Source organism: Syngnathus leptorhynchus, chromosome 10 (assembly GCF_054491065.1).
Source record: "Syngnathus leptorhynchus isolate UIUO chromosome 10, UIUO_Slep, whole genome shotgun sequence".
Lineage (NCBI taxonomy): Eukaryota > Metazoa > Chordata > Actinopteri > Syngnathiformes > Syngnathidae > Syngnathus > Syngnathus leptorhynchus.
In genome coordinates, this window is record NC_141204.1 from 12,093,956 (window position 1) to 12,206,268 (window position 112,313).

Sequence of the window (112,313 nt, forward strand, 5' to 3'; positions counted from 1 at the left end):
CGCATCTCCGTTGTAGCAGAACAGAGCAATTAAATTCTTGTAAAATCTGATACAGCTCAGTACGTACAATACGATTTGCTCCAATTACAATACAATCAGATTGGCTATTATTGGATAAAATACGATTTGATACGCATGATATGGAGATGAGATTTCAACGCAATTCCAACATATGATTCTGCCCTCTTGTAAGTTCCATGACACACAACTTTTCCATTTTGTTGTTTTCAACCACTAACCAAAAAGTGTTGAAAAAATGATTGCTGGTTTCTATCAAAGCTAAACATCAAGTGCTACATTTATACACATTTACTTGATGAAAACAAAGCATGTGAAGATTTTTTTCAAGAGAAGGGATGAGGTCACGCTTTGGTGAGGGCGCTAGCAGGTTTTGTCAGCATGGCGTTAACGCAACCAGTCATTTCGGCTAATGTGCGACACGTAATTGGCCATGATTTAAACAACCTCTGACGGCTTCGGCAGGGTTCAGCGCAGTAAGGAAACCAACGCTCGTCTACACACTACTACACAAAAAATGAAGACATCTAGTCAAGAGCACAGTGACAACGACGGACAAGCTGAAGTGGGGCTGAGCTCCTGCTCTGTCCGATCCTCACTCGCGAACAAACCCTGAGATGCTTGAGCTCATCCGGGGAGGACCGTTTTCAAGGACTGTTGAAATGAACTTGACTCGACTTGTATGGTAACACTAGCAGTGCGTCGATGGAACTCATATGCCCGTTTGAAAAAGCTTTCCTTCTTGAGTGTATTGAAAGATAAAATGTGTGTGTGTGTGTGTGTGTGTGTGTGTGTGTGTGTGTGTGTGTGTGTGTGTGTGTGTGTGTGTGTGTGTGTGTGTGTGTGTGTGTGTGTGAAAGACACGGTTGTGTCGATGCTGATGAAGCAGCAGCAAAGCCTCTTATGGACCAGGATTAGCATGATCATTGTCCATCTTGCAGCTTCGAGTGGGACAATCCGCAGCCGTTTGTTTGCCGCAGAGATATGTTTAGCAGCACATTCCCGCGTCCACAATGGACCGGCAGCTTAGGGACTTAAGCGCCTCTACCGCCACGCCTGGCCATCCTTTTCACTTTCTTGTAAACTTTCTGCAGATCTACAGGAGAATGTCCTCATCAACACGTTGTTCTGCTACTGATCACCATTCAGCAAACAATAGTCATGAGGAAACAGCTCACGTTTGGGTACGGGCCAAATAAATCAACATTCCGAGGGCTTTTCCAGACTTTTTGCAGGTTCTGCGCTCATTTGTATTCGATCGGAGTCTCTGGCGTGACCCCTAAAAATTCACAAACCTGTTTGGCTGGGCAAAATGAAATTTGTCAATCATAAGTGCGCCCACAAAAACAGAGCAGAAATGACACAGGAAGTCATCTATTTTACTTTCAAGCAGCCATTTTGGGTTCAGTTGAGAAGGATTCCTCACTAATTTGTCAGATTGCTTCATTTCAATTACATCTATCAGGAAAGCAGAGCAACAACAATTTCCCTCCGGATTCATAAAGGAGTTATGCAATTGCCAAAACATTCTTTTGTATCTCAATATTTTGTCGATTCAGCATCGCCCTTTGCACGTGACCAAGTTTTATTACTCTTGGTCGCACCTCCCGGATTTGAAATAAAAGAAGAAATCGGTCCCTGAAGCTGCTCAACAAAATTTGGTACGTCAATCATGAGCAGACCGACAAAAAAGCCTTGTCATCAGTGTAATCAATTAATTTTTCCGAAATGTTTGCAAAATATTTTTTTTAATGTTTTTTTAGGTTATTCTTGGTGGATGAAAAAGTTCGAGAGCCATTGCTCGAGCTCACTGTATGACCTGCATCGAGCCTCCAAGCCACTTGGGGGTGATACAAAACCCGTGGTCAGCATTTTTTTTCTTACTGTGCTAGCACAGCCTATAAAGTTTTATGTGGAACATTGTGTTTCATCAATAAAATGACGACGTGATCCCAGGTGGGAGTGACCCGCTCTGACTTAGCCGTGGTGAGAATGCAGGTGCTAGCTTAGCTTAGTTCAGCTTGTCTTAGCTGAGCTGGCGCCCCGACTTTAGGGTCGTTGCTGTTGTGTATTTAAGGGGCGGGCTCCATTATTGATGAGCAGCATATCACAGCAGCATGCAGAATTAATGCGTCCTTTATGGAGCCATGTTTCTTCACTGTTGCCTCGCTTGGGGGTGTTTTCTGCTCGTGTTGTTTTTATTTTAACGCGTGAAATGATGGAGACTCCCATCAGCCCCTCCAGGAAGGACCAGTCAGGGGATTCCAAGCCGCTGCCACCGCCTGGTCGTTCCATAAATCCAGACGGGCTTGGCGGGAACGGCGCATTATCCGTTTCCTTGCCGCGGCTCTCCGAAGACGGCGGTGTGGAAGGGGAAGATGGGGGCCAGCTGGCGTTAATTGCACCGCGGAAGATGTTCATCGTCTTTTGTCGGCGCAACAATCAATTGGAGTTGAATAAGTCATGCAAGGTCGCTTCCTATTTTTCAGCATCAACAATATTAAAAGCAAACGCGTGTAAAGCGGCCTTGTCAGGCAACGGCGGAAATGTGTGGAAATATTTGTGTTAAGGGACCACAGAGGTGGAGGACGAGCAAATAAATATACCACGTTGACGCAAAGAGCTTCACGTCCCTGGGAAGCACTGCGCCTGTCACGCAGAACCAGACTCCCTCAAGACACACGCTGCCGCGACACCCTTTTGTGTTGCTCCCGTCCCGTCTACGCTGGTGTATCTCCCCCTTCCTCATCTTCCTCTTCCTCCGCCATCCTCCGCTCAAGGTTGTTCATGTGAAGGATGTGCCGGTGATCTCTCCCGCACTCGTTTAGGATCGGATGACTGTTATTGGAACACAACAGGAATTGCATCTTGAACGAGAACCGATGACATATCAAAGTCAATCAAATACGAGATGCGGCAATGATTCGATTTATCGACAACTCTCAGATGAATTGACACGTGATTTGAGCCATTGTTTGACCTAACTGCTCCTGATTTCAGCCTCTCTCAGGGCCTTCCGTTAACAAAAATACTTGTTCACTGGAAGCTTTTTTGTTTTTTCTGAAGAAAGCAGCTCTGCAGGATCCACATTAAAATGGTGACGCCATAAACGCAACATGAAATGAGCGTGAAAAAAAAAGTCCAAGCAAGGATGGATGTTTCTTGGTTTTTCAATGACTTTTGAAAATAATGATCATGATTGCTTCTGAAGAAAAATAGTTGTATTTACTCAGATAAAAAAGTATTGTGTGTTTTTTTTTTAATTGAAGTGCTGATAAGCCCTCTTGACACTATTTAGTAGGATTGTGTACAAAAAGGCTCACCTTTAAGCATGTGAAATGCTTGCAGAGAAAATCAAGCTGAAACAAGTCAGCCAATTGACTGCCTGCCTGCGTGTGCGTGCGTGACTTCATTCCACTCCATTTAGCATCACTTGATGGCCCTTAATTGGTTCATGAGGAGCGCTAATTAAGGGGAACAGCCTTGTTTACCATCTCAGTGACGCTCGTTAAGGTTTTTTTCACTCTTTCAGGAGAAGCGGTCACCAGCTCACCCTTCACGCTTTGGAAGGGGCTGCATCGCTTCGCACGCACATGCAAGCATACGCACGCACACACACACACACACACACGCACGCACGCACGCACGCACGCACGCACGCACGCACGCACGCACGCACGCACGCACACACACACACACACACACACACACACACACACACACACACACACACACACACACACACACACACACAGGCCGTATATAGGACACGTATGGCTACTTAGTGGGGGTTGATGGACAATTAGAATCTTTTTGGGCTGACGAATATTACAAATTATCAGCGCAAAGGCGGACACACTGTAGCGTATTTATGTCGGCGGGCCCATAATTCACAGATTGGTTTGCCACCAGCAGCCCGCACTCGACCACAGTGCACGGGTCTGAACACGGTTCCGTGTTCGCGGGCCAAAGTCAAGTTGTCAAACAAAGCCGGGCTCTCAAACAGAACCGCTGAGAAGCGTCTGAGAAAGCGCTGAGTCGGCGGCGCTCTGACAATACGCCTCTTCATACGCTGGTGGCGTAATGAGTGTGACATTTGCTGAAGGCCCTGCAGCTTTGGCCTCCTCGGACGCCGCTCAACCTCATCAAACCAGGAGGGGGAAAAAAACAAAAAAATGAACCTAAGCCGGCTAACAGCCAGCGAGTCGCTCAGCGGCAGAAAGTCGAACAAAGCAAAGACGGGAATGCGGCAAGTGAGCTCTAACACAATGGCAGTACAGTTTCGCGTTTCCGTCTGTGACAGGCATGGCTGAAAAATTTGCCCTAAACCTGTCAAAACTCAGCCTATTTCCATTATTTCCAGTAGGCCACTCAATTTCCTTCCAATGGCCTTGGAAGGGCCATTTTTGCCGGTTTCCAGTGGTCCTTCAACGACAAAGATTTAGTCCCATCGCCCTTGAATACTTGACAGATGGATAACACCAACGTGGGAAAATTTGAGAACTTGCCACAAATCTAGTCAACAACTTAGACCTGCGGTTGATTGATTGATTGATTGATTGATCGATAAAGGGCTCAACAATCTACAAGCTGACAAGATGTATAAAGTCTACAAGTGCAGGTCTAAATTGAGCCTGGGGAGACGCTAAATGGCCCTAATAGCGGCAGAAGGAGACTTTTGTCTCTGGGGAGTCGGAAGGGATGAGACTGGGCTTAAGAGCTTTAGCGTCAAGCAGGTAAAAACGTCCTGATGGAGGTAGAAAAAAGACGATTTTTGCTCCACGGGGACGCAGCATTATTACAAGCATCAGAGAGGGGAGGGGGGAGAACAAGAAAGAGCTCCCTGGGCTTCAGCCGTCCGATGTGGCGGTTTACATCATGCTGACATTCAAATCCATGATTTGGAAAGCCCAAAAAGGCACGCGCGCATGCGTTTCACGCTTTGCTCGGACAACAAAAACCTTCCCAAAGCTCCACTTCACGACGAGTGCAGTCACTCAAAATGGCCCCGCCCAAATGTTATTTACAGGTATTAAAGCATCAGCGCCAGTTATGACCTGCCCTGTAAATTCCTCCAGTTAACATTTGCCGCCACATTGTGGAGCAGGTCAACGCGAACATGAGATTAATGTCAACGGTGCCAGCGTGACGCGGCTCCGGCGGCACCGGCAGCATCGGCAGCTCCTGACACCATAAGTCATGAGAACGTTTGCTGGTAGCTGCTGCTGACTTCCTGCCTTGAAATCATTTTGTTGGTGGATAAGCTGCATCAGCATGCCCGCCGCTTAATTGCTTCTGCTTTTGCTTGAATCCAATCAAGGACACTTTGTCACCCACCTGCGTGTGTGCGTGTGAGTAATATCTGATTAGCAGAGGCTTCCTATCAAAGAGCGGCGTGCAGGCGGGTGCAAATCAAATCAAGCGACCAATCATTCCTGGCCATCCCTAGTGAGTCTCTTCACCTCTTGCACAAAACTTTTAATCAGGATGTCGCCGTAGCTCTGTGCACAAACATAAATCAAAAGAGACAAAGCAACTCACTGACTGCCTGGATGATGACGGCGCAGGTCAAAAGTTAAAGTCGGGCCAAGCGTGGCTAAACATCAATAGCGTCGTCAGCGAACACAACGGAAGCGTTTTTGTTCAAATCAAAGAGATGAAAAGCCAAGGACATTTGTGAAAACATCCAACAACGCTAGCACGCTCGTTTTTGTACGTAGCAAACAAAGGACTAAAGAGTCACAAACACAAACAGACGCATTGTCGACGTTTCAAATCAGTTCAATCTGGAAAATTGAATGTCAAGGTGCGGGCTCACATGATTGTTTAGTTTGGCCTCGCAAGCTGCAAAGTTGTTGCCGTAACTTCCCCTGACACTGCACCCGCCGCTGGGCGTGTTCAGGTAACGGCTGCGTCACGGCACCAAACACAATTCGGCGGTGAAGTCGTGCGAGCGAGAGCCAAGGCGCAAGGTCGCCGCGATGACACCGCCCATCAGCAAATCCGTTCCGGCAGCACAAGTCCAAAGGGCTGCAACAACACCTCAGAGAAACCCAGGGCCGCCATGAGGTCATGGCGCCGCCGGGGGAACACGCAGCGGCCATGTTAGCGCGCGTCGCTGCGCCAAAGCTTTTATGCCTCGCTGACCTCACATGCAAATGAGTGCCACCTGCAAACTCTTTGGAGTCTTTCATCAGTTCACAACAAATCTCACGGAGGCCCGACCTAAGCAGCGGATCCGCCATCATTGCGATTGTTCCGGGAGCGCAGCTTGATGTGGCGAGCTGCCCCCCCTGGACAATTTTTGGTCTGAAGGTTGGCGGATGAGATGCGTCTCGCGTTACGCCGGATCAAGCCGCCAATGAGCAGGTACGCTGACAAGCTACAGCGAGTACACAACTGGCCCAAGCGCAGTTACGCTTGAGTACGGGCCCACCTGAATCTTGATAGGCTGGCCGCTTGAGAATCTCTATTCTCCAAATAGTCTACATTGTACAATGCCTATTTTTGTTTGTCCAGCAGAAAAGCCATCCAGAGACTAGATGGCGGTTTGCCTTTTGTCCACTATTTGGCCAACAACTCCCCATCTGCGTAACTATTCATATCAGCAATGACACCATCATGCAAACAAGCTGTTAAGTGGTCAGCGGCGAGCACAGTCAGATGTTGTCCGGTGTTGCCGTGACAACCGCTGCCGGTTCCACGCCAGGTTGTAAAAGTGTCTACAAATTTCACATCGTCTTCCTGCCGTGTGATGGACGAGCCCTCCGGCGTGCGCCAATAAAAGTCGTAAAATACAAATCAAATATTTTGCGTGCACCTTAAACGCTGGCTAATGTTGCGGTGCTGGCGGCGTGTGTGCGTGCTGTTCAAGAAGCCAAGCAGCCTCTAATACAGGGGTGTCAAACTCATTTTTGTCCCAGCCTGCATCATACTTTCCTTCGAAGGGCCATTATTACTCTCAACCCAAATAAATGTATGAATGTCTAATATTAGTCTTTCTTTATTAGGTTCCGTGTTTGCTTTTTTCTTGTTGTGTATTTTTTGTTTTTTACCTGTTCTGCACCTTTAGTTATTGCCCATTGTGGATACTGACATCTTTTGAGTGCGTGTGGTATGTGTTTTTCTTCCTGTGTTATGTCATCCGGGTCCGTGATTATTGTTATTCGTATAGTGTTCTGACTACTGACAGTTTATGTATAATGTTCTGATGTTCAGAGGAGGTATTGGTCGGTGTGTGTGGGTTTTCTGTGTACTTTTATTTTTATGTCTCCGTTGTCTGTGCGGTGTATGTTGATGTCTAGATAAAACTTGCTAGCAACATCTCTATTGGCGAAGACAATTTGGCAACGTTTGGCCAATCAATTACACTGCAGGCCAAATTTGACACCCCTGCTCTAATAGGTCGCCTCACTTTCAAAATGTTTGCATCATGACAGCAGCACTCACTTTTTTCCAATTATTAAAATTATCACAGGGAAAACCATGAAAAATTGTGGAATCCAATTCAAAAGTAAAACAATCAAATTCTTCGTCAGATTTAAGGAACCCCCCCAAATTTCCCATCTAGTAAAGTGAAGGGGTACCGGTTTTATTTTCCAGGTGTTCTTTTGATGAGCCTCAACATTCCTGCGAGAAGAAACTTTCAAATCAAAGCAAAAAGCGGCTGACCATGCCAACACATCCTTTGCAGTTGTGTGCAAAGGGGTTGCATCAACATTCTTAGACAAAACATGTGCGAGATGCAAGCTGAGCCCACTTTGTGCTATCTTCCCACTTCACCACGCCTTTTTTTTTTAACAACACGGATAATTTTGCATTGACTTTACATTATTTTCAGTTTGCTTTGGAATTAGGGCCTTGGAAGTTAAGGCTCCAATTTTAATGCTTTTAGCGTGTGTGTGTGCGTGTGTGTGTGTGTGTGCGCGTGCAAGTGGCTTTACTTACAGGTTCCTGGAAGAAGGTTTCCAAGGTAACGGTTCCCACCGTCACATCTGGAGTGACACACAGAAAAAACAGTGCAAAGTTTATTTGCATTTTGCATATGATGCGTGCGTGCATGCGTGTGCGCACACACTCCAGCTTCAAGCTGCCCTTCTCCAAACTCCTCGTGATGAGATTGCCCTCGACAACGCGGCTAACACGTACCCGCGGCAAGCGCACACATTCACTGAGGGAAAACTTGTCCAACGCAGATGCAGATAACGCCTATGAGTACAAAATCCTCGACAGAAAAAGTCGTTGGTTCAGTCCAGAACCATGCAACCTCAGCTGAGGAGAACCACAAGGATCTGGCCTTGACCTCAAACTGTTGCTAGTTGTTAGGGTTGAATAGATTAGGTTGATCATATTATGTTGGAATGTAATCAGTAATAATTAACCTAAGCTTGTCCTGTCTTAACAAAGTAGTAGAACAAAGTGCTAAGATCCTTTGCACTGATTGACCAACTGTAGAAGACGCAATCAAAGTTGTTCTGTCTACTCAACATCGTAAAACAACCCCTGCTATGATGTGATCAGAGGCCAGGGGTTTCACCCCCACCTTGGCCACTCTCACCCCCACCCTTCTTCTCTCAATAAATACTGTCTTGCATGAATGCAACGGCAGACTTTGTTCGGACAATTGCTGTATCTATAGTAACGAACAAATTCTCCACTTGCAAGTGTTCAAAGGGCATACTGTCTCCCATGTGGTTCTTGCAAAATAAGTTAGAGTCAAAACATCTCTAACACTAGTGTTCATGAACGATGGAGCAAATGCATGGATGCTGATGATACCACATTGTTATATTCTGGATCAAATAAGAAATAAAGTCAACGTGAACAAGCCGCTTGTTAGTAGCAGACTCAGTCTTAAATCCATAAATTTGATGTTGTTTGTGACAAACTATAGAAGGATGTACCACAAAAATAAACAGATGGGGTGAAAATTCAGCCACAGTGACCACAACTTTAGGAATCCTGATGGATGAAGATCAAAGAAAGCATCCAAAAGCAGAAGAAAGAAAAGCCATCACAGGATTACATCAAGTCAAACTTTGATCAAACTCTTCACATCGCACATGTTGTGATTGTGTCTCGCTCGCGAGGGGACTGGCCCTTGAGCCCAAAATTTGTTTGATGCAACCACAAACAAAAGTCCACAGGATACAAATCGAGCACACTCAGACGAGGCCGGTGGAAAAAAAAAATTGTAATCATAGCTTGGACAATTTGTCCCATGGAGTGATTACGCTGAATGACCCGCCCGCAGGCTCCCATTTGACGTATCGTGCGACGAGATCCAAAGCACCTTGACTCACTTTAGCACCATCTGGAAACCGTTTGTTGGTTTCCACTTTTCCCACACACTCCTCAAAACAGTACATGCAATTTCACTTTGTTTGTTTTTTGAGACATTTGTAAAATTTTCTAAATAACTGCCCACCTCGTCATCATTTCATGCATTCTAGGTCCTTTTTCTTCCTGGTGAAAAATATTTTTAAATATCCAAAGTACCAAAAAATGGGGCTCATGACATCATGGCATGGAGGCTCCATTTTTGGTTTGTAAAATAAAATATTTAAAACTTAAAATATTTACTTTGTGGCGAGTAAAACTAAACACGTGTTTCCATGACAACTGACAACAGTTGTCTGGCCTCTGGGCAAGGCAAAGGGCAATATACACCCAGTAAATAACATCACGTTAATGCTGTCAAATCATCACATCTGCCCAACGATTGGCATAAAAATGGCAGCGTTATACGGCCTCTGCTGCCTCATCACATTTGGATTTTCTCTTGGCTCAACAACACACGTACACAAACTGGCGGCCTCTGCTACTGGATTTATGGATACAGCAGTTTAGTGTGTGTTTGTGTGTGTGTGTGTTTTGACACGCTGTACAGCTCTGCCAAGTCTTTTAGAACATTACAGTGCTGCAGTGCTCCAAACTGGCCCAGTCAGGGAAAACCCACATATGCACGCATGCTATGACAGAGAACACATTACTTTGGGACTGCTATTGGAAAGCCGCTGTTTTTTTCCTTCTTCATCCGTATGGGCATCAGTCACGACAGCCAATGTTCCCATTCGCCGCCATCCACCGGTGAGAAATTGCGAATGCAATCTTAACCCTAAGTCCTCCAAACCGAGACAGACCATTTGATTCTCCACGATTAACGCCATTGGTGAGTTTAAGGCATTTTTCAAAAGCCACAGAATATTGCGTTGAATGACTTCAAAACAATTTTGATTACGTCAACGCACGAAGTTCCGTTTCCAAGGCCGAGAGGAAAAACGCCCAATCACCTCCACACTTTGCCACAAGCCGAGCGACTCCCGACAGCAGATTGCCGCGCTTACCATTCGTGCGCCGTGAGGAGTCACCGCTAGGTCTGAAGCTTGCGCGCAGATCTGCGGCGCATGCAAACAAGGCTGCCGTCGCAATGCTAGGCCTCCCCTCCCTGTGACCAGATAAGCGCTCCGCCGAACATAAAAGAGTGGAGAAATGTCAGAGCCAGAGTTTTGATTGTATGGACTTGCTGTTCGCCTCTTGGTTCGATGGCAGGCAGCTGCTAATAAAAGTGCGGTGGACTCGTGTCAAGGATGAGAAATAAACAGAATAAAAGCCACAAATCATCACTTCTGCTCTTGTGCCTTTAAAAAGACTTTTTCGCTGCGGCCCAGCGTGGCGCCCGACAGGCGGGGCGGGGCGGGCCGGGTCAGGCCGCCTTGAAATGTCACCAGGTCGAGACCCACTGCTGACCATCGCGTTCGCTGATCATCACGTCCGCCGATCATGACGTCCGCAGACCCCGTTGCACTTCTCGCAGCCGCTCAAGAAGAACCATCGACAAGCGCTTGGTGTTTCCGCAAAAGAGGGCCCAAAGTACACATATGGTCGGCGCTTGAGTGAAAGCAAATACTACGACAGGATTTGAGCTACGAGCACAAATTCGACCCATGTCTCGAGGCACGGCTGTATCAGAAATCCACTTCCCCCATTGGAAGGAAGTAAAATGGCAGTAACTGGTGCAAAAGAATTTTTCAAAAAGATATTTATGAGATAGCAATCCAAATTAGGTCAAGAACCAAAGCACAAGCTAGACTTCAATTGTGGATTTGCGAAAGTTTATCTCTTTGCAAAAATTAGGGACAGGTCATGTTGCAAATGTTACCTTTACAAAGATTAAAATGCACAATTGGCTATTCCCCCCCCCCCCCCCCCCCCCCCCCCACACACACACACACACCAAGACTGATCACCAAAGAGATGCAAAAAGGTTCTGGTCAATATCAGTGTAAAAAGTCGAATGAAGGAAGGAAATGGCGGTTGAAAGGCGAGCGAAGGAATGTCACAACGTCCGCTCGGGATGAGGTTGACCTGAACGGTCACGTCACCGCCAAGCAAAGTTGAAGAGCCTTAACACTAAAGTCTTGGCTGGAGGTCAGCCGCTCCCCTTCGCCGTCCCGCCATCGCTCAGAGCGATTGGCGTTCCGGCCAAGCTAAATGTTGTCAAGAGCAGGAGGCAAATCAACGAGAGAAATGGCAAAGATGCAGAAAAGGTGGCAAGAAGCAAAGCAAGTGCAGAGAGGGACAAGGAACAGAAAGGAGAGAACGCAAGTGGGGAAAGGCCGAAATGTACAAATGGGGCAATAAGAAAAGGAGAAAGATGACAAAGGGAGAGGCCAAAAAAACGCTTTGTGAAAAATAAATAAAACATGAGCACATGCAATAAATAATACAAACCTAATAAGATCGCGACAAAGAAAAATAAAGTGTAAACATTACCCACAATTCAGGGACGGCGATGGGGGGGTTGCGCACGCGTGCCATTAGCGTTACCTTTCATCCAGCTCAAGCTGGCAAATAAGAAAAAGATGAAGAGGCGTCTCGCATCACGCTGCAGACCCGACGCTGTTTTGTCACCGCCAAAGGCCGGTCGCCTCGTGGATTACAAACTCCTCCCAACATTGGCCCAGCGCAGCGGGAAGCAAAATCATATGCGACAAATTCTTCATTTCACAATTAAGACTAGCGTGCTTGCATGGAGGAGGTGTGCGGGAATTGCAGAGGGTGGCCAAAAGTGGAAGCGGCGGCGTTAAAAGGCACCCAGATGCATTAAAGTGAGCACATTCTGTCCATCAAATTGTGTGGCCGCTGCAGCCGAGCACAAACACAATCAGCGCCTCCTGAGATGTAATTTAGCGCCGCTAATATACTTGCATTCTCGTGTTCTCACCTTCTTCCTGACCCTTGGCGTTTAGAAAGAAATTGACTTTTCCTTTCCCTTCCCAAGCGTGCAGACAAACACATTTATATTCACAAAGTGGATGTGACATTAAGACGGCGAGAGAGAACACACACGCACACAAAACACATATACACACACACACACACACACACACACACACACACACACACACACACACACACACACACACACACACACACACACACACACACACACATTTTCTGATCAAATAAAAAAATGACACTTTCTTACAGGCCATTTGGCATTTCCGCTTTTGCCTCAACTTGTTTTGATTCTTGGTGCTGACGACTATCAACCCACATGAGCAAACGAGTGACGAGCATCTTTCTGATTCTGGAACATCCTGCACAATTCTGACAAACGTCAGCTTGCCGTTGCCGTCGGTGGCATTTCGTACGACTTGAACTCTTGGAAAATGTTCCCTTAGCTTTTTTCCATTTGCGTTTTTTTATTTGTCTCACTGCATCCAAGCCAGTCTGTTCCCGTTTTATGTCCTCCGAACGCTTCACACGCTTGTTGCTCCCTTGTGAGTTTACTGATGTCTTTTCGTTATGTTGACGTTGGGCGCCTATTTACCATTGGCACAGCGCCTCAATAATGAATTAGTCCATCGGTTGATGCTCAGTGGCAGGCACTCCCTGAGAGTGACTTCCCTCAGGGCTAATTGCTCGTTTTCGGGCCAAATATGGAGAGAACGCTAAAGCACTTTGAATGTCAAAGACGGCCTCGAGTGGATGCGGCGGCAATTGGATTGGCTCTCACATAAGAAATGAAAAATGCTCTGAAAGAATTTGCAATTTCAAAATTGCTTTTCATGTGATATCAGCCAATCCAGATTCTGATTGGAGTTTTTCTCTCGACATTAATCAGCCGTGATACACTCGCGGTCACTTGCTCCTTGCAAAATCGACATGGGCGAATCATTTTACGTCGGTCAGTCGCATTCTTGGGACATGAGTGTGTTGGAATGCATCTCAGGTACCGGCACCTTCCAGTAGACACCCGTGGGCGAAGGCAGGGTGCGCCCACGCAAAGTTGCTGCGTGCTCGCCTCCCGTTCGATGTTATCACGCCGCGTGCTTTGTCGCTGGCTATTTTTACGGGCAGCTGCCTTATCCCGCATCATCTACGTTCCGCTTGACAAGAACCACCAGATCGCTGCGCCAGATTACAAACGCCCGCTGCCCAAAGCCTCGTCAAGATGAGAATTAGCGGTGAGAGCCGACGCGCGTTATCACCTTCTTCCATGCGCGGCATTTCAGCAAGTTGCTCGCATACGTCGGCAGACGGCGCAGACTTGATCAAAGCAAACTACTGCCAGAAATGAAACAAATAGTCGCCCCTGTTCCAATCAGTAGTTCAACGCAACAATATAGTCAAATGGTGGTTGGCCCCGCAAAGCAGATCGGCCAAAACGCTTCAGAATTGGTGCGGCTGTCATGGTTTTAGCGATAGTTTTGACCCACATGCAGAAACCAACTCAGAAGTCCAAGATGAATGTAGAGTATTTACTGGAGGAGAATACGGTAGCGATGGAGGGTCCGAGCCAGGAGTACGGAGTTGGAGCTGCGATGGTGGAGCGTGTGGAGTACGGCCAGAACGGGGTGGATCTTCCGAAGGTCCTTGGAGGGAATCTAAGAGCTAAAATGCAAAAAGAGAAGGTCAGAGAATTTGGCGGAACTATGGCAGAGATCGAACGGCAGACCGAAGGATCAGGAGACGCGGCGTTGACAAGCAGGGTGAGATCAAGATGCGAGAGGCACCGCCGCGGAGGTGATCGACATACAGTCAGCAGACTATGAGGCGACGAGTTGCTGGCAGTGGGAGCAAGCTCCTAAAGAGCCTCCCCATAACGAGCCTGATCAGCCACACCTGTGGGTCCTCCGCCACCCTGCTCATGGTTGCGCCTGTGGACAAAAAGGAAAACTCCTGCACCCTGACAGCGGCTGCTTTTGTCAAGGGTGAAAATTCCCGAGCCGAAGAGCTGCGATGCTGTCCCAATATTTATGGACCTGCCTTCAAACGTTTCATAGGTTATTTGCTGTGGGCTGCGTTTTAATGACCACTTAAGTGATATTAGCATTGGAATGAGTTTGAGCTTGCAGTCGTTAGCAAGAGTTAGCGAGGTTGTCAGCCAACGGCTACGTGAATGTCTGGTGAAAGCAGAATGAGAGCCGCACCGTTGCCATTGATTCAAGCGCCTCCTTTCCTCGCTCGCTGCTTTATAGGTGCACACCTTTGTGCATTTTTTTTTTTTTTTTAGAAGAAATCTAATTGCTTGCACTTGAGAAATGGAATGCTGACATTAAAAGACTGCTACGCCATGTGGAAACTGCTACGTTTGGACACTCAACTGGACACACAGGCACGCAGGGCGGCTACGTGATGTCCGCAAGTCGTTGGGTGCCCGCAGTGTCGACCTGGATGAGTGTTCCATCTGGGGCGAGTGGGGCTTGCCCCAGCGCGCAGCCGGCCGCCCCTCCGGTGGCGCGATGCATTCACCCGTCAGATGTTTGCGCTCTGATGCTAAGGCGTGTGGCAACGTAAAAGGAAAGAAATGATCAAGTTTACATTTGGAGACACTCTATGATGTCTGCAAAGAGGTTGAAAAATTATCAGGACAAGGGCACAATGCTGCTTACAATGGAAAACAGATGGACGGACAGACGGGACGTCTCCTGCACATGGAATTGTGATCTTGCAAGCGAGCGACGTGCGGGCCACCTCAGTCTCCTTCCACATGATTCATTCCTATGCAAGCACCATTGCTAGTTGCATCTCAGCACATTTGGTCCGCTCGCAACTGTCCGCTGCGTGCCAATGTTTGTTTGAGGAGACCACAAGGACGAGGCGGCGTAAATCAGGGTGCAAAAGTGCCAACTTTGCACGACGGGACTGCGCTCGTCATTTTACACTCCAGCTGGAGTGATGACGAGGTCGATGTCACCGTCCGTTTGTTTGTGGCCAGTTGTGAACGGAAGCCACCGCGAGGCGTCAGAAGATGAGCTCGCACAGATGGCCCGTCAGGGGCGTTAACGCGTTGAAACATCAAATTAAGTAGCGTAAACACGCAGACGGACGCGCAGCGCCTAACGAGCGGACGACAACGACTTGGCATCACATAAAAAAGACGGAGCGGCACGTAAACGTGCTTTAGTGCGCAATTAACACGCCCTCGCGCGCCAGCAGATGCCGGATTATTAGGAGCGCCGTCGAGATGGACGATCACCTTCGCCACACAATCGCCACGTGCAAATCTCAAAGGCGACGAGGTAAGGGTTAGACCCGGGAAAAACTGGACTCATTACAAAGCTCGGCACGGGGGTGCCTCATTGTCTTACATTTTGTCGACCGCCGAGAATTGCGCTAGGAAAATGGCCGCATGCGCAAAGGGCCAATTTGCACTTCAAACTGCAGATACGGCAAAGACATGCGATTGTTCGGACGCTTCTTTCAAATATCATCTAGCTCACGTCGGCCTCGTTCACGTGACGTCGCCTTTACCGGGACTCGGACAATAAATCCTATCCGTCGTGATTGGCGTACGCCCCCCTGTTGGCATCGTTGCGGCTGATTAACGGCACTCTGCCATTTTCGTAATGCGGCTGCAAGTAAGCAGTGAATTAATTTGGGATGCGCTCTTTGAATGTGGCGTAGTATTTACTTTGCCATTGCTGGGTTAATGTGGATCCAGGCGCAGCCGGGGGGGGGGGGGCGTGAGCGCAGGGAAGGTAGACGGTGGGCGATTAAGAATATTTATGACGCGTGGGAGAAGAATTTTTGCAGCGAGGTGCGCAACTCAACACACGCACGCACATTGCAGGTGAGTCTTGACTCATTTGTCCCACAAACCTGAACAGCACGAACAAACCTCCTTTCTTTTCATCTCAAATGGCTCATTTGCGGGCGGAACGTGCTGAGAGAAAGACAAAATGATGCAAAAGATGCCAGCGGAACAAAATGCAACGACACCAGTTGAAGACTGACGAATTTCTGTTCAACATGAATTTTGAGGCAATACGTGAACAAGTGAGGAGATTCTAAAATGGGAAAACGTGTCCACATTTGTCGGCGACTCAAAAAGGGAAATGTGCAAAACTGTTCAATTAAAGACGTCTGTTCGACTGCAGCTGGGATCCGATGCATAAAAATGAAAAATGAAGAAGAACAAAATACAACAGTAAGCGACAGGCAAAGACAAAGTGAGTGGCGAAAGCCACAAGAAGGAAAACGACACCGGTTGGAATCAGCTCGGAAAACGGGTTAAGCGAGAAGACCCAAAACGATCGTCCAATCGTTGTTTGGCCAATTCGACACAGCTAATGGACGTAAAGAAAACCGCCAGACGGACTTTTCTGTCTTTGTGCAAACTCTGCCGCTTGCGTACCTTCGGCCCACAACAACGTACGTTTGCGACAGCGAGCAGCAGTCAGTCGCAGTCACTCGCCATTTGCCCATTCCGAGACCGAAAACTATTAAAATGAAGCCAAACGGCTCAAAAAGCTTTTTGTGCACTTCAGCAAATAGTTTTGACCTCTTGAACCTTCTCATTCTTTGCGTGCCACACGTTTGGAATTGTGCTATCGAGTGAAGACAGTATAGCCACTACATCGAGTACATGAGCTACACTCTGGCCAGTAATTACAAGCCAAGTGTGTGTGTGTGCGTGTGTGTGTGCGTGCGTGTGTGTATGCGGCCAGTAGTCCTTGGCGCTCATTAGAGGATTGAGTTCACCTTTTCTCGCTCTTTACAAGGCGATCAATAAGACTCCTCCTTGTGGGCCACATGCTCATCCATCAATATTGAGGCCGCAGCAGGAAAAAAGGCCTTCTCGCCATCTGTCATGGCGTGCGCACCTTGACGTGAGCGGCTAAACACATTATTCATCTCTCTCACCCTAACGACACAAGAAAACAGGAAGCACAATAAAATACTGTTGACAAGATGCCAGGGGACGCGTTTCATTTGCAGCGAGATGGACGTACGGAAAGGAAAGCGAGAGCAAAGAGGACTTTGTTGTCATCTTTTAAGAGGAAGCAGGCGGGGCATCTTGCGTGCACGTTGATTGCCATTTTTGTCGTGTTCTTCCATTTTATATTTGTTGTTTATAGTCATTGATTTTATTCCAGCTTCTTATTTTGTCGTGTTTATTTGCTTCATTGTCTGTTATGGATGTTTCTTTTTCTACTGAATGCTTTCTTGACTCTGCCCTTGTGACTTGTGCCACTTTCCTGTGTTAAGGTTTTCATTTTGTGTTTTCTTTTTTGCTTGACTGTATCTGTGTTGCTTATTTGTTATGTGCATGCTTGTCACAATATGATTGGCTTGTCATGGACTTGTTTTAAAATGTCATTTATTTTGTTGTTATTGAATTGTTTTAGCATATATTCTTCACTTATTTGGTGGTTTTCTGACTTGCACTCATTAGTTGTTTTTGCCGCCTGTTCATTATCGCTGTCAATAGCAGTGGACTTCAATCTGATGTCTTTGTTTTGAGCACGGATGTGTGTGTTTGAGAAGACAAGGAGGGGGAGGCGAAGGGGGGGGGGGTTATTTATTTGGTGTTTATCTTCTGCAACATCTCCTCGATTGCACGGATCAAGCTGCCACTTTGCGCCGTAATGACACCTGAGCCTTTAAGGGATTTTTTTTCTTCTTCTTGGCCAGAGGAGAAAAACAACAACCTCAAATGATGTGGACCCCCCCAAAGACCCTCCCCCCTGCCCCTCCAACCTCTTCTTGCATTGCCATCTTCAGGCTATAAAATGGAATTTTCTGCTCAAACTCCCCATTTTCACACACGCACACACACACACACACACACACACACACACACACACACACACACGCACGCACGCACGCACGCACGCACGCACGCACACACACGCACAGACGCACGCACACACGCACACCTGGAGCTCCACAGATCCAGATAGAGGCGATAGGAAATTGAAGGCTTTGGCGTTTTTTAGGGTGGTTGTTGAGCAGATTGGACACAACCATTTTGTGCACGGCGGGAGTCAATGCGAATGGACGCCCTGATGGGCTCGAGAGACGAGGAGGGTTACGGCGGGGGGGGGGGGGTTCAACGCTGTCAGGTTCTCAGAGCTTGGGAAGGTCTGGTGAATGACGAAGATCTGCTGAGTCATTCTGACCAACGAGTACATGTGAGGGATGCAAATGACGGTTAGCTTTCAACAAGGATTTCGGCTTCCCTTCTCAGGTCCAGATTAGAAGCCCATATGAAATTTGGGTCAGGTTTACAAATGAGGCTTTAGTTTCAGATTGGCCTTTGTTTTCAACCCTGGTTCATTCAAGGGCCCTTAAATATACAAACGGTAAGTACATAGCACGAGGAGCAGGCCGAAACCCCATCCACTTTGGCACCAGTTGCCAATGACGACAAGCTTAATGTTCTTCCGGAGTTCAGGCAACGTCGAAGACGCAAGTTTGATTTGCATTTTCGACCGCAAGTCTTGTCTGTTATTTCTATTTCTGCACTTCTCCTCTTGCGATCTCTCTTGCCGGATGAAAAATCAATCTGCTTTGTTTAAAAACAACTCGAGTAGTTTTCCAGACGCAGCACCAAAACCACATCTGGCACACGAGCTGGACATTTGGGCCATTAGCACTACTAATAATGGCCGACACAGAAACTGGCAAGAAAAATAGGAAGAGCGCATTTCGGCCTCCCTCGATGTTTTTTTCTTTGGAACCCGTTTAATTCGGCCCTTGAGCTTTATGAACCCCAAAAAGGCCCTGGACACTGTGCCTGAAAAGACAGGGTTTCTGCCATTTTGAAGAAGCCGTTATGTGGTTGTGCAAATCCTTGCAATCCACCCTTGTGTAGAAAATGTGTAGCTTGTGTATCTTTGTGCTAGCGTGGCTCATTATCAGGTCTCTGCGTGCGACCTCTGCGGCGTCGCTGAGCCGAAAGGTCGAACGTGATCGATAGTCGGGAAACATTAGCCGAGGCGTCGGATGTCGTAACGTGATCTGGTCCCACTGGTGCCGGTGAGGACCCTGTGTCGTATAATTAATGTGCGCATTAAGGTGCGCATTTAATGTGCATATTTGAAGGCGTCGCCACAAAGCCTTGTTTGCAGGTGCAGATACGGCGTTAAAAAAAAATCTTAAGTTAGGGTTTAAAATTTGAGCCTAGAATAGGGTTACAAATTGTAGTTTCTTGTCTGGGTTAACCTCTAAGCCTGGGTGTTAAGCCTGGGGGTTTGGGTTCAAATAGGAATTTGGTTTTCAAGACAGGAGGTAGAGTTTAAATGAAGGTTCCAAGCCTCTGTCAGGCTTTTAACCAGGCGCTGAAGTTTCCAAGGACAGTTTTAAACAAGGGTCAGGGTTCCGAGCCAAGTTTAGGCTTGAAATGACCGTTGGGGTTTGTAACCACCAAATGTGCAATTAGCTACAAATGTCAATCGGAAAGGGGAGCAAGCCCCACCCCCACCAACTCTGATGAAGAAACAAAGCGTGTGATAGAAGGTGAAGCCAACAGAGACTAAGTACAATATCAGTCCTCCTTGTTGATGGAGCTTGATTTGATAGAAGACAAAAAAGGCTGAGCAAGTTTATCGGGCTTTTTTGTTTGACGCTCTTTTAAAAGGCGTCCGACCATTAGCGAGGAGCTAAGTGCTCCTTTTCTCAACATGAAAGACGAGCAATTTTAGATCTAAGTGGACGCTTGGCAGACTCACAGATTCACGCGTCAGCAAGAAAAACAACCGCCCCCCCACCCCGATTTCTCGTTATTGCTCCCTTTAATGACCCCCTCCCCTTGCGATGCGAGCGGAGCATCGGCATCTTTGGCGTCCTTCCACAGGCCACAAACTATACGGCAAAATATAAATAATAAAGAATTGCTTATTGCGCCGCTCCTACTCTCGAAATAAAGTCGGGATGGTGTCAGTTCACAAGTGGCAAAACAAAGTAGCAGACAAGCTGGCTTGGTTACTCACCGCTGCCGTGCAATTTGAGTTTGCTGCATTGACGCTGGCCCAAGCATGCTTGCTCTAAAAACGAGTTGTTTTCTCCACAAAACCAGGTTGAACGTGGAGCCGCTTTGCAACATCTTCCTCCCGCTCTGGAGGATGGCAAAGTTGCTTTCCATCTGCCAATGTTAGTTTTACGAGTAGGGGTCATCCTTTACAATTGCTCGGCTTGCATGTACATTTGACGTCCTTTCTGCACCGACTGTGATCCAGGTCGATTTACAAACATGGAAAGGGCTTCATACAAACAACCAGGAATACCTGTGCAAGACACACAAGGTTGGAGAGAGCTGATTGGCAAGGGATGGCAAAGCCAGCACACCACACCACATCCACACACCCATAATGAAAACAACAAACACAAAACAATCGTAGCAAACACAACAGACAAGACCATCCCATCCCAGCCCGGCCTGTCCTTTGTTGGTGAGAGAAAATCATTTCCACGTCACCCGCAGGTGCCGCAAAAATGACTCTGTCGCGTGCAAAAAGTTCTTTTTTTTCCCCCTGAAAAGCATTTTTTCTGAAGCCAAGCGTGTATGTAGCCCAGTAACTTGTCAAAGGTCAGTCACCTTGGGTGCTTTGTCATGTTTATTTGTATTTGTACAACATTTTTCACAAGCGAGGATTATGGCGGGATGCCGAAGAAGTAGAAGAGTCGCCCCCTTTTCTCTTGCATGTCAAAAACATGGCTGAGGCCTTCTTAAAACCCTTGACCACACTGCGTCTTACCTTCTTTGTGTTATCATTAAGATTAGAATATTATCGCTAGTCGCGAAAACAAGTTGAGGTCTTCATTCATTTCTACGCATAAAAAACAGCAAACCAAACAATCAAAATGTAGAAAAATAAGTCCAACTTTTGCCCAAAAAAGGAAAGTAAACATTGTCGTGTTTAAGCAACATAGTAAAGAAATGTGCTTCCACTGACATACAACAGGAGTTCCACGGTTAGCCTTGCAATTTTATCAACACCGCATACAGAGCAAGAGAAAACATACGTACATGACATCTACAAACTGGCTGTAAAAAACAAGGCTCCTCCAAGTCAAAACAATTGACGAAAGAATATGAAAGTAAAGTTTTGTGAGACCCAAGCACCCATGGTGTTTGCGTTGGATAATTTACAAATATATATGATAGCATTAGCATTGGCCAAGTTTTTCCTCTTTTTGATGGCCAATTGAAGGTGTGAGTTTTGGAAATTCTCACAAGGCGAACATGCTGTCACTAGGAGGCAATGATTTATAGATGAGGTGGAAGAATCAATCATTTCCAGAAAAAAAACAAAAAAACAAAGTGAAAACCCAAAACGTGGCTTTGACTTGAACCGTTTCAAGTACATACAATGACTTGAGTTATTGCTGCCCTTATCTTCCCATAAAAGGCATTAAAAATTTGTTTCGCCTTGTCATTAAACCTTGCCCAAACTACCGTAATTTTTGGACTATAAATCGCGGTTATTGTCATAGTTTGGGTGGGTGGGGCGGGGGGGGGGGGGGGCGACTTGTACTCAGGAGTGACTTATATGAGATTTCTTTTTACAAATTTTCAAAATTCAAAAATCCCCGATGTAGTGAAATCGCAATAAACGAACCGCGATTTAGCAAGGGATTACTGTCATTTGAACTGCAAGTGACGTCACCCGTGCCGCGCGGCGATTGTTTACATAAAGGGCAAAGGATTCGATCACGGGATGACGAAGATGACGAAGGGCCCCACGTACTACCGGCATCATTAGTGGCTTTGTTTGTAAGTGACACGGACGACGAAGAGTTTGAAGGATTTAATGATTTGGAGTGACACAGAAGGTTTGAAAAACTATTATGGCTTTTACGCACGGCCGGTCCTTCTCGATGGGAGCTCTCTTTCACCTCCGTGGATGGAAGTCGGGGGCCGGCGCTCGGCTGGGTGGCTGTCCGGGGACAGTGGATGGGGCTCGGACATGGCTTTTACGCACGCCCGCTCCTATTCTATGGAGCTCTCTTCCACCTCCGTGGCTGGAAGTTCAGTAGTTGTTGGCTCGTTGAACTCTTGTTTTGTTAAATAAAGAGCCGTTTGCCAAACCCACGTCTTTCCTGGTACTTTCTTAACTAGATCTCTGCAGCGCACGCGCGGCGTTGTTGACATAAAGAACGAGGAATTTGATCGATGGATTTAATGATTTGGAGTGACACAGATGGTTTGATAATATTTTTGTAATATGATAGTTATTTGAAATATACTTTATATATCGTTATATGGGTCTGTGGAATAATTAGAAATGCAACTTACAACGGGTCCGACGTCAGCATATGTGGTGCATACGTGGCATTGTTTACATAAAGCAAGATCGATGGATTTAATGAATTGGAGGGACACAGATGGTTTGATAAACGTGTTATTTATGTAATACTTACTTGAATAACTCTGAATGTTACGTCAGGCCCGTTCTCAGCTCCTCATTTGTGTATATGTCACGTTAGCATACCGTATCGTTTAGCCTGTTGTTGCTGGTTCATGTCTGTTTTTGGTGTTGGATTTGACAAATAAATTTGCCCCAAAAGTGAGACTTATACTCCTGTGCGACTTATATATGTTTTTTTTTTACTTTATTGTGCATTTTATGGCTGGTGCGACTTATAGTCCGAAAATTATGGTATTTGATTATCTTTATTCTTTTTAAATTGAGCATTCTTCATCTGTTTATTAGTGATGGTAGCATTGGGAGTGTTTCTCAAAGATGTCTTTGAAAAACTTGTGCAAATGGCCATCATTAAGCTAAGATGGCCCAACAGAGCAGATGTCCTGGATCTCGCCTCTATTTAGTTCTTCAGAATTTTTGGTGGGTCTACTCATTGTAAATGTGTGGACCTACTTTTAAGTTACAAAACAAAACCAGCATCGGGGGTTGAATTTCAAATCTTCAGTCAGGTGTGTCTTTGAAAGCTACTGGACTTGGAAGGAAATGTTTTTTTTTTAGACTTTTGTGTGCTTTCTGCGACATGAAGTTATGATAAACTAATATTCTCCATGTGCAGAATCATCAACAAACCAGACAAGTGGTACAGAAAATGGATGAAAAATAAAAAGTATGAAGCTTGCTTGTTCGCATCAATTCTTCCTGATGAGACTGGTTTTTTTTTTCGTATATTGCGTCTACACATCAGAAGCTTCCACTGCCCGTAATTTTTGACCAATGCAAAGAAACATGGACGTACATCAGAAAGTCGATCATAGCCAAAAGTGACAACAAGCAACAACAAAAAACATAAACTGAAAAATGTAAACAAAAAATCTGAAGAATCAAACACATTCTGATGGGAATTTGTATAGTCAGGAAGAGAAGGAAGGAAACAATTTCAGGTATTTTTTTTAAATGAATCCATTTTGTCAGTCCGACGTTTTCAACCACGAGGCTACAATTCATCTGGCCAGGTTGCAAGATGGCGGCCACAGTACCACAGCCAAAGCAGCGGGGGCAGCAGAGGCGTCGCCACAGAAGGCCATCGCCCGACGCATGAATTTCTGACAATGGCATTGGATGTGCTGGGACCATCCAGCTGCGGGTCCTGCGGGCCAACAACAAAACAAATTTCATCCACACTTTCAATAGCTGCATTGTGATAACAATCCTTCATTTTCTGTCCCGCCAGACAGGCTGGGCGTGTTTCTGTCAGGCGTCAGTAAAATGGAGTGACAGACGTCTGTCGGCACTTGACCCTCTTAGTCACAATTATATGGATATTTTTTTTACTATTCAGCTAATTTTGTTTGCTTCCACGTTCCAGTATTGAAATTGCGTCCTTTCAATTGTCAATAAGTGTCAGAATTTGTCTTTCACATTTTTTGATTTGTGTCCCGTGCACAAAAAGTTGACTTGCATTTTTCGTCAGAACACAGAGCGAAGCGAGCAAATGCCGCGGTGAAAGGTAGCCGAGGAGGGGAGCCTTCGTCAATGCTTAAATGAATTCATCTGCTTTGACGTCCAAAGGTTGTTTTTATTACGGCTAAATGCCACCGCAGAAAGTTCTGACTTTGTGCGCGTGTGCGCTTGCTAGCGCAAGCTAATGAAGCCGCGAGCTAACAGGCGGGTCATCTGTACGAAATGGCACTGATTGGACATGGTGACATTTGCAGTGAACTTTGTCTTGGCTGCCTCAAAGGAAGTCCACCAGCCATCGCGGGTTGCACCGCGCCGCAACTACACTTGAAGGACTGACTCACCACGCAGAAGACGCTGTCTGCGCTGGAGTTGGACTTGAGCTTCTGAGCCTGTTCAAGAATTAAAAAAACAAAAGACAGTCAGCAGTGGGGACACTTGTGTGGCTCCAGGCTTAGTCCGACATCCCCCCCTCTGTCTTTGTGCTTGTTTCCTCTTTTATGTGCACTTCTGTCTTGGCAAACACTTGCCGCTTGACACTCGCGTATTTGTTTCACGTTACACGTACTGTGCCATTTGAACTTTGTGTCGTTATGCTTCCTGCGCATCACTTGGGTTCTTGTTTCACTCAACATTATCTGTACTTCCTGTGTGTTGTTCCACTTCCTGTTTGTTGCTAGAATTCTTCTATTGAACGACGCTTCCTGTTTATCAGCAAAGCTGTTGATTCACTTCCTTTGCGCCATTTCCCTTCAATCAGATCAGCTGCAGTTGGTTAGTGAATCAAATAGCGTGCCAAGAAATATTTGCTGAATTAAAAGTCTGCCCGCAGCCATGTATGAGACTGTGTGACAAATGCGGTTGATTGCAAGTCGGCTGAAAAGTTGATTTGCCGAGGAATCAGCATCTTTGCATTGGCGATGCTCTATGGGCCACTCTTATTTATGGCACAATAAGACCAAATGACTTTGGCGCTCCGTGCTGCGGCTGCTGCTGCTGCTGCTTGTGGGACTTTGAGGGCAGGTAAGATGTGACCCTGCAAATCAAAGCTGAAATTGAAATCAAGAAAATGTAAACCACAAAAAGCAGCAGTCACGTGGCTCATTTCCAATTCAAAGAGCTGAAAAAAGAGACAACAAGCAAATATATTCCTGCCCTGCGCCTGCATGCCTCGGCCGGCCGAAAAGTCACATTAGCATGCGGCGCATTTCCATGGGGAGGCACGAGGCCGAGCCCGCCGGCCAGCAAGTACATTGTCATTGTGGCAGGTGAGGCCGTTTGTTGAAAACGCCACATGAAAGTTGACGGCAAATGTTGAGCACACGAGCAAAACAAAGAAAAACCAGCAAACATAGTAAGCTCTTCGTCCTTTGTCGTTGTAGCCAGAAGTGCAAAGTTGAACATTTGACGATGACAAGCATGCGGTTTTCTTGGTAACACTGTGCCGTTTAGCGATCAACTCATCAATGACTATTTCAGTACTTGGCGAATCCTTAAGAGACTGTTCACTTGAAGTTGTCCAAATCTTTCAAGCTCACAAGAGCAAGCGTTCTCTGATACAATTTTTTTGGGGTGAAGGAAAATGAAGCTCTTATTTCTTCCAGAATGTGATTATTGCAACTTTTGAAGACAGAATGAGCAGAATCGGTTTCACATTGTTTTGTGCCTTTTTTATTAGCATAAAGGATGTCTGAAAATGCCAAATGTGAGTTGCATTTTGGGGCCATCGGGTTGACTGATGTCGCTACGGCAGGCCGCCGCTAACACCGTTGACATCACCGCCAGACTTCCCGCCCGGAGGCACAATTGCCGCTAGCTGGGGCTCCGTTTCATCAGCTACTCTAGCTCAAGTCCCGCTGGTGGGAACATCGCCGCTCTGCAAGCTACACGTGCGCGTGCGCACACGCACGCACGGACATGCACGCACACATGGAGGCACACGCACCTGCAGACTGCCGCAGAAGTGATATAATCCGCCGTCGGTGTTGAGGTGGTTGTCCAGGTTGTTGTTGCGGCCGCGTTGGCGTGGCAAGGCGACAGTGGTGGCAGTCTGGGCGGGAGATGCTGGCTGCCACAAACCCGTGTCCGTACCATTCCCGAAGGCCAGGATGGCGTTGCCTGCGGACGCACACAGCTAAAGGCGTGGTGCGATATGATCACGCACACCTGACCGAATACACGCGTGAACTCGAGCTAAGCGAGATGGGCCGTTTTGAGTTAGTTCCGCTTCCAACCTTTAACCGGAGCGGGACGCTCTGCCGGAGAAGAATTCAAGAGTCCTCACGTAAACGTAGCATGTTTGAACGCTTGACTTCCTCGGGGATCGATCAAATCGAGCTGGTCAGCAATAGCGGATCATCTCACTTGCACAGCAGAGAGGAAAGAAAAGTTGCCACGCAAAAAGCAGCACCAAAGCGCTGCAGAAAACGACGTGACCTTGCTTGTTTGCTTTGTTGTTCAGGCAAAATTCTGGCGCCGATCTACTCTTTTGTTGTCGCCTTTTCTTGTAGCGCGATAATTTGTTACGAGGAAATGATTGTCTCCTTTAAAGCTCTAATGTTGGCTTCCCGCAAAGCAGAAGGCATTGTCAGACACAAACCGCGTCGGCTTCTCTCAAAGCGCATCTGCCAGTGATTTGTTGGTGGACTCACGTAAGCAGGTGTTGTCCGTGAAGAAGGTGGCCAGCCTGTCGCACTCGTCTCTGTCGTTGCCGCTGTTGCTGCAGTCGCAGTACGGCGACACGCTGATCTTGGCTGAGCGCAGGTAGTTGGGCGTCATCACCGTGCCTGCCAGAACACACACACACCTTGTTGCCTTTTCAAACCAAGACAAACTGCCAAAGAAAAAGATGAGTATCTTGGGGAGCCATTTTGTGAACAAATGTTTGGCCCATTCGAATGCAAACCGCCTCCGATGTGACGCCATCAAAAGCACGTCTTGTTGCTTTGATTTCAAATACGGGGAGGTGGCCATTGGAGCTAAATGGACAATAACTGTGTCCGTGCCGCAGTATGTATTTATGGGCCCAGCTGGACCGTATGTCCAACATGCCTCAAAAAGACCAACATTGAACATGAAGCATGATAGGAAGCACATGTCCATTGTCGGCTCAAATTTGAGATGGAAGACTTTTTCGACACGCTCAAACAACTCGTGTGTGCGTGTGTGTGTGTGCTGATGAATAACAGCAGTTTTAGTGCATTGTTGCCAACAGTGTGTCTGTGTGTGTGTGTGTGTGTGTGTGTGTGTGTGTGTGTGTGTGTGTGTGTGTGTGTGAGTCTGTGTGCGTGTGTGAGCAGGAAGTGGAGGGCAGTAGAGGAGTGAAGGAACAAGAGCAAGTAAATTGCTTCAGTCAGTGATTCTTCACTCCCCTCAAAAGGCCCTTCCCTGTTGCTGGCCTGGCTCCAGACCATTGAGTCCTTTGTTTTGGGTGGGGGCTACATGAGGACATTGTTTAGCGGGGGTAGGGGTGTGGGGTGGTCTCCATGAGGGTGCTCCATGAGGATTTGAGAAACTTGAGAGAACTTTTCCCTGCTGACTGTGCAGGGTCGTGCAACCGGAAGTTCCCGCTTCAAGTGCCTCGGAGCTTGCCGCAAGTTCCTGCTTCAAGTCCCTCGGAGCTTGCCAACAAGTTCACTTGCATAGCAAAATCCATGTCTGATTCCAAACGTGTTTTAAATTCAGTTAACAAAAATATTGCTCATAATCAGCAACTAGTGCGGGTTGAGGCTTACAGCAGCTCCTTGCGAGCGTTAAGTCGCGGCACAAAAGTCCATCAGGACTTGCGGCTCTCATTGCCCACATGCCGGGGCATGCGAGAACTTCACTGCTCTGATGTTCACACCACCCAAGCGAGAATGTATCCCAAGCTCCATCCTTGAGAACCTTGCGTCTCACCACCTGCCCGACCAAGCACCGACTCACCGATGAGGCCCGAATAGGCCAGCAAGCAGTCTGCGTAGTTTTCCTTCAGGCAGCCCGACAGAGAGCGCGGTTCTGACTGGCAGTTGGAAAAGAAGTCGGCCAGACGCGACCTGAAACACAGACAAAAAGATAACATTAGGCCCTTTGGCTTTCCATTGCTAGCAGCTACGGTCGAATCCGCAAAATTGACCGGATTTTCCAAGAAAAATTGGACTGAAACAGAAGACTGACGGATCAACAAAATTTTTTGACGTGCCCACCTCTGAAAAATATCAAGGAAGCGCGATGTAGCGGGCGAACGCCACACGCACGTTGTCAGCTGCCATCCGTCAGGTGGTTGCAGCGGAGAGCATCGAGCATCTTACAAATGGGCGACATATGGCGAGGGAGGCGGAGGCAAAATGCCAGACTTCAATTCATCTCGCCGCCACCTGACAAATGGACTGCCAAGTGTGTAACGGCACCCGAGCAAGACGCGACGCTAACGCAACTTTGGAATTTACTGCCCAGTCAGTGTGTGTGTGTGTTTGTATGTGTGTGCGTGTGTTTGTGTGTGTGCACATACGAGTCTCAGCCAATGCCTTGGTCCAAATGGATCTCATTTATGATGCTTGTATTTAATTCTGGTGAACCACAAGCCGCAGGCTCTGGAGACTGTGCAACACAACACAGACACACACACACACACACATACACACACACGCACGCACACGCACGCACACACACACACACACACACACACACACACACACACACACACACACACACACACACACACACACACACACACACTAATTTGTGTTCAAATTTCCTAAAATTGTTTCGGGTCTAATGAAATGATTGCTCAAATGACCACTGACAAACACTTCATCATTTGTGTTGATCTGATTGAATCTTGATTGCGGTGGAAATCATGACAAAAAGACATATTTGAAACGATGATGGTGTGATGAAAGTCAAGGCTTTTGGCGCACCTGCAGATGTAGTTGGTCCTGCAGGTGGCCTGCAGCTCCAGACAGTTTGGCCTTTGCTTTTCCTCGTAGGAGCAGACGGGCACGATGGTCTGTCGCCGGCGTTCCGAGCATGCCGTCTGGTCACTGAGCGGGCACGAGCAGAACAGCATCCCGTAGCTGTGCTTGGGAGGAACCTGACGCCGTCAAACGCACAATCGCAACAAGTCTCGTCTTTCAGATGGGCTCAGAGCTTACGCGAGGCGAGGACGGCACATGCGGCACTTTTTTATTTGACCTGTTTCCATTTGCAAAAATGTCTCTTTTGCATTCAAAGGAATTTTTTTTGAATGAGCGCCAATCCGTTAAATGTTGAGCACATTTGAAACAGGTCCACACAGAACGCCACCGCAACGACGTTGAACCAGATGACAAAACCCTCCTGCACTTTCTCTTTGCTCTTGTGTTTCTCCGTCTCGATATTTACAACAATTGCTCTCGCTCGAGTCGTTGCACACGGAAGTAACATCAGGGAGGAGAAATAGCTTTTGTCATTTGACGACTAAATCCCCATTGAAACTCAGCAGGGTGCACAGCCGGGTCGGCAGCTCCTCGCGGGCTTTTGCTTTTCAAAGTCAGTCGTGAGTTCAGCTAAATTTGTGAAGAAAGCCCAACGTTTAGCATGAGCTCAATTCTCAAGCAAATGGCATCGCAGAGGACCGTTTGGTTTTGCAAACCCGACGTTGACACGGTTGAGTCAATGAAATCAAACCGACGGCCGAGCGCGCAAAAGGAATTGACAAATGCTGCGTGTGCAGCGCCACCTTGTCGAAGAACTGCCTGAGGGCCTTGTGGCACTTCCTTTTGTTACAGACTTCAGCAGTAGAGACGCGGCTGGTGCACGGGCCGATGTAGGCCGAGCGGTACTTCTTGCAGGTGTCGTTCAGGTTGCAGGCCTTGGCCGCGTTCAGGCAGTTGTTCTCCCGAGCCACCGCCGGCTCGCCTGGCCACGCAGAAGGAAGAGCAATAACAGAGTTTCTTGTAAAAACATTGCGCGCAGCACTTGCCAAGTTGAAGCTGGGCACTCGTCGACAACAAGCAACAATTGGATTGTTTTTGTTTGCAGTCAATCAACTTTGGAATATCCATCCATCCATTTTCTGAACGACTTAGTCCCCACGGGGGTTGCGTGTGAGCTGGAGCCTATCCCAGCCGTCATCGGGCAGTAGTTTCAGACAAATTGATTTTTGATTGCTTTTCTTCTTTGAACACCGAAATTTGAGGTAGGTTTACTTTCATTTTGTGGCGGAAAAAAACATTCCAAATGTATTTTCCCAATTGCTGCTTGGAGTCTCCAGGGCAGAAGAGCAGAAGCTTCCCACCTCCTGGTCGCAACGGCAGAGATAACAAAAGTATCCAACGCACAGCGGGCCACAGCACATGCGGCTCGTGTTTGTTTGCTACGCATCCGGCCAGCGTGTACGTCATCTGCCGCTAATTGGCAGTGATGGGCCCCTAACGAGCATTCGCGCTGCCGTCTGCTGCCTTGCTGAAAATGGAGCAAAAATAGTTTTGCCCCGTCTAATGAAGCAGTGCCAATTAAACAGAGGGCAGGGGAGGGGAGGGCCGCTCGGCCTGCCCAGCCGGCCGGCGTGACAAACATCTGGGAGCAGGCGGCCCATGAACTCAATTCAAAAGTGTGCTAATGAGACGCAATACTTCAAACAGGCAAACGGAGATCAGAAGTGCACGGTGGGGGTGGGGGGGCGAGGCCGACGATGGGGTGACGATGGACTCATTAACAGACGGCAGAAAGACGTAAAGAAAAGAGGTCAGTGAAGGAGAGAAGACAACATCCAAGCTGCTGCAGGAATTGTTGATTGCGTTTATACCTGAGGAAAATCCCCATTCCATGTCTCCAAAACAAGAAGAATTCATATGAGAAAGAGGGAGGAAAAGGGCTCAGAGAGGCTCTTCAAAACCGCCTTTGCCTAGAACTGCTGTGTTCTCCACACCGCAGGGCCTTGGAGAACAATTTGTTTTTCCAACAAGAAAAACAACCAAGCGTGGCTTCATTTAGCACAGCAAAGAACAGCTTTTCAAGTGCTAAGTTCCCGACAAGCTTTGCACATCATTCTCTCCCAAAAGAAGAGCAAATGCAAAGAGGAGCAAGGCCCGCTCCTCCTCGCCTTTCTCGCTCTCTGCGGAGCAGAGCAGTACCCGGACGCCCCTGCGAGGAGACGACAGGCAATTTGGTATTGACTCTTGGGCGGGGAGCTCCTTGGATGTGAGCGGCCGTAGTAGGATGAGAATACCCACGCGATCTGGCTTGTTTTAGAAGAAACCATCAATAGCCTATCTGCACTTGGCGACCCCCCCCCCCCAAACAACTGAGGGAAAAGTGACAAACAAAGGGTATGGCTTTCAGTGCTGGTGATTTTTCTTCCTCAACAAGTTTCTCCCCACATTCCAAAAACATGCAAATCAACAATTGTGTGCCAACATGGATGTTGGACTTGAAAGGAGTTGGGTTCAGTGACGAACTGCAGGCAGATGGCATCACACACGCACACGCACGCACGCACACACGAACGGACACACACACACACACACACACACACACACACACACACACACACACACACACACACACACACACTAATAGGGGGTCGGGTCCTGGGGCCATCTGGATGTCTGCTCGGGGGAGCGAGGACCCCCCCCCCCCCTTGGTGGCTCATGTTTCCGATGCAGCCGCAAATTGATTATCATGTCTCCTGTTTCCTCCACTCCCGACGAACCCCCGGCGCAATCCGCAGCCCCCCTTTACCCGTCTCTCACTTCACCCCAATTAAAATTAGCCCTGGACAGCTCAGTGTGGAACGCAAACTGCCACATGAGGACGGATCAGAAGTCGCCTCGACTTTCGGATTGAGGAGGAAGAGGAGGATGAAGGCTGGCTGGTATTTTCTGTTTTTCAGAAAAGATGAACAAAACGCATCTCCTGTTGCACTCAGGGGTTCTGACTTTGTCGTTAATAACGAGTGTCCCAGTGCAATAAGGCGACGGCAGTAGCGCGGCAGCAAATAGCACAAGTCCCATCTGCTGTAATTGATCCCTGCAGCGTGAAGAGTTCACACAAGTTTCTGCTCTTCTGCTGGCACTTTATCGGCACAGTAAAAGACAACATCACGCAGAGGATTTGCTGACACTTTGAGGCCAGTGCTGGCTTCCTCACCGGATGCTTCGCCATCACACAACAAAAAAGAGCCTCCTTTGATACCTCAAGCCTTCTTTGAAAGCCAAATTCCGTGTACGAGAAACAACTGACTGTGAAAGCCCAGCACTGTCCGGTTGAACGACAACATATTTTAGAATGTGAAGTCATGGGGAATATAAAAGACAAGGGAGGGTGGGGGAGGGCCTTCCTTTTTCTCCATCGAAAAGCCATTTGCGATCGTCATCAGCACTCGCACGACGGACTACAAGGCCTAATGTAACTCAAGGACCCGTCATCACGACACACTAAAGGGGAAGGGTCTTGATAGAAGCATTGCATCCAAACAGAGGACAACGAGCGCTGGGAAGTTAAAAGCGTTGGACATCCTGCTGAAAGTCTGCAGGAAGTGGAAGTGTCACGGGAAGTTGCGTCTGGCGACCCCATGAGGTCACGGCCACCAGAGCACTTAATGAGGCTTCCCCTCTTGGGAACAAGAGCCTCAGTGTGCTCAAATGCGCGCTCATTGCTTGAGGCAAAAAGTTGGAATCTTCCTCATCAGATTCAAAGAAAGACCAACGACGCTGGACGAGCAGTTAGCTAGTGTGGGTCGCGGTTTTCGGGGTCAAGGTTCAAATCTGGACTTTGACAAGTAGTGAATTAAAATCACTTTTTTTTACTTTGGGGTGGGGACTATTCAAAAGCAGGACATTGGTTCAGATTGGTCGAGCAGAAAATGCACAAATGTAAATTTGGTTCATTTACTCGTCAAGTCAAAAAGTAAATGTTTGCTTTGGATGAGTCTGCAAAAACGAGAGTATTTCTGGCTGAGAAGCTCAGATGACAAAATGCATCTCACAAATAATTTTCCATTCATTTGAAGATTGAGTGCTTGCCGCTCCACCGATCATTTATTGCAGCTAGGCATGGCACTTTTCGTCCTCTCTCTAGCTCAAAGTTGCCCCTTGTGAGGAGGCGCTGCTGTCTCATGCAAAACACTGACGCTTCACAATGATGAGCAAGAACGAAGCTAAACTGTTGTGATCGGCGAGCGGCTTCTCCTCACCATGGAGCGAGCAAGACAGACATTTACGGGCACAATATCAACGCTAGCCGCACTCCGCTCCTCTGACCTTCATGACGATGAGCTCTGACATAAAAAGATCCGATACTTTGGCAGAAAAAAAAAAAACCCCACAGGGCCTCTTGTGAACTGCAAATGGAGATCAAGTGTGCAATTAACGCGTCTGAAAGAACAAATGTTTGAAAGTGGCTCAAGAATGATAGATGCCCCGTAACCAAGACCAGCGGCGTTGGCCATGACATCATCTTCAATGAGGCTGAGGTACGCGTATCAAGTGCTATTCATCCACTTGACCATAAAAGCAACAGCTCCAGCCTCGACTTCCAATTAACGCACTTTGATGGATTGACGCCTGCATCGGAATACTTTACATCTAAATCAAGAAATGCACAAAGTTGAAGATGTAGCATTTTTTATTTCATCATTCTTCTGGTGAACAGAGTAGCGGCAGCAATAATGATCGGTGAATTATTTTAGGAAACATCAATTAACTGAAACATTTCCAATCAAGCTTGGCTTACTTTGAGGCGGCGTTTCCCCCCCCCCCCCCCCACCACCACCTTTTATTCTTTCCCACCGTCTTGACTTTTAGTCCCTTCTGGTGGTCTGTCCAACCTTGTCTACCAATCAAAGCAAATAGAAAGCACTCAAGCAAATGATGGCTGCCTCCGCAGCACCTTACATGTGGTCGCCAGACGGTCGGTCGATTGGCACTCAGCGGCTTTTACTTTGCGCCCGCAAACGGCGTGAGAGCCCGATTAATGAGGAAGATGCCAGTGGCCATGGACTTTAATCAAACCGCCGCAAGACATCCACAAGCTCTTTGTTTTGATCTTGTTAAATCAGACGACTCCTTGACCACCAAAAGTTTTCATGGCCAAGCCTCAGCTAAACGCTAAATGGCTGCAGGACATTGACCTGCCTTAAGATTGAGTCTTGTTGAGCTCAAGCTGATGATGCCTTGACCACTACAAAAGTCCACTTTTAGCTAAATGCTAAACGGCTGGTAGAGGAGACCTTGGTTTATCTCAGTCAACTTGTCATTGCTAAACTACACCTAAATTCTAAAATGAAATCATTTGGAATAGCTAAAATGATAAAAGGCAGCAGGATTCCAAGAAACCTTGAGACCATTCAAGACACAATGAAAAGATGTATTTTTAAGCTCTTGCCTTGAGTTGAACAGTCCAAGCAACAACTTTGCACCATCGAGCTATAAGCTAAAAGATCACACCTAAGACGCACACATGCACACGCACACAATACCACACACACAAACACACAACTTTAAAGGCTTTCTTAACTCATCACTACGGCAACCACTAACCAAGATCTGACCCATTAGTTGCTGTGTGTTTGTGTGTATGTGCTGTGTGTCCTGTCCAGATGCCTGCCTGTGGTTTATGGATATTCATTAAAGAACCATTACAGCTGAGGTAACACGGGATAAGAGGCATGTTTTATCTGAGAAAGCATAAAAGACATGCACGCACACACAAGCACGCACGCACGCACGCACGCACGCACGCACGCACGCACGCACGCACGCACGCACACACACACACACACACACACACAAACACTCACACACACGTCCATATCTGTTGACACAGGAAAAATGAAAGCAAACATCTCCGTGCGGCAGAGAGCAACCCGATGACGAGAAGCAAATCAGGCAAAGTTTGTTGCAACATGAAGGCCAAGGAAATAGCCGAACTAGTGATTCCAAACTGCCCAACGCTTGAGAACCAGTCGTTGCCGACTGACTGCTGCTCAATCCGTTCTCAGGACTTCCATTTGTATGCCTTTCTGTGTCCAGTCCAGTTCATATTTCTGAAAGTTAGAGTAAACATTTCTATTTGTTTGTTAAACACGTCATTCTGTTCTCCAACCTGGCGGCACATTTTCAAACCGGTACCAAGTCGTCTGGATGTTGTCAAGCGCAGCGTGGAAAGTGACTTCAACAGAGCGCACGCCATGTAAACATTAAACACATTTAACACCTCAGGGCTCCTTGCCGGGATTTACACACACAACCCCCCCCCGTGGAAAGCGACGACAGCTGTGCGAACTAATCTAATTGCTTCATTTTGGCGCTGGAGTGAGCCCATTAGAAGCTTCATGAATCCAGCAGGTTGACAGCGCTTCTGTCCTACAGACATGGTCCAGATGTCCCGCTGGACCGGCCGCGATCTTCCCGGCTCGTAAAGAACACGGCAAAGATAAATAACGTGATGGGTTAAATACACAACCAACGCCAAGCCTCAACTTGCGTTTCTCTTGAGCGACCACTCAGGCCACGTCGTTGAGTTTGTGCAACTCAGGAAATGGAACTGTGAGTGGGATCATTTTCCTGGCTGAGAGAAGTCTCTCAATCAAGCAAAGCCTCCAACTGTCAGCGGAATAAATGACCAAAAAAAAGTCCCTTCACGCACTGACTCACAAAGTATGTACCGTAATTTTCAGACTATAAGTTGCGTTTTTTTCCCTTAGTTTGGGAGGAGGGGCGACCTCTACCGAGGAGCGACTTATATGTGAATTTTTTCACAAATTTTCAAACTTGAAAAAAAAAAAAAGGGGTAAACCGGGATAAACGAACCGCGATGTAACAAGGGATTGCTGTAATTTGAATTTCAAGTGACGTCAGCAGCGCGGCGGTTGTTTACTGGACAAGGATTCGATCACGGGATGACGAAGATAACGAAGGGCCCCACGTACTACCGGCATCATTAGCGGCTTTGTTTGTAAGTGACACGGAGGACGAAGACTTTGAAGGATTTAATGATTTGGAGTGACACAGAAGGTTTGAAAAACTATTATGGCTTTTACGCACGCCCGGTCCTACTCGACGGAGCTCTCTTTCACCTCCGTGGATGAAAGTCGGGGGGCGGTGCTCGGCCGGGTGGCTGTCCGGGGACGGTGGATGGGGCTTGGACATGGCTTTTACGCACGCCCGGTCCTACTCTACGGAGCTCTCTTTCACCTCTGTGGATGGAAGTCGGGGGCCAGCGCTCGGCCGGGTGGCTGTCCGGGGACGGTGGATGGGGCTCGGACATAGCTTTTACGCAGGCCCGGTCCTATTCTATGGAGCTCTCTTCCACCTCCGTGGCTGGAAGTGCCACCTCTGGGGATGGAAGATCACGCCGCCGCACGCCTGGAAGTCGACTTTGTTAACGCTACAATTTATATACTAAAACTGTGGAATAAAGTCCCAAGTCCCAATGATCATCGTCACACACACATCTGGGTGTGGTGAAATTTGTCCTCTGCATTTAACCCATCCCCATGTGATTTTGATCCATCCCCTGGGGGAGAGGGGAGCAGTGAGCAGCAACGGTGCTGCGCTCGGGAATCACTTGGTGATCTGACCCCCCAATTCCAACCCTTAATGCTGAGTGTCAAGCAGGGAGGCAATGGGTCCCATTTTTATAGTCTTTGATATAACCCGGCCGGGGTTTGAACCCGTAACCTTCCAGTCTCAGGGCGGACACTCTACTACTAGGCCACTGAGCTGGTAATAACAACGAGGCTGACATCAGGGCGCACGCGTGGCATTGTTGACAAAGGACGAATTTGATCGATGGATTTAATGATTTGGAGTGACACAGATGGTTTGATAATATTGTTGTAATATGATAGTTAGTTGAAATATACTTTATATATCGTTATATGGGTCTGTGGAATAATTAGAAATGCAACTTACAAGTCCGACGTCAGCAGCGCGGCGCATATGCGGCGCATACGCGGCATTGTTTACATAAAGGACGATCGATGGATTTGATGAATTTGAGTGACACAGATGGTTTTATAAATGTGTTATTTATGTAATAGTTATTTGAATAACGTCAGGCCCGTTCTCAGCTCTTCGTTTGTGTTTATGTCACATTAGCATACCTATCGTTTAGCCTGTTGTTGCTCGTTCATGTCTGTTCTTGGCGTTGGATTTTGTCAAATAAATTCCCCCCAAAATGCAACCTATACTCCGGAGCGACATATATATGTTTTTTTTCATGTAATTTTGCATTTTATGGCTAATGCGACCTATATTCTGGCGCGACTTTTAGTCCGAAAAATACGGTTTGTATCATTATGCAATGGAGATTGTTTTTCAGTTGTAAAATCATTTGAATTCAATTTTTAGTGTGAATGGCTCCACAATAACATATGACGACACAATGAGCCTGTTCAAAAAGTCTATTTCAAAGTGATTAATTATTGGTTTAATTGCATGTGATGTTTTCAAGAGAATAAATTTTCGTGCAAGAAACGCCATTGACGTCAGAAACGTCATTGAGCTCATTTTGTGGCGCGAGCGTCGGAAAGTTATCGACGTGTCGGATGTCGTCGATGCGAGAAGATTCAGGAAGTCGCTTATGGGAGATGAGGCGGGCAGCTGGAGGACAAAAAGAAATTCTCTTTCAAGCGCCGCCAGCCGGCGTGAGGCATCGTGGCCGACTTCCATCCGCACTCAACACCCCAGTGCCTTCATTAAAACGTCTTCCGTTGGACGCTCCAACTTCCTCTTTGGCAAGTCGTTACACACAACAACTCCATCCATACGTCCCTTCGTCCATCCATTCGTCCATCTTTCCATCCCTCCACCCACCCAGTATGTTTTTGTTTTGAAAAAAAATGCTTAGGCTGGAGAAGCGACCATGCTCCAAACTACCCAATAAAATGTCCAAATAAGGAAAGATTTGAGCCATTGACTCCTTTTCGCCACATTTCTCAACCAAAGCGCTCCGACGTCACCGTTCCCGTTTTATATAGCGACGTTTTCATTCATTGCACAATATTTGAGTTTGGCGAGAGCTAATTCGCAATCATACTCTGCTTCTGCTTATTATTATTTGGAAGCAATGAAGTCCCAAAAGTCAAAATCCAAAATGACTGCAGGCTTGAATGTTAACCACTTATTGATCGTACGATCGGACAGAAGAGCTTTGTCCTTGAAAAGTGCACGTTTGGGTCAAACGCCCCCCCCCCCAACACACACACACACACACACACAAACACACGGTGGCAAAATTATCCGTTCGCCACTCAACGAGTGCAGACGGGACAACGCAGTTGGCTTCAAAGTGGACATTTGAAGAAAAACACTCATCTGGAATCCAAACTGGCAAATGTAGATGCCATTTGGAGTTTTGGACATGAATATCCTGGCAACGATGAAGCGCACGTCATTTCTAAATTCTAAATTCGGTCCGCTAAGCCTAGCCTGCCATTGGCTCTTGTGACTGCACTCACCAGCAAGTTGCACTGCACAAGCACCCCGAACCCCCTAGGTTTGTTTTGTCCAAGACGCATGTCAGCCCTCCCACCTGCTTGGCTTGCTGTCATCCTTGGCTCGCTCCTGCGCTTCTTCTTTGTATGAATGAGTGCAAGACGTTTACATCGTCATATCAAAAGCCGCTTGTGTGCGTGTGTGCGCATGTGCACGTCCTTGTTCCAGACCTTATTAGGGCCAAAGCGCCACCAGATAAAGATTTATAAGAGAGCAACTCTCAAGCAGCAACCACTTCCAGCGAGGCTTCACCACCTACATTCACAATGCCAACATCCATCCATTCTCTGAAGCCCTTCATTCTCATGGGGGGGGGTCACATATTTCAGACTACTTTTTGATTTGGGATGCGCCTTGCCCAATTGGGTGATTCATGTCGTTCACCGAATGAGCCCAAGCCAGACAGTAAAATTGGGCGAGGAGTCCAACGGGCCATCCTGCAGCGCTGAGCAGGCGAAAGAGTCCAAGTCAGTAAATGCGGGAGTTCATTTTCCATGACACGCTCCATTCGCTGCTACTTGATATGCCACACGAGCTGCTGTGTAGACACGAAGATTAGTTGTGGCGGGTGTGCGTGCACATGCACGCACACACACACACACACGCACAAACACATGACACACACACATGCACATTCATGTTCTTCAACCCTGATTTATGATTGGAAGAACGCATAAAGCCCGCAAAGCCCATTTTCTATTTGCTGCGGCCGACTAAAACAAATAAAGCGTGCGTCATGTTTCTTGCTCGGTGGATGTTAGCAGAAAATCAGAAACAAAATTCAAATTTAAAGTAAAATTTCATAGAATAGTTAGGAGTTTATGGCGTTGTGGGACTTTGTTTTTACCCCTCCCACATGCATTCGAATAATGAACGCACACATATAAAAATCAACTTTCTTTGGCAGCTGTTCGTATCACTCGGTTAATTTCAAGAAACCGGAGACGGTCAATTCACAACACTTGGAGCAAAGTGAAACTAAGAAGACTGTCTGACTACTGCACGTTAGAGGCACGGCGTGCTCACTCTGAGCTGTTGATTTGTCACTCGGGTAGAAATGGCAACACAGCCGACCAATGAAAGTGGTCTCCCAATTTAGCAAGGCCCACAAATATTTTTCTTTCCGGCAGACGACGACACTTGCCATTTGACTGTCACTGCGCCACTTTACACTTTTTTGGACTTTTTGCTCCCTCGCTCACTTGCAGTCTTTAAGCGCATTTGCCACCTCAAGTACATTTCAACCTTGACTTCCCAGACTTAAGACGCCGGCCAGCTAAATCTCTCAAGTTGAAGCACCCTGCATACCACGCCGACGGCTCGACACGCACGCATGGCTTCTACCCTCTGTGAGTGCAGAAGTTGGAGTGGCACCTGCTGAGATTTCTCTGGACAACCTCCTACGGCTCGGTGCCTCACCTCCATTCGTGCTCACGCTTCTATTTGTGTTCGGAGGTGCGATAAAAGATAATCCCGTCCCGTCACGAGTGTCTAATTATTCACCAGGACTGTATGAGAGTTGCGAGAAGAACATTGAAGCGGGAGGTCGGCGCAAAGCTTCTTAGTGTTAATCAAAGTCAGTTTTTCCGCACAGATTCGCATCAGAAATGTTTCGAGAACTTCTACTCTGCTCTTTTGATGAAAAAATGAGGCAACCGTCCAGTGCAGGAAAGTGGAGGAAACTGTGTTTTTCCTTCTGCTTCCTCAGGCACTATGAAAGCCCATTAAACATGAGCTGATATTAAATATTGGAGCGAGGTTTCTCCAGGGCGAGACATGACAATCACACGACGACGGTACGTGAAAAGCAAAAGCGGCCAATCCATTTAATTTATTGCGAATCGTCTTTGGGGCCTGCGCAAATCGTCAATTCTTTCCATGACAACTTTGGGGTAGATGCAACATTTACAGTTAAGCCCTGGGCTGCTTCCCCCTTCCTGTCGGGGAGCGTGGGGATTCCTTTTTAATTAAAGCGGTTGCTGAAGGAGAGGCGCACACATAAGCAGCGCCAAGACTCGGGCACGACGGGCGCTGAGAGACACCTATGGCATCCATCGCAGTGTGAATGGTCAATGGCTCGGCACACTCGATGAAGACGATGAGATCTCCATCACGTCTCGGGGTGGATTGCGAAGAGCCTCGAGTGTCCCGCCCGCCCTCAAAAATGGAAATGTGACAATGACACAGTGGGATTGTCAGAAATGAGGCATGCGCGTTCTTTGCTCCCCCCGTCAGTCCATCCATCTGCAGAAGGACACGTCCGTCAGACTTTCGCCGTTAACCGATGAACGAGCCACTCTCTCAGTGGGCTTCCAAGGCCCCAATTGGCTACGTGGATGGTTCAGAATTGATTGGCGCCGGAAGGAAGACAGTGCTTGGGAGGGGAAGAACTCCAGAAACATATGGGGGACTGGTATGTATTGGCACTGCAAGAACTGTTCAACACTTTAAGAGGTCCAGAAACCTTTGGGACAAGGTCTACTTCACTGAATATGATTGTAAGCGAAAGTCCTCATCGGTCTTTGGACGTCACGTGGCTATGCAAACACACGCACGCGCAAACTCTCGCACACACGCGCACACACAGACACACACAGACACACACACACATACACAGACACAAAGTCATGTTACCCAGTATGGCCCAGTTCGGGCGGGCCCTCCTGTTTCTACCGGGGTCCTGAAGGTCTGTTGAAGAGGGGCCCCCCTGGGCCCGGTCACCCACCCAAAGCGGAGACAAAGTGGCTGAGTTGCTCCGGGGTTGGGCCCCCTCTGCAAGAAATGCGCTCAGTTCAGGAGCACCGGCCCAGAGGGAGGCCGGAGGGGTGTTCGGGTGTGACGGACGGGGAAAGTCAAACGAGGAGACGGGAAGCTGACTCACATTTTGGAAGAGAGCTTGCGGGGGAGGTAGGCAGGGAGGGAGGGACGAAGGCAATGGGTTTGCTGAGTTTCATTAGCCTTTTACACACAGAAGCTTTTTTCGCACCGAAGCAGAGTTGTTGTTTTTTGGGAGGCTGTGTGGAAAGTACAGAACTGGGATTGTGTGTGAAAAGGTGACAGCACTTCTCAATATCGTATTGGCAGAGTGCGGCTTCAGGGATGTACCTGAAACTCACGTCCCTCTGCTTCTTCTCCGAGTTTGGCACAACCGGATGATGTAAATGCGTCCGGCTGCAATAGCACAGGTAAGGCAAATCACTCCAAATGTTAACCAATCAACTGCCAGCCAAGTCTTGCTGCCTGTCCCATCAATCATAAGAGAGTAAAATAGAGTCCCGCTCCGTCATGCAATACCACGAGGAGTGGCAGTGTGAGACGAAGAAGCAACATCTTTCTCCTTCATGTTTGATCTTTGCAAGCCATCTCAATGATCTTCCGCCCACTCACTGGCACCACAAAGATCGGAGACGTTTTCTCCCAAGCGGAACACAAAAGAGGAGGCGAGCAGAGGGATGTTTTCCAGCATTACTCGCCGAAAAGCCAACAATTGCTTGCGAGGCGAGCGGATCGATGCGACCAAATGAGGAGCCCGCCGAGGCAGCTTCCGCCTGGCAAATTGGGGCCGCGCGCGTGGACATGGATTTTGTTGTTGTTGTTGTTAAAGGGGCTCTTGCAGATGAAACAAATGCAAATGTGTGCATCAATCCCCTCATTCAACATGGCCGGCACAAAATAGGCCGCAAAACCAGCGTCAAAAGATTTGCAAACATCAGCCGTTTGGATTTGTGTTTGCCAACCTTTGCTGTGCCACGGCAAATATTTTACGTGAAAAATATCTCACATGCCAAATAGCAAAAATTATCGTAATATCAGAAATGATGTTATTATTTCTATCCGCTCACATGCTACATTCAATCATAAAAGAGGTGCACAGTACTGAACACTTAAAAACAAATCAAAACTCTACTGAACTTGCGAGATGTGAACTTGGATGTCGTAGGAGATGACTGCATTCACGTATATAATATACATTAAAAAATGAGAGGAACAACTCTAGTCCAGCTTGTTTTGGGAAAAGTGACATGAGTGTTTCATCAAAGACTCGCCGTGTGGTGTCCACTTTGGGGGAAAATCCATTAAGAGCAAAGCCAACAATTTAAGCCGGAACACACCTGTCTTGCAGATCTTCGGCACCCTGAGCGGCACAATTATTAGCACGCATCGTCTAACACGCCGGAAATTATGCAAATGCGGCCCGAGACCAAATCGCATGCGCTTTGCTCTTCCCGGACGCTGCCTGTCAAAGCTCAAAGCTCTTTTTGTGTGGACAATTGGTAAGCCTGCCCCTTGACTTGGACCGTTTAAGTCGTGACAAAGGCGGGACAGCATCTGCCTGTCACATTTAACACCTTGTACTCGGTTGTATTTGCCGGTATTTTTTTTTTCAGCTTTGCCTAATACAAAACCTGTAAAATGGTCTGAGCAACATAAACTAGACACAAAAAGGATTTTCATCCAGCTTGTGGGCGGAGCATTTCATCGACGGTTGACCGCTTGACAAAAGTTTACTGGCGAGCAGCATGTGGAGCCAATTGCCATTGAGGGTATAATTTTGGGTAAGCTCCTTCCCATGGCAATCAGCATTCTAAGGACACCCTCGCCGGCCGTTTTCCACTATTTTAAGAGGTCTAATTACGAGAAAATAAAAAAACAACGCTACAGCGGTGCTTCTTTTGCCCGTCCACAGACAAAAGTGAAATTTCAGTCGTCAGCGCACGCACCACAGTCATTTGCACGCGCGGCAATGCGACTGCGGGTGGCCGACCTGCCGGATCTGGCGCTGGGCCACCTCCCGCTGATTGGAGCTGTCGGCCGCATTTATTAATGATGACAAATCGCCCTGCAGGCTCTCATGTGATAAAACGTCTCTCCGAGGGGCTCAAACCTGCTCGCCTTTGACTAAATGGTTTTCTTGGCCCATCGCGAGCCAGCCGGCGGTCCAGCCAGCAGCCCGACGATCCGGCTGTCGGGCCTCCCACCTCGGTGACGCGGGATGAATTAGGAGGCCGGCTGACAGGTGGCACCACGGGGGATGCAGGGGATGCCCTTTGGAAGGATTGGAATGCAACAAAGACACAATTTGACAACTCATCCACATCTTTGTTACAAGAAAAAACTGGCTCAATAGGCAGGATGATGCAATTTAGCATTAGCCATCTGTCCAGTTGATGAACTTCGAATATGGGAGCAATCAGGAAAAAGCTCGAGATGAAAGACCCGAAAATGGGTTCCTCAAACCCAGTGAGCAGGGCTCCTGCCTGTTTGGGCATGGCCTCTTCTCGTGCCCACCAAATTGCCTGTTGAATTTTTCCAGACATTGATCGGACCGATACATTTTGCCCAGAAACTGGCACGGTGAGCCTAAAATGGCCATTTGAAAGCAAATTGGCCGACTTCCTTCATGCTTGACTTGTTGAGGCCTTCTTTGGATAGGCCGACATGTCAGGTTGCCAAGCCAAAGGGCTGAATTCTGCCAAAACCACAGACAGAAGCAAAACCATTTCAAGGGGGCTTGAAATCTCCAGAGAGGGAATAAGGGCTCGGGCACCAAGAGTAAAAGAAATGCTTTTCAAACTCATTCCAGCCGGTGCCGCTTTAACGAGCTTTTCCTGAAATGAGAGCCTGATTGGCTCGAGCGTTTCAACTGGATAATAGCCTTCGTAATACCTGCCGCTAATAATTTGTGGACACGGCGCATTGCTTCCTTTTCCTAGCTGCGGCGGTAAACATCTCCATGGCAACAGAGCCGGACCAATTTGAGATGACGGACTACTTCAGGAGAAAAGTACGCCGCAGAGGCTTGTGCTCTGTGAAGCAGGCCGTGGCAAAAAAGCTGCTGCCGCTGAGTTGCAGCAGCTTTTTTGCTGAAATCTTTGTTTTGCCATCACACACATTTCTTTTTTTTAAGGGGTCGAGCCCATCACGAGCGCTTCCACAAGCAGCCGCTGCGTCAAGCGAGCTTCGCTGGCGAGCCACTTTGACACACGTCGTTTTCAAGTCATGTGAAGAATGTCATTCCCCAAATCAATCCAATTTGCACCATTGACAGTTGCTGTCATTCCAAAAAAGATTTGCTCTCAAATCGTGCTTCCCAATGCCAAAATATCTTTCTCCTCATGTCGTCCAAATAAAAGAGCATAAAGACACGGATGTGCAAGATTGCTCTCCTCTTGCTGCATTCGCTTTTCCATTCAAGATGAACATAAACGCCAGGTCAGCCAAAGCCAAACCCGACAACGGCATCACGGAAGCTTCCGTGAGCAAAAGGGCACCGCTGGAGGAGGAGGGCCGCCCAGGAGGGAAATAATAATTCCCAAAAAAAGAGACAGCGAGAGAGAGAGAAATCAATACATTGTTGTCGACAGGGCCTCAAGTTTCCAATCCAACACGAGGCTCTATTGATTGGGCAAAGAGGAAGACACTCCGCAGGGTGTGACAGAGGGACTCTTCCATTCTGATGCAGATTGGCCCCAAAAGGTGACCTCATTTCGTCGAACAAAGCCCATATAATGAAGACCATGAGGGAAAACTAACTTGGTTTAAAGAGAACAAATGAGGTTTGTTCATTTTCTTTTCAATTTCACAACATTTCTGTGAAATGGTTTACTCAAAACACCCCAAGGAGCAAGCTAATGACTTCCTAGAGAAGAAAAATAAAAACAGCCTCATCTGAAATCTTTGTTTTGCCATCACACACATTTCTTTTTTTAAGGGGTCGAGCCCAATCGTCTCTGAGGATTTGTGCCAATTTGGACTTTTTTGTCTGACGTGATGCTCCACTGTGAGGAGTCTCACGAGTGCCCGCTCCTGCTTTTGATGAACCTCAACTTTGTTGTTCATTGTCATGACTCTCTATTTGGCGCCTTTGCATGCATTTGGATTTGACATGAGCATTGCAAAAAAGGGGAGTCGGAACGGATCGACGGAATTTCCAATGGGGAAAGATGATTCACTCGCTTCCCTGCGTGACTTCTGTGAAAGCGTAACGCCCGGGCCCAAAACGAGTTTACCACTTATCGAGAAGCACTTGCTGAGGGCATCTCCAGCTTCTGGCGGCCGCCCCCTAACAGATGTTTCCGCGACGGTTTCTGCCAGTCGTTTGAAGTGCCGACACGTCGCGTGGGTGACGCTCCGCCGGCAGCCAACAGGGAGGAGGAGGATGTGGATTAAGGAGCAAGCGAGGGGGCGAGACAAACACATTTAAACACACACACAGAGCCAGCGAGCGAGGGAGGGGGGGGGGGGGCACATCCCTAACAAGCCGGGAAGCGCTTTGTAATTAGTGCAGGGACGCTTGTCAAACATGCAGGTTGGAAAAGAAATCACTCCCAAGCACAGGCTGGCTTGCTACTAATCCAAACTCCAGCAGGGGTGGCAAAACTTTGGCAGCTCCATAAATATTGGGACACTCATGTTGAAAATGTCAGTTTGGCGATTCATTCAAATGTATCTGTCATAGTGACAGCATGCTGACTTGGACCGCACAGACACAGCTGTCGCAACTTCAAATGAGGAAATGAGAATGCATTGTTGTTTTGGTCATCCTTTCAATTGATGTTTAATTCATTGATCTCATCTAAGAATTGCTGACTCAATAAAAATGTCAAATTCATTTCCTATAAGAGATGGCCCTTGAGCACAAAAGTTTGCACACCCTTGTACTTGAGTTTCTCTTGCAAAACTACGCTTAGTTGGCCAGGTCCTGGCTGATGTTGCATTACGGCTCGTACACAAAGAAGAAGAAAATCCTACGTGGCACTTTGAGGAGGCATTAATGTCAATCTCATCAGTGTGTGCACATCTGGCCGCTGCCCAGACACTCCATTATGTCACTTATTTTAGCTTGACTTGGACCTTTCTCTCATCATCTTGCTTTGGAAGCCAGGTTCTTTTAAAAGACTGTTTGGCGCAGCAGACCCGCGTCGTTTGCGGTCCGGCCGTCAACTTGGCAGGGATGTGAAACGTGCGCCGCCGCTGCCCTAACCGTAGGAAGCAAAGCAGACTAAACAAGACAGGGAGCTTGGAGGGAAACCAGAGAAAGAACAACAGCCCGACTCGCCTGCTGTCCCGACGGGATGTCGTACGGAGAAGAACAGAGTGGGCCTTTGTGCGAGCCTGTTTTCGAATCAAAAGCGCAAATGATTCGAGCTAGCTGCCTAAACAGGCCGCCACCTCCACCCCAAAAGACCCATTTGAAATACATACAGAAGAAAGACAAGTGCACAATTCATTCAGGTCCAATTGCTTGCTGACCTCATTCAACTCAACCAACCGACAGAATGATGCACTAATTGCTGCAGAAATCAAAACAGAGACTAAAGGGGAGGGCTTTGCGTGACACCATTTGCCAAGTCACGTGTCACAAAAAAAGACAAGACACCACTTAGGCTCAACTAGTCATTGAAAAGTCAATGTAAGGAAGAAAACAACTTGCGAGAGCATTTTGAACTAAGGGCTCTCGAGTGAGGGGTGGGGGGGGGACTTGCAGCCATGGTAATCCATACAATGTTTGTTTTTGGCTTTTACTGGCCTCCTCCATGTTCTAAATAGGTGAGTGACGCTATGCATCTTGCTGCCGCCCGCCCGCATTACGACGTCACTCGCACCGCATTGTTGTTGTTTTTAGGCCAGCCTAGCCCCCGCTGAGGCTAAGAGGACGTCTTGGAGGCTGAGCGCCTGCCTCACTTTGATTTGACGTGTCTTTGATATGTCGATCTCAGCCTGCGGCTTGCCAGATGGTCTCAAGACACCGGGAAGAAGATTGCAAAATCATAAAATCACCATCTCGGGCTGAGCACGGCAAGCGCACGCCCCCCCCCCCCACACACACACACGCATGCACGCACACACACACACACAAACACACAAACTTACAAACACACACACACATTACTAACACATTGATTACCAGAAGACCATATTTTTTCAGGTTGAGCAAGGAGAAAGGTGACGGCAACACAACGGCCTAGCTCAAGTCACCTTGCAAAGCATGTCATCAAACAGTTCCCCCGCAAAAACACTCAGACCGATGACATTTAGTGTTCTCGTAATGCTCCTTTTGGTAGCAGCCGTGGCTAACGTCTGTGGCTTGTTTACAGTGCGACTGTTTAAATGCTTGGAGTGGTTTTCACACTGCAAATCCCTCGTTAAGTAGAATCAGTAAGTCTTAAGTACAGAGTTGGACGACTTTGGCATCTCCCACACAAGCGCAACGCTGTTATCCAAATAACCTTCATGCAAGCTTTCAAAACTGCTCAATGAGACTCAGAAGTTATCTCCATCATGCGGGATCACTTCCATGCGGAGGAGGATTATATAGGAGGAAGGGGGGCATCGTACTTGTGCGGGAGGCTCTCGGACAAACTAGATGAGCAACAACGTGCAAGGTATAGGGTATACTCACCGATGATGGGGGCCAGGCGGAAAATATCGGTCAAGCGACTGTTGACGGGCTGGTAGGGAGATTCCTCCTGAAAGTCGTTGCCTGCAACATGATGTAGACGCTCGCTTAGCAGACTCCTCATTACAAACATCTCATCCAAGCATTCTGCCTCGGCAAAAATAAAAACACTGACTTGGGGTCCGAGTGAGAGCCGCTTGGGATATTTTGCTTTCAGTGAAAGTGTAACCATGATAACAAAACAAAAGCAGAGAGAGACAGATGATATAATTTCATCGGTATTGTTACTACTCGATCTTAGTGCTGCCTTCGACACTGTAGACTTCGATATTTTATTAGAGCGTCTTAAAGGTTGTGTTGGTATTTCAGGGTCAGCACTATCCTGGTTTCACTCATATCTATCAGACAGGATACACTGAGTGGTCCATGGCAATACGTCCTCTGAGCTCTATAAGGTTACGTGTGGTGTCCCACAGGGATCGGTACTAGGACCAATTTTATTTAATATTTATATGATTCCGCTTGGGGACAAAATACGTAAATATAATATTAGTTTTCAATGTTACGCGGATGACACGCAATTATATATGCCGTTATCAATGACAGATCCGCGGGACTGTTGAAATCTTGAAGCGTGCCTCGCGGAGATCAAGCAATGGATGTTTCTCAACTTCCTTCGTCTTAACCCAGATAAAACTGAGATGTTGATAATTGGTCCAGCTCGTTATCAACATTTATTTCAGGAAACCACTATAACTATAGATAACCATACTATCACTCACACTGATACTGTAACTAATCTTGGGGTAATATTTGACCAAACGCTCTCCTTTCAAAAGCACATTAAGAATATAACCAGAATTGCGTTTTTTCACCTTCGTAATATTGCTAAGATTCGCCCAATCCTCTCGACCGGTGATGCGGAAATTATTATACATGCGTTTATCACGTCGCGCCTGGACTACTGTAATGCATTGTTCTCTGGTCTTCCCAAGTCCAGCATCAAAAGTCTACAGTTAGTACAAAATGCTGCTGCAAGGCTGCTCTCACAGACAAGAAAATTTGATCACATTAATATTAGCCAACTTGCACTGGCTCCTGGTCCATTTAAGATGTGACTTCAAGGTTCTTCTATTAACCTATAAATCATTGCATGGCTTAGCGCCTTCATATCTCGTCGACCTAGTTGTTCCTTGTGTTCCGTCTCGTAACCTTCGTTCGCAAAACGCTAATCTTTTAGTGACACCGAGGGCCAAGAAAATGTCTGCAGGGTCTAGAGCATTTTCTATTCAGGCTCCAGAGCTCTGGAATGCCCTACCAATGGATATTAGAACTGCTACCTCAGTAGAAACATTTAAGACACGTTTAAAGACATATTTGTATGATATGGCCTTTAATTGACCTGTAGTGGCCGATTCGGCTTGAGATTGTTTTTGCTCCCTCTCCCCGACCCCACTTCCCCCACACCTGAGGAGGAGGTGGTTAGGTGACACCCAAGCTGACAGCGGCTATCTAGATTCTTGTGGACCAATCCAGGATGAGGGAACTACAGCGGATTACCCTCCACGGAGACACTGCCAGGACGATCGAGGGCTCCTCCGACAGCTCTTCGCTTTGGCCTGGACATCCACTTTTTGATTTCCATATTAGTATTTTATCCGCCCTCTTTGCATCTATTGCAGCCTGGTTATCCTGAAAGGGGGATCCTTCCATGTGTGGTCCCTTGTCAAGGTTTCTCATTTTTCCCCTGGTAGGGTTCTTTTTAGTTTTTCCTTGCCCTTTTGGGAGCTCATGATCAGGGGATGCTTTGAGAATAATTGTCAATTGTTTGTCTATGTGAAGCCCTTTGAGACGGCTTGTGATTTAGGGCTATACAAATAAACTTGACTTGACTTGACTTGATATCAACGACGGTTGTTTTACTCGCACTTTGACTTGCCTGACGCTTGTTTGAGAAACGAAAAGTTATTTGCTGAGCCAAAATCAAATAGCATGTGAGTGGTAAGTCTTTGGTGCAAAATTGCAATTCATCACAGAAAGCGGTGCGCTTAATTAGTTACAAATATGAAGCAGCGGACACGATAGCGTAACGTACAAGAGTCACTCAGCAGAAGGATGTGCAGGACAGGCCTCGTGTGCATATTGGCGTGTTGTTTACGCGTGTCACGAGTATCCGGGTCAGTCGATAGCCATGCCAGCCCGGAGCCTCACGCTCGATTGGGCGGGTTGGCCAGCGGCATTGCACAAGCGCGAGTCGTCTGGCAGGGACTGACGGAACAGAGTTTGATGCCCACCCGACACACACGCACAGCTCGCTATTTTGCCTCCTCCTCGCTCACCCTTTAAGATGGCCAGCGCGGAGGGCCTTCAAGCTCCATTATGTCCGCAGAAAGCGAATGCAGAGGTCAAAGTACGTGTCGCCTTCGCAGGCGTGCATAAAAGGGGGCAGGAGGGGGTCGATTTTTGAGGGGAGGCTGACTGATCGGTCACGATTGTGCTGGACCACTCGTGGATATGCTACTTTTGGACTTTGTTGCCTTTGACTAAGCGAATACGGCCTCGGCTGTAAAAATGACAGATTTTTTATTTATTTTGATTTTATTTGTTTTGACAAACATTTTGACTTGATGTGCAGTTGCTTTTGTTTGGGGTTGTGTTTTTTTGTCTTTCTACAAAGCTGAGTTGAGTTACAAATCTGTTTAGCTTCATGCTAACACCTAATGGCAAAGACCACATGTGGGCTAACAAATACTAGCATCTGTGCTGCTGGTAACCTTTAAGCAACAAACAAAATATGGCACGCAACACATGTAGATGGACGTAACAATACTTTGCACACTGAGGAGGTGAATGAGCAATCATGTCAACGAGTCATGCTGACCTCACCTCCACTCCATACAGATGCATGGGAAGACACACCTTGTAAAGTCTGGTAGATGCCCCAGTAGATGCGCAGGCAGTTCTTCTCCTTTTTCATGCCCCTTTTGCAGCGGCAGTTGTAGAGCGGGCTCTGTTTTAGCGCATCCATGGCGCTGTGGCACTCGTCCTGAGCTTCGCGGCGCGGCGCCTCGCTGAAGTTGCCCTCCTTGGCGGCGGCGTTGGTGCACTGCCGCATGGTGCGATACTTGCTGCTACAGAACGCCTCCTTCAGGCACTGCTCACTGGCCCGCACGCAGTCCGTGCGCGCCGCCCGTCCGCTCTCCTCGACCCCGTGCAGCCCATCTGGAAAGGTCAAGGGGCACCCATATTAGAAACAGTATCAATCAAAGCAGAGCCTATTTGTCATTTTTGGTCTTGCAAAATTCTGTGAGGAAAATGCTGTCTGCATAAAAAGGTTTGAAATTGCCTACAGGTGCCACAAGATGATAGCATTCCATTTGTTTTCCAATCGAGGAAGCTACCATACGACCGAACTTCACAGACCCCCTACCATTATTTAGAATGATGTTTTGGCACAAAGATGAACCAAATGGTCCCAAAGCAATTCAAGGTGCAATGATTGCAACTATTTTGATGATCGATCACTCGTTTAGCAACAATGTTAACGTTGTGATGGCAATTTCAGCCTCTCAACAGTACATATTGTCCGGGATCTCTGGTCCTCCATAACAGCAGACTGATTATCTTTGTGTTTCAGCAAAATAAGACATTTGCAAACATCTGCTTCTACTTTGGAAAACAATGGTCAACATTTTTTTTTCAATTTTCTGACCGACCAATGCTATATCACAATATATCATTATTTTGTTTGGGACAAAACAATAATTTCATCATGTTGTATTATCTATAACTATACTTTCTTTTTTCAACGATTGTTTCTGATATTCCGTTTGTCCGTGGACTAATATAATAATATATATATATATACACACACACACACACACACACACACACACACACACACACACACACACACACACACACACACACACACACACACACACACACACACACACACACACACACACATATATATATATATATACACTACACACACCTGCTCTCACATCCTTACGCCCAAACGTGCCGACGTATACCCTTTTTCCAGTTTGCCTGTATACCCCTATGAGCCACAGTGCCTGTTACTTTTTTACTAATAATTCAGTAAAGCAATCAAAACTGAACCACATCTTCCCTCCTGTGTTCTGACCGACACCCGGGGGCGAAAAGAGCATAACCATCTGAGCCAACCCCCTATATACAGTCCTCAGGCTCCCCAACAATAGCGGTAGCAGTTTGCATTATTTTATTGCAATGTTTTAACTTCTTCAAATTTGTTTCAAGACTACAGTTACAGTTAGACTTCACTTTGATGGTTAATGCAGTTATTGCAATTTTGTTGTTTTATCACAGTAGATTGGTTTATTTACATTTCAAAAACCAGAAGCCATTCATTTACGAATGTGATTGCACTTTAGTTTACATATTTAAATGTTCAGATATCAAGATGTGATAGACAGTTTTTACATGATTAGAATGAGGCAAAATAACAGGCTTTTTCTCTTGAATATATTGTTATAATCATTTGTTTCAGATGTAATTATTTTCTGTATAAAAATTAAATTTGGTGTTCAAAATGTGTATTTTTAAACTTGATTCTTGTAAAAGAGAGGGTCGTCTTATAGTCAGGGTCGTCTTATATTCGGTCCAATACGGTAGTTTGCATTCAAGTCACAAGTAAATCAGCTATGTTGTTTATTTTTTCTATAGCTACATGAAAGCATCAAAACATTATAAGAAGTACCTCTCAAAATGCTACATCATAGTGTCGTTAAACTTGTTATAATAATACATTTTGTGACCAAATGTTACTATCGCCGTGGATTGTTTTCTAGAACACATTGACTGTTTTTGATATTTTGGTTCTAACATAAAGGCTGAATGCATTGATGTTTTTTTTTCTTTCATATTTAATGATTGTATCATATTGCCACTTTGATTTGGGAAACAAATTCAACATTCTCATGAATCATTTTCTCGAACAACACGTTTTGTATCAAGTCTTGTGATTGTGGTATGGTGCTTTTCTTGTTTAGCTACACAAAAGGATGAAACAGACTTTTGAGTAGCTTCAAGACAATGATGCAGCTTTTGGCAGCAGCTTCTTGGAAATGAATTGCTTCACGCTTTGTTCACGCTTTCCTATCAAACACTCGAATTGACATTGTAAGTATTCAAAGCTCTATGGAGTAAAGTTGATCATCCTGACAAGGCAAATAAGCTCCCGGCTGACTTTCTCTTTCTGACGTCGCAGTTTGGACTTCGGACGAACCGTGGGCTCTGCTCAAGCCCGAACCCGCCAGGCTTAAGCCTCACAGCTAAGACAAGAAATACAAATGAGGTCGAAAAGAAAAAGGTGTACGTGTACCTAAAAGAGGCAAAAGAAGACAGAATCCAGCGAGCATCATCCTCTCCTCACGCGTGACGATAAACAGCTTCGTTGGAAGAAAATGCGCAAAGTTGGGCTCACTTTAAATCCACGGGAAGGAATTCCATTGTCACGCAAACAAAAGCAACAAGAAAATAAATTCCCTTTTGACGCGTTGGAAACAAGTCCGTCTGGAAAAGCTTTGCAAGTTCAATTGTGCTCGGTCGGCGGGATGCTCGCGTCTGCCCGAGTGGCGCATTGAGCAGCAGCAAGAGCGCACCAGCTTCCCCCTCAAGTGCGCGACCAACAATGCATGCAGCGCACACAAGAACAATAAGAAGGATTTTCAAGAGAAACAGCAGCCTGAGAACCACAAGAACAGCTGCCTGCCTATTCGCCGTGACCATGTTACGAGCACACATACATATTTATCTTTAATGAGCACCGCGGTCCCAGCGCGCGCTTAATGAAAATAACCCGGCGATCTGTTTGCCCCCACCCCTTTTCAAAGTATCATCACAGCACTCGAAAGGATCATTCGGAGCATTTATGAAATGTTTCAACAAGTCTCCAGCACCGATCTCATTTGCACGTCTATTCAAACAAAAACTAAACACACAGCAGAGTTATATTTGTGAAAAGTCTTGCAAGTTGCGATGCTATTTTTGTAGCCATTGGACATCTGTCGGCGGCATGTTGATTACGTTACAACCATCAAGGCACACACACATCCCTGAAGACATCCTATCCTTCACATGATATAGGATGCATAACAAGGTCAAATATATGCTTATGGAATATAAGGACTGCACAATAAACGCGTCCAAAGGGGTTCGTAACATGGTGGACACTAGCGCCATCTGTCCAGTATTTTAGGTAAAGCACACAGACGAGACCTCGTCGTGGTGTCCATTCATAGGTGAGGGTAAAAAAACGAAGGAACGTAATACGAATAACGAATAAGATAATCAATCATAAAAAAATGTACGCAAACGCATTTAAATTTAGAATTTATATATCCAACTATCTACTAGTCCGGGGAGGGGGGGTTCAACTGGTTTTGTCCAAGGGACCACCATTACCACCATGAAGCAACTCAGGGACCACTACTATGGCGAAATATTAATTTTGCGCTGGAGGATAGACCTATGCAGGCTATTTATTTGCGTCTGTATGTTTATTTTGGGGCAGCTCGGTGTGGCACTGGGTAGCACGTCCGCCCCACAGTTAGGAGGGTGTGGGTTCGATTCCACCTCCGGCCCTGTGTGGAGTTTGCATGTTCTCCCCGAGCCCGCGTGAGTTTTCTCCGGGCACTCCGGTTTCCTCCCACATCTAAAAAACATGCTTAGTAGGCCGATTGAGCACTCCAAATTGCCCCTAGGTGTGAGTGCGAGTGCGGATGACCTCCTGCTGCCCGATGACGGCTGGGATAGGCTCCAGAACGCCCGCGACCCCCGACAAAGCGGTTTAGAAAATGGATGGATGGATGGATGGATGGATGGATGGATGGATGGATGGATGGCCCGTGGGGACAAAGCGTTTCAGAAAATGGATGGATGGATGGATGGATGGATGGAAACTCATTCGCGTTCCGCCGTTGAAGCAGGGTGCATTTAAAGACCAGTCGTACAAACGGACACTCATTCACTTCACCAAAAGCAACGATATATTTACGTGTGCTCTTTGCGTAAACCTCGATGCAAAGAAATTCCTCTTTTTGGGTACCATTACATGCTACAAGGAGTATATATTACAAAGGACACTTTATACTTAATTGTGATCATCCATCCATCCATCCATCCATCCATCCATCCATTTTGTTATTCAGGTATTTTCAAAGTAAATTAATATTGTTGCATTTATTAATTTACTTTAAAATGACAGCGCAATATAATAAAAAGCTGACACTATAGCAATGTCAAACGTGTTCATTTAAGAAAAAGCCACACACCTTTTGTGATCAAATCTTTCATGACGAGAATGATTTGAGTGAATTGATTTGAATGAATAATTGAGAAGACATTTCAGTTCTGAAGGCTCTTTTTGTCCCAAGCAAAATGACAGATGGTGGGGAGGGTGGATAAAAATTGGAACAGGAACTCTATAAAAAATGTCAACCCGTGAGAATTTGAACTGCAAGTGACATCACCAGTGCCGCGCGGCGGTTGTTGACATAAAAGGCAAAGGATTCGATCGCGGGATGACGAAGATGACGAAGGGCCCCACGTACTACCGGCATCATTAGCGGCTTTGTTTGTAAGTGACACAGAGGACGAAGAGTTTGAAGGATTTAATGATTTGGAGTGACACAGAAGGTTTGTAAAACTATTATGGCTTTTGCGCACGCCCGGTCCTTCTCGACGGGAGCTCTCTTTCACCTCCGGGGATGGAAGTCGGGGGCCGGCGCTCGGCCTGGTGGCTGTCCGGGGACGGTGTCACATCAAGATCCACTATGCATTACAAGGATTTATAGTATCATGGGGAAGTCTTTAAACGATCAAGGACAATTTTCCAGTTGAAGTTGTTTTGTTACATCTTAATTGTAAAACACAAATATAAAACTACAACTTGTTGATATTTTAATCAGAGTAAATCTTTGTTTTTTTCTGAAGGTTGATGGCACTGTGGAGGATGTGGTGGGGATGGAGGTTATGGCCCAAGACCATAACATAACAAACAAGACATACTATTTGAGCAAGTTAGGGAGCATATTAGAAAGGCCCAGGAGAAAACGAGAAAAATAATCTCAGGGACCACACCAACTGTACACATTGAAGTTCTTGTCCGAAGACAAAATATCAGGTCTCAACAACAAAAGGGAGGAAAATTGGACCCCAATTTTTTGGGGCCATACAAAATTGTGGCGATTGAGGGCAAAACAGCTGACCTCCAGGATGAGAATGGAGTCTTGGTCCCCAAAATAAACATTGACCATATCAAACCATACAAAGAAAATAAACAAAGAGTGCCTCAAAGGTATGAAAACAAAAAAGGATCATCCCCCTGGGTGACACAGTCACCATCCCTACCAGCCTCAACTCCTCCTGCCACTGCTCTTCCAGCTACAGCTCCTCCAGTCAACCCCCCCCCCCCCCCCTTCCACTGCTCCTCCAGCCACAGCTCCTCCAGTCACCCCACCCCCTCTGCCACTGCTCCTCCAGCCACAGCTCCTCCAGTCATCCCCCCTCTACCACTGCTCCTCCAGCCACAGCTCCTCCAGTCACCCCCCCCTCTGCCACTGCTCCTCCAGCCACAGCTCCTCCAGTCACCCCCCCTCTTCCATTGCTCCTCCAGCCACAGCTCCTCCAATCACCCCCCACTCTGCCCTGCTCCTCCAGCCACAGCCCCTCCAGTCACCCCCCACTCTGCCAGTGCTCCTCTAGCCACAGCCCCTCCAGTCACCCCCTAAAACCTCAACACCACCACGACTTTCTTTGACTTTTTGACAAATGAGGGAAAATGTGCACAAATGTAAGATGTATTCATGATAAAACAGTAAATGTGTTAAAACATACATTATGGATATGTGGCACATAGGTATTGTACTCACAAAGTGTTTTATAAATGCCACTTTTTGCTGTGGAATGAACCACATTTCCAACTGTATTTTGATGAATTGTTCTGACTTATTTTTGGCAGACATTCAAGATGCCTGGAAGGGAAAGGACGTCCATGTTTTACGATCAAAAATTGGGGCGTACAAATTGTTCGTTTGGGACATTATAAAAGTTGGACCCAATTCTGAGCTGGAATCTGAGGTAAAATGATGTTTCCATATCTGTAATTTAGGTTTCTCGGTTTGACAGTTTTAGTTCAAGTCTTAATTGGCAGCCCTGTATTTTTTGGGGGGGGGAGAAAATACTTTCTGTTTCAAGTTGTTTGCTGTTTCAATTACAGGTTATAAACACGTAGCTCCTGTTGTTGGTGAACAAACGCAACCTATATTGACTCATTTGCAGTGACTAATTTATGGAATGGGAAGAGCCAGACACTCAAGGTCTGTCTGTATTGGTACTGTTTATTGAATTATATCTTGCAAAATTATCAATGAAGTTAAGAAGTTAAATGTCTTGACATTAATAAAACATTATAACAATTTTATAAAAAACCTCACTTGGCATTAATTTTCTTCTTTACACATTTTATTGAAATTATTGACAGATGTATTTTTTTTCTTCTGTTTATTTTTAGATCAACCCAATGGAATACAAGCTTATTGTTGGCATTGTCAACGAGCATAATCATTGGAAGCTGGTGGCAAAGAAACATTTTCATTGCCACAAGAGGGAGTAACATTACAGCAACAAATATATAGTCATGTGCAAATTTTTTAATAATCCATGCATATGAGGAATAAAACCTCATATTTTGTGTATAAAATATAGGCAATCATGCCAGGAGAAAAAAGGTCCTTACTCCTTGATCCTCTTGGTGAGTCTCAAATGGACATTAAAAAATGCCAGCAATCAACCCGGTAAGCACAGCTTCGAAAAGTAAGAGTACCATTGCAATATCAGCATTTAACTTTCTTTTGAAAGTGGACTAGGGTTTTGTTTTTATTAATTTAATTTTTGTAATTGACAGATAAAACTTGTGTTGATATGTACTGGCTCTTATATTTCAGGGCGTTCATGCGCATGAAAGGGTGCAATGTTTCCAGGTAGACTTGTGGCACTGTCCCTCATCCCAGGCAACAAGATTCAACCTCTTGTAGTGTCTTTGCTTTGAAAGTATGCATTTGATTTACAGACTAGATTTACCAAACTCATATCACTCCACAATGCAAAAACATAATCAAACATTACTCGAAACAAAAAACCCAAACTAATTTAGAGCGCATACAACAAAGGACTAAAATTAATTATTGTCAGCCAGCAGAATTTTTTGTATGATATATAAGCTACAGATGGCAAACCTTTCAAGCATTCTTTCTGCACTGTAAACATCTGACATTGTCTTTTTCAGTTTGTAGAACATCTTCTTTCAAATGAAGAAATAGATTTCTCAACAAAGGCACATGATATAAATGGGTACAGGCTGCAAATCGCCACAATGCTTCTATTAGAGACTGGTAAGTAATATGCAACCAAGATATGTTATTGCCACCCAAAGAATGGTCCTGACTGTGCTATCAATGCTATATACTGTTGCTCTCGCTTCAATACAAATTCTCACGGGTTGACATTTTTTTATAGAGATCCTGTTCCAATTTTTATCCCCCCTCCCCACCACCTGTCATTTTGCTTGGGACAAAAGGAGCCTTCAGAACTGAAAAGTCCTCTCAATTATTCATTCAAATCAATTCACAAGATTTGATCACAAAAGGTGTGTGGCTTTTTCTTAAATGAACACGTTTGGCATTGCTATAGTGTCAGCTTTTAATTACATTGCGCTGTAATTTTAAAGCAAATTAATAAATGCAACAATATTAATAAAATGGATGGATGGATGGATGATCACAATTAAGTATAAAGTGTCCTTTGTAATATATACTCCTTGTAGCATGTAATGGTACCCCAAAAGAGGAATTTCTTTGCATCGAGGTTTATGCAAAGAGCTCACGTAAATATATCGTTATTTTGGTGAAGTGAATGAGTGTCCGTTTGTACGACTGGTCTTTGAATGCACCCCGCTTCAACGGCAGAACGCGAATGAATTTAAAGACATCAAATGAGAATAATCGTTTCTAAAACTTAAAATTGACTGACGCAAACGTGAGTTCTTCATGTTTTTACTGAAAACAACATAGTGCTAACGTCGTACGACGCCGGCGTAGGGCATCGGTTTTTCGCTTTCCAAACAAGGCCTGCGCGCTCCCGCGGCAGGGGGGACAAAATCTCACCGGGGAACCAAATCGAGCACAACACCTGCGGTGGTGTGGGTGAGTCATGTCACTCAATTAAAGAAACTAAAGTGAAAACGGAGCCTCAAATTCACCGACCTTGAGTCTTAACGAGGTTTTTGTGATGACTCAGTGGCTTTAAAAAGACAAATGGCAGGTGTTATGAGTCCTCAAAGGTCATGTTTTCCTCACAGGAACAGTAGCGAGGCAGCAAGCTGTTGTAATGTTGCTAAAGTGTTAGCGTCTCAGCTAAAAGCATTTACTCTCGGTCTGGAGTCACGTCAATCAAAAGTTGTACAAGCATTACGTAGCATGCACTGAAAAAAAAAAAAAAAGAAGTTGGATATTAAACATCAACGCCTCAATCTAGTGGCAGTAGTCCAAGTTGACTGGAGGCTGCTATGCTGATTGTGACCAGAGTTGGTGGCTAGTTTGCCTGTGTAACGTGACCAATATTAATTGATTTTAAATTCCGAGTGATACAGCCTTTTAATGATACATCTTAAAATATAAACAGATTATTTTGTTCAGACAATAAAATTTAAGTTACCTCTGACAGTTTCGACTGACACTCTGACTCTGAAGAAGACTTGTGTGTCAGTCGAAACTGTCAGCAGGTAACTTCAATTTGTATTGTCTGAACAAAATAATCTGATCATCAATCATCATCAAAGTGATGAAACTTGAATATGGTGAAAATGCCTCAATTTCCAGCCATTTGTTTTTGAAATCCCACATTCAAACTTTTATAATGGTAAAATCTTTTCCCTCTTCTCAAAAGATTGGTAACATCGGAAAGCTTGAAAGAACAGCAACAGTCAAATACATTAGAATGTTAATAACTGAAATTCATTTATCCAATCAATCATTAATTCTAAAGTTAACTTGGAACATTTTGACGCTTAAAACATTGTCAAAAACAAATACTGTATTTTTCGGACTATAGGTCGCTCCAGAGTATAAGTCGCACCAGCCATAAAATGCACAATAAAGTAAAAAAAACCTCATATATGTCGCTCCAGAGTATAAGTTGCTCTTTTCGGGCAAATTTATTCGTCAAAATCCAACACCAAGAACAGACATGAACCAGCAACAACAGGCTAAACGATACGGTATGCTAACACAAACGAGGAGCTGAGAACGGGCCTGACGTAACATTCAGAGTTATTCAAATAAGTATTACATAAATAACACATTTATCAAACCATCTGTCACTCCAGTTCATTAAATCCATCGATCCTTCTTTATGTAAACAATGCCATGTATGCGCCGCATATGCGCCGCGCCGCTGACGTCAGACCCGTTGTAAGTTGCAGATAGAATTATTCCACACACCCATATAACGATATATAAAGTACATTTCAAATAACTATCATATAACAACAATATTATCGAACCATCTGTGTCACTCCTAATCATTAAATCCACCGATCAAATTCCTCGTCCTTTATACCAACAACGGCGGGCGCGCGCCGCGCCGCACACATCTAGTATGTAACTATATTGTACCAGGAAAGACGTGGGTTTGGTAAACGGCTCTTTATTTAACAAAACAAGAGTTCAACGAGCCAACAACTACTGAACTGTAACGATAAAAACATATACAAGTTGCTACACAAAATAAAATATATCACATTTGTCACTCCAAATCATTAAATCCATCAAACGTGGGGCCCTTCGTCATCTTCGTCATCCCATGATCGAATCCTTTGTCCTTTATGTAAACAACCGCCGCGCGGCACCGGTGACGTCACTTGCAGTTCAAATGACAGTAATCCCTTGCTACATCGTGGTACGTTTAGCGCGGTTTCACTACATCGCGAATTTTTGGATTTTGAAAAAATTCACATATAAGTCGCTCCTGAGTATAAGTCGCCCCCCCCACCTAAACTATGAAAAAAAACGCAATTTATAGTCCGAAAATTACGGTACAGCAATCCCTTGCTACATCACGGTTTGTTTATCGTGGTTAACGTTTTTATTTTTTTTTATTTTGAAAATTTGTGAAAAAATTCACATATAAGTCGCTCCTCAGTATAAGTCGCTCCCCCACCCAAACTAAGAAAAAAACGTGACTTATAGTCCGAAAATTACGGTAATTTGTGCATTCACGCCGGACACGAATTAAACTATTCTTGGGAAGTGACTACATATCAAGTTATCAAATGCAAATTTGTGCGAGGGATGCGGTTGACATGATGCAAGTCTTGTGAATGTGAAAATGAACAATGCCGATTTGCTGGAGTTTCCTCGCAACAGCCAATCAACATCGAGAATATACGACATGGACAGAACAATGGGCAATTCCTGTCCTATTTTGTACTTCTGCTATCGCTACCAGCATTGACTGAAAAATACAAAAATATGGACATTTTGGTCCAACTTGGTGTGTTCAGCAGCTAACAGTGGTGATGTAAAGCGGCGAAACGTGGGAAAAAGCGGCCTGAGCCCTATTTTCCCCAAGCTTTCAAGTGTTGACCTATAGCGAGCCCCAAACGTTTCTTGAAATGTTATATTTTTCTCTTGCTTCTTTAGACCTCTTCACATCCACCATGAGTTTGAACAAACTCTTTCACCAAATCCTTCTGACAGAACAACATTTTAGTGAGCAAACTCAAAAGTTAAAAGAAGGTGGGTTGTGCACTTTGTTCACGGGGCGAAATTATTTCACTTGGCTCTCGCCGATGCAAAATATTAGCCTGCTTACCATAGCGGGTTAGTCTGACAGTCCAATTATTCATTTGTTTCATTTTGTTGTAAACTCTCTGAAGAGACATAAATGCTTCCAATATGTGTTCATCACAGTTTTTTTCGTATATTTTAATTTTGGTAATTTTTCGTGATTGACGAAGTGAAAGCAGCCATCATCGGATGCAAGTCTCAAGTGAAAGCTGCTGCAGAAAAGTACCGGAAGACGACGGAAGAACTTGAAGTGAAGGTGGGCGGCGTTGAGCAAATGTATCGTGCAAACAGAGGCTGCCATTATGAGTGACTTCATGAGGAAGAAAAAACGTATTGGCTTTTCCTTGGCAAAACTCGTCATAATTGGTTTACAAAGGCCTAAGATCGGCCCACACAATTGGACTAATTGGTTCGGTCCTAATGTCATTTCAAAAACATTTCTCACAATTACCCTGAAGAATAATTGGCTTACAGATGCCATTTTGGAAAAAATAACTTTCCTATGAGCTGTTTTATTACATTCCTGACCCAGTCAGCGAATAGTTAGAATAGAAAAAAAAAATCACAAATGGATGGTTTTTCACCTTATTTTATTTGCCAAACGAGATCTTCTTTTGGCCTGTTAACGTGTCATTTTCCCAAACGTGATGGTGAAGATAAACAAAACGGTTGCGCTTTTTTCTGCTCATGAGTGAGCAGAAGTGTCAAGTGAGGTGTCAGCAGAAATCAGGTACATTGGCATATTGACCATCGGATGCGCTTTATGATTTCAAACACTTAATCTCCTCCGTTTGTTAGATGAGCCAGTGAATCGATGGCCAGATCAATGCCTAATTTCCAGCAGATAACATTAGCCAACACACGCATGACACGCCACGCCACGTCCGACACCAGCTCGCTTGAGCCATCGCTTCCTGGGCGCAAGCAAATCTTCCTGTGTGCGTGCGTGTGAGCACAACAACTTCCTCTAACTTGAGACAAAATGTACTATTTACAATCTGCATGATGTGTGTGCGTGCGTGCGGTATATACACAGACACACACACGAGAATATTTTGCGAGTACTCTAACTTCCTTCGACGCATCTGTCTTATATTTGGTTTGTGCCTCAGGATCAGCAGTTGTCTGCAATGAGGCTGCAGTGGGACTTGATGAAGAAATGTGACGAGCAGATATTTAAGCAAAGCAAGGAGCTTCTCAGCCAGAAGGCTCGCCTCCAAGAACTACTGGTGCGTTCTCGTCACCTGAGTAAGTCATCATGTGAGTTGAATCTTGTGTTTTGACCTTCCGCGCCAGGCCAGGATGATGGCAGCCTTTAAAGACGAGGAGCGAGAGTTCTTGCGGGAGATCTCAAGCTTCAACTGTGATTTTAGTCTCGACGTGAGCAGAGAGATGACCTGTCAAACTCATACGAAGGTCCTCAAGCTGGACTTGGAGGTGGACTCATTGTACAAAGGTCATTAGCCATGAATGAATGTGAAGCCCTCTCACGCACACACACGTACAGTAATCCTTCGTTTATTGCGGAGAATTGGTTCCAAGACCACCAGCGATAGGTCTGCGATGTAGAGAAAATATATTGTTACAATATCCACAAAAGACTTTAATGAACCAGGTGGCTCGGTGGCGCACTGGGTACCACGTCCGCCTCACAGTTAGGAGGGTGCGGGTTCGATTCCACCCCCGGCCCTCCCTGTGTGGAGTTTGCATGTTCTCCCCCGTGTCCGCATCCTTCTAGACGAGTTATTTAGTTAGATAGATCTATACATATCATCGCCCCCCTCCCAAACCCTTGGCTACTTTTCTGTTTTTTCACATTTGCCATTCTCATCCCTGTTTGATAACAAGATACCGTATTTTCACGTTCAAAAGACGCACTGTAATAAAAGGCACAGTCTCAGTTGTGTGCCATGACTGTGTTTAACACACACATAGGGCGCAACGGCTCATAGGGTGCGAGTTTTATATGAACAATTCACCTGCGCACACAACATACTGCAAATCCACACCCACACTTCCCCCGTAAACGTTCTCATTTACATTTTCATTTATCAACAACACACACACACGCACGCACGCACGCACGCACGCACGCACGCACGCACGCACGCACACACACACACACACACACACACACACACACACACACAAGCATACAAATGTGCGCATTTAAAAATGAAGCGGGAGCAAAACTGAGTTTGGTATTCACATTTTTATTAACGGTATTGGTCATCATGTGGCATGTGACTCCTCGGCTATGATGCCGGCTTTTACGAAAGCTCGCACAACAGTGCCAGCAGACATGTTAGCCCAAGCATCCACAATCCATTCGCAAATTGTGGCGTAACTCGCCCGCCGCTGCCTTCCACTCTTAGTGAAACTGTGCTCTCCATCAGTCATCCATCGCTCCCACGTCGCTCGCAGCTTTACTTTGAACGGCCGGTTCACTCCGATGTCCAGCGGTTGGGGTTGCTTTGTCGTGCCTCCCGGAATGACAAGTTTTTTCACATCGGCTGTGAGTTGGGCGAGTGCATCCGCACATGACTTTTCTTAATTTTAAACATTTTATTGTATTTTTAATCACTTTTTAAACATTTAAAGTGTAAACGTGTCACGGCTCCTGCTCTGTTGTTGCCGTGCTGGCCAGCTGACACACTCCCGCGGCCCAGCGCAACGGCATCCGCACAAGACTTTTATATAGTAATTTTATTTTTAAACACTTTATTGTATTTTTAAACACTCTTTAAACATTTTAAAGTGCTTCGACGGCGCACGCTCGCTGACCGACTCGTCAGCTTGCCTTGTCGTCCTGCTCTGCCGTCATTCCAGCCCTCCTTGTCCTGTCTCGTTTGTGTCAAAAGGAAGTGCAAATCAGAGATGCGGCCGATTCTGCCGACGGAACGAAGTGGAAGAGTGGATACGTAGCGTGACTGCGGGAGGCTGAGATAAAGCGTGCTTAGAACTGCTCTTTTAATTCCAAGTCAATCAGCAGTAAGGATCAACATGTTTCCATTGGTCTTGCCAATAGTGTGCTGTAAAGACATATGGACAGAAAAAGTCCTGCGCTCCAAGTGATGCCGCAAAAAGCCGTGAAGCACCGAATATATCCGCAATATTTGTTTTCATAAAAACCTGCGATGCGCCGAGGCCGCAATATATGAATTGCTAAGTGGCGAGGGATTACTGTACTCACACATAAAAAGTGGCATTAAAGAAACGTTGAACTGTCTGAGAAGCATTTAAAGTGTTCCCAACCCACATTTCAACATGTTCCTCTGGTTGTCCTGTTTTTGTCCTGACCAACCCAGAAATGGAGGACATGAGCCAGGCTAGCTGCCACATGAGCGACTTACTGTCACAGAGGAGGAATCTCAAGCTTGAAGCGCAGGCCCTCAAAAGCACGCTTGCAGGTCAGCTACTGGTGCGTCGCATGTCAGATCCGACATGAATCCGATCCCTCATCTCAAATCGACCTTTAGACTCGGAGCTGCGACTGAGTGAGGCCAAAGAAATGACAGTGGCTCTGCGGGCCCACAACCAGGCTGTTGGTCAGAAAGCCTTCACGGATGATGCCATCGTCATGTGAGTTATTTATGAAAACGTTGACACACAAAACACCTGGACAAGCAAATAGTGTCGGTTTAAACATTACCACCACATAAAGGAAAATAAGTTTTTGGGTGTACCTAAACGCATGTTTGAAAGAAACATAATTATATGCAATCAAATGTTATGTGCAAATGTAGTAATTGGCACAGAAAAGGTGTACGACCGAGCAAAAACAAAAAGCCACATATGACAGCCGCACGTCAGAAGCCGTTTGGAGGCGTCCCGGTCCATGTGGAGCTTGCCGTCATGTTTGATTGGCTGTGAAAACCATCCTTGTCAGAAAGCTCACTTCCTGCTAATCGCCCGGCGGACATCTCGCCAGTGGCCTCTGTGGCTCCTTTACCGTTAAATACGCTTAACAGCCGCAGCTGCAAATCCGGCTTTCTCGAGATGATTTTGCTACCGCCGCCGGCGCCCTGCTGGCCTTGCCGCTCCTTCTTGAGCAATCCCGAGAAAGCCCATTTTGGCATAATTAACTTGTCATCCGTTTATTCCAAACGCCGAGGCCACACTGTTGAGGCAGTCGGTTTTTTGACGCCGACTGAATGAGGAGGCATACGGGTTGGGGCTTTTAGTGAGGATGCTTCGCAGCAGGCAACACGTGAGGAATTATTGCGTAACGTGGAAGCTGTATAGGGACACGCTACACCCCTCTTTTGCCTTCTGGCATCTGAGGCAATCTTTCTTTGGTCCTAAATGGAGAACACCTTTGGTGACCTGTCACGTGGACTCGGCTGGTGGCTGAACGAATGCCCCTGCCGCGATCTCTTGGTGTGCCGTCTTTTTTGTTTCATTAAGGACGGGAAATCAATGGCCTTCCAGGAAGGAGGGACGCTGCATTGTTATTGCTAGTATCATGACCATGACCCACAAAAAAAATGCCTTAACATGTACGTATTTTTTTCTATACAGCACTCACTTTGTGTGAGAGCAATACTTTTTGGACAGGATGCAATCAATATTGTTCATGTTAACGCGCCTCTCAATAATGGTTTGAAGCAGGCTGTTTGAATTGTGTTGTCTTCACGCTATTGGCTTTTGTCCCATCCAGTGCTGAACTGACGCTAAATCATGCATGTGCTTGGTGTGTCCTGTTCATCCGTCAGCCTCATTAAAAGCGCCCCCCTCCCCCGCCTCACCTCATTCTTATGATCAGGAGTCATCAATCCCGCCCCAGGCCCTGCCGCGCTGTCTCTTTAAGAGGCATATTTAACTCCGCGCGGATCGACCGCTCCAAATTGAATGCGCTTCGATTTGAATGAGTGTTGGAGTCGTTCAAGAAATGTTGTTCCACCCCTCACAAAAGCGTACAAGGTACAAGACGGGAGGATTTAGAGCTTGCCCATGTGTGTGTGAGGCCTTTTCGTCCCGCTTACACAGGACACCGCTGCTGTACGCAAATGATAGATGAAAAATGGCAATCTGGCGCACAACACAACAGGACCCTTGCAAAAGAAATGTTTTATGGCCTATAAAAGTCAACACAAGCGCTGCCCTTTGCAAAAATGTAATTTTGCCTCAAGTGTTTTCTTACTTTCCAGTCGAATAGAAGGTGTGTAATTAGCTATTGAACCTTCAAACGTCTGCTGGGGTTTGAAATGTAGAAAATATAACAATGACGACGACAAAACAATACAGTCACACGTGACTGTAGTGTTACAAAGGGGCGGCTTATGTTTTCATGTTCACCTTTTGCTTTGCTTCCGAGCCGTATAACATGACAAGATTAAAATGCTCCTCATTGAACCGCATCATCATCCTTGATTTTAAATCACATGTAACTCAAGTAAGATTAAGTACCATCATCTTCCTCTAAAGTAAATTCAGACATTTGCTTGGAAATACATACAGCACAGTTAAAAATAATTGAGTGTTCGTGTGTCATCTTGATGTTTTGTTGTTCTGTCCTTTTCTTTGATCTCCACTTTTTTGCTTGGCAAGGATGAGGAAGGAACTAGAGATGCACCAGGAAGGAGATCTCGAGCTCCTACTGGAGACTCTCAAGATGGAAGTCCAACACCTCCAGAATGTATGTGCTCATGCCATGCCCACCCTCAGTGTTGAGCTAGCACACCGAGGCTCGATTTTAAAACCACTGTGGGGTTATTTTTGCACTTGTCGTCATTTCGTCTTTTGAATGTGTTCCTCATAGAAGGTGGACAGCTGCGAGGGTGGAGAGCAGCCTTAGATGCGGCACATTGTCGTCGTGGGCGGTGCAAGGGAGAACATTAAAATGTAGGTGGACTTTGAATGTTCTGGCATAATTGCAAACCAAAAGTTACAAGCTTTTAGCATCATGAGATCATATGTGATGTCAAATATTCATCTTTGGGTTCCTACTGTCAAAGCCGCACTTATCGACCGCAATTGATCCGACCCTCCGTTTAAAAGGTTAAACTCCCCTTCGACCCCGCTGCTGTAACGCACCCCTCATAAGGAGACGAGAGTTTCCAGTTCGGCGGGGAAGGATTCGTCCGAGTCTAACCGCCTCTAAGTACCGTAATTTCCAGACTATAAGGCGCACCTAAAAACGAAAATTTTCTCAAAAGCTGACAGTGCGCCTTATAGTTCGGTGTGCCTTTATATATGGATCAATTTATGAATTTATTTATCCATACTGGTTGTACACAGTGCTCTGCCAAAATTTTCATTACGTTTTAGTACAACTAGTAAATTACAAGGTCGCATTGCTTACCAGCATTACGGCAACCGTGGTCAGGGGGCGTCACTGAATAGCTGTTGTACCTGTCAAAATCGGCTGCTCTGTTAATGTTTCGAGTAAATTTACGGATCGATATGGAAGGGAAACATAGTTAAGCAGTACCAAGGTGTTAGATCGAACTTTGGTCAATTCCGATCATTTTTTAAGCCCTCGTTTGAGAAACGCGATTGTTTACACTTTGCTGAGGCTCATGGGAGTTTGCGGGTGGCTAATGCTATAGTGATAGCTGCTATACGCACGAGGCTATTTCATGTCAAAATCGGCTGCTCTGTTAATGTTTCGAGTAAATTTACGGATCGATATGGACGGGAAACATAGGTAAGCAGTACCAAGGTGTTAGATCGAACTTTAGTCAGTGCTGATCATTTTATAGGATAGTTTGAGAAACGCGATTGTTTACAGAGGGCCCATTGGTTATTGGCTAGTGGATGCCTATCGCAACCCTAGTCAACCGCAGTTTGTTGCAATATAGCTTCTACTTTATGACCCTTATAATCCGGTACAAAGTTTTAAAATGGGCCGTTCATTGAAGGTGCGCCTTATAAACCAGTGCACCTTTTGGTCCGGAAAATACGGTAATCAATTCGGACAGAATTTATACTTTTTAGGACACCAATCCCTTTAAACTGGTTCACTCTGAAACCGGTGCCGAGTAACCACTTGAGGCCCGGAATCAAGATGACCGCGCCCTTTTTACCAGCGACTCCTTCCCTTCATATTAATTTGAAATACTTATCGCTCTGATAAATTTATCTGTCTTTGGTAAGACCGAAGGAATTTGTTGATTTACCAGAGCGCACTCGCCCTAGCTGAGCTCAAGATAACTACTTCAAACCAGATCTGACAATTCTTGATGTTAAGGATTAAAGCTGTCTTCACTTTAAAAAGAATTGAACGCATTGAAAGAATGACTATGATAGGGAAATAAAGAAAAATTAAAGTTCTAATTACTGCATATAAAACCATGCTCAACATAGTTAATACGAAATAATCGATAACCGAATTCAGGATTAAGAAGAAATTTAATGAATAAACACAACAAAACAAAAAGAATCACAAGTCGAAACTACAACAATGAATTCCACTGACCCATCTCAGAACAAAAGAGAAGACAAAAGGTCTAAAATCCTATTTGGTTGAACAAGTCGAGATCGGCCATCCTTTGTTCCAAAATCCGAATTCTGTTTAAAAAAGAGGAAAGGTCTGGCCATGAGGAGATTAGCCAACGCCGTAACATTGGCGTCTTCCTCTTTCTGCCTGAAGCGGCTGTCTCCTCTGCCTTCCTCGAAGCTTAAAATTTGACAAAGTCCAATTCGAAGCTTAAAATTTGACAAAGTTCAATTCGAAGACTCTGGAAATTAATCGTAGTAGATTTTTGTCCAATCTCAAAAAGAATGAAAAATCCATCTTCGTCTAAACAGCATTCTCTACTCTGGGCAGCAACAGGGCTATTGCCTAAAGCTCAGAATCCCAGCACCAGGTCATAGGAATATCTAGGTGAAAGATCAGAATCCCTGCACCAGGTCATAGGAATATCTAGGTGAAAGGTCAGAATCTCTGCACCAGGTCATAGGAATATCTAGGTGAATATCTGGTCGAGTCCAATAGTGTAGCTAACAACCTCTTTTGTCTCCCCGCAATTTAATACATTCATGTATCGATGGAACAACAATGTTAAATACAGGTTGGATAAAACATTGCAACATTAAAAACATATCTTGTCTAATAAAGATCAACCTTCACACATAATCATACTTAACCATAATAATGATATAGCTCAAGCTGTTACATCTATAATTATGGCATAGCAAACTCATATTCCAAAATTGTGGAATGTTGAACATGTTTGAACAGGTCGTGTCCTTCGTATTGCGAACAATTTAATTGATTAGATTTGTTAGTGGGCGGCTCGGCGGTGCACTGGGTAGCACGTCCGTCTCACAGTTAGGAGGGTGCGGGTTCGATTCCACCTCCGGCCCTCCCTGTGTGGAGTTTGCATGTTCTCCCCGAGCCCGCGTGGGTTTTCTCCGGGCACTCCGGTTTCCTCCCACATCCCAAAAACATGCTCGGTAGGCCGATTGAGCACTCCAAATTACCCCTAGGTGTGAGTGCGAGTGCGGATGGTTGTTCGTCTCTGTGTGCCCTGCGATTGGCTGGCAACCAGTTCAGGGTGTCCCCTGCCTGCTGCCCGATGACGGCTGGGATAGGCTCCAGCACGCCCGTGACGCCCGTGGGGACAAAGCGTTCAGAAAATGGATGGATGGATTTGTTAGTTTCCATCAGGTCACCCCTATGTCAAGCTTTAACACCATCTCCTGGTGAAATTTTAGATCTACTACATGTTTTGGGATAGCCATTGTGCCAGGGCCAAATTCGATACCCAATTTTACACCATCTTGTACCACCATGCTACTTGACACTACCCATTAAAAAAAAACGTCATTCAAGCCTGCTTTAGCATGCCGCTTTATTGGCAATTCTTAGCATGCATCCATTCTATTAATCGGTTTGATGTTGAGCTTTTGAGATGTTCCTCAATCAGCAAAAGCATGAGTATCAGATGCCTTGAAACGATGATCATCAATGTTTATCCTGTTCAGATGTGTGAAGTGTTTACCCTCTCTTTTTAAAATCTGAAAATGGTCTTGCCGTCAATTGTAAATTATACCAGTTCAATAGTTCCAATTTCAAATCGTTGATTCATAGTCGGACCTCGCCGCAGACTCTGTGACACAGTGTGCAATGCAGTAACCAGTTACTAAGTATGCCTTTTTTTTGTTTTCTTAGCCTGCATGGCGTCAAAATATTGGTATTTGTGGACCCCGTTTGACACACACATTAGAGGGTTACTTTAAAAAAACAGAACAACAATTGATTTACCTTCATAAATGTTTTCACTATCCTAGAAAAATACAGCTATTCTTTGAATTCTCCATTCTCCTCACGTTGAGTGAAGTTGAGATCTTGAGTGTGGCAAATAGTGGACAGCTGATCTTTAAATCCTCCATTCTCCTCACATTGAGTGAAGTTGAGGTCTTTGGTGTAGCAAATAGCGTGACTTCTTTAAACCTGTGCAAAGGCGAGGAGGAATAGAATGAATGATTTTGTTTCCCAGTGTGGCAGCCTCACAGTCAGTGTTGTAAGTGGTGCCATGCTGTCCTCTAGTGGGAAATTCCTGCATGGATTTTTATTTTCTCATTTTGAAAACTGCTGGAATGGGCTCTGTCATGCCCGGAAAGCCGTTTGCGTAATGAATGGATCGTTAGATGAAATTTTGAAGTTTTTTTTTTTTTCTATCTCGAGGCCAAATTCCACAATGTGAACTTTTATTTTCAAAGTGCATTTGGAAAGTAGTGTTTGGAACAAATAGATCAAAGGATAAAACAAACCAAAGCACTGAAGCGTTGTATACTTTGCGGACGCTCTGATCGTTTTCATGTTCATCCACACAGCAAGCAGGGGGACTCTACGGCTCCGTCGACACCGCCGTGGTTCTTGAGCTCCTCTTCAAATTGTAAAAGGATGTCGCTCTTGTTTTCTTGACCCTTGGTGGTCAGGCAGGGCTCGTCCTTGGGGAAGTACGCTGTCTTGGCCCCCGCCACTTGTAGAGTTGCTTCTAGAGGCAACCAAAATGTGTTGCATAATAGCGGACTATCAGAATTGGAATCTCAATGGTGAAAGCACCCTCAAAAGTCGCTCCATTTTCACACTTACTATTGCACACTGCCAGCGTATTTCCTCCAACATACTGACTTCTCCACTTGTAACCCGTCGCTGCGCTGCACTCGTCAAACACTCTGCTTTTTCTCAGGAAGGCAAAGTCGTAACCCTGAAGGTGGCCACAAGAACATCATTTGTCAACTCGGTCCGGTTGGCCTCCTGCTTCACTTACTTACATGATTGCACAGAGCTTTGCAGAAGCGCCTGCTCGCCACGGTGGTGCACGCCAAGCCTCCATTTTTGGGAACCTCGGGCTGCGGGCAGTTCACGGGCTCGACTCCTTGGCACTCTGAATGTAAAGGGTGCTTTCAGTAAGGCGGGCTTGTCCAAAAAATCTTTTGGAGAGTTTTTATCAATGGGGATGGTAGTGTTTTGACAATAACTGTCACTTAATTACTGCTCTAACGATTGAAACGCTTCTCACTTGGCACATTCCTCACCGTAATGTGTTAGTGCACTCCTGTTGACTAAATAATTGAGCCAATTGGACTTTGTGGATGGATCTCATGTGGTAAACGGTCTCCAGATGTTCCAAGAGGTTTTTTATTTATTTTTATTTTTTGGGTCTCTCTCTCTCTCTCTCTCTCTCTCTCTCTCTCTCTCACACACACACACACACACACACACACACACACACACACACACACACACACACACACACACACACACACACACACACACACACACACACACACACACACACACACACACACACACACACACACACACACACACACGGTCATATGCGGAAATCGAACTCATGGTGTTGGCACACAAGACAGTCAAGTGTACCTCTACCCCATCAGTGACTCCCATGTTCCACAAAGTTGTTTCTCTTACCTCTCAGATGGTGCGTGTGGAGCATCTCAGTCAAATTCCTCATGTAGAGCAGCAGGGTCGCCCTCTGCTGTGGGGTCCACCTGGACATTGTGTTGCACTCTGCTGCCACCTGGTGTATAATAGTCAAAACGCGTTTTGACTGTCTTTAAATTTGAGTCCAGTTTCATGGGTTGTGGCTCATTTACACACGAAACTGTTGTCTAAATGGAATTATGTGGTCATATAACACTATCAAAAGCACTTGTGATGTTCTCAATGTCAATAAATTAGAATCTAATCTAAAGACAAGACTGTAGAAATATTCTGCAACATCTCTCTCATATCTCCTTGTTCATGTTTGAAATTTTCAAGGAAAATTACCAAGGGGCTACATTTTCCGACAGTGCAAACATCTATCCATCCATTTTCTTTGGTCCTTGGCATTTCACAAGGCTAAACTGGAGTCTATGCCAGCCGACTAGGCAAGAGGTTGCGTACACCCTGCACAGTGACCTGACGCCTCCTTTCAAGCCAGAATGTCACCTCAACATCGGCTTGCTTTCTGACAACTTCTTTGCTATGACATGTTTCCATTACTTTCTGTACTTGATTTGATTCGGCCTGCTGAATCAGCCTGATCTATATCTTCTTCATAACTTCATCTTCTTCCGCTTATCCAGGGTCGGGTCGCGGCGGCAGCAGCTTTAGGAGGGACTCCCAGACCTCCCTGTCCCCAGCCACTTCCTCCAGCTCATCCCGGGGGATCCCAAGGCGTTCCCAGGCCAGCCGAGAGACATAGTCTCTCCAGCGCGTCCTGGGTCGACCCCGGGGTCTCCTACCGGTGGGACATGCCCGGAACACCTCCCCAGGAAGGCGTCCAGGAGGCATCCTGATGAGATGCCCAAGCCACCTCATCTGGCTCCTCTCAACGTGGAGGAGCAGCGGCTCTACTCCGAGTCTCTCCCGGATGACCGAGCTTCTCACCCTATCTCTAAGGGAGAGCCCGGACACCCTGCGGAGGAAACTCATTTCAGCCGCTTGTATCCTGGATCTCATTCTTTCGGTCACGACCCATAGCTCGTGATCATAGGTGAGGGTAGGAGCGTAGATCGACCGGTAAATCGAGAGCTTTGCCATTTGGCTCAGCTCTCTCTTCACCACGACGGACCGGTACAGAGTCCGCATTACTGCCGACGCTGCACCGATCCGCCTGTCGATCTCGCGCTCCATCCTGCCCTCACTCGTGAACAAGACCCCAAGATACTTGAACTCCTCCACTTGGGGCAGGATCTCATCCCCGATCCGGAGAGGGCATTCCACCCTTTTCCGACCGAGGACCATGGACTCGGATTTGGAGGTGCTGACCCTCATCCCGACCGCTTCACACTCGGCTGCGAACCGCTCCAGTGAGAGCTGGAGATCATGGACTGAAGAAGCCAACAGCACCACGTCATCTGCAAAAAGCAGTGACGCGATGCTGAGGTCCCCAAACCGGACCCCCTCAATGCCTCGGCTGTGCCTAGAAATTCTGTCCATAAAAATAATGAACAGAATCGGTGACAAAGGGCAGCCTTGGCGAAGTCCAACCCTCACTGGGAACGAATCCGACTTACTGCCGGAAATGCGGACCAAACTCTGGCATCGGTGATACAGGGACCGAACCGCCCTTATCAGTTGACTCGGCACCCCGTACTCCCGAAGCACCCTCCAGAGAACCTCCCGAGGGACACGGTCGAACGCCTTCTCCAAGTCCACAAAACACATGTGGACTGGTTGGGCGAACTCCCATGCACCCTCGAGGATTCTGCCGAGGGTGTAGAGCTGGTCCACTGTTCCACGGCCAGGACGAAAGCCACACTGCTCCTCCTGAATCCGAGGTTCGAGCTCCCGACGGATTCTCCTCTCCAGCCCCACAACATCCAGAGCCTTTAAGAACTCCCGGCGGATCTCATCCACCCCCGGGGTCTTGCCACCGAGGAGTTTTTTAACTACCTCAGTGACTTCGACCTCCGAGATTGGAGAGTCCGCCTCAGAGTCCTCAGGCCCTGCTTCCACAATGGAAGGCGTGTCGGTGGAATTGAGGAGGTCTTCGAAGTATTCCCCCCACTGACTCACGACATCCCGAGTCGAGGTCAGCAGCACACCATCTCCACTGTAAACAGTGTTGACCGTGCACTGCTTCCCCTCCTGAGACCAGAATTTCCTCGAAGCCGTCCGGAAGTCATTCTCCATGGCCTCGCCAAACTCCTCCCACGCCCGAGTTTTTGGCTCAGCAACTGCCGAAGCCGCATTCCGCTTGGCCATCCGGTACTTGTCAGCTGCCTCCGGAGTCCCGCGGGCCAAAACGGCCCTATAGGACTCCTTCTTCAGCTTGACGGCATCCCTTACCGCCGGTGTCCACCAGCGGGTTCGGGGATTGCCGCCACGACAGGCACCAACAACCTTACGGCCACAGCTCCGGTCGGCTGCCTCAACAATGGAGGCGCGGACCAAGGTCCACTCGGACTCAATGTCCCCCGCCTCCCCCGGGACGTGGGAAAAGCTCTGCCGGAGGTGGGAGTTGAAGCTCCTCCTGACAGGGGATTCTGCCAGACGTTCCCAGCAGACCCTCACAGAGCGTTGCCAGGTCGGACCGGCATCTTCCCCCACCATCGGAGCCAACCCACCACCACGTGGTGATCAGTTGACAGCTCCGCCCCTCTCTTCACCCGAGTGTCCAAAACATGTGGCGGCAAATCCGATGACACGACTACAAGGTCGATCAACAAACTACGGCCTAGGGTGTCCTGGTGCCAAGTGCACACATGAACACCCTTATGCTTGAACATGGTGTTCATTATAGAAAATCCGTGTCGAGCACAGAATTCCAATAGTAGAACACCGCTCGGGTTAGATCGGGGGGGCCGTTCCTCCCAATCACGCCCTTTCAGGTCTCACTGTCATTGCCCACGTGAGCATTGAAGTCACCCAGTAGAACGATGGAGTCCCCAGAAGGAGCGCTCTCCAGCACTTCCTCCAGGGACTCTAAGAAGGGTGGGTACTCTGAGCTGCCGTTCGGTGCATAGACACAAACAACAGTCAGGACCCGTCCCCCCACCCGAAGGCGGAGGGAGGCTACCCTCTCGCTCACCGGGGTGAACCCCAATGTGCAGGCGCCCAGCCAGGGGGCAATAAGTATGCCAACACCTGCTCGACGCCTCTCACCGTGGGCAACTCCAGAGTGGAAGAGAGTCCAGCCCCTCTCGAGAGGGCTTGTACCAGAGCCCAAACTATGTGTGGAGGCAAGTCCGACTATGTCTAGTCGGAACCTTTCTGCCTCACACACCAGCTCGAGCTCCTTTCCAGCCAGAGAGGTGACATTCCATGTCCCTAGAGCCAGCCTCTGCAGCCGGGGATCGGACCGCCAAGGTCCCCGCCTTTGGCCGCCGCCCAGCTCACTATGCACCCGACCCCTTTGGCCCCTCCTATAGGTGGTGAGCCCATTGGAAGGGGGACCCACGTTTTCTTTTCGGGCTATGCCCGACCGGACCCCATGAGTGAAGGCCCGGCCACCAGGCGCTCGCCTTCGAGCCCCACCTCCAGGCCTGGCTCCAGAGACCCGCGTCCGGGCGAGGGAAAACAACATCCATATATTGTATTCATCATAAGGGGTCTTCTGAGCCGTGCTTTGTCTGGCCCATCACCTAGGACCCTTCTGCCATGGGTGACCCAACCAGGGGCATGAAGCCCCAGACAACATGGCTCCTAGGATCATAGGGGCACGCAAACCCCTCCACCACGATAAGGTGACGACTCACGGAGGGGTCTATATCTTCTGTTCAATAATTTTGTGTGTCCGCAGCGCATCTATTTCTGTGTTAGTTGAAGTAAGACTATGTCCGGAGAAGTCAGCTAGCTGTGCAAATGGTACAAGAAAAGTTCCTGAACTGTTACAGTTCCTGTACAGTTCACATATTTGACTTGCTAGACAGAAGTACCTCAAGATGATCTGATAGCTCCTCCAGCAAATGGGAGCTGCAGTTCTTTGTTTGAACGTCATCTTCATGTGAACAGGGCAACACTGCCGCAAAAACAAGATGAAATCAAATAATTGTGTCACCATCAACGGGCTTCCTCTCCTTCTGGTGGTAACCTTACCCGCAACCAAGCAGAGACAGGCCAATATTTCCTTCAGGGCCATCTTTGCTCGTTGTTTAGCGCTACTAAAAATATCAAACAGTGCCGGTGAATGTTTTGACTCGGCCTTTGGGAGCAAAGTACGGTCCCCGAAGGGGATTGGCCAATATTTGGTTTCAAAACATTGAGTTGTCGACTTTTAAACAGTACGGGTTGTAATGTAAAAAGGTCCTCTATAAGGGGAAAAAAGAACTTTGTGTTGCTGTGGAAAATAGGTTCCAGAGTCCCTGTTAGCTAGAAAATCATTGATTGATTTGTTTGATTGATTTGTTTGATTGATTTGTTTGATTGATTGATTGATTGATTGATTGATTGATTGATTGATTGATTGATTGATTGATTGATTGATTGATTGATTCAGACGTATCATGGAAACTCAATTTATTTTGCTTTTATATTCATTTTATTGTGTACTTGGAGTCTCCAAGACTGTAGAAAAGTGTAACCTATTCCTCAAGGTGCTGCTAAGATACTTTTATGATCTGTTGGGGGCGATTTTTTACTCTGTTCAGTTTTCTCAGTTTTCTTTTACGTATTTTTATCTAATACATCACATCGGTTGTGGCGGTACTACCAAACAAGGTAATGGGTGTGGCCAAACAGTTTCGCAAATTCTTGATTACTCTGAGAGACCTTTGTGGTCCAAACATTTCAAGGATACCGAAGTGGAGAGATCAAGATATTCCATTGGTGGATGCATCAATCCACACAACTCAATGCACAACATCAGAACCTCAAAGAAGTGCCTGGTCAAATTTAATTTTTCAATCAGTGTTCAACCACTTTCATGTTGGAGAGTCAAACTGGTTTGCTCCTGTTCCCTCCCACATTACAAAAATGTGCATAGTACGCTGATTGACCGTTCCAAATTGTTGGCAGGTTTGAGTGATTATTTGTCTACGTGTGCCCTGCCATATGCTGGTGACCGGTTCAGGGTGTTCAGCTGATCAGATAGGTGCAAAGTCTCCTGGCCTGTGTGCTGACAGTGTGTTTCTGGCTACTTTATTTTGTTGATCGATGTTTAATGAAATGAGCACCAGTGGCTGTTCCCCTCCCTCTCTGTGGAACCACCTGTCAATGTTTACATTTAGTTCTAACTTCAAAGTCAAAGTCAAAGTCCGCTTTATTGTTGCAGTGGTAGGTGATTGACCTTCATGAAGACGTGGAGTTTAGTCAACTGTACTGTCGTTTTGAGAACGATACGCACTCCAGCGAGGTCTTTGGTGAGCCTGAAAAAAAGTTCAGCATGTACATCCCACTTGGAGCAGAAGGTGGCGCTGCTAGCGCTAACACCGCTGAGCGAGCATGCTTTCAAGACTTAAGTCAGCATGAAAGCCGCCGTGACGCAGCGTCGGTCGCAGCGCGGAGTCGGCAAGCACCTGAATAATACAAGGCCATGTGATCCATTATGGATGTGTGACAATCAGCAGCCGCATGAATAATTGAGGCTTGTAGCTGAAATGCTTGCGCTAGTTAACACGCAAAATTGTCTCTTTGCGTTTGATTCCAGCTGCCCCGGAGATTTGCTATCCTTTGCTCCACGCCGGCATTTAAATCTTTGCTTTTCGGCTCTCTCGCTTTGTGCTGGCATGTGTGTTTTACCGCAACTTTTATCAGTGAAATGTCGTGTGCTGTGATACATCAGTTACACTTGGTTCGCTTACTTTGAAAGCCATTCAAAGTGAGTCGAAGAATTGCCACAATTTTTGGCTATCAGCTTTTAAGCGGTCGGGCCTTCAGAAGAGGCAGGTGCCTGATTTTCAACAATGACTATAAAATTGAGTCAAATCCGTATTGCGCAGTTTTAGAGACCAAACTTATAAACAAAAAATAAAAATATCTCAAAAGCCTGAATTGCTTGTAAAAAGTAAATCAAGTTCAAAAAATACTTTCGGCTTACATTGAGCCTTCTCTGTTTCTAATTTTCTATTGAGCTATGTAATCGGATGACAGAGTGAGATTTTTCTTCCATTTGCAAAAAGAAAAATACCCCAACAAAACAATTTGCCACAGCGTAGGTGGTAATGAATTAAAAACAACAACAAACAAATAAAATAAAAAGACAAGTGGTGACCCGTTGTCCGTTGCGGATGGGATTGATGGGGCTAATGTGGACTAAAAGCTTTTCACGGCACTCCTCTTCATGAAACATTTGCCCAGCTCTTGTTTGAAAGAAGACATCTAAATTATGCCCGTCGTGCGCCCGCATGGAAAGCATGCTTCTAATGCCTTGTGCAGTTTGCCCTGAGCCGCATTTCTACCCCTATGTGACGTACGGCTTTAATTTCCTATTTTTATGCTGGCGTAAATGAATGCCAACTGAATAAAGCTACCGAGGCTCATAAACTTGACGTAGTGGAGCCACTTGCAGTTCAATTCATGAGCAGTTTTGGGGGGGGGGGGGGGGTGTAATTCAATTTGGATAACATGTTTGTGTTTTTATGACGCGTCACACTTTGACCACACATGGAATAACAAAAATCGGGCGTCATCATGCCTCATTAAGGGAGGAGAGCCTGTGTAAAATGTACTCCATGTAGAAGATATCGAGAATTTTTGTTTTTTGTTCTTGTTCGTTCGGGATTGGTCCCTTCCCAGGCATAAACTATTTGAGGATTAACATGATTCAAGAGCACAGTTCTAGAGAACTAAGGGGGAAGGACTGACTTCTTCCTGCCTTCTCAGATCATTTCAACTGTGGTAGAAAAGACAACTACTGAAGTGTTTTCCCCTTTTCGTTCTAATTTGTGTTCTTATAAATGTCCCTGTTGTCTGTTTATATGTCCATTAAGATGATTTATTCTCTTATCATTCAGTGCCAGTGACCCGTTATTGCCACTGACGAGCAATCTGTTTGATTTGCTTTTCAACCTGCCGACATTGGGGAAGTTGCAACTCTTGCCACCATTAGGCCCTGATTTCAGTTAATCTTTCGAAATTGTTCCAAAAGGCCAGGAAGCTATAAATGGGCTCTTCTATTGCCTCTCACATTTTGAAAATGGGAAAGCTTTGATGTGCAAGGTGTGAGGACACTTGCTAAATCTTAATGAAGTCCTGTTTCAAACAAGGCCAAATATCCAACAGCAAAAAATTTGTCTATGTGTTTAGTAATCTCCACTCTTAATGGCAGCCATTGCAAGCATGCGTTCAACTATAGTTGATCCAAAACAATTGGTTAACTAATTTGAGGTTCAACCATTCAAACATAGCATTTGCTGGCCTAATTTTACGTTTTTTGAGCAAAACGTGACACTGACATGGGAAACAATTCCGCTTATAAAAATAACTTGTCATTTGAATGGCAAATTCAACCACCCTCATGCAAAATGTGACGTTTTTGAGACTCAAAGCAGCTTTTTGCTGGAAAAAGTACAGCGAGCTACCCACAGGTGGCAGTGGCATTACGTGGCTGTGGGGAGCAGTGCTTTGAGGTGAGCAAGCACATCTCGGAAACACTCGCTCACACTGAGTGCAGAGCGCCATGCGAATGATGAGTCTGAGAGTGTGTCGCATGTAAAATATTCATCTTTAATAAGCGACACGGTTCCACCTTCACCTCCCACTTCATCTCCGCTCCGTGGCCACTTGACGAGAGCAGGGGGACCGCTCGCCATCTTCTCGTTTCCAACTTAGCACGCTAAGCACAACTCGACCTGCTTTCCAGCCTGTGGCCGCGCTCTGGCCCGCCTGTGACGCCAGATTTTATTTTTAAATCTATCTGCAAGAATTTCTGTTCAGATGCAATTTTGGGCAAAATATCATGTCTGTATTCTTTTCATGTGCCAGCATTTTGTATTTACATGGAAACAAGCACTTTCTTTACCATCTCTGTCATATTTATGACAATATTTTGAATTGTAGGCAAATGTCATATTTTCCGGACTATAAGTCGCTCCGGAGTATAAATCGCATCAGCCATAAAATGCATGATAAAGAAAAAACAAACCCAACATACCGTAAATTTTGCACGATTAGCCGCTACTTTTTTCTCAAATTTTGAACCCTGCGGCTTATAGTCCGGTGAGGTTTATATAGGTTTTTTTCTGTGGTTTTTCTCATGACCACTTATACCAGGGGTCGGGAACCCAAAATGTTCATAGTCATATTGGCCCAAATAAAATAAAAACCATACCTGTCTGGAGCCGCAAAAATCTAAAAGCCTTTTATAAGGCAACACAGACTGTCAATACATAAGCTGTATGCTTACTAATAAAATAATTAAAAATACTAATAATAATAGTGGTATCAATTAGATCATTTCTTCTTGCGACCCATTAGAGTTCACGTACCTGCATAGAAAAACTGTCTGTTCGATATCGGAATTGATGTCCTTGATCTGTGATTGATGATATTGTTTGTGCGGAGAGGCATGTCTTTAGTTTTCTGAATGATTTTGGTTTTATTTTTTAAGTCCAAAAATAGACACTCTGATATTTTAATGAATGAATCCCTTCATGTACTCGCCATCGGTGAATGGTTTTCCGCGCTTTATTATCTCCCGGGCTGCAACAAAACTTGCAGCAGTAGTAGAGTTTGGAGATGCAATCCACTTTTTGGAAATGTTTTTTCAGTCCTCAAATTTCTCCACCAGCACTGCAATTGCACGTTTCCTCTCAGTTGCAACTGGGTGATCGGCAGCAAATTTATCATGCTTTATCTGAAAATGTCGCTCCAAATTCCTCTTCTTCTTATTTGACAACTTCTCATTGCAAATCAAACGCAGGCAATGATTCAGAATTGGCAATGAAAGCAAATAGTTCAGTCCATTCTTTCTTAAAGCCTCTGTTCTCATCAGCAATCTTTTTCTTTTTGCCATTTGAATCTATGGCCAATCACTCACACACCTGTTTACAACTCGCATGTTCTGTGTCGTAGACCATGACACAATTTTGCTATTTGATGTCATTCTTAAATTCGGTATTTTTAATATATTTACAACTACATACATTTTTACAGCATGAGAATGGTTGTGTCATGATTACCATATAAAAACCATATTTAAAAAAAAAACAAAAAAAAAACCAAAACAACATATTTTTCCATTTTCACGCATTTTTGCAAAAATTCCAGGGAGCCGCTAGGGGCGTGCTAAAGAGCCGCATGTGGCTCTGGAGCCGCGGGTTGCCAACCCCTGACTTATACACTCATAAAAAGGCTGTGGACCACTGTTGTGCTGTTAAGTTAATAAAAGTTATGCGTTCCTAAATAATCATGTCTTTCCTGACAATCATCTATGTGTATATTCTCTTACAAATGGGAATTAAACATTAAAACCTTATGCAATCATGCGGGGACTTTACATGCACATTCCAATGGGACACTGAGGAGGAAGATTCTGCTGGTTTCAGTGGACAGGAGGAAGACAAAGACAGCTCTCAGAGACTTTGTTGACTGGTATGTTTTTTTTTTTTACCCGCCTAGTCAGTGCTGTTACAACATGTTTACAACAAAATGTTAATGTTATTCAAACTTTAGCCCAGCTACTGCTGTTACTTCCGTGTTTACAACAAAATGTTAATGCTATTAAAACTTTAGCCCAGCTAGTGCTCTTACTTCCGTGTTTACAACGAAATGTTATTGTGATTAAAACTTTAAAAAGGCTTTCTGTGTACTGTCTTTCTTTGTACATAACTTGTGCGCACGTGCGGCTTATAGTCCGGTGCGGCTTATATAATAAGTATTAAAAAAAAATTGCGAATTCTAGCTGGTGCGGCTTATAGTCCGGTGCTGCTTATAGCCCGAAATTTACGGTATATAAGCCGCACCGGAGTAAAAGTGGCATTTTTGGAAGAACTTTATTTGACAAAATCCAACACCAAGAACAGACATGAACCGGCAACAACAGGCTAAACGATATGGTATGCTAATGTTACATAAACACAAACGAGCTGAGAACGTGCCTGACATAACATTAACAGTTATTCAAATAACTATAACATAAATAACAATTTTATCGAACCATCTGTGTCACTCCAAATCATTAAATCCATCGAAATCTTTGTGCTCTGTGTTACTTATAAACAGCGCCGCTACTGACTCCGGAGGTACATGCGGCACTGAGGTCAGACTCATTGTCAGTTGCTGTTCCAATTATTCCACAGGCCTAGTGCGCCCTCGTGCGGTTTAAATTGAAAATTACGTGAAGTGATCAACTATACCAGCAAGTAAGTAATGTGTTAATGATCATTAACTCACATCGCCTGTCTGGGCCGTCAAGTCGCATCATACTATGAAAAACGCTACGACTTATAGTCTGGAAACTACGGTATATATTTGTTGTCAACCATTGCGTTGTCTTGCACAAATTGTCCAAATCTAAATTTCATTCCTCTGCAGTAAATATTTTATTGTTATGAAAGCAGACTGGTAATTATTGTTATTATTATAATTATTATTTTCCCCTCTCTCTTCATCTCTACTCCACATGACTTTGCAGCAACAGAACTGCTCGCTGTCTTCTTCCTGCTTCCAAATGTACAGTGTGGCTAAATTAGCCCGCTAAACACAATTCAACTTGCTTGCCCCTGGCTGCGCTGCGGCCCGTCTGTTACGCCAAATTTGATTTTCAGTGGCAAGCTACTGCGGTTTGAACATGGCTCGATTTCCTCCCCGGCCACGGTGACGCCAGCACTTAGTACATTGTAATTAAAAGCGAACTGGGGATAGTCGGACCAACCGATTAAAGCCAAGCAAGACCTGGCATTGGCGGGCAGCAGCAACAGCAGAGACGCTTCATTAGCGGGGCCGATGGCTTCATAACGACATCCTCCACCAACTGTGACTCATCTTTGCCGTCGGATGCGCTGAAGAAGAGGAGATGTGGGAGGAGACCTAACATCAAGTACAGAAGGAATATTCAGTCATAAAAAGAAATAGATTAGATTGCAGATTAGAGGATTGCATCTACCGTTGATTTATTAAATAACTGTCTTCAACCTGGCACACACAATGATCCTTCCAATTTTAAAATAATTGTTTTTTTTATCTCTGGCAGAGCTCACAAATAAAGATAATGCAATTAGGAATTCAACTGGTTTTGTTTTCTGTGTGGTTTGCTGATGATCTCAACACAGAACACCACTAATTTAAAGATTCTGTTGCAACATCGGTCTAGACTCCAGACCACCGTGGCAGATCTCTCACATTATCACACAAACGCCAAGACAAGATGACACTTATGGTTTAGTGTCCAAAAATGCCGAGTGTTTCCAAAAAGGAATGAAGGAGGGAAAGTTGTAAAATGCTCAGCCGGGAAGAGATGAAACCCGATTGTCTTCATGTAGTACGTAGTTGGCCTTAGGGCAAGTCATCGAGCCTCCCACCAGGACTGAGCAAAATCCCAAATTTTGGTCAAATAAAAGTCCACAGAAAATATATACATGGAAATGGCCAAAGTGACTCTAAAAACTATGCCGGAGTTCCCATTTATTTTCAGTTTGAGCCACAAAGGTTGAATTAGGCTGCTAGCTGGATTCTTCTTTTTAGTGACCTGGACTTCTGAATTGTCTTCCAAACTTTTAGGGGTTGAATTTTTGCCTTGGTGACCAACGAAGCTCAACAACGGAGCATTGTTCTTTCCCGTTGTACTTTGTGAAACAATTCTCCTCCTGGGGACAGACCCACAGAGGCGCAACATTTTCAACAACCGAGAAGAGTCCCGTTGCCTCCATTCAACTATTGTAAATTACCATGACCTGAATGACGCAGAATGACGTTACCAGTCTGATACTGATTCAGTTTCACGTTCAATTCGCGTTTGACTTTCTCTTCTTCTGTTTGTGCTGTTGATACAGCTCCTGAGGAACAACTAATGGCATCACCTCTAATTGATTGAATCAATCAATTGATTGATCGCCACTTTTGACGACATGCTGTATCCCCCTCTCGGAAATCCCGATTAGACTCTGTGAGGCTCAGTGAGATTATGTCTGCTGGAGTCTTTTTCCCTGTCAGCAAACACATTAAGTTACTTCATCTACTTTTCAATTACCGTCACAGAGGATAGCACGGCGTGGCTGGGCTTTTCTGTCGGCCTAAGAACTGCGTGGCGAGTGGGATAGCCTGGCGGAAAGCCAATGGGATATGAGGCTGAGGCGCTATTCTTTTCCTTTCTCTGGTGCTCCCTCTCTTGATCCACATTAATCCCCGAGAGCCCCGGGATGATAATGGGTAATGGATCGGCGGACCCCTCCCCGGCAGGCAGACGTTGTTAGCCGTGCTGAGGCCGCACATCGCCTGTCTGGGCAGCGCGTTGACGCCGATTCGCAGGCTAACGGGATTAGCGTCCCTCCCCGCTCAGTGTGTATACCACTTTCTCTTCTCAAGTTTTCAAGCGCAATTTAGGTCGAAAGGGGAAAATAGGGAGAGGAAGTTCACATGCAACAATCTGTGGGGAATTAGATCTACTGTATAAAACACATCCAGGAGTGACTCTCAAAAGTAAAAAAGTCTTAATTCAAAGGAGAGTCCAGAATTTGAGTATAAAACTCAGCAAGGTAGCTTACGTATGGTTGACGTATGGGCACTTTAATATCAAAAAGTTGGGAAAAATCTAAATGATCTTTGTTGGCCAAGCATGTTTAAGAACACGGCAAGGAATTTGTGCTGGGTGCGTGTTAAACATGCCCCAAGTAACAATACCAATAACCCTCTCATGAAGTTTGGAATACATCCATCCATCCATTTCCTGTACCGCTTTGTCCCCACGGGGGTCGTGGGCATGCGGGAGCCTATCCCAGCGGTCATCAGGCAGCAGGGTTAGCGTTAGGGTGCGTGGAAACCGGAGTGCCCGGAGGAAACCCACGCGGGCTCGGGGAGAACTTGCAAACTCCACACAGGGAAGGCCGGAGGTGGAATCGAACCCGCACCTTCCTAACTGTGAGGCGGACGTGCTAACCAGTGCTCCACCGAGCCGCCTATGGAATACATTCATGATTGTTCATATTTAAATGTTTGTTCACCCGTTAAGTGAAGTTTTGTCCGTGGCGTAAACTGTTTGCGGCACTGTGGCGCTTCGTTGGTTCAGAGACTCATTTATATAATCAAACCCCCACGCACAGCTTCCCTGCCTGTGACCTGGAGGCTAGCCTTTGTGAAAATTCATGAACACTTTGAGGCCATGGCCTTATTACACTGTTAGTGAGGTGCATTTCAGGTTTGTTGGGTTTGCAGAATGATTGACAAGTGTATGAAATCATGACTCTACGAGTGAACATAGTATTTAGAGTTGAAGTTGTTGGCTTTCTTTTTGCCCACACTCTTGAATTCACTGCTGTCCTTGACGCAAAGCTCCACCCTTGGTTGCCATGGTAACAAAAGCACTTTTCATTTTCAAGAGATTGGACCGTTCCTCAAAACAGGCAAAGTTGTTGGAGACTCAGATTACAAAAAAAAAGCTGATCATGTAACTCTTTTAATTGTGACCAAAACAATTCTTAAAATGTGACCCATGTTGAACATTCTTTTTACACCAACAAATTTACTAGAATATGGCATGATGCAATACTTTTGATAGTTCATCAATCCCATTTTGTTTGTAGTTATTATCGTAATTTTCTGACTATAAGTTGCGTTTTTTGTTTTAGTTTGGGTGGCGGGGCGACTTATACTCAGGAGCGACTTATATGTGATTTTTTTCACAAATTTTCAAAATTCAAAAATCTGCGATGTAGTGAAACCGCGATAAACGAACCACGATGTAGGAAGGGATTATTGTCATTTGAACTCCAAGTGACGTCACCCGTGCCGCGCGGCGGTTGTTTACATAAAGGGCAAAGGATTCGATCACAGGATGAAGATGACGAAGAGCCCCACGTACTACCGGCATCATTAGCGGCTTTGTTTGTAAGTGACACGGAGGGCGAAGAGTTTGAAGGATTTAATGATTTGGAGTGACACAGAAGGTTTGAAAACTATTATGGCTTTTACGCACGCCCGGTCCTTCTCAATGGGAGCTCTCTTTCACCTCCGTGGATGGAAGTTGGGGGCCGGCGCTCAGCCGGGTGGCTGTCCGGGGACGGTGGATGGGGCTCGGACATGGCTTTTACGCATGCACGCTCCTATTCTATGGAGCTCTCTTCCACCTCCTTGGATGGAAGTCGGGGGCCGGCGCTCGGCCGGGTGGCTGTCCAGGGACGGTGGATGGGGCTCGGACATGGCTTTTATGCACGCCCGGTCCTATTTAAGGAGCTCTCTTCCACCTCCGTGGCTGGAAGTTCAGTAGTTGTTGGCTCATTGAACTCTTGTTTTGTTAAATAAAGAGCCGTTTACCAAACCCACGTCTTTCCTGGTACTTTGTTAATGCTACAATATAGTTATATACTAGATCTCTGCAGTGCACGCGCGGCGTTGTTGACATAAAGAATGAGGAATTTGATTGAAGGATTTAATGATTTGTAGTGACACAGATGGTTCGATAATATTGTTGTCATATGATAGTTATTTGAAATATACTTTATATATCGTTATATGGGTCTGTGGAATAATTAGAAATGCAACTTACAACGGGTCCGACGTCAGCATATGCGGCGCATACGCGGCATTGTTTACATAAAGCAAGATTGATGGATTTAATGAATTGGAGTGACACAGATGGTTTGATAAACGTGTTATTTATGTAAGACTTACTTGAATAACTCTGAACGTTACGTCAGGCCTGTTCTCAGCTCCTCATTTGTGTATATGTCACGTTAGCATACCGTATCGTTTAGCCTGTTGTTTCTGGTTCATGTTTGTTTTTGGTGTTGGATTTTGACAAATAAATTTGCCCCAAAAGTGCTTATACTCCGGTGCGACTTATATGTTTTTTTTCACTTTCTTGTGCATTTTATGGCTGGTGCGACTTAAACTCCGGAGCGACTTATGGTCCGAAAATTACGGTAATAATAATAATAAGAAGAATAAGAATAATGATAATAATGATAATAATAATAATAATAAATTATATTTGTAATGCACTTTACATTCGGAGGAATCTCCAAGTGCTACATGGCAAGTAAAAACAAGAAAACAAAGCAAAGGCAAGTATAAAACAACTGGACGACAACCAGGATGTGAGAACAGGATTACGGAAATGCTAGGGTAAAGAGGTGAGTTTTAAGTCTGGTTTTGAAAGAGTCAGTGGATTGGGGTGCTCTTAGGTGGTCGGGGAGGGTGTTCCACAGTGTGGGGGCTGCATGGCAGAAGGCCCAGTTGCCCATGGTGCGCAACTCCGGACGTCGAGAAGGTGTGGGTTGGATGAGCGGAGGCTTCGGGTGGCAGGTTTTGGGACAAGGAGTTCTTTGAGGTATGGGGAGCATGTCTGAGGACACACTGGTGAATGAGGAGGGCGATCTTGTCATCAGTTCGGAATTTGATAGGGAGCCAGTGCAGAGAACGGAGGATGGGTGTGATATGGTCGTTTTTACGCACCCTCCTCAGGATCCTAGCAGCGCTGTTTTGAATGTACTGTAGCCTCTGGAGTCTCTTGCTAGGGATCCCGATGATGAGTGCGTTACAGTAGTCTAGCCTGGAAGAGAGAAAGGCGTGGAAAGGTTTCTCAGCATCCGTCAGAGTAAGTGTGGGGCGGAGTTTAGAAATATTCCTGAGGTGGAAGAAGGAGGTTTTGCAGATGTGTTTTATGTGTGACTCTAGGTTGAGTTGAGGGTCCAGTTTCACACCCAGGTTGGTGACAGTGGCTGAGAGGGGCATAGTGTGACCGGCGAATGAGATGCTTATTATTGGGCAGATATGGATCTGATGGGGAGTGCCAATTAACATGGCTTGGGTTTTGTCACTGTTGACTTGCAGAAAGCTTAGATTCCACGCCTTTATCTCCTCCAGACACAGGAAGAGGATGGATGAGGGAGATGGAGGAGGCTGGGTTGTGGAGGGCGGGGGGTCGAGTTTGAGGTATAGCTGGGTGTCGTCTGCATAACAATGATATGAGATGCTGAACATCCTGATTATATTGCCGAGGGGTAGCATGTAGCGAGTGAAGAGGGTAGGACCGAGTACAGATCCCTGGGGGACACCGGAGGTGACAGTGTGTGTATTGGATTTTTTCCCTCCCAGGGAAATGTACTCGGTTCGGTTCGAGAGGTGGGATTGAAGTTAGAGTGGTGCCAGAGAATCCATTGGAGTGAAGTTGATTCAGGAGGATATTGTGGTGGACAGCGTCAAATGCTGCAAAAAGATTCAACAGAATGAGGAGTGACGGGGAGCCTGCATTGGCAGCCATGAGAAGGTCGTTGGTGACCCTAACAAGGCCTGTTTCAGTGCTGTGGCCAGACCGAAAACCGGATTGAAATTTCTCAGCGATTTTATTGCGGGTGAGATGAGTATGAAGTTGGGCAGCTACCACTTTTTCCAGAACCTTGGAGAGGAGGTTTGATATCGGTCCTTAATTGGCAAGGTTGTCCGGGTCAAGTGAGGGTTTTTTGAGCAGGGGGGTAATGATGGCTGTCTTCAATGCAGTGGGTACAGAGCCAGACTGGAGTGAGAGGTTGATGACATTGGTTATTAGGGGACAAATGGCTGAGGTTTGTTGTTTAATGAGGGCTGTGGGGAAAGGGTCCAGGGCACATGTGGAGGGTTTCATCTTTTTGATGATGTCCTCTACCTCCGACTGCAAGATGGGGTAGAAGCAGCGGAGAGGCTGGACTGTCCCGGGTGGAAGGAAGGGGGGTGGAGGTGAAGTGGAAGGGCCAGAAGAGGAGAGGAGCTGGTAGCAGATGTTGTCACCCTTAGCGGTAAAGAAGGTCATAAAGTTAATGCACTCTACCTCTGAGGATTCTGTTGGAGTGGTGGTTTGATGGTTGAAAAGAGCTGTTTTGAGTTTCCAGGGTATTATTATGACAGTCATACAGTAAATTAAATCGTTCGATAGGGCTCCCATTTGTTGTCTGTGCGGGCCGCAACAGGTCGTAACTCTCGGCTGATCCCCAAACTTTGCGCTCTAATCCCAGTGCTCCCGTGCAAGATCCCTATTGATTTAGCTCCGCGTCGGACGGCGGGTGTTTGCGTTTCTATTCACAAGCCGTGTTGCCGTGGCAACCATCGATCTGACTCTCCCTCCCCCGCTGCGGTTGTTTATTTTCCTCTGACAGAGAGGAGAATGATGACATTGGTCTTCCCATGTTGCAGCTTGCTTTCGTACTGTCACATTGTCTTTGAAGCAATGAAATCTAACTTCTCATACAGGCTGCGGCTGGCTTCGAGGTAGTAAACATTTGAACGGAAACATTGTGGTGTGACGGCGTGACCATTTCATTTGGTGCCTCTTTGCCGCATCGAATAACATTCTGTCTCGGACGGATGAAAGGCGGCGGAGACCAGACCACGTGCTCCACCGCATGCCAACAGACTCGCCAAAGGCCATCGGTCCCTCACAAAAGTCTCAATCATTTTGAGTGATTCCAGGTAGTATCGGTATTCCATAATAACGTCTATTTATATCCGCTTCCAAGTGATCTATATCCCGTCACAGTGTTTGGATTTCCCAATCAACCCCAAAAGCGATACCGACAAGAAAGGGGGAGGGAGGGCAATTCATGTTCAAGTTTGGTTTGGTTTGGTTTACTTTAGACGACGGGTGTCAAACTTATTTTTGTCACGGGCTGCATTGTACTCATAGTTTCCATCGGAGGACCATTATGACTGTTAACGCATATATTATATAACACAACAAACTGATGAATGATGAGCTTTGAAATCAGACACTAGTAAAAACTGTTCAAATATTTTAAAAAGCTGCATGGTAATAAGAATTGCTAGCAATATTTGTAGTTTTTAAAAGTAAAGACCATTGGCAATTTTAGTATTGACACGTGAAGACAATGCACAATTTTTCTTGTCGAGCCGTATCTGGCGCCAAGCCTTGGGTTTGACACCAATGATTTAGACAGTCATAGGCACGTGTCCTGTCAGAACATCCAGTATGTCTCCTTCACACTGCTTTTTCGTGATTTTTGTTATGGGATTGTGCAGTAAAGAAAATCAATGCAAAGTTGGAAAAAAAATCTAACCACTGTGGTAATTTAGGGTGTATTCAGACCAAAAAATTACGTTAGTCCACTTGTTTGGTTCGGACTAAAAGCGGACTTAATTCTTTTTGTTTGGTGCGGTTCCTATTCAAACTGTACATTTTGGAAGTAAAGTATACACATCCACGCTTGTGACGATCTGTGCTCCCGTTGGACAGCAATGACCAGGGCGGCACACAGAGTACAGACCCGGAAATGGAGGAAAACATGCGAGTCCTACGCGCTGCTTTCCTGCTTTGCATATTTGTGCTGTCGGGGCGGATCGTCGCTGTTTGTATTCACACCTGGAAGTTTGGAAGTGAACCGAGACCACTTGAAAAAGTCTTCTTTTCAGTCTGGTTTTAGAGCTAATCATTCCACCGAGACAGCACTTGCTAAAGTGACTGATGATCTCCTCATAGCTATGGATTCAAACACTTCATCGGTATTGTTACTACTCGATCTTAGTGCTGCCTTCGACACTGTAGACTTCGATATTTTATTAGAGCGTCTTAGAGGTTGTGTTGTGTACGTAAATATAATATTAGTTTTCAATGTTATGCGGATGACACCCAATTATATATGCCGTTATCAATGACAGATCAAGTCAAGTTTATTTGTATAGCCCTAAATCACAAGCAGTCTCACGTCGTGCCTGGACTACTGTAATGCATTATTCTTTGGTCTTCCCAAGTCCAGCATCAAAAGTCTACAGTTAGTACAAAATGCTGCTGCAAGGCTGCTCTCACGGACAAGAAAATTTGATCACATTACCCCAATATTAGCCAACTTACACTGGCTACCGGTCCATTTAAGGTGTGATTTCAAGGTTCTTCTATTAACCTATAAATCATTGCATGGCTTAGCGCCTTCATAGTTGTTCCTTATGTTCCGTCTCGTAACCTTCGTTCGCAAAATGCTAGTCTTTTAGTGACACCGAGGGCCAAGAAAATGTCTGCAGGGTCTAGAGCATTTTCTATTCGGGCTCCAGAGCTCTGGAATGCCCTACCAATGGATATTAGAACTGCTACCTCAGTAGAAACATTTCTATGATATGGCCTTTAATTAACCTGTAGTGGCCGATTCGGCTGGAGTTTGTTTTTGCTCCCACTCCCCCCAGCCCTCCCCGGCTGGGGAGGTGGTTAGGTGACACCCAAGCTGACAGCGGCTATCTAGATTCTCGTGGACCAATTCAGCATGAGGGAACTGCAGCGGATTACCCTCCTAGAGGACACTGCCAGGACAATCGAGGGCACCTCCTACAGCTCTTCGCTTTGGCCTGGACATCCACTTTTTGATTTTCATATTATGTATTTTATGTACCCTCTTTGCATCCATTGCAGCCTGGTGATCCTGAAAGGGGGATCCTTCCATCTGTGGTCCCTTCTCAAGGTTTCTCATTTTTCCCCTGGTAGGGTCCTTGCCCTTTGGGGAGCCCAAGATCAGGGGATGCTTTGAGAATAATTGTCAATTGATTGTCTATGTCAACCCCTTTGAGACTGCTTGTGATTTAGGGCTATACAAATAAACTTGACTTGACTTGACTTTAATCCGCACCAGGATTTATTTGCGTGTATTCACACCTGCACAAAAGGTCCGGACCAACGTTACAATCGAACCCTGGTCCATTTAAAGCGGACCAAACAGTCAGGCCTGAATACATCCTTACTCACTCACTGGTAGCCGTTTTCTAAGCAATCCTCCGCATATCAGTCATTTGAGTGCTTTTTCAAAAAGAAATTTTCAAGAACCACAACATATGATGGTTGGTGAAAATGTAAGCTCAGAACCAACCAAAAGAATGAGCATCTCTTCTTTCACCAAAACAAGTTTGTTTTTCCATGTTCTACTGCTGATTACTAAAGAATGAAGAAAGCGAGTCTACTCGCCTTTTCATATCATCGGTGCTTACTATATTGTGACGGAAACAAATATGATGTGGGTTGTAGAAGAAAGGCTTGTCAATGAATTGAAACAGTTTGAGGAGGGCATTGGTTTGGGTGGTAGCAACAGCAACTCATTAGTCTTTTTTGTTACCTCTGATAGCAAAGTTCTAAGCCGTGTCGTTTGCTGTCATCCAAGACAAAGGTAGTATTGACGTTTGCGTGGACACAATCTAGACGCGCTGCTATCGATTCACACCAGGAGACAGACGGCGCCCATCCGGTTCACTTTGCGCAGGGTTAGAACATCTTTTGTGGGAGTAAATTGTGTTAGACAAAACTTTGCTTGCCGCGCCAAACAGACATAAAGAGACAGGTCTGGGTGAAGACAACATCATCAGCCATTCAGCAACAAAAAGCTTCTTCTCTGGCCTCTTTCCGATTCAATCAGCAGCATAATGGATCACTTTGAGCCTCAAACCGCTTTCAAGTAATCCATCATTTACATTCAAATAAGTCCCCCTAGAAAATGCCGTCATTTTCATCAAAAAGCTCAAAGGGTGGTTTTAGAACAAACGATAGCTTTCCGCAATCAGACAACCATCGGTCACTCTGGTCCGCTTTTGTATCCATTCACCACCTGAAACACAAGCCGAGTACTCGAAGCTCTTAAAGCAATTACAACTGATTTGGCAATGCCGGCCTGTTCTTAATTCAATCTGGCAAATAGTACAGAGAAAATTTGTCAAACGTGACAACGTCCAGTTCAGACCTGAATTGTCACTTTGCCTCACAAATACCCTAGGTGTTCATCAATGTACAGTACACACAGAGGGGGGCGTTGTTGGGGCCGACCGATGGTCTGATTTTTGCATCATAAGCCTATCAGTTTTGCCAATTAAAAGTTGACAGAGACTCGATAAAATGTTTTTTTCCCTGTCTCTCTTTTTGGCCTGGTTCAAAAGGCTTGCCTGTTCTGAAGGACAAAGTCTCTGAAAGAGGCAAATGATCTGCCTGTAATTCATATCTTTGTAGTTTTAAGCATTAAGGGACTGAAAGAATAAGGTATTTTGTTCATTTCAAAGTTTTTCAATTAACCCACCAATTAATTGTGATTGGAATTTTTTCCTGCCACATATCAGCTGACCTAAAAAACAACGTACCCTGCTCAATTAATACTTTTGCTTTTACTAAATGGTGAAAATACCCAAAGCGACATTATTCTTCTATAGACGCAAGATAGGACAATTTCAGCTTAGCACAATCATTATCTTAACACAGTTTAAGAGGCACGGGCAAACCGGTTGTCAAAACTACGAGCAGCAAACCTGCAACATTTTGTGGTGTTCTTGGAGGCTTGTTGAGTATTCCCTGCAGAGCAGGAGACAATGGCACCCAAGTGTTCCGACTGCAAATGAGGACATCACTGGCTAATTTAACCAAAAGGCTACGCTTGTACATGATAGTGTTGACAAAAGAATCACTTACTGTTATTTGAAACCAACCAAACCAGCGTACGCTCAAGTGTTTGTGTATCTTTAGTGTTCCTTCCCGTGCTTGACAACGAAATTGTTGTTTTGTCAATCCTGTTTGTGCCTTGGCATTAACCAGACGATCAGTTTGTTGTTTGTTTACACTGTATGTACGACACTGACACTGTGACGGTGAACGCTGGATTTTTTGTGTATCTCTGAGTGTTCTGTCACGTACTTGATAAACTGCCATTGTGACTTTTTAATTTCCTACCATCCTTCTGTTGGCTTCACAGTGTGTAATTATGACAGATGGCAGCAGAAGCCACGAGGGTTGGGTAAAGGCAAGCCGAGTTTCACGTTAAATCGACGGTAAATTGGTGCGCCGGGGACATTTGGCCCGTGCTCTTCGCACCTAACGCGGCAAAGGGAGAGGTTGCCTTGTGGTTGCCATGCAGCGCGGCAAGGAAGCTGTGCTATAGCTGCAATGTTTGAGACGGTATAAGGCTAGGAATCCTGGAGGTAGGGGTGAGACCGCAGTCTCCCCTGAAAAGGTTCCGTGACCATCATCCTCACCATCATGAGCAAGAAGACTGTTTCAGCCACAGAAGCAGAAAGAATAATCTTCTCATGTGACTGTGTGGCATTTGTGATGGAGTGACTTCATTAAGTTTTCTTTTAAAGTTACATACGACAAGTATTTAGGAATTAAAAAAAAACCCAACAACATCCGTTTGACTGTCAGAATTCATCTTTTGTCTTTTTCACGCCTGCGGTGGACAGATGACTGCTGGACGCATCATCATCATCATCCGTCCATTTGGCAGAGCCAAGAGCAGCTGGAGGAAGGAGAAGATGGAAGAGGAGGTGGCAAGATGGAGGACTGAAGAGAGGGAAGATGGAGGAGGAGGGAGGGTTAAGAAAGAAGAGCTCAAGATGGAAGCTGGATTTAAAGAGATTTTTTGCTTGGTAAAACAACTTAACAAAAACAATAACGAAAATAGGAGTGGATGATGGATCAAGAAAAAGAAGGTCAAATATAGTGGAGGAGGGGTGATTTGGAGAGAGACGAGAGGAAGATATGGAAAGTGCCCATGGAGGGGGGATGAAGAAGAAGAGGAGGTTGGAGGATGAAGAGCACAGAGGAGAAAAGAGGCACAAGCAGATGGAGGAAAGGAAGATGAGGATGAATATACAACAATGATCGAATTGGTGGAAATAAATCTAAAGATGAACTTACATCGGTGGCTGACCAGCTTCTTCTGCACCAATGCATTACAGAAATATATTTGGAAACAAAACAATCAGTCTTCCTGCACCAAACTACGTTCCCTCGTTAATGTCTAAAAAGCATCCAGAAGTGGTAACTAAACAACTCTCGCAGAAAGAGGGGGAGATGGGGTTGCACAGCAATTCTCAGACAGGTGAGCAGTCGCGATAGTTCATAGATTTGTTTGGGAACTAATCGAAACATTTGAATAACGAGGACAGGCTGCTGGTGGTGAAACATTTAGAAGTTGACCCGCATTTGGACATTGGTTTATGCTTGATATGATCAAATCCACGTTTGCTGCAGTTGCCATATTTCTCTAGTCTTGTTTCTGTTCATTTGTACGTCAGGTATGTACGACCTTGTCGTATCAAATGTGGAACAACTTGATTTTGTCCAATCGTACGGTCCCAGCCGTCCGGGTTGTTCCTCGTGGCCCTGCAATGCCGTGGACGTCAATAATTGATGAGGCGCTATTCTTCTCAGCGCTGCAGTGGAGCCGGCCTGAGCACACTTTATTAGCGCTGCCGTACGTGTGCACCGCAGCTTAAAACATTGCTAAATTACAACGAGCAGTGCAACAAATGTTTCTGATTTAGTGGAAAACTCTTGTGGGATGTGAAGCCCAGCAAATGTTTTTATTTTTCTTCCAGCAAAGCGAAATGGATTTTGTGTACTTAAAACACACACACACAAAGTGTCTAAATCGGGAGCGCTGGACCTGAGCTGGCAGCTCGTGATGACTTCATTGTTGCCACCATTAGCGAAATGGAATGGAGTCGCTTAGTTGCAGGCTTCTTTGAATTTTAATCAAAGTTTACAGAACTTGATTTGTTCTCTAAACAAACACTCCAAAGAAGCCGTGTCAAGGTGGCTTAGTTTGAGTTTCCTTCAAAGGGCCATTAGGACGGTGAAAATCCGATAAATGCATCAGCAGCATCATATTATTACATCCGCAGTCCTCCCTCGCTATGTCACTGTCCACATTTTACGGGCTCAGGACTTCGGGATTTTATTTTATTTTTTAGGTAAAGCTGCTTTAAAGTTGACGCCTTGCTCCAGATTTTCTGTCAAAAAACAAAAAAATCCATTTAGCAAGAAACATAATTGACAAACTTTATTTGCTTTTGTGGGCCACAGATAAATGATGTGGCGGACCTGATTTGGTGTTCAAAACTTGAGTTTGATGCCTGCACTCTGGAAGCGTTGAAAGAAAAAACAACACAAAGAAGAAAAGCAGAGTTCAATGAACAGACAGTGTTTCAAAATTGGAAACATTTTGAATGTCATCGTACAAACAGTCCGCAAGAAGCAAGACATTGCAGGGTTACGAGCGTCGACATAAGTGGCACAAAACCCAGCCGCCCACCAATGTAACATTCGTCTTCTACTGGAATATTCCACCATTCTTTCCAACTGCGATTATTCGAGTGTCTTTGTGGGAGGATCAACTCGCCTGGGCAGAGTTTGATAGTGCGCCTTTATTAGCGCATTAATTAGTCTTTTCCGTGGCTTTACTGGTTACATGATGCAGATCAGAGGCGTCATCAAAGCTTGAGCGCCACTGAGAGCTTGGGCGTCCGTCAGAAGGGGGCTGCAAAAAAAAATTCCCAACAAAGTCATACAAGTGCTCTTGTAATTGAATTTAAAGAGCAAACAACAAAGTGCGTTTGGAGGGCCCAGAACTGCTGCGCTAGCTCATCCCTCTCTGGCTTTGTTATTTTAATCACAAGCTCTTTAATTACGACTCATCGTGACGAACACCCGGCGTGTTGAAGCAGCAAAACACGCCGTTCTCTCAAGCCATTATATTAGGTACACATGCTCATGTGGTCAGGTCTCCGGTTAAAAGGGAGTACGGCTACAAGAAAAAGAGTGAGCCAGAGTGCAGCACTTGAAATACTTCTGATCAACAGTCCAGAGCTTTGTAAGAAGGTGAACAAATGGAACCAAGCAGGTTGAAACGATTGGATGAATGTGCCATTGGTGTTAGGTGATATGAGTCACTGCTAGAATGAAGGGGAACGCTTACTAGACATCTAAGACAGATGAACATTTCCATTGTAGTTCAATTTACTGATATATATTTGACTGGACAACACTTTACTGGAGACTGGGTGCCACAACGATGGAATGCCATCTGACTGACAAATAACCTCAATTGTGAAATATGCGTACACGGGGTGATAGAACGGGGATTGCTGTGAAATCATTTTCTCCTCACATATATTCCTCCATTCCGCCTCACAACTACAACTAGGTTCATATGTTTGTGGAATCTCGTCACGTCACCGCGGTTGTGTTTAGCTAACAGTCGAAAAAACCCCGCCGTTGCCTGCAAGACCTCCCGGCGTCCATCTGCCTCGGCGTCTGTCCATCATGGCAAGGTGCCAGCGCTATAACCAACCGCTGGTAACGTGCCAACCCGTAGGCGTTGGCGATAGCGGGGGGGTCCCCTAGCTTTAGCCTCTGCCCCTCCGCCCATGGTCCCCTTCGTGCCCCGTGGCTCACTGCTACCGTACGCCTCCCCATGCTGAGGGTTGCTGCAAATGGGCACCTTCAGAGGGCCGTGAGCCGCCTGATGGGAGTTAATGGACAAGGTGAGGCGAGGAGAACAACCTTTGACAGAAACTCTGTCAAACGAGTCAAGTCGCTTAGTGCTCGTGCTTTGTGTGTGGAAGTAAACCATCCATCCATTTTCTATACCGCTTGTCCCCACGGGGGTCGCAGGCATGCTGGAGCCTATCCCTGCAGTACGCGGGGGACCCCCTGAACCGGTTGCCAGCCAATCACACAGAGACGAACGGCAATCCGCACTCGCACTCACACCTAGGGACAATTTGTAGTGCTCAATCAGCCTGCCAAGTATGTTTTTGGGATGTGGGAGGAAACCGGAGTGCCAGAAGAAAACCCACGCGGGCATGGGGAGAACATGCAAATTTCACACAGGGAGGGCCGGAGGTGAAATAAAACCTGCACCCTCCGAACTGTGAGGCGGACGTGCTAACCAATGCCCCTCCAAGCCACCTGTAAACCGAGTAAATGTTTCGTATTCGCTGGACACACCAAAGAAGCGTTTCTACAGCATCAGGTGTCTCATCTCTCGGTCATGCTAAAGTACTTCCAAACCTAAAAACTCTTTATCTGCTTGGATGTAATTTTTGTCCTTTAGAGCGCATATTTGCGTCCAGCAAGCACTTTGTATCCGATCAATGGTCCGTTACGATGAGCTTATTGGCCTACAAAGGCGATTGCAGCTGACAGTGAAAGCGCCTGCAGGTGAAGAGGAAGAAAAAAGAAGCACAAATACTAACTGCTTTCTTTGTAATTGCTCTAATCCAAACAGACGCCAGATTGGCCCATTTTGTGTCCTCATATGCTAATGCATTAATGATAAGTGTGTAGTGGGTGAGCCAGTCCCGATTTCCTTCGGCTTGTGATGAAGTCAGCACCAGCGATGTTTGTCGACACCGGTGGAGGGATGAAGGGGCAATGGTGCGAACTGTATTGAATGAAACCAAATTCAGGTAAAAACATCTTTGTTGGGCTCATGCTGAAGCTTGCTCAATGACGGGATTTATGCAAATACATATAATACAAAGGCAATATGCAAATTCCCATCTTGTGTATGGTGAAGAATAATTCACATTTGCGTAACATCCCTTCATAGCTTCTATACGTTTCAATATTTCAAGAATACTCTCAATGCATGTTAACTTTCTTAAGCTGTTTTCACAAGAGCCAAACTTATTTCAAGGTTTTAACCAAGCGAGGCGTGTTATCGTAGCAGAACTCATATCAAATATCAACTGATGATTTTTTTTCCCGTTTAAGTAAAGCCTGGGCAATCTCATGTCTTTTGATGTTTCGGCGCCTTCACACACGTCACATTTGCATATCGCACCACTGACATCCCCCCCCCCCCCGGCTTGATTAGTCAGCACTGCGATGCCACAGCGCCGTCGTCAGGACAAAGGAATTGAAATGGAGCAAGAGCAGGAAGCAGAAATCTAATACAGAATTCTGGGGGGCAAATGTTATTTCCGGCTTAATCTTCTTTGTGACAGTTTTGCTGGTTTTTCACACGCCGCACTTTGTCAACGTGTAACTGAATGCCATACGTTAGCTGAGATAGCGAAGCATTGATGAAATACTCTGCCCTTTTGCGCCGCTGCGTGCGCCGCGTACTTCCAATAAATCTTTGCGCTTGTTAACTTGACTTGAAAAATCCCAAACTTACTTATTCATAAAGAATATCAGATGTTGACATGTAAATGCACGCCGTCAACAATGTGCAACTCAAAAGCAAGCATTAACAATCGATGACCAAATCAGTGATGATAATTAGCAGCAATGCAAAACGCGAAAAAGCAATGGCTGTGGCGACATTTACTGCCTATTGCGCTCACTATCGATGACCCTATCAGTGACGATGTTGGCTAACAATTACAGGTCTCCTGAACAACAATGATTACAATTAGGAGTGTAACATATGCTAGATGAATAAATCTGCACATGACCAGTAGTCTGAGACTTTTCCAGTGATATGTGTATGATTTTTCCAAGATATTGAAATCATATAATACTATAGTAGTTGTACCCTTAAGGGGCGTGGCCTAGTGAGTGACATCAGGAGTTAGAGTTGGTCTTGTGGGTGTTCACGTTGTATTTGTGCGTGAGTGTTTGTTCTGTGATAGAGTCAATGTCTGAAAGTGTGTTGGTAACTGTGGCTCTCCTTGCCCACTTGGGAGGGCAATGGACTTCCGTAATTGCTCCATTATTTTCCATTTACCAGATTGCACTCATAATCTACTCGACTTCAGTCACATTGGGAATCATGTGACCACTGTTGCGTGTTGTGCGGGATGTCCGATGTTGAGCCAGGAAAACTAAGATGTGGAGATAGAGTTGGCTCTTTATTGGCAAGATCTTGGGTTGTTTAATGGCGGTCAGTACAAATGAAACAACAGCTTCTGTCTCCAGGTCAGCTTCTTTTATACTGCCCGGAAAGGCGGGAACTTATCACATGACCATTTCGTACCTGATTGTGGGCGCGTCACCCCCCTGTGTGTGCGTGTGTGTTTGCCTATGTGTGTGTGTGTGTGTGTGTGTTCATACAGTTATGTGTGTTGTATTCATGTTCTGATTGAGCAATTATGTTTATATAAAGTAATAAAAAGATATGAGCATCAAAACATACATGAGATTGTCTAACCTAATAGAACATGTACACATGCAGCAGAACTCTCTCCTCACCACACACTTCCAACATCCTACTGAAGAATGGAGAGCCGCGTCTGGCACCTCGCTGTGTGCGTGCGTGTGTGCGTGTTATCAACACGCCATTTGCGTGCAGCTACTGCCCACCACGGCAAATTGCAGAAAGCCGCTCGTTCATCATGCGACGCTAGTGGAATCGATATTGCTACCGCCAACGTTCCATCAATGTCGCACACTACAAGGTTCAGGCACACAGTGTACAGTACACACACACACAAGCACACTGTAGCTAACTAGCATATATGTAAATGCTAAGTCGTCACATAGTACATTCTGAGGCCATTTCAAATGATTTGTTTTCTGTAGTAGCAGCATAGCGACTGGGTCCTTTGCTGTGGTTAGTCAACATTTAGCTTCCCAAACCAAATCAAGTTTGCAAACATTGTTACACTGTACTGCGACGCTTCTATTTGTCCAAAAGCTCGAGTACAGAATACAAAGTTGACCCTTGGCCGCCGTGTAAGTCGAGCACAGGGAGGTGGGCGATGATAATGGTGACCGCCTCATTAAGTACTTCCTGCCATCAGACATCAATGCCAAGGCGCCCGCTGGTTTGAGGTTTGTCCTCTCGCCGGCATTCCTGCCAGTTGCAGCGTCTTCAGCTCCGTGTCTCCTTTGAAGCCGAGCGGGGGATAACAAATTCGCTTTTAGTTGAAAGACGAGCAGTCGACCCAAGTGCTTGCCAATGCCGATAGATGCCGATGCGGATGTGTTGCAGTGCACAGTGTTCATGGGCTCAGGTGTTCAGCTCAAATCTTTGTTTGGCATCATGTTCTGCTCTTGATACCATTCTGAAATTACAAGGCTAGGATAGGATTCACTCAAAGATACGAATCTTGATAATCTCTCGTTTTCCAGTTTGGTTTTAAATCTTGTTTTTCTTGGTCACAGAATGAATTGTGCTTGTAGCAATGGAGTTTTGATGCCAAGCAAACGCAAGCCAATTCCTTCCAGGGTCTTCACAGACAAAAGTGGCTTTTATACTAAGCCTGTGTCATCATTTGCTCCTAGTAGTGTCACCTCAGTTTTGAAATGTCACTTTTGCTAGATTGACCTAAATGTCTAATTTACCTGCAGCACCTCTCCATCTTCTGCAACACCTGCCATTTAACAAACTGCCCGCACGCTGTAGTTTTGTTGGGGGAGGCATCATTAATTGAGCACTAATTGTGCTGATGAGTTTGCCTTTCACGTCTTATTAGTGCTGATCCGTTTGACACGCTGGCATCGCTCGGGCGCATCGAATCAAGCGCTCCCAAACCAGGAGCAAAGCGGCGCAGGCGTTATTGAGTGGACCTAGCTGCCGCACACAGTGATCGGGAAGCGGCAGCTGTGATGGAAGATTTCTTCTCAAGTCCTCTGGTGACGTGTTGCTGGGAATGCGCAATGCTGGCATTGTAGCGCTTTTGTTAGATCACCTTTAGGAAGATTATACTCACTTTTGATTGATATGTCATAAGGACTTAGGCCCCCCAAAATAAGGTCAGCTCGATGACTTTGTTAGATCGATGTTCGTGTATTATTTTCCTTTGCTGAGTTTGTGTTAGGAGGCACGGTGGAGCACTGGTTATCACGTCCGCCTCACAGTTAGGAGGATGTGGGTTCGATTCCACCTCCGGCCCATCCTGTGTGGAGTTTGCATGTTCTCCCCGTGCCTGCGTGGGTTTTCTCTAGGCACTCTGGTTTCCTCCCACATCCCAAAAACATGCTTGGTAGGCCGATTGAGCACTTCAAATTGCCCCTAGGTGTGAGTGTGAGTGCGGATGACTGTTCGTCTCTGTGTACCCTGCGATTGGCTGGGAATCAGTTCAGGGTGTCCCCTGCCTACTGCCCGATGACGGCTGGGATAGGCTCCAGCACGCCCGCGACCCCCGTAGGGACAAGGCGGTACAGAAGATGGATGGATGGATGAATGAATGTACTGTACGCAATGGTGAGTTTGCCCTTTTTGTAACTCACTCATTTTTTATCTTTGTCCGGCCTCCCCGCATTTGCATGACATTTACATGTGTCCTTCCGACACAAGCTTATCCTGAAGATTTTGTTCTTACAAGATGATCATAAAAGGGTTGCATGTGCTCCAAAAGAACAAACAGTCTAGCACACCGTTGTTCCTCTTGCACCGCCACTTTAGCTTATTGTCTCGATGTTATCTTGAATTGTCGCTTTTGACAAGCATTTGGACTATGCCCTCTCCAACTGCGACATGACCCTTCCAGCACCGATCCGTTTTATCCAATGTGGCTGTACCTGCTCGTGCACATGCATGTCCTTTTGTTGGTTGCATGCCAATGCTTTGTTTACAACGTTGTCTCCTTTCTTTGTGCCTCTGTTCCATTGCATTCTTTTCGATTGCGCGTGCGTGAGGGTCGAGCAACCCTTTCCTGGAAGTTGCGGCCGGTGATAATGTGCCAATTATCAAGTTGTGGCGGGTGTCGGAAGACGGGGGCTCTACTCTCTGGCTGCTGTCGCCATGGCAACCTCCTCCGGGGCCGACTCCTCCGTCAGCGCGGATGAACAATCGAGTCAGGCGTCGGGCAATCGCCATCTGCGCCAACGCACGAATCCTCTTCACTCGGCAGCGCTCAAGGATTTCGTTTCATCAAAGGTCTCACGCGGAAACATGCAGAATGCTAATGACTGTGCAATCACGCCGTGGTGATATTATCTGAGAGCAACATTTTCCAAATTGTCAACATCTCAGCAGAGAAGGTTCGCTCTCAGTGATTGTCTGCTGTCTGGGCCTCAACACATCGAAATGCAAGGCCTGTTGCATTGTTTGTCATGCGCTGTCCAGGGAGGGCGAGGAACGTACAGCCCCTTTCACAACGGCCATCTCATCAAAACCAAGGCAGAATAAAAAAATGCCAAGTTTATAAAAATACATTGTGGTTTTTGAAAACAAGTGTGTGTGTGACGTTTGGCTTAATTACACTGCAGTTCATTTCTGTGCATTCATTTTTCGTGGCTTTGATGCAATAGCGTGGTAACTGATTAAAAATCGTTTTGTATCTTCATTATGCAAGACAAAAATTTCTAGCATTTGTTGCATTTTTCAAAACATTTCAAATTATGAGGTGTACTACCGTAACTAAACAATAAATAATTCAAGATTTGTTTTTGCAGCAAAACTTGTCATATTTAATGCGTAGTTATTTCGAGATATGTAACGTCATGCGTCTTTGTGATAATGATGTCATGCTTGTCATTTTCACATGAAATGTCTTTGTCGCTGAAAAAAGCATCACTCTATAAACGCCAATCTCATAATAATCATTTGACACTCTTTTTTGAACGTGCTTCTCAAAGTTGTTGGTTTGGCAGGTTGTATATGTTGATTACAACTTTTCGTTGCCTTTTATTCTCTGCGGTGAGCATATGTATGTGTGCACAAATAGCAGCTCGTGATACAAAACAGGCGCTCAGGCCCATTAGTGTATCTGCCGCCCCCGCATTTGCGCACAAACACACGCACACACAATGGTTAAGTTGTGATGTAATCGTAACAAAGAAAAGGTGACGTTTTTGGCGCACACGCGCTTTGTTTATTTCAGCATTAATGTCTGAAAAGAAGAGAAAAGCTCCCAGCTGTGTCCAAATTCATTATTCAGCTTTGACCCCCTCGCAGCTGCTTTGAGCTGTTTTTGCTTTCTCTACATTGGCAACGTACAACGCTTTGGTTTTTGTTATTCTTCAGTTTTTTTAATGTCTGTATGGATCCCAGACAACACTTTGGGAAGAACACAATTGATCTCAGCAGGAAATTCCTGGAATAAAGGCAACACTGTGTGTTAGTGTGTGTGCGTGCGTGTACATGCTCGTGTGTATGTGTGTGGCCATCCAACAAGGGTCATTAACACACCAACACACACATGCGACGCATAGGTTTGTCATGTTGAGTGATGAATGCTAGCATTAGCGTCTAATTAGCGGTCGGCCGGAAACCAAGATGGCTGCTGGCACCGAGCGCGTGACGGCCAGTTTGTGTTGTCCATTAGGCAACTGAGGCGGGCGAGAGCTCGTTAGAGTTTGCGCTCAATTAGCTGGGTATTTTAATCGACCCATTGGCAAGATCTGAAAAATGACAATTTGACTTTGATTGATTGTTCCAATTCCAAGTGTTGCGTTAATTATATTTGTATAATGTATTTTATATTTTTTTTTTATAGGTTTGGAAACACATTTATTTGGCACACATTTAAAAAAACTCATTTTTTGCTTTAGGTTAGAGTCAATTATTTCACCATAATGTCATCATTCATCCATTATCCTTGTGAGGGTCGTGGGCGCGCCAGAGCCCTTCCTAGATGGCTTTGGGTAGTAGGCGAGGTACACCCTGTCGGTCGCCAGCCAATCACAAAAGTAGAGTAGAGACTGCCAAACCATTCTCTTGCTGGCTACCTCTCCGGCAACGCCGCATCAAAATCAGGATCCGCCGGTATTTGCGCCCCGCCAAAAAACAGAAGCCGAAACGTTTATCATTTTTTTTCCTCCCACCTTTCTCAAGTCAAGTCAAGTTTATTTGTATAGCCCTAAATCACAAGCAGTCTCAAAGGGCTTCACATAGACAAACAATTGACAATTATTCTCAAAGCATCCCCTGATCTTGAGCTCCCAAAAGGGCAAGGAAAAACTCAAAAAAACCCTACCAGGGGAAAAATGAGAAACCTTGACAAGGGACCACAGATGGAAGGATCCCCCTTTCAGGATCACCAGGCTGCAATGGATGCAAAGAGAAAATGCTCTAGACAATGCAGACGTTTTCTTGGCCCTCGGTGTCACTAAAAGACTAGCGTTTTGCGAACGAAAGTTACGAGACGGAACATAAGGAACAACTATGAAGGCGCTAAGCCATGCAATGATTTATAGGTTAATAGAAGAAACTTGAAATCACACCTTAAATGGACCAGTAGCCAGTGTAAGTTGGCTAATATTGGGGTAATGTGATCAAATTTTCTTGTTCGTGAGAGCAGCCTTGCAGCAGCATTTTGTACTAACTGTAGACTTTTGATGCTGGACTTGGGAAGACCAGAGAATAATGCATTACAGTAGTCCAGGCACGACGTGAGACTGCTTGTGATTTAGGGCTATACAAATAAACTTGACTTGACTTGATCTGTCATTGATAACGGCATATATAATTGGGTGTCATCCGCATAACATTGAAAACTAATATTATATTTACGTATTATGTCCCCAAGCGGAATCATATGAATATTAAATAGAATTGGTCCTAGTACCGATCCCTGTGGGACACCACACGTAACCTTATAGAGCTCAGAGGACGTATTGCCATGGACCACTCGGTGTGTCCTGTCTGATAGATATGAGTGAAACCAGCATAGTGCTGACCCCGAAATACCAACAATACCGATGAAGTCTTTGAATCCATAGCTATGAGGAGATCATCAGTCACTTTAGCAAGTGCTGTCTCGGTGGAAAGATTAGCTCTAAAACCAGACTGAAAAGATTCATATCGATTATTAGCGACCATGTATTCAATAAGCTGCTGCGCCAAACAGTAGTGTATGGCAGTACTGTTATATTTGAGGTTGCCAGTCCTCGGGATAATACCAGATCTAAGGTATTTCCATTTTTATGCGTTGCTGCCTGTACGGCTTGCGTAAAACCAAACGTATCAGTTAGAGTCTGAAATGCCGAAGTAAGTGGCTCTGACGGTAAATTCATGTGGATATTCAAATCGCCCATGATTATTATATTATCCACATTTGTCACTAGATCAGCCATGAATTCTGAAAATTAATCCAGGAAGCCAGAGTAAGCCCCGGGTGGACGGTAAATAACAGCAAGATAAGATGACGGTAAAGCGGTGGATTGGACAGTGAGAACTTCAAATGTTTTAAATACGTTAATCGAACGAGGCATAAATCTAAGATCGGAATTTGAGACCAGGGCAACACCCCCGCCCTTTTTTTAAGGACGCGCCACAAATTTGGAGGTGAGGCCTCATTAAGCGGTAGCAGTTCATTAGGTTTTAACCAGGTCTCGCAAAGACCAAATACATTTAGATTATGTTCCGTGATGAGGTCATTAACGAGAACTGCTTTCGTATGAAGCAATCTAATATTTATAAAACCCAGTTTAAGTGTAATCGGTCGATCAGGGTTTGTATCTATCAAAGGATTTTTAAATGAAATGAAAGTAAGATTGTGTTCTCTCGTGTTTACTGCCAAGACGGGTTTCTATCGGTTAACACGACGGTTGTTGTCTCCTTGTTTTGTTGCTTGTCTGCTGGAGCTCATTCACAGAGCACAGTCGCTTCTCACAAGACTTTTTCTCCCTCTTGACAGCTGCGACTTTTTGGTGATGCACGCATACGCAGGCAGTGCAGTGATAGCGTGTCTATCAGAGAGCATGAAGCACGACAAGACAGTGGCGAAAACAGACGGCGCTTGTGTCAATCTCATAAATCAGACACAAAGCCACGGGGCGCCTGTCATTTCTGCACAAATGCGATAAATGAGTGTGTGTGTGTATGTGGGTGTGCACGCGCGCGCGTGCGTGTGTCACACCGCGGGGCAGTGCATTTCAAATGGAGACAAGCGATGGATGTGAACTCCCTCTGGCCCAACGGCTTTATCGACTCCATTGCGCGCCGTCCCTGCGCACTGACATACATGCATGTACCAGTCAGTATTGTTAGGCCAGTGTTGAAGAGTACATAACTATTTTCTCCTTATTTTCACATTCCCACAATTCCACTATTTTTCCATGAAACCAAGTCGTATTTTAGGGTGTATTCAGACCTGACTGTTTGGTCCACTTTAAACGGACCAGTGTTCGATTGGAAGGCTGGTCCTTGTAAGATGATCCGAGTTGTGTGGTTATCAAACTCCCTTTATTTGTGAGACAGGTGGCATGCACATAGCTTCCCGCGAGGCAAACCAGTGCGCGTGCGTAAGAGCCCCTCAACTCCCATATGATATGGAAGGCCTTACGACACTGCTGCAAAACCTATTACATAGACATACGTATGTGACATTTTGTGCAGGTGTGAATACACGCAAACGAATACTGGTGCGGATAAAAGAAACGGACCGAGTCCGACTTTTTCAAGTGGTCTCGGTTCGCTTCCAAACAAACTCTGGTGCGGTTTGCTTCAGGTGTAGATACAATCAGCAAAGATCCGCACCAACAACACACAAATGCAGAGCAGCAACGCAGCGCGTAGCACTCGCGTGTTTTCCTCAAGTTTTGGGTCTGTGCCATGTGTTCCGCCCAGGTCATTGGTGTCCAATGGGAGCATATATAGTCACAAGCGTGGATGTGTATACTTTATTTGCAAAATGTACATTCTGAATAGGAACCGCACTAAACGAAAATAATTAAGTCCGCTTATCGTCGGGACCAAACAAGCGGACTAAAGAACTTTTCTGGTCTGAATACGCCCTTATTCTCATTGGTCATCTTTCCAACCCTTTCGACCGACTTCAAAAATGTTTCCCTCATTTAGGATAGTCACGTCCAAAGTATTTGTACACATTTCACAATTGCCGCTTTTTATGAGAGAAAAATTGGAAACACAGTTGTTATTTGTAACCGTTGCATGGCAAACCCTGGGGCCAGACGCGCGGATGCTCGCAGCTCATCTTTACAAGTGTCGCATTGACGCCGCGACTATATATGACTCGCAAATTGTTTCATATTTATGCCTGATTGAATTTGAATGAACGCTGCCATCAAAGCATCGAATGAAAACGTTTCATCAATTTATTATAATTGTTTACTAACTGAAATGGCTGATGCACTCACCGGCCGAGAGCAGATCAGACATATAAAGATGGCGTCAAAATGTGATTTCGAGAATGTCAATGTGTCCTCGAGGGCGGCCGTCCAGCGTATTTATATATATATTTTTTTTTTTTACCGCAGCAGCTTATCAGTTTGACTTCTTTTACGGGCTGTGCTGATCCACGCCACGGCAGACTCCTTTTCACGCGTGACAAAGTTACTCTCGGGGAAGTACAACATCGCTTTATCCTTGCTTTATTTTAGTAGCTGCATGAAAAGTGAGCATAGGTATGTCGACATGAAATGGCCTCCATCGAGCGTTTAAGTTCGGCTTATATGCGCACTGCAGACCGCTTTTAATGGGCTCCTAAACACTATTGATCTTTGCAATCCATAACGATAAATATGAGAGAAGAAATACAAACAGCTCTCTTTTGACTCCCAATTGGAGGATATTTCAGAAAAGGCACGTGAGTTCACACACGTCAAGCTTGTCCTTGGATTTGCTGCGTTTGTTCGTATTAATGTTATTCTTTTTATTTGTTTAGAACCACGGATGGGAAAACCAGTCACGGAGCATTTCATGATCAAGAATCTGCTTGTGTTTGTTGCGCTACATTTACAAAAAGCCATTGAGTTGAGCCGCTCTTTTGGTTAGAAGCAACCATTTTGGACAAATTCCAGTCCGATCGTTGCTGCTGGCAGCTCTTAATGAATTTTGTAATCACGTAAACACTGAAGTGGCATTAGCATGCACACAAGTAGTGCGCCCAGGCAAGTGACCGGCACACACACACATTGTCATATGATGACAATGGCAGCTGTAGGCAGAAGCCGGCAGACCAAGTGAGACTTAATTAATTATGTTGCTGCCTCGTCGGCCTCCTCCTTTTCATTACTTTGGCCACGTACCTCTTTCGCTTCGCTCTCTCCGAGCTCATAATCACTGCAATTGAAGCCATCATTGCCGCAATTTCTTGAATTAATCACCTTCCCTGTGCTGACGCGGACGTGTGAGTGCTTGATGAGTCACGTGACAGACACGCACAGGTTAAAGGTTGACACAAAACATGACCGGGAGCATGTTACGGTGTCACCTGAATGCCGATTTGAATGGTTGCTTGTCGGGGTGGGACCGTCGATGGGATTTTGCACATTTTCCTTGTAGTCGTCAGTACCTTGTCTCCTGAGAGTTTATTGCCAAAATATCACGTATATGGTTTGTTGTGAGTGCGTCCACCAGGGGGGGCTAGGAAAGTCTCAAGCAACTCAATAGTAGTTGTAGTTGTGTCCAGAAGATGACTCATTTTCCCGGACTGCTCGCAAATTCTCTGATAAGAGCAACACACCTTCAGAGTGGTGTTCAATGATGCACAAAGAAATGCCTTCTTCAACGTCTTCCACCGAATACTTGATGCGTTTAAGACTCACTGCTGTTGTTCCAGTGCTTTTGGTCGTGATGGCCTCTCACAAAATTCCCATAAAATAAGTGCTAGAACAAGAACGGTCGTTAAGGGATTTTCTGGCCCGCTCGCTAATATCAGATGGATGGCGGGAATAGCAGCGAATAGGAAGCAAGTACACAATGAAGATGTAGCGTACCAAATGAGCAGGTGTGAGTATGGCTCTTCTATATGTTTGAAACTAAACCATCCCTTCGGAGTCTATTTCATTTTAATGCACGAAAAGTTCAAAAGCAGGATGGAGTCATCAGATTTGAACGGCGCTCTGCACATTTTTAGACTTTGTTAAGTACTCAAATAACTTAATTTTGAGGAGACCTCTGGGGCAGATTTTCAAGAAAATGGTGGTTGAGCTTTGAATATGTTGAATACTTTTGAGTAATGTTGGGTGCACTCATCTTTTTTTTAATTTGGCCTATTTTTCTGGTTAGACTGATAGTTTACCACATGTTGGTTGGACTCCAAATCTTTTTGGCAAATGTTGTGGCACTGCATGTTGGATTTTACACTGTAGTCCAGTGCTTCTCAATTATTTTCTGTGACACCCACCCGCTCCCCTAGGGAGAAGAAAACATTTCACGCCTCCCCATGTTATTAACATTATAGGAAACAAAAAATTAATAAAAAAGAAAAATCAACTTACAATAAAGAATGACTTCATTAATAACATTTTTTTTTTAATCTGTAATAGAACAGATTCAAAGTGCATCACTTTTCCTTGAAATAAAAAATAAATTATAAATATTCAAACTATAAACATTCTTGATCAACTGCCATTTTGTGCAGAAAAAAATACAATAAAATAGTAATAAACATACTTAATATTAAATTGAATAACAGCAATACATATTGAATTGAAAGTAATCAGCAACATTAACTCAGGAGCACAATATATAAAACATTTTAACCTACAAAACAAAAATCAATAAAACAATTTGTGCTGTTTTTTAATCAAAATGAGGCAGCATTCCACGGCTGCAGGTAGTATCAGCTCTTCTGCAAAGGTGTTTTTTTGTTGTTGCACTGAGCAATATGGTACGCTGCTTTATGTGATGCTTAAAGTGCTTGCTGATTGACTGAAGTAGCATTCACAAAGTGGGATGATTGTTTTCGCTGAAAAAACTCAAGCAGCTTATCAGCGTGATTGGGTTGCAATGACTTCATAAGTTCCGCCTTAATTTATTTGGCTTCATACTGTCTGCTGCTAACATTGTAAGGCACAGTAAACACACCGGTCTTTCCTCGTCTCACATCGTAGTCACATTGAAGTGGAGCGCTACGTAATAAAGGGAAATGTGCTTTCAGCAGTTAGCAAACATATTTTTCAAGGTTGTGTTAAACATATAATCATATCAATATAATATCTAGTATTGGGGGGAGGCTCGGTTGCAGTTTCCGCCAGTTCTGAGTTCCTCCCCCACGTGCTCCTCCTTTTGATGTCTTGGATGCCCTGGCTACAGAGGCGTTGCTACACTAAAGGAAGGGAGATAGTGGCTGTAGTAACGCTGATTAGAAAAGGAATGTAGTGTAGTGTGAATTGATCTTCTCGACCCCCACATTGGGAGTGCAGAGTCTGCTTTCTTCCCCCAACCAGTTGTCCTCTCCACAGGTGGCCGACTCCTGCTAAGTTTAACTTCTTAGTAAACTAACACAACACATAATAATAATAATATCTAACCTTACTTAAACCTTTCAGCACATATTAAGTAAATGTAAGGTAACTGATATACAGTTCCTTAAACGAACATTGAGTAAATATGGGATAACTTTAATGTGACTTCTTCAAACTGTATATAACCAATTTTGATCATCTACAATCTATGAATCAAAGCTACAGTTAACTAAAAGGAATGAAGTCCCTTTAAACTGACAAAGAACATTTCGCCTATGCAAAGAAGCTCTGCTCATTGTCATTGAAGACTTCTTACAAAACAAACACAAAAGTAACATAAGGACAGGAAGGAAACATAAGGCTGACAAGGATCAAAAGACATTCCTTGAACCAAATAGAAAGCATTTAGTTTAAAAGAGAGTCGTAAACTCATAAAGATAAGGCCTCCTGATCTGGCAGGCCAAGGCTTCCCCCGAGATTATTCCAACAGAGTACCAGACGATAACACCTCGAGGTCGGTGATCAAAGAACAATACCACGTCCAGGTGGTTGGGCTTCGAGAGGAAAATCCCCAAACTCCTGACCGCAGTGATGACACCTCGACGGGGAGGAGATGACCATCGACCAATCATCACACAATGTTTTGC

At 45.6% G+C, this 112,313-nt stretch overlaps 3 protein-coding genes and 1 long non-coding RNA gene across 12 annotated transcripts; 1 reads left to right on the plus strand and 3 right to left on the minus strand.

Moving 5' to 3' along the window:
- Positions 1-1,854: 1,854 nt before the first annotated feature.
- Positions 1,855-15,118, minus strand: LOC147050481 (uncharacterized). Its single transcript, XR_015067436.1, has 6 exons — positions 14,919-15,118; positions 14,631-14,802; positions 13,982-14,183; positions 13,789-13,917; positions 7,966-8,012; positions 1,855-2,856 (listed from the first exon to the last, which is right to left on the minus strand). It is a non-coding gene; the product is annotated as an uncharacterized LOC147050481 (long non-coding RNA).
- Positions 15,119-20,857: 5,739 nt separating this feature from the next.
- On the minus strand, positions 20,858-59,427 carry gfra1a (gdnf family receptor alpha 1a). Of its 4 annotated transcripts, none has more exons than XM_085921803.1 (10): positions 59,306-59,427; positions 50,883-51,218; positions 48,000-48,080; positions 29,836-30,014; positions 29,036-29,208; positions 28,062-28,171; positions 26,789-26,923; positions 26,083-26,255; positions 24,482-24,529; positions 20,858-23,826 (listed from the first exon to the last, which is right to left on the minus strand). In XM_085921803.1, the coding sequence occupies exons 2-10, from the start codon at positions 51,109-51,111 to the stop codon at positions 23,674-23,676; spliced, it is 1,281 nt and encodes a 426-aa protein (XP_085777929.1). In that variant the 5' UTR covers positions 51,112-51,218; positions 59,306-59,427; the 3' UTR covers positions 20,858-23,673. The 4 variants fall into 4 exon arrangements, with proteins under 4 accessions (XP_085777929.1, XP_085777926.1, XP_085777925.1 ...); XM_085921800.1 differs by lacking the exon at positions 59,306-59,427 and adding an exon at positions 53,365-53,690 and having other exon boundaries at positions 50,916-51,218; XM_085921799.1 differs by lacking the exon at positions 59,306-59,427 and adding an exon at positions 53,365-53,690.
- On the plus strand, positions 58,980-103,530 carry LOC147050483 (coiled-coil domain-containing protein 172-like). Of its 5 annotated transcripts, none has more exons than XM_085921807.1 (10): positions 58,980-59,245; positions 61,742-61,837; positions 62,059-62,144; positions 63,001-63,117; positions 63,185-63,344; positions 65,197-65,298; positions 65,368-65,470; positions 67,439-67,526; positions 67,650-67,732; positions 103,207-103,530. In XM_085921807.1, exons 2-9 carry the CDS (start codon positions 61,759-61,761, stop codon positions 67,683-67,685), a joined length of 771 nt encoding a protein of 256 aa, XP_085777933.1. In that variant the 5' UTR covers positions 58,980-59,245; positions 61,742-61,758; the 3' UTR covers positions 67,686-67,732; positions 103,207-103,530. The 5 variants fall into 5 exon arrangements, with proteins under 5 accessions (XP_085777933.1, XP_085777930.1, XP_085777931.1 ...); XM_085921804.1 differs by lacking the exon at positions 103,207-103,530 and adding an exon at positions 95,073-95,476; XM_085921805.1 differs by lacking the exon at positions 103,207-103,530 and adding an exon at positions 83,371-83,935.
- On the minus strand, positions 69,229-77,012 carry LOC147050484 (uncharacterized). 2 transcript variants are annotated; one of them, XR_015067374.1, is made up of 7 exons: positions 76,896-77,012; positions 76,736-76,818; positions 72,780-72,888; positions 72,116-72,228; positions 71,934-72,048; positions 71,609-71,835; positions 69,229-71,288 (listed from the first exon to the last, which is right to left on the minus strand). XR_015067374.1 is itself a non-coding variant. In XM_085921809.1 (6 exons), the coding sequence occupies exons 1-6, from the start codon at positions 76,936-76,938 to the stop codon at positions 71,660-71,662; spliced, it is 639 nt and encodes a 212-aa protein (XP_085777935.1). In that variant the 5' UTR covers positions 76,939-77,012; the 3' UTR covers positions 71,325-71,659. The 2 variants fall into 2 exon arrangements, 1 of the variants encoding a protein (XP_085777935.1); XM_085921809.1 differs by lacking the exon at positions 69,229-71,288 and having other exon boundaries at positions 71,325-71,835.
- Positions 103,531-112,313: the final 8,783 nt, after the last annotated feature.

Coding starts and splice junctions, on each gene's coding strand:
- LOC147050484 (XM_085921809.1), bottom strand. CDS start 76,938: ATGGCCCTGAAGGAAATATTGGCCTGTCTCTGCTTGGTTGCGG. Junction 76,819..76,895: donor CTGTCTCTGCTTGGTTGCGG/GTAAGGTTACCA, acceptor TTTTTGCGGCAG/TGTTGCCCTGTTCACATGAA. Junction 71,836..71,933: donor TACGCTGGCAGTGTGCAATA/GTAAGTGTGAAA, acceptor GGTTGCCTCTAG/AAGCAACTCTACAAGTGGCG.
- gfra1a (XM_085921799.1), bottom strand. CDS start 53,404: ATGATGCTCGCTGGATTCTGTCTTCTTTTGCCTCTTTTAG. Junction 28,172..29,035: donor AGGACCAACTACATCTGCAG/GTGCGCCAAAAG, acceptor TCTGTGTTTCAG/GTCGCGTCTGGCCGACTTCT. Junction 26,924..28,061: donor GGCCTATTCGGGCCTCATCG/GTGAGTCGGTGC, acceptor GTGTTCTGGCAG/GCACGGTGATGACGCCCAAC.
- LOC147050483 (XM_085921807.1), top strand. CDS start 61,759: ATGAGTTTGAACAAACTCTTTCACCAAATCCTTCTGACAGAACAACAT. Junction 61,838..62,058: donor AACTCAAAAGTTAAAAGAAG/GTGGGTTGTGCA, acceptor TGATTGACGAAG/TGAAAGCAGCCATCATCGGA. Junction 65,471..67,438: donor ACGGATGATGCCATCGTCAT/GTGAGTTATTTA, acceptor TTGCTTGGCAAG/GATGAGGAAGGAACTAGAGA.